General features: G+C 38.9%; 1 protein-coding gene and 1 long non-coding RNA gene across 9 annotated transcripts; one reads left to right on the top strand and one right to left on the bottom strand.

Moving 5' to 3' along the window:
* Positions 1 to 56,443: 56,443 nt before the first annotated feature.
* On the top strand, positions 56,444 to 104,466 carry MAP3K7 (mitogen-activated protein kinase kinase kinase 7). 8 transcript variants are annotated; one of them, XM_009093563.4, is made up of 18 exons: positions 56,444 to 57,017; positions 68,070 to 68,180; positions 69,777 to 69,842; positions 70,740 to 70,785; positions 71,484 to 71,622; positions 72,726 to 72,850; positions 76,432 to 76,560; positions 78,630 to 78,760; positions 79,167 to 79,248; positions 80,411 to 80,562; positions 81,143 to 81,302; positions 83,884 to 83,964; positions 90,182 to 90,249; positions 95,796 to 95,904; positions 97,780 to 97,866; positions 98,676 to 98,737; positions 99,277 to 99,392; positions 101,405 to 104,466. In XM_009093563.4, exons 1-18 carry the CDS (start codon positions 56,928 to 56,930, stop codon positions 101,583 to 101,585), a joined length of 1,935 nt encoding a protein of 644 aa, XP_009091811.1. In that variant the 5' UTR covers positions 56,444 to 56,927; the 3' UTR covers positions 101,586 to 104,466. The 8 variants fall into 8 exon arrangements, with proteins under 8 accessions (XP_009091811.1, XP_050828075.1, XP_050828076.1 ...); XM_050972118.1 differs by lacking the exon at positions 97,780 to 97,866 and adding an exon at positions 83,683 to 83,721 and having other exon boundaries at positions 56,446 to 57,017; XM_050972119.1 differs by lacking the exon at positions 97,780 to 97,866 and adding an exon at positions 83,683 to 83,721 and having other exon boundaries at positions 56,446 to 57,017; positions 90,185 to 90,249.
* LOC108962592 (uncharacterized) lies at positions 95,795 to 114,120 on the bottom strand. Its single transcript, XR_001991264.3, has 3 exons — positions 113,904 to 114,120; positions 97,896 to 98,018; positions 95,795 to 95,936 (listed from the first exon to the last, which is right to left on the bottom strand). It is a non-coding gene; the product is annotated as an uncharacterized LOC108962592 (long non-coding RNA).
* Positions 114,121 to 132,029: the final 17,909 nt, after the last annotated feature.

Consider the following 132,029-nt stretch of genomic DNA (forward strand, 5'->3'; position numbering starts at 1 on the left):
CAGCTTCCTAAAGTCTAGCAACCTATTAAAGTGAAATACAGAATTACAATTAAGATTAATGGGAGGCAACTAGAATGAATTTCAATCAGTTCTATTTCAAATGCATGTGGGATCCTGCCCATCATTTATACAAAATTATCAAATCTAACCTCATTACTTTTATTTCTTCCCTACATTGGGATTTTAAAAATAAAGTTCCAATATCTAACATAAAATAGTAGGGAAAGAAAATAAGAATGTTTAATTCTAATAAATTACGGTTTGTTGGGTTTTTTTTTTCATAACAGGAAGATGGCACAGCTGCAATACACTTAACTCTGTTGACTAGATATCCACCAATTTGTCTGGTTTGTTTACAGACAAAGTCTGACAGCTGTTCAGCCGCTTCTTGACATTGTATTGTAATGTTACATATTCCACAAAAGATTACAAAATATGCCACCCAAATTCTTTATACCACAGAAGATCATGCTCTTTTCCCCCAAATGGTATCCCAGTTCTGTAGTTCATTTCCATCTTGAAAAATGTGATTTTCAGTACCATCTGCAGACCTGCAGCTTGAGTGTGGTAATCTGCTTCTTTATTTTCAAACCGAAGAGGTTACAGGTGAGATCTTATATCTCTGCAGATTATTTTGATCAACAAACCTTTTATCTGAGAGGATAGGATGGGCTAGTGAGCACCTTCATCAGAAGCAGTACTGAGTCATAAGCAGTCAGAAAATCTAAGTGATTTTCCAGTTACTTCATTCTTCTGAAACTTTCTGAAAGAATTAAGCATTATAAGAAGTATATACTTTCTCTTACATGACCAGAATTAGTGAAAAATCACTGGATAGCAACTGTTGTGTCTTAGGAATGGCACTCCCCAATTTATTACCTTTTCCATCTCCCAAACAAGACTTTCTGAACGCAGACACCATCTACTTGCTTCCCATCCCATGCCCTCCCCCTTTCCACTCGGGGGATGGAGTTCAGAATTGGAGGCACAAAAAGGTGACATTTGCAAGCTGAGATAGGAACAATTTGCAGAAAACAGCAATGAGATAAGATAATGAACAGTGACACCAACAACATCAATAACAAAAGCTATAAGACAAAGAAACAATTTACAGAGAAAAATCACAACAAAATACCAACCTTCCCCCCAAAAATGCCAGTCCCTTATTTCTCTCCCTTGCAAGTGCAAGATAGTATAGAATAATATTATGCCCCTCCTGGCTACTACCAAAATATTAACCCTGTCCTGCCCAAAACTAGTTCACCAACACAGCTGTTTACTTTTCCAGATAGCATAAGGTTGAACTCAAAACCAGGTGCAAGCCTAGGAATGGAATATTTGGGCAGCTGAAGGAGGTTACACTACAGCCCCTGACCAGTGTGACTAATTATATTCAAAAATACTTTACTTTTGCTTTTTCTGTAGTTATACTTTGGGCTCATTAGTTTGCAATGTTTTATGTTATAATTGTTTTGCCTCCATAGCCCATGATGAAATGTCAAATTAGATGATACTCTAAACTGGCAGAATATTTAAAAGCCATGAAGAAGATTTTCTTCACCCTCTTCTGGCTTCTGTATGTAAATGTCTCCTTGTCTCCTTCAACACAATCTAGGCTATTTTAGGGGTTCTTTACCTCTGGACATGCTTTCAAATCTCATTATGCAAATCCAGTATGTGACACATAAGCAAAATAAAATATATTCAAGTTATTAAATGTAAACCTGAATTCTTTTCAAATAGGAGTTAGATACCCAGTAATAGAAATTAGAACTGCTAACTGAGAATCAATTTTCCAGCTGTCAGTTTAACAAAGAACAATGAAAGTTTTTTAATCAACTCAGTTGGCTACCTGATGTTTCTTTCAACAAGAGGCATTCTTCCCATGACAGGCTATTGGGAGGAGGCATGACAAACCCCATACACATGAGTAGAATCCCTGCAACAGGAGACATCCTGCTAGCAACAACCCCTGGAAGATCCCAGATCTGACACCATGCAAAGGGGTCAAGCAGGAAGTAGAAGGTATCCAGTGCTGAGTGAGAAGAGGAAATGGGGGAACTGTAGTCACAGTGAGCAGAAAAAAACAGATGCTGCCAGTAGGCTGTAGGATTGTTGATTTTGGTTTGTAATTACAACTGGCAATCATTTTGAACCACTGCTGCTTTTTTTAGTTATTCTACTTGGATTGCAGTTACCAGCCAAAATAAACAATCCTAGTAATAGAGCTCAGAGTTTTCTGATGAAACAGTTAAACTCCCAAGTGCTTGCACCCAGACCTTCCAAACCTGCAATTCAACTGGAAAACTTATTAACAAGAAAACTTCATGTACCATAAGTTGTATGCCAACGTATTCATAGCCTAGAACTATGAGAGTAAGAAGATTATGGTGAGAACAGTTGGAACTTTCTTTTGAAAGCTGAATTACAGTCAGCAAAGGCAACACTCACCAAAGTGCAAACAATTTCATGCACTGTTTTGCTGTAGAGCATAGTTTAAGGCAAATGAGTGTCTCAAGATGAACCAAAGCCTGAGGTTTTCCAAAGCAGTGACTTTTTTTGAAAATATCATTTTGACTTCTATCTCGTTGGAAACTGTGCTGTGTATGCAATAAAGCTCATCAAATTTCTTGAGCATTTGCAAGTAGGCCAGGGGTATTTTGGAGTCTATCTACTAGGCTCAGCCAACACCACAGGCTCACACAGGATGCAAAAAATCCATTTTGAGCATGTGAGAGGTGATTGTGAGCACATAAGTGGAAATCAAGTCAAATTAATCTCTTTTTTCTGCTAAATAACATCTTTCATCTCACAGTTGCTCCTAAGAAGGAATCTCATCTTGAAAGGAAAATAAGAACAGACTCAGCAAAAATGTTATAGAAAACCCTACTGAAATTACCTCAAGAGTACATCTAATCCTTCTCCTCACTGAACTATACCCAAGCCATGCCAGACAGACAGGTTCTTCACATGGAGATTCCACAACCTTTCACAGATTGTGTTAAAGCTTTCCTGTCTTTGTTCTCACTATATCATTCCTAACTTTCAGCGGGAATCTTCATTACGCCAGTAAAAGCCTTTTATTTCTCATTCTATCAGTAGGATAGAAAGGAATAGTTTTCCACCCTCCTTTAAGTTGTGCAAAGACTGTTATGTTTCCTGCTAATGTTCTTCTTTCTTTACCTAACCGCTCCAATTTCTTAAGCCTTTCTTCATAAATCACATTTTCTGTTCCTACAATTGTTGTTTTCAGTAATCTCTCCAGCTGAGCCAGGTATTTGTTAAAAGTTACTACTCAAAACTGGGCATAATATTCTAAATGAACCTTTACCAAAACTTAATAGACTAGAAGATGATTTCAAATACCCTACAGGTAATAGTCTTGTGTAACTAACCTATTAATTCCCAACAAAACCACTTTTTTCTTATCCTGTTCAGTAGGTGATTCAGTGTGACGGGAGATTCAGCCTAACCTCTTATTCTCCAGTGTGGAGGATACTCAATTATCCAGCCTCTTATTCTCTCTCTGTGGGTGTAAGAAGATTATTCCTGTCCAAGCATAATATCTTGAAATTCTTCTTGTTGAACTGCTGCCTTAGACTGCATCTTTAATGTGTCAAACTCTTTCTCAAGACTAATCCTGTCCTATGGTATGCTCCTTAAATGTTGATGTCTTATGAAAGTTCACAAAAAATACTAAAAAGTGATAGTGAGCTTTTAAAAACTTTTTAATGCAGTTTTCCAAAGAGAGTGCAACTAGTCTTATTATAATCTGTAGAGTGATTTCTTAGCTAGTTTATGAAATGTCATGAGAGATAAAATCGGGATTTGTCATGAAAAAGCAGCGTGTCATAGCCTGCTTCTTTCCTATCTATAAGAGTAGTTATTATGTAGTTCCAGAAGGAAATTAGACTACGGACTTTACAGATTTTGGAAAATCTATAATGGCTGTTAATTAATCTCCTCATCATCCTGCAGATCTTTAAAGACACTTTGAATATCTGTTCCAGTATTACTGCAGAAGCTAAAGCCTAGCAGACTAAAGCATTGATTCAAAGAGCTGGTGTAAGAAGTACAAGGTGCATCATGGCACCTTGGAGTGCAATTCTGGTCAGCTGCAGTGAGTAGGTGCACAGCAGTCTGACTTGCAGCAGCCACTGGCACTTAGGGGTCATATTGGAGCTCGTGGTTTTAAGTGTTCACAAGCAGAATGAGAGCTGGGATCATGTCACATGCCAAGAGTCACCATCAAAGACATCAGAAGAGCAGACAGCACTCCAATGTATGTATGCATCATCTCCCTTCTTCTCTTCATGTGCACACTGGAGGGCAAATGTAGACTGAAAGTGAGGTAATGATGTATTTGGTGGGTTGCTGCACCCTGCACCTTGTGAGACATCCCACCCTGTCGTATCTACCTGCAGCTGCCCTTGCTGCACCTGCTGATGACTGCCAGCCTGCCTTTGCCCAAAGCCCCAGGCAGACCTAAAGGTGGACCAAAGGGTTCCTTTGCTCTCTATTTTCTTCTCAGTTCCTCATTCTGTAAATAATGAAATCTCTCTCTCCACCATGCCTCTCCCTTTCTCTGAGCAATGCAATTGGAGCTGTGTCAGGGCAGCTAGTCCTTTCTTTGCTCTGATTGAATAATAATGAAAGGATGGGAAACAAAGACTAGCAGCTTTTGAGATTAATCCCCCTTCTGTTCTCAGCTGTCAGACTTACTTATTTTTTCCTTTTTTCAGCTAAATCAGGTCATTATACTACAAATCTTTACTCTGAATGAAAGATTAAACTCAGGTATTTTATTTTCATCAGGGCATAATATTCAGCACAGAATAATTGGCTAGAGTTTCATCTGGATATTTGTATGGGGCCTCCTATCAAATTCCACTAAAACCTTACTGACTCTTTCCATTTTTTGAATTCCTTAGGATCTTACTGTAGTAGACTCCTGGCAAATGGAATCTTTCATTCAATTATACCTATCTCTACATCTGAGATGTCATGCTTTCATGAAGCCTCTTTAAACAATCAAGAAAATGAAAAGGTCTTCAGGGTTACCTTGTAATAAAAACAGTAATAGAAAAGAAAAAATCTATAACCTAAGTGTTTGTCCTTGACATAGTATTTTTTTTCCTACAATGAGAAGGAAAAAAAGAGGAAGGAAAAAAAAAAAAGACACAGTAAACAAGAAAAGGCTTTCAGACTACATTTAACTGCTTTGAAGCCAACAATAAACTTACCACAGTCAAACCAGAAGGCCAACAAGGCATAAGGTCATCAAAAACAAGGCTCATTGAGCCAGTGTGTTTGGAGAGATGCCATTTCCACTTTGTCAGTACGAAGAGTGCTATATTGAACAGAGAGAACAGAGCTCATGCTGACATAAAATTAAAACCAAAAAACATCAGGTCTATTGTGGAGATCTCACGAGGAGCAACTATGCATTAGTAAACTCTCTGGTGTGACTATTGAATCTACCTTGATGTTTCTTACTTTACTGATTACTTTATTGATAGTGTCTTTTTAAAAAAGACATTATCACACAGGGAATGTATTTTCCCACCTGAGAAAAACTGGCTTAATGCCACTTCTGCTCTATCCAAAATCGACCCAACAGTAGCTTTGGGATTTGATTTAATTTAAATAGAGATAGACAAAGCATGACAAAAGCATAGCACATAACAACCCAACATGGGCCTCTGCTAATACACAAATTTTTGCTGGTGCAACAAATCAGAATATTTCTAGACTTAGTCTTTCTGCTCATGTTTTGCTTTTTTTTCTCTTAAAAAAAATTCTCAATTTAGAAGTAAAATACTACTATAAACTTCTGCTCCAAATCTAATAAAAGACAATTGGACCTACTGATGTTTGGATCCCTTGAAAAGTTATGCCTTATATTAATGCCTATAAATATTTATTAAGTATTTCAGGTTATTTCTCTCAGAGGTATCAGATTTTCATGATATAAAGGTCATGAGAAGAGTTCAAATGAGAACAGGTCCTGCAAAGTCTGTTTTGTTGATTTCTTTTGCTCTTATGAATGGACAGCATTTCAGACAAATTTTTAGTATAGGCAGTGCAAAGCTAAGTTTAGTCCTTGTGCTCCATTATACAGGCAGTCCATTGACTTTGGGCAGGAGAATCCTAATGAGAATTGCCAGAAATACTGCTTGGATCAGCAGTGGCACTAACAAGTTTGAAAGGTACAAGGCAAGCAGTGTCCTCTGAACGTGGAAATTTATAACTCACCTCTTCTCCAGGTTACTCATGTCTTGTCTGATTAATATCCTTCTGGGTTTTTTTCAGTTTCCTCCTTTGAGCTTAGTTTCTCTTGCACATACCACTGTTGGGAAAAAAAATATTCTATCATGAGAAACATGCAGCTAGGAAATACAACAAGTATAATGTTCCAGTGACAGCAGTGGCAAAGGTTTGCTCAAAGGATGATGCTGAGCAGGGGCTGGAGATTCAACCATGGTGCCTCAAAGCCACTGCTCAGGTAGGACTGGGGAAAGGTTACCAGCAGGCATCATCTTAAAAAGACAAAATAGATTTTACATCCAAAGAAATGAGCGCCATTATCACCAGTGAGTGAGGGAACCACAGAGAGGAATAAGTGAGGAAACCGGGATGGGGTCCTGAGAAACTGGGTCTAGTGGAAGGTGTCCCTGTCCATGGCAGGGGGATTGGAACAAGATGATCTTTAAGATCTCTTTCAAGCCAAATCATTCTATGATTTTTTTATTACTCTGAACTGGCTAAAAGCCACCCAAGATGTCTCAACCCTGAACGAGCCCTCTTTAGTTAGAGCAAGAACAGGTTGCCCTGTTTACACCCTGTAGGCATGTCTAGGAACAGTTCTGACACATTTCAATGTAGTTGCAATTTCAGATGTTCCCTAGAGAGCACTAGATTGCAATGATACTAGCAAACAGCCCACCAAGCTCTGAAATGCTATAGAAACCTGTGGGATGTGGGGACCTAACAAACTTCCTTGCCTTTTAACATCCCAGGCAGACAAGCATACATGATGCCACTATCAAAAATGCCGAATCAAATTTAAACACTACTGAAAACTTCATAAAAGTCAGTGAAGAAATCTTTCTTCTGTTTACTGTTAATGGTTGCAAGATAACCTTTATTTATAGTGCCTTGGGGACTTATTCAATAGGATGTAGTGACACTGATGAGAAGGATTATTTATTGTTTATACAGTTGCTTAAAGATGAAGGCACTGCATAAATATTCTGGAAAGCATAATTCCATGAAAAAAGCTTTTCATAATGCATCAAAATACTTCCTGCATTAAAGTTGTTCTGGACTCACTCTCTGCATCACAAGCCACATTTGCAATGCTCAGAAGGCCTGACTGTATCCTTTATCACACAGCATCTGATATGCAGTCAGTGTAAGAAAATCATAGCTTCTATCTAGTATTCATGTAGTGCCAATAATCCGCAAGGCATATTGACATCTTTTGAAAAACCAAGGAAACCGTGGGCTTGTTTGACAGAATTTAAAAAAGAAAGTTTCAAAACATACATTAATGGGCCATAGAACTTGCATTCAGAAGTGATAAAATGGTATGATAAGGATTACATGAACAACAAAAACCTTCCCATTTTGTGTAGGCACATTAAAATATACCAGGTTATTACTAGGTTGTGCATAAACTCAAAAATATCTTAAGTAATGAAAGACACATTTTTGTTCAAAATTTCCAAAACAAATGTAAAAAGAAACAAATGTAAAAAGAAACTCTGCACCCAAGAGGCAAGTCAGACAATACCAAACACAGTGCAAAACCTCTGGTTATCACCTTCTCGTTATCACCTCTTTCACTCTTGTCACTAGTACCCCAAGCCTTGATCACAGGATAGTTTCCACCACTTCTGTCCTCACTTTACACCAAGAATACCAACAATAATGATTTAGTGATCAGTTAGACATGTTAACTATTCTGTGACCGCTAACAGAACAATTCACGCCAGAAACCACTCACACTGGAAGGACCTGCTATTTGGCCCATGAACCCTCTTGTCTTGTGTTCTGTGAAAATTTAACTAATTTAATTCCTTTATGTGTACTGAATGTGAATTTTTATATATTTGAAAAGTGTTATACCAAACACAACTGAAATCATTCTCCATCATGTTTCTTTTTCCTCTAAACTCCAGGTCCCAGGGTCCAACTGTTCCCAGAGGCAATAAGTGGTCTAAGCTAGTTTTCAATGAATCAATAACATCTAATCAATAAAGCAACTCTAGGGGTTGATTTCAAACACCTAAAATAAATCTAAATGGGTGTCTCAGGCAGCACCCATTCCTCTGTGTCCACTGCAGAGCTGGCCACTCAGACCAGGCACTGACTTCTGGTGTGCAGCATCAGGGAAACTGAGTGCCTCCATCTCTGAGTCAGCTGAACTAAGGTACAGCAGTACTCAGCCCATAACCTATTACTGTTTCAGAAGCTAAAAGTTTGGGAAGCTGAAATGCTGTCTTTCTGAAGCCAGTAAATTAATCATAAAATCATGGAATGTTCAGGAATTGCTATGGTTTTAAAGATCATTTAGTCCCAATCTCACTGCCATGTGCAGAGACATCTCCCACTTGACCAGGTTGCTCAAGGCCTTATCCAACCTGGCTTTGAACACCACCAGGGTTGGGCCATCTGTAACCTCCCTGGGTTCAGAGAGGTTTAGACCTGTTCCAGTGTCTGAACACACCTCACAGTGAAAAATTTTTATCTTGTTTTTAATGGAATACTGGGAGAAAAAATGTCTTTATCTTGTGGGAGTCATGGGAACAGAACAAAGAGCCTTTTCGGCTTTTTCTGCGGAAAGCAATCCTCAGAGATACAACTCCTCAGAAATTTTTTGTATGCTGAAAAAGATTTTCCATTAAACTTTTCTGGGCAAATCCATCTGGGGTGTATTAAGACAAATCTAGTTATACTGATCTATTACTTCTGTCTGAGCACTTAGTTTTCTTCAATTTAAAAACAACATAAGGGAGTAGGAAAATCTTTAAGCAATGAGACATGACATACTATACCATGCTGTACTGTTGATTAATGTGTATCCCAGGTGGATGGGGAGTAAGATAAGTGCCTACACCATATGTGGTGAGTGCATTAATCAATATTAACGTGTATTAACAGGTACAGAGAGAGGGTACTGAAGAAGAGCTGGTTTTGGAGCACAATCCTGCTGTGATGGCGATGGGGGATTGAATCTTGTTGACACGAGGAGTCAGCGTGACCTCTGAGACAGTGATCTTAGAAAAGCACGTGCATTTGATGGACTCCACACCACAGGATGTTGCAGAAGCTAAAAGCTTACATGGATCCAAGGAAAGGCAGGGCAAGTTCATGGATCAGAATTTTTTTCAGGCTATAAAATTCAAAGAAATATCTCCAGGTCAGGAAGTTTCTGAGCTGCAAATGATTGGAAGCAGGGAGAGTGCCTAAGGAAGTATCACATACAGTTCACCCTGGTTTTATCCTCTTTCCTAGATACCTCCTTTTGATGGTCATCAGGGACCGGGCAAAGAGCTACAGAGCCATGTGATACAACCCCATTCAGTGCTCTTATAGTCTGGTGATTTATGCCCTAAATTTATGGCATACAATGAGTCCTCATTAAGTCTGTGCAAGTTGTTTGGCGTTCAGATTGGAGCAGTGTGTGCGGCGGCATGCATACCTCCACTGATCCACTGAGCAGCATGGAGACTCAGGTAACTGCCTCACTGCAAACACTGGCAGGATTCAGCAGGGTCTTCTACCACAGAGACCTGGTACCACCAAACATGTGCTGCCAGCATCTCCCGTGTCAAAGCTCTGGTGAGGCACCGAGACTTGAGAGATACTGCCTGCCTGAAGGCAGAAAATCAGCCAAGAGACAGACATAAATCAGTGAGTACAGGATGTTTCAGGAACCCCACAGCACCACTGCTCCACACACAGGAGAGGATTTTCAGGAATGAGGCAGCAGCTCTTGTTCTCTGTCGAGTTCAGAAACATCCCCATTTTCCACCCTGCCAGACAGAGAGTTTATAACACAGCTGCCACATTAGGGAAACCAAAGAAACAACAATAACATATTGCTTATTGGAGCATATTAACATGCCCCACAGCAGTCTCATTATGACTGTTAAACTTTTACCTAAGACACCGAATTAAATGCCTTTTTTATTCATGGCCTCCTCTCCAGACTCTCTGTTCTTACAGCCCTTCCTACTAGCACAGGAACCAGAGTGGTTCAACAGCCCAACAGCAAAACAATGCTGTCAACTGCCTACTTTCAAATTAAATTAAGCTTCTCTAATGTTTCTAATTTAGTGTATTAATGCACACAACAAAAGCAAAGATTTTGGGTTGGCCTTTGTGTGATTCACATACTCCTGTGTTTCAAAATCTTTTTTGAGATTCTGAAGTGGCATCTAAATTATAATTTCAACTTATCAGTTAACAAACATATTTGAATGCTGATCCTTTTCAATGACTATAATTTTGAATTTAAAGAACCTTCTATTTTAAAGGTGAAGAACTCTAAAAACTGCACATGGCAGTAAAACATGTCAGCTATGTTTCATCCTTTGTCTCCATTCTAGGCAATGTGAGGGGGCATCTGTAACTTACATCCAGCTATTAGGATCTGTCCATGTGTTGATCAATAAAGACCTCACGACTTTACACTTCAGTTCCAAGCCCTAACTACTCAGTGGACAGCCTGTAATTTCAGCAAGGGAAGAGAGCACCTGCAGGTGTTGAATTAATGCACCATGAAAGCAGAACTCTGCTGTGTTGCAATGGAGTTAAAATCAGGCTTCTCTGCTCTTTCTGGCACTATTCAGTTCCCAGTATATTTCTGACTTTGGATACATAGGCTACCCAGTAATTTTGTCACATCTTGAAAATAGAGCAGAGGTAAAAATCCATTAGAGTCTTACAGCCATAGGTTGTATTTACCATTTGCTAACAGGGTATTGTGTTGTGAAAGGAGCCTGCTTCTCCAGTCCCACCACAGAAAGTTTCTTTTGTCTCACTAAAAGTCTCAGAAAGAAATTCAAAACCTAAAAATGTCACTGATTTCTTAGGAAAATAAATAATGTAAATTATGATGTTAACCAGGACAATATCCTTAGTAAAAGTCAAACTTCAGAAAAAAATATATTTTGAAAGAAAAGAGTTTTAATTATTATTTTTTTTTAATCAGAGCTGAAACATTGTACTGAGTATTTTCAATGCCACAAATCCCACTAACTTTGGATGAGAAAATTAATACAAGCAGTGAAGAAAAGCCATCATCAATGCAGCTGTTTTTTAAGCAGACACCTGCTCAGCTATGCCTCTGTGGGTCACATCTAGTTGCCAGTCCATATGTGTGACATTTCTGAGGCCAGATTGCAGCTTCATCTCCCAATACCTCAGTAAAGCTGAGGAAATTTAGATGTCTCACTAAGGCCATGTTGACACCTGTCTCTGCTCCTAACCTGTACCACTGAGCCACCCCAAGGGGAGAAAGAGGAAAACCTTCAGTACGGAGGTGGAGATGAAGATGTCTGCTCAGTATTTTGAGTACAGCTGCTCTGTTCCCCAGAGCAAGTTTGCAAGGCCTGAGTAAAGCTAGTCATCAAGGTGAGGTGATATAGGCAGCTGCCTCAGGCAGCAGGCTGCCAGGTGGATATCAGCCTTTGCTGTGACTACAGCTCTAAACATGAAGGGCAGCAGTACTTCGGGGTGGGAGAATGAGGAGACTTTTTCAAGAAAAAACTACCATTCCCCTCTTCCTCTCAGCAATGATAAATCAGGCTCCCCAAGGGTCTCCCTCTATTTTCTCCACATTAGTTTTACTTCTCTCCTTGCTAAGAAATCTTACATGCAAAGAAACAGACTGTCCCCAGGTAGCTGCTACAGATTTTGATTCCCTAGTGAATGATACAGCTTATGCTACCTGTGACCTTCTGCAAAGCCAGGCCAGGCCAAATGTTCTAGTTAACAAATCTACTCATTGTGTCAGTCCCCTACTATGCACTGGAGTTCACAGCCTTCTACAGTCAGAACAGCGCAGGTTGGAAGGGGTCTCCCAAGGTCACCTTGTTCAACATCCCACTTGAAGCAGAGCCACCACGAGCATTAGTCCAGCTTTGCCCACTTAGGGCAAATAGTAGAGATCACACAATCTTTCTGAGCAATCTGTTCAGTGTGGCACTTTTGGCACAAGCTTTTTCCTAAAGACAAATCTTAATGCAGTCTCTCCCTGCTGCCCCTGGTTTTATGACCTGCCACCTTGTCAAGCACTGCAGTTATATCATCCCTGTGACTGGCCTCCAACCAATCTACATTGGTCTAGGTGCAACACCACCAGCTGGGGAAGAGTTCTTTTCCGTAGTCTACCCACCACACTCCTCCCAACATACTCTGCATCGTGTGCCTCCTTTTCAATGAGGCTGCATTGTCACCTCCTATCCATTTTGGTATCCACCCAGTCCTTTTCAGCAGTTACCACTTGGCCAGTCAGCTCTCAGTATTATTGGTGAGCTTATTTTAAGCAGAGGAGCATATCAGGAATAAAAATATGCAAAACGCATCCATAGGAGTTTAAAAATAACATGTTCTGTTCCCATTATCCACTTGTTCTCCCTTCTGTACTCACACTGCCCACACTAGGCTCTGCCCCATGTTATTATTAAATTCAGCTGTTGGAACTGCCAGTACCAAAGCATTCACAGACGCTTTTTAAAACAGGTTTAAAATCATGATGTTCCCAAATGTAAATAGGACAACTACTATTGGTTTGATCATTATTTTTACATGTTCATACAGCCAGAGTATATGTAGGCAGGGCAGGGGAAAGAGTCCTCAGTGTATTTCCCTGCTATGTCCACACAAGCAAGTGCAGCCCAATAAAGAGGGATTTTTTGAGTGAAAGAGTGCTGAAGACTCAGCTTACACTTTACCAGAATTTCAGGGCATTTTATTTCTGACTAGCTCCAGACTATTCCTATGGATTTGATCAGCCATGAACAAAGTGAATTAGGTAAAATGTTACAGCACACCTTTCATTTTACTTTCTTGTACTCCAAGATGTCTCTACAATGTGAACCCAATATTTTAAACTGTAAAGATTATGATTTGTACTCCAGGGGTACTCTCCTGATTTGAACTCAGATGCTAATGCAGATGCATGATTTTCTTCTTTGTGCACTTCCTGAGCCTACTCCTTGTGTCTCAATACCAAGAAAAATACAATAACTTATAATAAAGATCATTGAGTCCAACCTTTAACCTACCACTACCAAGTCCACCACTAAACCATGTCCAGAAGTGCCACATCTACACATCTTTTAAACACTTCCAGGGATGTTTTTTCCACCACAGGGCAGCCTGTTAAGGGAAAGGAGAAAGACAGTACATAAAAAATACTTGTGGTAAAACACAGGCATTCTGACTGAAAATAATATCTCATGTCTATCAATGTGTGTTTTGTTTTACTTTCCCTGACTTGAGCTTGGTTTGCACTCAATTATTCATTTTGCACCATTCAAACAGAAACAAAACAGATAAGAATGCTAAATATAATTATATAAAATGCCTTACTCTGAGGTCCTGAGAATCACTGTGATTACAAGAAAATTTCAGATGTTCAATACCATTTCCTTCATCTCATGCCTTTAGCTGAACGCGTCTTTCATTGCCTCTTTTTTGCATCATGTATCAGTGCAAACTTACATCCTTCCTGAAGCATTTGAAGGTTTCTCAGTTTATTTACATCCAGTAGTACATTAATACTTTCCACTGTGCAAACTGAGGTCTTAGCTAATCCTTGGACACTAATTTAGTTGAATAGGATAGTTACAACTCTCTGTCATTGCTAAAGTTAATGATCTGATACTTTACAAGACAAGAGACATTTCAAATGAAATTGATTGTATTAATAGTTTTATTGAGCAATATTACCAGAAGTGTGTTGTTCCACAGTGTCCTCAAGCAAAGCCTTTATTGGCTCATTAGCGGTGACTTAATGCCCAAATCCATAGTAAGAGACACATTCTAATTTTTATAAAATACAATTATGGATAGCCTAAAATTCTACATTAGAAACTGAGAACCATCCCACTGCGCTTGAAAGCCCTGTCTTCTATGGGAATGTATGGATAACTGCTGCATGCAAATCACCCCATGGCATTGACAGATTCTCTGTGTTTCCAGCTGTCAGTGCTAGAGAAGAGGAATATCTGGTGAAAATGGATGAATTAATTTGCTTCTGATGTACTGAAGTGTCTGGGAGTCCATTTGCTATTCGGAAGAGGGGAAGGTAGCCAGCATCTTGAAAAGTAAGACTTTTTCAAAGCAGCGATATTTGAGCATTTCTAGTCTATGTGATGAGTGTTGAAAAAAACCTGGTGAAGAAGGCAAGAGGGAAGGGAGCTGAGAAGAGCAGGTATACTCTACTTGAGAGAGTCAAAATAGACCAGTTTCACAGCCACAATTTAAAGCTGTTGAAAAGCAACTCACACCTTACTTACTATTTCAGTCTACTGGACCTAGAAGGACTTATTCAAGCCAAAGGTTTTCTCATCTAGAGGAATGCTTCTTGGCCTTCATGCATATAGATCAAATGAACAGTTTCTCACAAAGATCACAGCCCAAGTTTAAAAACAAGGTTTTCTTCTCAAAATGGCCATATCATTGAGGTCAAGTTGAATGCCAAGAATCATTGAAAAATTGCAGAATTTTCAATTTTAAAATTTTCTCCATGTCGGCTTGCTAAGTGATCCAACCTGTGTTTCCAACTCATATATACAGACACCCTTAGTGAAGCTGCATATAATTATAAACAGCTATGGTCAATCAATAATGCCATATAATTTGCCGCAGGTGCAATAGGGTTGTCTGGCACAGTTAAAGGTGTACTGATGAAGAGAGATTGTCTTTGCTGCATTACTTTAATAACCCAAACAACAGAAAGCAGAAGACAGTACAGTTCAACAAAATTTTTCATCTCCATCTGCCCTTAGCATTGAGTATATTTGCCTACCATGACACATGCACGGAAGAAAACTGAGGTCATGTATGATGTAAAAAAATACTGAATTCTGCCTACAAAGTGCTATGTCAGACCAGTCCTCAGAGGATTCTACCTCAGCTGCTGTGATTGTTTTTCTCTGTAAATGGCATTATTTTATCTCTACTGATAGCAACCTGAATTGCACAACACTCCCTCAGTGTCAGACACCACAGTAGTCACAAGTCACAGTATAAGAAGCAAACACACCAAGCAATCTGATAACCACAGAATCATAGCATTGAGCTTGGGTTGGAAGGTAATCTTGAACTTCATCTGTGTCCAATCTCCTTGCCATGGGACACTTTCCAGTTCACCAGGTTGCTCAAAGTCCCATCCAATCTGGTCTTGAACGCTTCAAGAATGGGGCATCCACAAATCTGGGCAACTTGTTCCAGTGTCTCACTATCCTCACAATAAAGAATCTTTTTCTAATATCTGATCTATATTTATCACTCCGAAGAGATATTTTGGATGAGCTTTGAACTTTGTAGCAACGGTAAAAACTGTGGCTTGCAAGGGCTTGAAGTTTTCAGCTTGTCATCTCTTACACTTTTTTCAAGTAAAAGTGTCAGCCAGTCTGTGGGATGTGGCGAGCATGCCCATAACCCACTGAAGCAAAAGGCTTGTGGGGCATTGCCTTGGAGGAGTAAGACTCTAGCAGATCATCTCAGCAGCCTTCAGTTACACAGAGTTCTGGCACCCTACTAGATCAACAAATAGAAAAGGCAATAAAGACCATCCCAACTAATAGGGTAAAGAAGCCTACATGGCAAACACTTCTGCCATTTCTTCTGTGTTTTGCTGCTTTCTCCCCAGGTACAAATTATTTCCTGTGCCTACAATTTTCAAGAGAGAGCGTTGGAAACTGTGTATGATGCAGCAAAGCTTGACAGCAATCCAGCAAGGTGGGCAGCTGAAAAAGGAGGCAGAGGCAATCAGGGGAGAACTGCAGACAATTGTTCCACAGCTGAATTGTAAGCCTGCGCCTGTGAACTAAAAAATCTATCTCAGATAATTGACATTTATTTGATTGAAACAGCAGGGTGCCCTCCATCAGAATGGGAGGAGACCATATGGAACAACAGTATGAGTGGAGATAATGTTTGTCTGCTGAGTGTGTCAATGTGTTTAGAGATTATTCATCGGGCTCTAGGGATTCCAGTATGTTAATGTTTCAGCTAAATTAGAATCAGATTAATTGCTCTAATCTAATGGAAAGACAATGTTTATCAAATTATTGCTTCTTCACCACATGATATTGTGGTGTCATTACTCTTTGAGTTAAAAAAAAATAAAATAAAAAGGCTCTCTTGTATCACATCTGCTCATGAGCTCCTTAACAGTGTTGATTACTGCACAAGAGAGACAGCGTGGTTTATAAGTCTATAAAGAAATTAATGAATTAGAGTGAAAGTCTGGTAGAAAACAAATTCTCCATACTGTGGGTAGACCTGAAACTAAGTTAATTGGAATGACTTTACCTTGTTTTGGACTTGGACTTTTTTTGGAGGGACTTTATTTTTGATAAAATTTTGATACATTTTTGCCTCTTTCAAATTTTATTTTAGTGGAATGAGCTTGATTTTTTTCATAGCAAGTAGCACTAAAACTGAACCGTATAGTAAAAAAGTTAATGTTTTCCTCATTTTCTTTCATATTCCTTAATTTAAGTTGCATCTGAAAATTGCAATGACATTACTAAAAAAAATAAGTGTGCAGATGAGATGACTAAAATCCTTCAGCTATGCTTGCTATTATTTAATGCTTAGGGTCATTTTAGATCACCGGTCAAATTCCAACCCAGAGGAGATAGAGAGCTTTTCAGCTACATTAAAACAAAATGGAAATCTGCAGTTTGGTAGCACTACACTGCAAGTGCTGAGCATCTCATAAAGTAAGATACTTCTTTAATCTTTCTGCAGCCTGAATGGTGCAATAGCCTCCAAAGATGCCTTTTAAAAGCTGGTTCCAGGCTTTTTACCCTTGGCATTTTAGAACACTTTCAGTATATGTTATGCATGCTAAAACACAACATTAAAATATTAGCCCTTTTAAAACTTTATCTAGTAAGCACAATCCTCAAAAGGGGTAGAAGCATGACCTCTTCTCTAAAGTACTAATAAACCCACCAGGAATACCCCTCCATTCTGATTTTCCACTGTGCTGCCCTGACTTGATGCTACTGAAAAGCACTGGGACTTTTTCACAGGACTTTGTGTATCACACCAGAACAATAGAAGACAGTCAGGCACTTTGTCTCAGCCTAATTTATAATGGTGACATGGTGTTTGTGAAGCATTCAGGCTACATGCTTAAGAGAGCACTGAACAAATATTTTCTAGGCTTCTATAGTAACTAATAGTTTTTCCTGCCTTAAAAGGGTCATATATCCTCTCAAAACATATTTCAATGAAATTCTGTTTAAATAAAAGTGAATACCTTTGTTAGTCAAGCATTCATAATGCTTATTAAAACACATCGTTTATAAAAGTGGGCTAAACACAACCACAAAAGTGATTGAACACTGAGTAGAAAACACTGCTTATGCATTCTCTCCCCAGTAGCTTTCTCTCCCAGGTACAATTTGGCACAAGGATGCCAAGTTTTTAAGGCCAGGACCTCTGCTGGCAGGATATTTGTTGTGCTTGTATTCTAGGATTAGTGTTTCCACAACACATTTCCCTCCACATGCATTTTTCTCAGACTTATGCAGCTAAGTTTTCTGGCCTTCTGGAGAGATAAACTCTCCTTCAATCTTTCTTATTTGTGAGACATCAGAAGTTCATGGCAACTCTCCCACATAAAGCTTTAAGTCTTATTTTATAAAATATAGATCAAAGGTGTAGTGACATGTGGAATGCAAATTTGGCTGCATAAACCAGATGCACTCTGAAGCCATGATGACAAAGCCCTAGGCACTTGCTCTTTTCCAAGTTTCAATACAATACAAAGCTGTTGCTAAACCCTTTTTGGATACCCAGGTTTTTATACATCTGTTTGAAACTAACAGAGAATCTGCCCTCTTTCCCAGAGTCTTCTGACTACTTTTAAAGTGAGTAAGGCTCCAGAAGAGCCATGGTGGATGGCAGACAGACACTTACTCTGTCATCACTTGGTGCTTGGATCTCACTTCATACCTTTTGTTCCGAGAGCTGCAGCAATAGCTTCCCCATTGTTTGCCCTGCTTTGGGAGCTGTGAACTTCCATCCTAGCCACTCCCTGCTGGGCTCCTGAGCTCTGTACAGCACAAAGATCCACAGTCACATCATGCTGGGCATGGAAACACACTTCTCACAGATATATATAACTTAAGGATGATGCAGCTTGCTGAGGAATACTGTGACTCACTGAATAACCCACACCATAAAAACACTATTCAGGAAAAATACACTAGTTTAGTATGGATCTATAAGCTTTGAAATACAGATGGCTAATCTAAATGCTTAATTTAAATAAATGACTTATTCATGATCTTTAAATTATCCACTACCATTATTTGGAAATGATTTAAAGTAGCTGTAGTCCCACATGGGAGAAACGGTGACATGCTGTCGGGAAACCTTTGTTGGTAAAGTATACGGATTTATCTGTTTGGAAGCAAAAAAATGTTGTACACCTAGGACACTCCATGTGGTAATGAATTAGAAGATTTGCAAACTAGCAGCAGGGGACAGTGTTTCTGAAGAAAAGTCCTTTACTAGAATCGGCAGGGTACTTCAAAATTGCTATTATTACTATCTATTAAAAATCGCAGTGTTAAAAATGCATAGAATGCTCTACAAAAAGATTAATGTTATGGTTTATTTCTTGCTCCAAAGAATTTAAAACACAGTTCTGCCTCTGGAGTCATTGTTGTCATACTTACAGAAGCCTGAAGGACCCAACAAAGTCGACAGAAGTTGCAGCCTATGATAAAGAGCATGGCTGAGCACTGATTTAATATAGGCAAAACAAGAAAAAAATGTAAGAAAAGCAAGATATTCGGATCTGAGAATTTTGACCCCGACTCTTCTTATAGTCTGGCTTAATTACACTGTATGAAATTCTGCTTTCATTGGGTGTCAATACAAGTTTTATCATCTATTTAAATGCAAATTCAATTGACTTCAAGGAGGTTTCCCCAATTTAGTTTGTGTATATATATATATATATATATTTTTTTTTTTTTAACAAACAACACGAATAAATTTTGGAAAATAGAACTGTTTGTTTTTTTTATTTTGGCAGTACAGTTTTCCTGCACCCAACCTTTGTCCAAACTGGTATGCACTAAGAAATTACACAACTTATACCTCTTTGGCTTATATACCCAAGCAACAATACAGGAGGAAGATTCCCAGACAATTAATTTTGATTACAGTTCTATCCCAAGTTGTCAGTCGAACATGCAGATATAATTCGAAAAAATACACGATCTTCTCTACAGAAAGTCAGAGATAGCTTTAGACCTAAGAATGACTGCAGTGAGAGGAGAATGAGGACTACCACCCTATTTATTTTCCTTTAGTATTTCTTCATTGCTTAGGAGCTGTAGCAGCAGAGCAGAAGCCTGTGCTGGCATGACTTGGTAGATATCTCACAACTTCAGTATTCAACCATGGCATCTGCAGAGCCATCACAAACTGTTGCATCAACATGTATTAGGACATACATTTTCAATTACATAGAATTTTTTTAATCTCTGACATAGATATGTAAAGTACTAAGAGGTTAACTAAGGTTATATATATATATGCTATAAAGGCAGCAGAGTACTTTTAAAGCACAAGGGCAACTTTTCACTGTTCAATAACTCAGTTTTCATCTAATTATGGCAAATTATAACTCAATTTCTGAGCCAACAACATTGTCGTAACTGATTTTCTGCTTGAGCTGTACAAACACTAAAAAACACCTGAAACTGGCAAGCTCACGTGTGTAATTGAAAAAAAAAACATTTCTGGTAAACAAAGTGTGCCAAGGTTTTTCACCTGGAGCAAATTATTACAGGTGTTAATAAAACCTATTTAAATAGCTTTCCTAATACATGAGAAACTTCTTATATAGCTCTGGATACGGCTCTTTAGTTTTGTTTTATGGGAGCCTAGTAATTGCAGTAGAAATAAAGTGACCATAGAATTCAGTATTGCAGGATTGATGGCTCCTGTAAAGGGATAAACATTGCTGTTTGTCACAGTTGCAGACTTTAAAGACTCCCTTGTACTTCTCATCTATGTCTCAAAAAAAAAAAAAAACCAAAAACCAAAAACTAAAAAGAGCCCACAACACTTTTTCAATTGATTTGCCCTTTGTCACTGTCATAGGTATGTTTTCCCTATTTTGACATGTAGTTGTAATTCTATTAGCAGCCCATTGACTGTCCTGTGAAATCGATCTGTGTTGGGCTAGCTGGGTCTTCTTAAACTAGGTGATTTATTGCTTCTGCCTGCTAAAAAAAAAAAAAATTAAGAATAGGAAAAAAAAGAAGAAGGTCTTTTGCCTCCATGGTGAACAAAGTACCTAAGTAGTGTCTGAAAATGAATAAATTTTAGTTTGGCTGCTGGCTGTCCCAGTGGCAGATGAGCTGTGACCTCTTGCCAGCAGCTTTACTGAGATGCCTCCTGCTGCTGGCATGTAAAAATGATTGTCAATTTCCCTTACCCATTTACCTCAGTGCCTCATATATAAACTAGATCTCATTTACCCATAATGTAATCAGCATCAATCTATTGGGTTTACCTAATTTTGTGATTTCTCACTGTACTGCCCAACTGCCTGACACTGGAGAACCACTTGAAAACTATTCAATGCCTATTCACTACTGCAGTCAGAAAACTGGGTGCATTTACCATTGTTGCCATTCTAGTTTAGGTCAGAGAAAGAGGTTAGCATCATATTCATTTTATGCAGTGGAATCTGACCTACAATTTACCAGGGTCTAAAATGATGTCCTGGAACTTTAGATTATGTCCTGATATCTGCCTTGATAGCACTAATTCTTTCCTCTGGACCAGAAAAAAAAATTACTTTTCTACTGGCCAAAAAGAAAATTTATGTTGTTTCAGGTTGTTATGGGGAGCCTTTCTATTATCTGAAAATGGGAATTTTTGATTGTGGATACAAAGAGATTAAGAATATTTAATGTACTTGGTTATCTTAACCAAAAGTCAGTTTCCAGCTGCATTTTCTCATAGGCTGTGTAACCAAGCAGAGATTTAAAGAAGGAGAAATACTTATTTTTTTTTCCAAATTTAGTACTCCTGCTTTTCACATAATGATAGTCATTCCTTTTTTCATCAAACATGTGCAATTTGTTAATGAATCCTGAACTATTTTTGTCATGTACTAGAAAAGGTTACAAAAGTACAGAGATGCTGTATTGTAGGTAGTCATCAGGAAGAAAGCTGACCCACCCAAAATGTTGCAGTAGTGAGTTCTTTTTGTCCCAGTCTTTTTTCCTTCTGACTCATTTTAAGATCCATTAGGGATCTAAGAGAGCATCTTAATGCTGACTCAAAAGGCCCAAGGGGTAAAAAAAAAAGTAACCCAGCAGCTATGTGACTTCAAAAAAGAGAGAGATGCCTAGAAGAAAGTACACAAGTTTGCACTGAAGATAAGGGAAGAAAATTCAATAATATCCACTCGAAACAGTGTAAAATATTACTGCTGGAGGTGGCTATTATAGTTGATACACTATACTTAATAAAGAAAGAATATACCAAATAAAAGACTGAGATGAGTAGGGAAAGAAGAAGCTGTCTTGCAACACCTACATCAGGAAAAGGATCTAGGACATCTGGGCTTTATTTAGTCCTTTCAAATATTAAAGTCTAAAGAAAAACACAGATCATTGCTTGAGATAACACCTTTTAGAAAGATACTGGAGGAAAGAATTTGAACAAACTAGCAGAAATTTGTCAGGTAAGATTCCAATGAAACATCTCAGAACACAGTGATTGTAGTAATCATAGGTAAAAGAAATATCACTAGTGAAAAGAGCAGAGCCTGAAAAACAGCAGTAGGCAAAAAGGGGTGCATTCAGGGCAGGTTTTGAGGACCACATCATTGACCTTCATTCCACAGACACAACGCTCCCTGCTGGCAAGACAGCCCCAAAGACCTCAGATTTTATCGTAAAGCAACCCCCTGAATAGAGATGACAGTGGGATCAAGACTAGATGACTTGCCACTTTTCTGGTCTATTCACTCTTGCCATAGTTCCTTTCTCCGTGGGTGTGGCCCAGGCTTTTGACAAAAGACAGGGAGACATTTCCTAGCAGGACCTGGGGCCGGGGTGAGGGTCCTCAAAAAGTCTTCAAAGCCCTCCTTATTTTAAGAGCATTGACTTTCTTCCTTGAATTTTATATTGCCAGATGTAGCAGTAATTTTGTTACAGAACATGTTGACTGCCACCCAGCAGTTAGTGAGATGTTCTGGATGAAACTGAATTGGATTACTCATTATCACAGGAGAAGCTGTCTTTTTGAGAATCTATGGAATCCATTATTTCTTGCAGAGGAGACCTTTTGTAACACTGATAAATGTCAACCACGCATGGGAGTCTCCGCAGAAAACAAGGACTTGCTAGCCCTGGCAGTTGCCCAGTATGGCATTTTACACTGACTTCAGCTGAGTATAAATATAGAATTGTGTGTAAAGGATATTGGCCTGTCACAGCAAGGAGACTCTGAGTTAAATATAGTTATACAAAAAACAGGTTCAAAGGGAGACTGTGTAGCACAAAAAATTCTTCTTCCTTCTTTCTCTTTTCCTAAAGAATGGGACCTTCAAGCAAACCCATGTTTTTTCCTGGCTTGGAGATGTATGTAAAGGTGATAGACTGGAGAAATGTAGTGGAGAAAACACAAATGTGAAGATACCAGCAGGGGTTGTCAGCCCAAGGGGTGGAAGGAATCCGTAAAGTATCAACTTTACAGAACTAAAAGAGGCAGCAGGTTCAAAATGAGTAAAAGGGTGGGTGACAACAGCAGCAAACTCTACCAATACTTGAGACATCTTTGCCGCAAGAGGCAGTCAGACATATCCCTGAACAGGCTCCTTTTATAATGGTGAAGTTTAAAGGGCAATTCTACCTCACTTGTGCGTCTGACTTTCACCTATATTTTCCACACCAAAAGTGGCATTCATGTCATTAACAGGTCTACACAGCAGACATGAGTACATCTGAGTTCATCTGAGGAGTTCAGAAAGCAACGTGTTTGGCTTGCTTTTGGTCAGCTGAATGAACTCCACTGATGATCTTGGTTAGATCATCAGTGACCACAGCAGCAAACTTGACCTACTCACCTAAAATCAGACAAATCAGTCAAGGACTTCTCTGAAGGAAAGTGCCCAAGTTCACTGAGTAGTGGAGACATGTCCTCTTAAGGGATTTTAGACTTAATTTAGGAGTCCTATAGAAAAAAACTTGTTAGGACTGGTAAGGAAACAATGCAGAAAGTGATTAATGGGGAGCTTGATTTGTTTTGCAAGACAGAACAATCCTCAAGTTAGAACTGCAGTAAACCTCATCCAGCTTTTCGAGGGAATACAGTCTGTTTGTCTTCACTGAACTGAATCCTCAACATACAACAGCTAATTAAAGACTCCAAAAGTCTGTAAATACTTTGACAAATATTGATATATAAGCCTGTGATGCTCACTTGGCTAGTTGGCTAAGTCCTGCCTCATTTACTTCAGTGATGCTGCAAATGACTGTGATGGTCTCATCATCTGAAACTCCTGATAAAAAAGCTACTCCAAGATGCATGAAGAGGATCTTTCTGATATAAAAACTGAGGAAATTACTTTTGATAAATGAGGAAAAATGGAATCACTCACAGTACATGCCTACTGTTGCTAGATATCTGGGAAGAATATTTCCCAAAAATGTTTTCATTAAAATGAACAAAAAACCAAATTATCTAATTCAGAGCTGACTTACAGCAGAGAAATGTTATCAAAAATTGGACTCTGCCAGAGTCAAACTATTTACCCCACTTAGACCAGTCTGGCCTAAAACACTTAAAACATGGTTGGTTGGATGCTTACAGTGTGATGCCTCACATTATAATGTAAGATTTACATCCTGAGGAACATTTTTTTCCAAGTCTTTTCCTAATTCACAGTGCCACTGGCAGCAAATACTTAGATACCAATTTTTCAAATTACACCTAAAGTCTAACGATGGTATCAGTTTTCATTATTTTCCTATCGTCTTGATAGGTTTACACAAAGGTTATAAACATAACACAAGTCAGCAAGCAAAGGTACATAATTAAGATGCATCCAAAATACCCCATGCAGCAAGTAAATATTTTCTTTTTAATTATATTATTACCTGGGTTTATGTAACTAAATTGCTACACAATTTCATATATAATTGATTTTCCAAGAAAAGTATTACTGAAGTGGTTCTGTAGTTCAAAACAGCATGAACCTAATAATACACAAACAATTTCTATCTCACAGCCTATAGTGGTGCATGGTATTTGAATGCTGAAAAAAACATTCCTTCCTATTAACAGTAATTTTGAATGCAACATAAAAACTCAATGACTTTTTTACTCCTTATTTGTTAAGAAAAACACTAACAGTGTCTCCTGTGAAGATATATTTTGTAGGTTTTTTTGCAGATTATGAAAATAGTTGTGAGGAAATATTTGGATAAAGGAAGACAAAGCTCCAGGTAGCAATAGATTTCATACTGAGTTGATAAATGCAATTAGGGATCAGAAGGATGAACAATTACTTCAGGGGACTTTTGATACCAGAATGCAATATCAGGTGATTAGAAAACTGGAAAAATATCATCTTTTCCCTATCGCAGACATATCCAGCAGCCTCAGCACAAGTGAAAAAAACCACTGTGCTATAGCAATGGATATTGCATGCCCCAAAGTGTTCACAGGCCCAGTAATCAAATATGAGCCTAAAGGAATACCTGCCAGATCTTGAGAAACTAAAAAGCTAACTACTCCAGCACAATGCAAGGAGTACTGTGAAGGGTTAAAATGAAGAAGATTTGAGGGATATCCTTCTTGGCTTAGAGAGTTTGAAACATTTCCCCCCAGGCAGGAGAAGAGCGTGGATGCAGATGACTCCACAGTTCTGATGAAAGGTAGATGCACTCCACAGCCACTTTTAATGAAGGAACTATGAATTAACCAATGTTAATATCTTGCCAAACCAATTATAGCAATATCACAGGGTTTATGTTACTAATTGCCAATATTTCTTGTCTAATTGATTCTCTGAGAGCAATATTGCCGGCAGCATTCCACCACTGCTGAGAGATGCTGAGCACCTGGGCCAACTGCCTGAGTTCCTGCCACCTACAGAGGATGCTCAGCCTCCACCAGACTGTGAGGCATGGAATGGGTCCCAACAGTCCTTCAGAGCTGAAGCTTTTGTTTTTGAGGAAAAATTAAATTGAATGTGGTAATGGTAACTTAACCTCTGATTTGGTCTCTTACAACTTGAAAAAAAAACTAATGAGATAATAAGACCTGTGCTGATTAGCTAAGCAACAGTAACTCAGTTTTTGTTTCTATTATATGGCTAATAGTCTCTTCTGAACAGGTTTGATTCTTGTATCTGTTTGCATTAGAGTCAATTTGTGGTATGAGATTGGTATTATTTATTGAATGCTAGACCCAGCTACAAAGTTAAAACTATGAAAATCTTCTGTGAATTTAATTACACTACTGTGAGACACAGTCTTGTATAGATGCTATAAATTAAGTTTAGCAAGTATGATTGGTGTGGTGAATGGTTAAATGGAGGTACCAGACCCATGAAGTTTCTCAGTCATTTCAAAAACTTTGTGGACTGTTGTTTTGACCTGCATTGACCATGTTGATCTTTCTTATTTTTTGCAGGTATGCATGCAAAATCAAGTCAACTTTACCTAAATATGTAAGGGTAATCTAAGCCTGAATATGTTCTGACTTGGAGGCAGGTTAGTATTCAGTATGACTGAGCAATGTGATTGCATGCTGGTGACTCTTTAATACATTTGATGCTGCAGAATCTTTTTCATTACTAAAAATACTTAGTATTCTGAAAGGCAGAATAAATTTGATAGTAACAAACATTAGCGACTTTTTCTATTTTATCTAAACCTTTCTGCTCTAAGTGCTACAGACAGTTTCTCTCTTCTTGATCCAATATGTAATTGACAGCTCAGCCCAATGTCCTTCTCTGCCTCTTGATTTTTCCCTGGCTGCTAAGAGCATACACCATTTTATACAGCCTCAGTCTATTAACCAAGTTTCTGACCTTGTGGGATGCTGAACACCTGCTGGAATACACTCAGTGCCTGTAATTCTCATTGATTTCATTAGGAGGAGAGAGAACTTGGCCTCTCCCAGGTCATTTAGGCTTACCTCACTCATAAAGACAGAGCTCATGGTGGACTCCTGCTGTTCCAGAAAGTCAGATCAACATCAGAGGTAGCTGCTTCCAGAGCACTCAACTTGGAACTGATGCCAAACAACATTAATTGTCAGGAAATAGAAATTAAGAGCACAGCTCCTCTTCATTCCTTATGCAGTCAGTGGAGGGAAATAAGAAGTGCCCCACTGTGTCTCACCAGTAATCCATTTACCCTTCTATCGTGCTGCTGACTTGCACAAGAAGAGAGATACTACTGAGGAAAACACACAAGCCAGGCTTGTTTCTACTGCCTTTTCCTTACATAGCCCCAGTACTAAGGGCTGTGCTGTAGGTGCGCCAGAAGGAATATTCCTACCTCTGATACTGTCCTCTAGATCCAGTAGTGGAAGGTTTGGTGAATAGCAGCAGTTCTGTCTTTATCTTACCTAGTACCCTGGTGACTTCAGAAACCTCAGTCTTACCTAGCAGCCTTTTCCTCTCCAGCTGAAGTCTTCCACATCTTCTAACCCTCTCCTCATCAGGCAGCTGCCCCTGACTATTAATTATTCTACTCACCCTTGTCTACATTGCCCCTAGCCCCACCATGTTGTCCTGGTTTAGGGCAAATTTGGGAGAGAATCCCCAAAAAGGGGCCCTTCCAGAAAGCAAACCCACAGGGCCCCTCCCCCCAACTCGTTCGGGAAGAATTCCTTGGAGAGAAGTGGAAAGAACCTGTTTATTTAACAGGCACAGCACCCTCAGCACACAAAATAAACAATACTGGATGACACCACTCTTTCACTGCTCTGAAAAAGTTGACAAATTCAGAAGTCTCTCCTGCGGTGGTTGCTCTGTTATCAGTCCCTCCCGCACTGGGGCAGCTGCTGCAGCCACAAGGTGCAAACTCTCGGGTGTGCCCAGGTCCCAGTCCGGAGCAGGTTCGAGTAGGTCCAAACAGGAAAGGAGAAACAGTCCAGGAAGAAATTTGGACTGTTTAGCTAAACTAACTAATGAGAAGAAGCAAAAAGCAAGAGCAAGCAGAAGCAAAGCAGAAGCAAGAGCAGAGCGAAAAGCAGGGCAAAAAGCAAAAGCAGCACTATGTACTGTACTGTCTGTATGTCCCGCTGGCCATGGGGGAGTGGCTGATAAGAAGTCAAAACAAAACTTTCACTCTTCAGAGCCAGTCTTGAAGGCACAGAACATAATATCCAGCATAAACAGCACACACAAATGGGGATACAAGCGTCCTAACATCACCCTAGGACACATGTCTTTCTTGAAACTGGGCCAGAAGTGCTTACTGTGGTCAAAAATGGGGCACACCAAAGGTATAAAATCAAAATGGTGCCTTCTACTAATTCTGAGTGATGGAGAATCTGACCTGCAAAGCTTTGTGTTTACATGCCAGTGATCTGCAGCAGCCACATACATCCAAGCCAGTCACCTCAACCTCCTTTTAGGAAGTAGGTCCCTTCAGGCATGAGTTATCTGATTTAAATTTGCATCCATTTTAAGATTAAATAAAGAGTACCTTCTAGGTGGCTGCTCCTTCCTGCTTCCTGTAAAAGTAGATTACACAGATAAGGCAGCTATGCATGCCTGGGCTATGGCTGTGGTTCTGTTGACTATAAGAACTTCTTCTGTTGTGCCTCTGATTCCCAAAGCCACTCCCTGCCTCCTTGCACTTTGATATGGGGAGAAGCAACCTAAGGCATGAAGCATCCTGCAGTGAATTAAAGCTCGCTTTGACCCAGGCAGGTGTCAGAGAAAAATGGGGGATGTTCATGTAGGCTACAGGTTTTCTGGGCCAGGCTTGGTTAAAAGGCAGGGGTTTTGGAAAACAAACAAACAAACAAACAAACCCCCATATCTGAAGCATTAAGTTTGCAGAGTGATGTGAATGAGAAAATAAAGGAATACTGAAATATGCTCTAAGGAAGCCTGTAGCTAAGAACAATGAAAGGGGAAAAGACAGATAAATAGCATTTTCTTTTGCTTTTCCCTTTTCTGGAGAGCAAGTGTTTTGTTTCAGGAATACAACTAGTTTATAATAAAGTGTAGGAAGTGCCAGAGAGAAGACAAGTTTGAGTGCTAACTGTTATACCACCTATTATATTCCATTCACTATTGCAAGATTGACTCTTCCTACTTTGGTTTACATGTATAAATTTAGCACTACCCAAGAAAATAATTTTGAGGGTTTAGTTTAAAAGGAAAAGAAGAAAGAATTAGTATATGAAAAGATAAAAAACTACCACTATACTCCAGTCTAGCCTTTAAGTATTCTTTAAGCTTGAACAGTGATTAACCTGTAGCAAAACACTTCATGTGTGATTTATTAGGCACCTTGTTTTGGTTTTAGTGAACTTTCCTGTGAGGGAGCACATTATCATCAACTCTGGAACACAGAGTTAGTCACAACCTCTAACTATGGAGACACAAGCATCCCTTCATAATATTTACTTACTGGGTTGTTTATTTGCAATTCTCAAGGTAGTAAACTGATAAGCTCTCATGAGGCCACTGAAAGTGATAATATTCTTTCACTGGCATCACTAAATCATGTAATAATTAACTACAAAATTTTAAAAACCCAGGAATTACAAAGATCAATGGTGAAAGCTAATAAGCACATATTAGAAATAATAACAGGGAACCCCAGAATGAAAAAAAATAAAAACACAAGGAGCTTGTAGTTTGTGACTTAAGAGACACCTTTCAGAGAAGTAAAATCATGTATTCACTATGTAGTCACCATTTGTACCAAATTCTTTATACAAATCATATCAAATTCTAATAGTAAAGAATATTTCAAAATTTATTTGTTGAAATTTAAGATGTAGTTACTAGAAACTATTTGTTCTCCACCATGTGGTATATTAGCTATGAACCTGTAAAACAGAATTCACCTCATAATATAATAGCACATGTACCAATGTTCAACCACAAATGCAGCGGTGACATCTAAGCTGTCCAGTATTCCTCCTTATCAGGTCCAAACAAGCCTGTTACATCCTTCCCAGCAGATGTGAAATAAGAAATGAAGAAAGGATAACAATATGGCTTATGCCAACTGCTTATGCTCTTTTCTCTTCCCATTTGTAATTGAATGAGTGAAGCCAAAAGTCAACAAAAACAGTAGAGCTGTCTACATGCTTTTTTGTTCCTTTGGTTTTTGGGGGGTTTCTGCCCTGGCTCTAGAGAGGATTAGGTTGGAACATTATGCCACAGAGAAATGTATCGGCTCACTGAGCACCTATGCCAAGAAGTTTTCTCCTGTAAGGAGAAAACCTCAAGGATTTCCAAGACTTGTTCACCACAGCAGTATATTTCCAGATGATATCTGGGAAGTTGATATCTCCTATAAGGACAAGGGCTACTGATTCAGATTTTCCTAATTGTCTATAGAATCATCAATGCTTTCATTCTGGCTGGGCAATCAGTAGTAGGCACCCACTACAACATTTCCTTTGTTTTCCATCTCTATAGTCCTCACACAGAGCCCCTATCATCACTAACTGTAAGGACTGCGCAGTCAAACCTCTTACATGTAGTGCAAAGCTTGCTTGCCCTGCCTATTACCCCTGAACAACCTGTAGCACTCCATCCCAGCATTCCAGTCGCAGGACTCATTCCACCAGGTGATATCCCTTGCACCAGTGATATCATAGCTCAGATAGCTGACAAACACCTCCAGATCATACTCCTTGTTCCTCAAATGCACTTCTAAAAATTCATGTCATGACAGTACTACTGCTTTTTCCCATCTTTTTTGACTAATGAATAAATATTTTAGAGAGTGTCCTCTTCAAACTGCAGCAAAGCTGATGTGGACAGTATATAATTATTGTGGAAGAACTGAGTGATTTCTATCAATCTGTCCTTTGGTCTATAAACAATTAGAGTAGTAAGGGAAGCTGCTGAATCTGCTAATCATATGCTAAATATTCACATTTTCTCTTCTCTTGTTTTCACAGGTTTTTTTTTCAAGCAATTGTTACCTGAAATCAATAGGATTTTTTCACTGACAATTGAAAATACTCCCTGAAATGTCCTGAGCTGCTATGCAGAAATTTCTTGCTATAGAGAAAGAAGAGAAAGGCCAAGCAGAGTAAAGAAGCTCATTTAGTTCAGACAAGAAACAAAGTGCACTTTTTCTTTCCCTAAACAAAGCATTTTTAAGAGCGGGATAGAGGACACTTAAATCAATAACCATTAAGAAGCGCAAAGCTGCTAAAAGAATATATCTTTGGAGAAAGAAATTATCAGGCTCGGCACAGAAATAACTGGGTGAAATTCTATTTATGCAGGAGAGATCCAAATTAGATGATCCTAATAGGCCTTCTTGGCATTGCAGTCTGAAAAACTATGAAACATGAGAACAAAATAAATACTGCTCATCCCTGTCACAGCTTTTACAGAACGCTTCCCCAGTGACAAAAATACTTCACTCATTCGCCTACTGCACTGAATTTATTGTTTTTCTACATATAGTTTATTAGATTAAGTTTGTCAAATTGTCAGAATCATGGTTTTGATGAAATAAATTCCAAGTCCTTCTCCTCTTTTTAAAGTGAAATACAGAAGAAAGTAAACACAACATCCACACCAAGTGACAGCTTTGTCAAGAGCCTGAGACAAAGAGGAAATAGGGGCAGGATGGGTAAATAACACTACTGGAGAAAAGGATGTTCCATAGACATTAGAGTAAGCACAAGAGCCTGGAAGCTTCCTCACAGGAAGAGGAGATCCACAATTAACTGAGAGTACCCAAAGCCCAGGAGGTGATAACCAGATCCTGTAGGTGGCCTTGGGAGTTTTGTTGTTCATTGAGGTGAGATTTATACTATTAAATACTGAATAGCTACTTTAATTGTCACATGAAAGTGTTAAAACAGGGAGCTAGATCCTGCCTAGATCAATACTGGAAGACTTATGTGGTCAAGTAAATATGCAGTATCAAACATCTGGAAATCTCACTCTCTGTCCATTAATGATTGGATTTTCAAGGTCTTAATAAAAATCCTATTTCCCTGTAAAAGATGGAGGGACCACCCCCTGCTATCCCTCAAGGGTAAGACGGCAGTTCTCTTTCTGCCTGACGTGGATTTTCTCAAGCTGCTCTTAGAAGAAAGTGGGCTATGACATCCCACAGCCTGGCCTGTAAAAGAAGGTAAAACATAAATGTCCTCTGTGGTGGCTGTAAACAGTCCATTCCTCCCCCTGTTCCCACCCTAGTGGGTTACCATGCACTTACCTCTAGAGCTAAGCAAATACTTGCAGGCCTACCTCAGGAAAGGCCATTTCACTTCCTATGGACAGTCCCCAGAGGATGGAGAAACACTCCATATTTCCCCTGAAACAGCTCAGGAGAGTTAAGTTTTCCAGGAAATGCTCTCAGTGCTGTGCTTCTGTGTAGCTGACCAAGCATCAGGAGACTTATATCAATGTACAGATATCAGTTTCGCTCCTCTAAGTGCCTCTGCTTCTTAGGGTTAAGAGCAGTATGACATAAGCCTCACATTCCTTCTTAAATTCCATAAAGGATATCTAAATACATGTAATCCCTCCAGAACATGATGACACAAAAGATATTCCTGTGCTCAGGGTCTAAGAATATATTGCCTCTCTTCACTGCTAACACATCACAATCTTTAGAATTAGAAATAAATGCCCTTTTTTTTTTACTTTTTTTTTTTTCCTTCTTCTTTTAGGCAATGGCTTACTTGCAAAACAAAAACCATGTATTGATCATTTGGACAGGGGGAGTGCACTGTTCTGGGACATAGCATTTTCATGCCACAAATTGCATTTCAAAGCAAATGAAGATTGAGATTTCCTCACAAGTAAGAGCACTGTGATGTGAATGAGTTCATCACAGACAGGGGCTAGTTCAAGAACTTGAAGGAATAATTTTTAGTGTAAAATTGACTATTGGAATTCCATTAAGGTTAAAATTAACACAATTTATTTCCAAATAGTATCAATCATAGTTACTATAGTTCTGCTTCTGATTGCTCTGATACATTCATCACCCATTTGGAACAAAAACAGAAGCTTAGCATACTCACAATTGTTTGTTGTCAATTGACAAAGATGTTACTGAAACAAAATAAAAAATCAGTTGCAGCTTGGAATGATAAAAATGTTGCAATCAATATTCCAGCCATGGTTAAAAATTCTGATTACATAAAGGTATATTATCAGAGTAGAAGTAAAGGCATGGGGAGAAAAAGCAGCATCTAATCCCTCTGTTAAGCAACTTCAATAAACTTCACTGTAGTTATACCACCGCAAGGATTAGCGAACAAACTTTGAATTAAAGTATGAACAACATTATTGTATTTTTTTTTATTTTAATCCTTGATGAGAGAAAGAAATTGTACAGACTCCAGGAGCACAAAAATAATTGTTACATTTATGATTCTCCAATTATGGCTTCTAGGGACTGCTTCTTAGCCATCTCTTTGGTCTTATGAAGGTTTTATAACAAGGTTTTTGAATAAAACAAGTGTTTTCAATAGCACCAGTAAAATAATCACATAATTTTTAAAAAGAGGAATTTTCATTTTGCTTTGATTCATGTTGCAACTTATAGAGAATCAACCTTCTATTTGTTCAGATAGTTTAATCCTCACTTATGTTCTTAGTTTAAGTGGATACAAAGAAAAAGCCCTCCTAGGACTGGTCTTTTCTATTTCCACTCCTCCCTACAGCATTGTTGGAAAGAAGACATACTTTAGAAGGAATGAAGTCTTAAACAGAGAAGAAATGCAAATCCTGTTGTATACTCTGCTCTGCCTGAACTACTCTCATAGGCATCCAGGCTAGAAAAATATCTTCTTTACATGTCAGTGTAGGCTGAGACCGTCAACCCTGAACCCAGTCACAAGTTACCATACGTCAGCTGACCTCTTGGTCAGGTCAGCAGGAAGGGATTGCTATGGGTTTCTACATCCATTTGCTTTACAGTTGATGCTGACTGCTTCAGAAAAATTAGAAGCTCACAAATTTTCCCAAGGAATGTTGCTGATTCTCTTCCTGATCTAATAGACTATTCTGCATGAAGATTCTACACCCAAACACAGATAAAAACAGGAATCAAAATATAGAACTGGCCAAGATTACATAATTTATTCATAAATTACAAGACTATTCATAAATCATAGGTTATATTCTATACGATATGATGAGTTAATCTGACTCTCCCCCACAGAACTTTAACAGCAGATTCCTATACCAAGTCTGCAATGTCTCAGTGAGCTGTAGCCCACATCTAAGAAAAATATTTACCATTGATTCAAAGAATCAGGCAGTTGAAAAGATCATACTCCAAGTTAAGTAGATTTATGGATTAATCATCCTCAATACTTAAACCATACATCTTGTTTGTTAGTCTTATTTTCTAACTGTTAGACCCCATTATGCCTTTCCACTGCACTAAAGACCTATCTCTACAAATACCTTCCTTACATAGGTGTAAATAATGACCAATTCACTCTCGATATCCTCTTTGGAGAATCAAAGTACATGCAGCTTCTTCCATCTCTAAATTTAGGACTTGAAACTTTTTTTGTTAAATCCTGGTGAAAGATTTGGGACAAGGGCCTTAAGATTTCCCTGGTTTTCAGTATCCTTCTTGGACGTATTCCAGCCTGATTTATTAGTAGTGCCATAAATATCTCCCCAACACTGAACAATGTGGGACACCAGTTTTCTGTTCATGCTTGATATTTCTTCCTTTCACACCTAAACATTGTGTTTGCCTCCGGTCCTTAGCACTTCCCAGTGAGTTCCCCATTCAGTGTCTAAGTATACCATCACCCTTTCATATTCAGCCACACATACTTTAGGATATTACCCTTGATTTATTTTTTTAACTACAATTGGCCCAATTTTGCTAACACATGAGTTGTTCTGATGAAATTCTGCTATTAAAGAGGAACAACTCAAAGAACCAGATCCCAACCAGCATCAGTGTACAGAGCTCCATACCAAATCATGGTGTGACATCAGCTGACACAAATGAAAAATCTGGCCTTCTGCATTCAACTCAAGACATTCTTAAAGCCATTTCTCCCACAATCCTTCACATCCTTTTCTACCAAATGGGACAGAAAGAGGGCAAGAGTTCCACTGGTTTCCCCCCAAACACATCTGGAATGCAGGTAGATGACCTCCTTGTCATGGTGACAATAATCATGAAGACCTGACCTGCTGAAATGGAGGCTTAGTTAATTGCTAGGAAACAAGGATACTGCAGATTTCTGTCCTTTAGTGGAGCAAAACTTATTGATTCTGCCTAGCACTTCATCCATTGTGATGAAAAAATAGTAAGAAAAAAAATCTAAACATATGTCATACTTATATTTGTGCACCCCAGTACACAAATACCCCAAAGCTTTTGGGTTTTTTTTATCCTCATAGTTACTTCAAGTTTTAACAAAAACACATTTTTGTAACATGTCCTTTCTAACCTGGTAAGTTTGTCTAGAAATCCTTTTGGTTAATAAGGGTCATCAGCAGGGACTAAAGAGGGACAAAGAGGCATTTTAATGTGAAATCAGAGACAGCAATGAGAAGCAAGACACTTGAGAGGTCTGCCAATGTTCGTGCCATTGAAAATAGTGGACCTACATTTAAAAATTATAGGCCTATTAAACCACGGAGATATTGCACTAAAGGTGTTAAAATAACCAATTAAACATGCAGTTTTACTCCTGCAAAAATACAGAGTATTTCTGTGGAAAAAAATACCACTGTCAAGAATTCACCATGACTGCTAGAAATCTAAATAAATAAATAGTTTTAATTGGAAAAAGAATGTTTGAAACCACAGTGCAGTTTTGTGGGCAATGCAAATCTGTTAGCCAGTCTTTTAATAAGTCCACATTGTACTGGATTCAATTTAGGTTTTCTGTGAACATGGACATAACCTGTTAATAATTTAACACACCTCTGGTAAAGCAGGAACGCAGAAAATAAAAGGTAAAATAATAAAACAAAAGCAGTGCTTTGTTTTTGCAACTAGATGGTAAATTAATGGAAAAGATTGCTATCACAGCACAAAATCTGAAAATGTTATACACACAGAAATCATGAGATCAAAAATTTATGATTCCAAGAGAGGTATTAGCTTTATCATCTAGCACAATGCAGATGACATGCTTTTGTTCTGGAAGGGTTTTTATGTATAGTGTGTCCTCTCAGTCCAGCTCAGCAGCATTGCTGTGGGAATTTCATTTTTAGAAATTCTTCACTGCATTTCTCTACAATTCTTTCTCTACATTAATTTTTTTCTCCAGACAGAAGCAGTGCATATATGATACATGTTCTGAACGCATGATTAAGGAATATGAATACAAGGTCTAACCAGAGCTTTCATGCACTTTAAGTACTGCATATTAGTGCAACAAAATTTACTGTATTTATTTGAATGAAAAATGGGGAATAGCTCATAATTGCATCAGGGGTGAAAAAGCACTTTGCATTAGTTAATCTACCTTGGTATGTTACACTTGCTGATTATTCCAAGCTTTGCACTGAGTGAAGGTGACGGAGGCTATGGCGCACCAGACCACAGAGGCATGAACAGCCAGCTGCCAGGGTGACCCACTGCTCCCCTAAATTTCTGTCTGAGGCTCCTAGGGCTAACCCAGGCCACAGCACTGGCAACCTGCAGTGAATACGTTTGCTGCATTAGCAAGAGCAGCATAGCCCTGTTGGGCCAATGCCAGCTGGTGAGGGACACACACTGTGTCTGCTGACTGAGCTGAGGGCAGCTCCACACACCTTCCCTTCCTGGGCTCTGGGGGGCTCTCCCTGAAGGCAGCAGGACACCAAATCTGCTCATTCCTGACCCCTCAGGGCACCAAGTCCCACCTGAGTCAGTCCAACAAGCCTAGACACTGACTGGCCCCTTTCCTGGAGATGGGACAGCCTCCCTGGGCTTCATCTGTTCCCAGCATTCAGTGTCCAGACAGCCTGGGCATCTTCTTCACCAGAAGTTTATTCATTATTTATTTATTATTTTCATTATTTTCTTTGCCCTTCAATCTCACTCTTTGTCTAGAAGCAGCTTACAGGCCCAGGGAGGTTCCAGCTGCCAGCACATTTCTGGTTGCATTTGTCACACTCTAGCAGCACTGCGGGTCTGCAGACAGACCCCTTTTGAACAACCCCGGAGGCCAGTGCTGCTCCAGCTCAAAGGAAAGGCAGTCTGAGGAGCACAGCCATCCTCTATGGGATAATTCCCCTATTTGTCAAGCTCTCGTTACCTTCCTCCCATAAATCTTTCCAGTTTCCTTTCCACACACAGTGGAAACTTAAACTGGGCCTGGCTACACTGTTAAACTTCCACTGAAGGCAAAACTTTGAGTTTAATATATTCTGCCACTTGAGAAAAGCAAGGATTTGAATACTAAGTAGAGCTCCATAATCCATAGCCATGTAATTGTATGTTACGCCAGTAACTTCTGTTAACAACGGAATTCAGGCAGAGGCACCAAGCTGACATGGAGACAGAGGCTGCTGCTGGGAAAATCAGAGGGAAAAAGGATGTTTAGGAGGAAAGGGGGAGGGAGGAGAGAGGAATGTCACTGAGAAATACGTGAGTCCTGGAAAAGCAGTAACAGAGAGCTGCTGGGAAAGCAAGAGGTGAAGACAGACTGGTCAAGGAGGCTTTGTGGCAATATTGTGATGGGAATCTTGGAAGAGCCTGCAGGAGTAGGTGGCTGATGGCACCCAGAGAGACCTCAGGAGGGAAACACAAAGACTGGAGCACTGTTTTGGTAGTGTGTTCCCCTGAAAGTCTTACCTACCCTCAGAGGGAATCTGGGAAGTTGAAAAAATCACTCAAGTGTATCATATGTTTTTTGTGTGATGCACATTTCTAGCAAATGTGGAAGAGTTTTAGACAACTGGTAGTGCAGGGGCACTTTGCAGGAGAAAGGCAGATGAAGCCTTCCATGAGGAGCTTGGACAGAGGCAGAAATATGCATGAGAGCTGCTGCCTTGTAGCCTGTCTAGCATGGAGTACCCACAAAGGGCTGTGATGTGTTCACTTACACCAGGATGCAGGTGCTGGGGGAAGATGGTGGGGTCAGATGTGAAGACTCAGCAGAAAAGGCAGGATTTTCTTGCAGAGTTGTGAGCCTTGCCAGGCATGTGGGCTGAGCTTTGCTAGAGGGTTGCAGATTCTGTGTTTCCCATATAAACTCACACAAGCAGCAGTGAAGGCACTGGAACATGTCTGCTCTTCTTATTTCCCTTATACTATATGTCCCTTCTCATTAGACATGAGAGGATCACATTTCCAGTTTAGGATGCATGAGTGAGAACAAGGACAGAAAGATAAGAGAATTGTGCAAAGCCTCATCCCTCTGCTTTTTATTATCCTTGTCATCTATCAAGAGACTGACTGCTTCTCTTGCTTTTGCTTTTTTTTTCTTTTTTTTTCCTCCAGCATATTTGTAAATGTTATTTACTTATTGTCACTAGCTCCTCCAGGCTGTCTACTTTAATTTTATATCACAAATTGTGACCGGCAGCATTTTGTTGCTGCTGCTTTCTTTATTAATTTGTATCTTACTACTCCAGCAACAATAAACAGTCTTCGGCCCTCACATAATTGTTCTCCATTTTGGATCCAAATGTCACAGGAATATTGACAGAATTCCAAGCCTAGCAGGGAAGGTACTGTGGGCATTGCTATGGCATACCCACACTATGGATTCAAGTTCTGGGCCCTTTAACACAGAGGAAAAGATTATGCAGCAGCATCATTACCAGCGCTATCACACTTCTTATCACATCACTAAGCGTCATCATCAACATATTTTGAAAATTTTTTCTAGCATTTAGAGCTTCCATAGTTAATGTATATTATATAGACCTAAAAATAATGCCTTACCCTTTAAACACTTTGGACAGAAAATTTTTTCTGAGTCTTGAGCAGTTCAGAAAATCTTCCTTGAGCCAATTTACCATGCAGGGTTAATGCCATCAGAATTATTATTCTACTCATGTGATCGGCCTTGCCAAGTTTCTGTAGAGTCAACATGTCCATGTTTATGTACCACTGAATTGACAATCTTTTATCTGTGAATACAGTAATGGGATTAGAAGCTTGACTCTCCCTATTTATTACTGTGTTTCTGACAGTTCTCATCCCTAATTCTCTTAATTTGGACCATCACATTATCTACAGCCAGCCTGTAAACCTGAATGCAATGGTCTGATTATTAAAAATCACTGAAATCACCTTCTCTTTCCACACTTGATCTTCTTTAAATACCCATGTCTTGCCAGAAATAAAATTTGTAAGAGCAATTCTTAGTCCTGTCTTTGTGCAGTAGTGCTAATAAAAGCAATAAAAAAACATAGATTTTTTCATTAAAAACTTGTTTGTGTGTCCAGAGTAGGTATTTATATTGTGGGATGTTTATTCATGTCTCTTACCAGCCATTATGAAGAAGGTATACTCTATGAAGGGAAGTTCTCCAGACACATTTGCTACAGGGATCCCCAGAAGACACACAGTAGTGCAACAGCTCTGGATTTCTATTCTTTCTCACTAGCATGAATTGAAACTACAGCCTCTAGAGTACAATATATTACATTAAAACATAAAACAGATATAGCTGAGGGGAATAAGAGGAAGGAAGAAAGGCAGAAATCTGTGATATTAACCCAAAAGAATTAACTTGTTTTCAAATGTGTTTAATTCCTATAGGCTTTAGTTACCATGTTTTAAGGAACCACTCTTTTTCTTAAAGGTATTAGTCAGGGTACAGGAGCTGTGAGATAAAAATAAGATTGGATACATGTGCCTGTGGCTCAGATCAACACCCAATAAGCAAAAATCTGCCTGTCATTATGCCTGCTTTGTATGCCATCACTGTTGATCCCTGAGTGCAAGGATTCATGGCATTATCACAGCTTCTTTCTCTAGACCTAAATGCTGGCTTCAGCACCATTTGTTTTTTTATTATTATACAGTAGGAAAATTGAAAGGCTCACACTGCCCACACACACTGGCTGATGCATTTGTACTCAGCAGTCAGAGCCAAAGGTTGTCTAAATGATACACAGAGTGATGCTTTGAAAATTCATGACAAAATGAGATCCCCCTCTCATTTCTAAATCACTGTTCTTCCTATTTTCAAATGTGTAAGAGGCATCCACATTAGGAAACAAGCTTTTCTGCTATGCCAGGGCTGACCAGTCAAATGAGGACTTTTTTTCCCATCACATCATCAATTAAAAAAAAAAAAACTCTCTATAGGATTTGTTGCACTAGAAATATATAGTGAAAACATCATAAAAAGGCTATCAATGACTATTAATTCTTTGGGGTTTTAAAGTAAATTCTGTAAAACACTATTATATTTTTACAGAACTTGTTCAGGTTTTTTAATAGATTTTAAGGCTAGAAGGGACTACTGAATCATTTATTCTGACCTCCTGTATTACTGATAAAAAAGCATCCAGTTAGTCCTGTCTTGAGTCATTGCATTTGTCTGAATCACACACACTTTTCAGTTTCAACTCATTCATTCTAAGGGATCCCTGGGTAGAACTGCTTTTTCAAAATATGGATGGAAGTTGCATTTGAATTGGAAAGAAAAGAATCCTGTCACTGCTTATTTTCCAAAAAAAAAAAAAGGACAGAAATTATAAGAAATACAACTCCTGTAAAGCATTTGAAAACATAGAAATATAGATTACCAGGATTCCTCTTAACAAGTAAAGCTATAAATTGTTAACTGTTGTCCCCTAAGCCTTAACAGTCTTTCCCATGGCCTGAACTAATTATAGTAATCTAATTAGGTCACAATTTTTGAAACTAGCAAGTCACAAGACCTCTTGTATTTTTGAGGTGTCTCCTCTGGTATGAAACAAATTGCATCCCAGAAGTGCCTAGCTTTCTTCATTAATTAATGAAGAAAGAAAATTAGCTCAGTTACAGACAGCTGTGCTTGGGCAGATGAGTCTTATTCACAATGACTCAGTATTTAGCTGTCAAAAGGAACAAAAAATTAGAAGACCATTACATAGCATTTCTGTGCTTCACATAAAGATCAGGGGATCCTCAATACACTGCATATAAGAACCTGGGATAAACTGCAAATTTAACCTATTAAAAGGTCTGACAGGTATTGCTTTCCTGACTAGAAGAAAAAGTCATGAGGAACAGGCTAAAACATTGCTTACTCAGGGTTAGAAGCACCTAACAAGTTCCAATGAGGAAAATGCCTATCCTTCAACAGAACTCTTAAAAGACAGGGCTCTGCAGGAAATAATTCTCTCTCAAGGCTTTGTTAGCATCTGTGTGCAGCCACAAAATGGTTGGACCAGACAATATGAGCAATAATCCAGCAGCGACACACAGCACAGTGCAGCCTTCACTATCCCCCAGTCCTGCTCAGATCATGGCTGCACCTACGTGGTGGCTGAGCCCACTGACAGCAACCCCAAACTGCTAATGGATCACACACCACTGAAAAGTGGAAAAGGTGCCACAAGTGACCATACCTCTGCTATTGTTATGGGAAATGCTGGTAAATGGGGGAAGGCAAATATACTGGCCTCTCAACCCCAGAAGCCAAAAATAGCCTGTATTTGAAAAGTGACTGGACAACCTGAAGCCTGAGAGACAGAGGGGATTATGGTGGAGGCTCTGCAGCAGACTTCGAAAAGTTTTAGTTACAATGCAATAACCTTTCTTTGACACTGCATGCCCACAGTATTTAGTTTAGATTTGGATTTCTCATTCACACCAAGATCCCAAGGAGCCATATCCATCAATAATGCTTTCTTTTATCTCTGATTGGTTTAAAAACGCCATCCTAAGCAAGTCCAGATTAGTTATATATGCCATCATCAACTCCCATCTGGATTGTACCAGTGCATTTTATTTGAACATGAAGTAATCAGACCTTCAGAGATACCTACTAGCTGATTACAGGGAACAAATTATATTACTTTCTCCACTGACTTCACAAAATATTGAATTAAGCTCAAGATTGCAGTGTTTATATTCATAGTACTCCCGGGACCTCACAAAGTTCTGTCACAATGAAACATTATGGAGTAAGAAGAAAAGTTATTTGCCTGAGAAAGGACTGCTTTGTGGTCTAATTTGAAGTTCCTGAATTCCACCAGGCATCCCACAACTTCCTCCAAAGTATATCTTATACTTACCTAAAAAAATAACGATTCTACAAAAAACAAAGCTCATGAACATTCGCCTCTTTTCCCCAGGGGTGACTGGGAGAACAAATGTTATTTGTGGCAGTAAATACTTCAGGATTTTGATGACAGTAAAACGGCTACCACAGTGAAAGCGTTCTAGATGTTGCCATCTCTGACAAAAATTGTCATTTTCAGATGGATTAATAATAATAGAAAATACTGCAATTCTTCTTCCTTTGCCACTTATTATTCATCTACTTTTTTCCTGGCTTATTGCAGTTAGAGTTCTGGAACAGACCAGAGAAAGTACATGCAAATAATCCCTGGTATTTACAATGAAATAAAATGGCAATATATACTGTGAATAACTTGCTTCTATCAAAAGTTACAATTTCTCAGGCAGACACATGAAGGACAGATTTTCCCCAGTTTACTTCTGCTTAGGAAAGATTCACTTGTCCCTCTTCTCTGCCAGACCACTCCCGAGGTTTATTACTAGCTGAAAGATTGTATCTGTAATAATATTATTTTCCTACAAGGTAGTGCCCACCAGGAATAACAGATTAAATCGTGTTTGAGTTTAGACAACTGTTAGCACACACCACAAGAATTCGTTCCTTCCCGTTTTAATGATTCTGTCCAAGTATTTACAGAGCCTGTTTCACAAAAGTGCTAACTTGCTTTGCAAACCTTTTGCACATAAGAAACCGAGGAAGGGGCGAAAGAGAGAGAAAGAGAAAAAACTAGTTTTCCACACAGAGAACAAAGATGCAAAAATTTTGCTGTCAGTAAGGGAAATACTGGAACTAGTATGTGCACAGGGACTTGAGGAAATTTTCAAGGATCATCTCCCCCAAAACAGATTCCACAGCTTTCCTCTTGTTTTTCAATCACCTTTAGGAGAGTGTTAGCTCCAAAGGTTGGATTTCAAATTGTCCAGTGATGAGGGGCAAGGCAGAGTGACTCTCCAGTGGGGAGGACTGTAAGAGGGGGACCTGGCAGCTGTCAGAGCACAACAGCCATTAACAGCTCTTCCCTAAGAGCCAAGGCAGGGGAACAGCAAGCATTGTTCCTGAAAACAAATTCATCAATGTCAGTGTCGTCCTTGCTAGCTCAGATGCACAGCTTTCAGCTGGTATATTTATTATTAATTATTATTAAATTTATTTATTTAAGTGTGCTTTGCATAGATAGACACATTGTCAGTCACCAAGGACTTAATATCTAAATTAGTTAGGACAAACAAACATGAGATGAAACAACACTGTAACAAAGAGCATGTGAGGGGATTACTAATGAAGAGAGAAAGAGAGAAGTAACTGTTTGAAGTGGTGAGTTGAGCCTTTAAAGAAGAACCCACAGATTTTAAAACCAGTGATTATGATCATTAAAATAATCTAGGACAATCATTTTATATGATGCTGAAAACAGTCTGTAATGTCAAAATGGATATTCACTGAACTAGGTCTTGAACCCATCTCACAGGGGCAATTCAATTCTATGTCTATTTACCTCTTTCTGGGATTATTGTGCTTCCTGAAGAATAGGAAAAAAATACTGAGAAGATGAGGACAAAAATGTTTTCCTGATATTGGAAAAAGGATCCAAATTCTAAAAAGCAACAAGAACAAAAAAGAAGGCAAGGGAATAAATGGAGCAAGTGGATTTAGAGGGAACCAGGGTATGCCTGGTCAGGTGAGAAACACACAGAGTGATCATAGGGTAATTAGCCTTATAGGGTTTTAAAGAGCTAACTGTTACAAGGGCTGGAGGTGGAAAGACAGTACAGAATTAATATTATATGTTTAGAGTAGCTGAGAAGGATAATAACTGTATCAGCAAAGCACCACTAGATAAAACAACAAGGAATAAAGGCCAAATGAGATCTAAAATGTCTTTGGCTCCTTAATAAAGAAAGGCTTTTATCTGAGGTCTTTTCCATTTCCAGATAGAACAGACCAGCAATTTCTATCATTTATTAGATAAACCAGAATCCATTCTTCAGTGGGTGACTAGATAAATGTTTGAATTCTTCCAAAAAATGATAAAAGCAGAAGAGGAAAGTACAAGGACTTCCAAGCTTTGAAGGTCAGCTACTTCACCCTAAGCATCCTGTAGACTTGGTTAAAGCAACTGACAAATTACAGGAGAATAAGAGACTTTCCAAAGGTCATTTTATTGGCTCTATTTCCTCTTAAGTACATTATTAGAAGATTTCTTTTCATCTGGATCCTGCTGTCCCCTTTGGTGGTCATCTCCAATTGGCAACCCTTCAATTTCTTTCCATAATGCGAAAGCTGTGCTTTAGCAGAGGTTCTCTAAAGCCATGGCTCATAAAAATGGGGTTTCTGGTTGCTTTACATCAGAGTCTGCAGATGTTTCAGAGTGCATGTGAGTTGAGTCTGGCTTGTGCAGGTGTGAGTCCAGCTTAATAGTTTTCTTAGGCTTCAGAAAAGGACCATTTAGGAATAGAAACCAAAACTGGAAGCCAGAGGGCAAATATTTTCAACATCTGCTACTCTTTGTGTGATATTCCTCTGCTTTCAGAAGTAAGATTCTTAGAATTGTTTTGTATGGCTTTGATTCAATCCCTGAAGTGCATTTCTGTAACAAAGAAATACTGTTACTGGGATCTGGTGTCATGAGAAACAAGATCCTCAGATTATAGGGCATAGGCACGCCTCCCTTTCCTGCTCGTAGCTATGTAGCTCACTTTTCCCCTGCAAAGATGACTTGTGGCACTGACAGCAAATTCTGACATAGAAAAATGATGTCGGAGAAGCATTTAATCTCTTTTCACCTGTTCTTTATGAACTCTAAGTCCTGGAAACAAGAACCATACCCATGTTATTAAATATCCCTACCAGCAGTCCTATCTATGTACTACTGGCAAACCACTTCAGTGCCATTCCTTCGAGCGTATTTTTCCCATCCGGCAGTCTCAAGAGCCTGGCTAAGACACATGCTGATTCTTGTTAGATCTCATTCAAGCACATTTGAGACATTACTACCAGATCCAGAACACTTTTCCCAGGGCACTGGATATATTTTTCTCTCATGAAGAACTAATATTATTACCTCCATCAAGAAAAAAGTGACAATCTAAAAAAAGCCCATAGGAAGTGTTATTTTAAGCATTCACATTTGCAGGAAAGTCCCAGAATTCAGGGAACTTCTTTGTGATAAGGGAAAATAGTAGGAAGAAAGAAGCCTTTATCAACAACAAAACATGGAGATTGTTCAAAAGCAGAGCCAAAAGCTGAAAATGCCGATAGGTCATTTTTCAAGTAGGGTATGCAGACATTTAACAGACCATAACTTCATGCTTTGAGAAGATATAATCATAGAGAAATTCTTTGCTTGAGATCTGATGCCTAAAGAAAGGGTGCCCATTTGTAAATGTATGGAATGTCTGAGCAGAAGTGTTTTGTGTACCTCTTCCTATCCTGCTCTCATGTTACCTCTGGCACCATAACATTACCATAATACTGGTAATTCTTTTGCAAGCACTACTTGCCAGGAGACCAAGTTCCTTTCAGTCCTTTTAGCCCCTATCATGTCTCCCCTTATCCACGTCTCCCACACCCTCATCTCAGTGTTGGAAAGCCACATAGTCCAAAAAGAGGAGTATCTCCTGCCTTGTTTCCACCCTAGCAGGATCAGTTCTATGCTCTGACCTAGAGGCCATGAAGGGCAAGCTGGTAACAGTGACAAGTCCTGTTTGTGGATTCAAGGCATTCACTCTGCCTCCAGACAGGTTGTATGGTGCCACATTGTTGCACCCCCTTAATTTGGGACTTGCTTGGGGTCTCTCACTTTTTTGATCCACATTGTTGTCCCTGGCCTTCAATTGAGCCAACAAGAACTTGGATGCTGCTTGAAAGGAAGGTTTGAAAGGTAATAGCAACACTCAGCTCTCCAATTTCTTCCAGCCATGAAGAATATATAGAAAATCCAAAGAGAACTAAATAACTTCTTCTTAGAAAGCTCTGAGATATCACTAAATAAGGCATAGGCCATTGAACACTTTTTTAATAATAGTTAATGTGAGTCTCCATATGTGTTTTTTTAAATATAACTGAAGCCCATTCTTATGTTCCTTCCTGCTTTTAAGTATAGATTTTTCATGACACTTGATAACTTGTACAACTAGCATCTGTAGGATAACTGCTTTCTCAAGCTGCCTATGGTATATTCTTGAACAGGGGTTGAATAGAAACAGCCACACAGAGAAACACAATGGATGAAAGGCTGGGCCATAAAAACACCAGTTTGTGTTTCTAAAATTGAGCAAAAATCTACCTTAGTCCATCCTAAGCTTTGATGAATGCAATGGACCAAGATCTGTCCTCTGCTCTTGAGACCAATAATCTCTGCACAGCACATATCAATACAGCTGACTCTCTTCCATGCAAAGTACGGGCTACAGCCAAACCCTGATAAACTCTGTCTGGGCAGTCCTTAGCCCTGCCAAGGAGTATGCTGACCATTCAGCAGCATGCAGACCCCCAGACCTGGGCCAGGGCTCAGGTGTCCCCTAGTCTTATTCCACTTTCTAATATAAATTACAAACTACAGTAGTATAGAAGTATAGACATGACCACAAAAAAGTTATCAAATGCAATGGTGGGATGCAAACACATACAGCTGTCCATAATAGATCCTACAGACCTCTGCAAGCAGCTGGGAGAACCCCGTGTACTGCCACTGAGATGGATTAAAACTATTAATTATGTTTTGTTCCTGTCCTTGACAGTGGTTAGGTCTGTTTACAGGAGAGAAAAAAGTGCATTCTCCTAAATACTTAATGTTTATAATTTTTTTATGTCTGTAATTAATTGTAGGTACCTCTTTACTTATGTGTAACTAAAGGGTGACAAAAAGAGATTAATCTCTGAACAAACTTATAACAGCCATTGTTTTAGTTAGAAAAGAGAGGAATCTGAAACAGAGAAATTTTTTCATGCAATAAAGGTGAAAAAATCTTAAAAACAATAATGGAGATTTTTCTGAAAATCACAACTTGCAATTAAATTTATTTTTAATGAGAGAAAATTTGAAAAAAATCAAACATTAAAAAAGTCTTAAGAACATTTTGCAATGACATTTAACACTGAAGCTTTCTTCTTTGCAAACAAAAGTCCATCTTTAAAACATGTGCAGAAGAGGGTACAAATATAGATCAACTACAGCCAAAACAAGAGGTGTATAGTCAGTACCACAGTACCACCTTGTGGGGAAATAAAAATGGCTTCAGCATTGACTTCTTCCACTGCACAGTTTCAGGAAATACTCATCATATAAACATAAAATTACAACTAAGACAAATGAAACAGAACCAGACATCAGCAATGTATGTGATGCATGATTTCTTCCAGTGTCAAATTACTCTTTTTGAAGAATCCATGTTCCAGATGAAATCTTTCAGAAGTCTACTGTAAAAACTTCCTGGAAGAAAAATGTATCCTTTTACATTTGCTTGCATTCTTTACTTGACTTCCATTTGCTTCAAATTTATTTCTCTAGTTACACTGAATCAAGAGAACAATTGCATCAGGCATGTCAAATTCCACCCACACAAAATGCTTCATAAAGTTAAAGGCTATGACACAAATAAACTAATGCCAGGATCTTTGAGATGACTTTTTTATTGCTTTTCTGCAACTGATGTAGATATTAGAGACAGTAATATTCCTGACTACATCTGAAGAAATAAGGTTATCAAATCCTCAGATCCCCAAAGGGAATTTTCATCTGCTTTTCTCCATTTCTTTCACATAGTGAAAGAAATTTGTATGATTAAGTAATTGCTGGTTGTCAGAAGAAGTAGTTGCCCAGCTAGAAGTTGATGCCCACCCATCATATTTTAAGAGCTGTATTAAATGCAATTTTCACCCTTTCAAATATAACTTCTTATAGGCATCTCTGAATTTAATGAATCCCTAATAAAGCAGAACAACTAGTTCTTTCTTTCCCAAGTTTTTTGGATATTGACCAATGGGGCAGGGGGGAGATGGGGAGGGGAGCATTCTTTTGGGGATTTTGTTGGGCTATTTTATATTCTCCTCCATTATATAACCAAAGTTTAAACTTGTTTGTCTTCTTGCTGTAGAGAACATGCCATTGATGGGAACAGTGCAAAAACAAACTCACAAGAAATTAACAAAATTTTATTCAGGTTTACTCTTCACACAGAGCTAGGTTGTGACACTTAGACCTGTAGAGTTTGAGGACTTATTCACATACAGCTATTCTACTAAGACTGACACTGGCTTTAGCTGGGCTGGGGCCAGATCCCAAAAGTGGGATTCCCTTCACCTCACTTTCAGTAAGAAATTGGGTGAGCAGCCCAATTACCCATATATGCCTAGCTAACATCATCTCAGATTCCCCAGAATATGCTTCCTGGACTTTCAGCACATGACCTGCATCACATTTACCAGCCCCATGCAGAGGTCACAGAATCCCTGGGGGTCTTCAAAGTCATTAAATTAGTATAAGTAGGAAGCTGAACCAAGCCCTAGAAGTCTAAATGAAGTTTGTCACAGGGGCTTGCAGTAGAGTAAAAGACATCTCCAAAGAGTAATTTGGGAAGAAATTCCCTCTGAAGACACCTGTCTCTCCTTACTGATCAAAAAAGGCCATTTGAAACCATGTAACTTTCAGGAAATCATATTTTGATGAGATTAAAATGTTATAATGTATAACATTTTATAGACTTTCATGCTGACAATGTTAGCATTGTTGGCTGATGTTTGGGTTGCATGTGGTACATATGATTTGTACAATGTGATCTGGCCTATAATGCATACATTATTCAGGATACCGGTCAGCTCAGATGCCATTAGTGGTGGCAGTACCAGCAACTGAGGTCTGATTGCCAGGGACAGTTCATGTGCATGAACAGTGCCTTTGTACCCAGCTGCTCTTTTGTGATCACATGCTCTCTTCCCAGTGAAGGCAGCACCCTTCTTCTCCAAATATGCATTTTATTTGTCAGAAAGACAGAAAAAAAATATGCCTCTCTCTCAACATGTTCTCCACAAACCAGCACCCTAAAATCATGGCACCACACAAATTCCCCAAGTTCAATCTCCACATTCCCAGTCTCCATCACAGTGGATCTGGCACACATCCCAGAAGTAGAAGATGCCACCATCAGGCACACAGAACTTGGAGGGCCTGCTGCACCACTAGCCTTGTATGCCCCACAACCTGGGAGACTCACAGACACTCTCAGATAAAAAGTAGGCAAGTCCTGAAGTTAACATTTCAGACTAGCTTTGAAGTTTTGAGTTTTCCACCACAAAACCATGAGATCTACATATATATATATATTTTTTACTGAAGTTCATTTTCCTTCCTCTTCATGGGTAGAGACCAATGGACAGAGATTAAGATTCCCAAGAGGGCACATGCTGCCAGGTCTCATCAAGGTAAATGAATTAGACAATGAAATGCTGAGATTATGCCAAAAATTAGGTTTTAGCAAGTTAACTGGCTGATCATATCTATTGCATTGATCTGTTGAAGCAACAGCTACAGTAATGGCCTGAAGAAGGCTGACTCCATGAAACAGGATTAGAAGCTTCTAGTCTAGAACAAGAAGTTCTTCCCTTTCAAGAGGAAACACAAAAAATTTTGGTGATTTATCACTTCCATATTTACTGTGACTTTTGACTATGGTCTCATTTAATTGGGAGCATCACGTACAAAGCAGAAAACAATGACTGTATTTCATTACCAAACAAGTGATACAATGATATAAACTGTTTACTTCCTTCTCCTATAATTTTATTGGCTTAATTCTTCCACTCAAGAAATACTGTCCTAATGATTCATGGCAAAGCTTGTTAACAAGTACCTCTTTTAAAGAACCAGATCTTTTTGGTTTTTATTTTACATTACAGAACACTGACTTACAGCACACATAACATGTGACTCACATATCAATTAGAAATATTATCTGGTGGTATCTTTGGGTCCTCCATGTGCATTCATAGGCTGTTTTCCAAACATACCCACAAGCAACAAGAAAGCAGAGCCACACAGAGGACATGCCTGTACACCCAACCAGGCTGGAGCTGCAGGTCTATGTTCCACACTTGTTCCATTGGTTATTGCAAACCACACAAGAATCAGGGCGCCTTCCATGAGATGTTTCCAGCTTGCCAGCATATCCTTAGGAACATAGTATGGCCAAGGTTGGAAGGAACCTTGAAAGATTATCTGGTCCAACCTTGTGCAAGAAAGGGAGGCTAGATGAGATTATCTAGCACCCTGTCCAGTTGTGTCTTGAAAACATCCAGTGAAGGCAACTTCACCATGAACGTGGATCAAGATGAAACCTGACAGAACCAGCACCATTGTACCTTTTCTTCCCTATGAAGAGAGGGACTCCATCCTCTCTGAGGAAGCCCTTCAAGTACTAGAATAATTGTGATGAGATTCTCTTTTAAGCCTTCTCTTCTCAGGGAGAAAAGGAGAACTGCTTCAGACTTTCCTCACAGGCAAGTTCTCTGTTTGACCAAGAGCTCTCTATGTTCTGCATTTTTGTCAGCTCTAGCTGGTATGAAACCAGAAAGTAAGAGCATCTATTTGTGTTTCTCATTTAAATAGCAGAACAGATCTTCTAGAAGAAAAACTTTGAAGGTAAGTTCCTCATACACAGGAGCCTTGGTGTACATGCTCTCAGACTACATGTCTTATCCCCATTATGTAATGAAGATCATGAACAGTTTCCCCGCTTATTTCCAGTCCACTGCTCCCATGCTTTGTGATACCCCACCCACTTTTGAGTCTTGTATAAAACACACATGGCTGTAAACTCCCTTTCCCAATATTATTTAAAAATCACACCTGCAACAATTCCTTTCACATGCTCTGATTCACTAATTAGAAGCTTTCAAATGAAAGATATTACTTTCCCAAGAAATAAAATACCAAAAATTTCTCCTACTTCTAATTTCACTTCCTTCTTTAGAATACCACCTTACTCACACAATTCAATGCAATACTTACTTAATCTTAAGAACATGCAGTTCATTTCAATCTATACTCAGGTAAAGAAATAAGAATTTGTTACAATAAGAATTTGTTACATTATTTACACTGTTAATAGCATATTTTTATTCAACATATGATTAAAAGATACCTCCTTAGGAAGTTAATACAATGCTTTGCTTCCACAGATAGTTATGGCAAATAAATTATTTCATTAAGCAGGACCATCCACTGAAGGGACTTGCCCCAGTCACAAGGAATATTTACAGGTCTCCAATCTGCATGCATTAACAGGGTTCTTATGCAAAAAGGAGTTTCCTTTTACTTGAATATCACTTCTATCTGTACTGTTTACCTCCACAATATCTTTATCTTTCCAACCTCTTTAAACAGAGGCAATATATATCCTCTCTGTCTTTGTTTCGCAAGATTAAACATGCCAAGTTGTTTTATATTCCCTTCTGTGGTAAGCCCTCTCTCATCTTGACCATCTTTGTAGCTTTTCTCTGCAACTAGTTAGGTCTCAATTCATTTTTCTTGGAAAGCAGGTATCAACACAATAGAGCCTTTCAGATGAGGTCTGCATAAACTTTTATAGCTTTATTGGATATATCAGACGGGATACATAAGCTTGCACATTTTCTAGGCGCATTACCTACAAGATTCACTGGCCTCCTAAAAGCAGTTAAAATATGCAAGTTGTAATCTTGTTCACCTCTTCTCTGTAAGTCTTTCACAGGATAACAAGATGTCATGAGTTCTCAAATTAATTTATTAACGTGTATTCTAATATTTTAAATACTAGCCACTTTATTTCTCTTTTCCTTGGAGTCATCTAATTTCTCCCATTTGATATTCCTATCCTTCTCTCCATTAACTATGCTGTCTAAACTTGTGTCTTCAGAATCACTGTCATACTCCTAATTCTCTTATCAACACTGTTAATGAAATTACTAAGAAGCTTTCTCTCAAAATTCAATCCCAAAAAAAAAGATTTTATTCGTAACTTCATTCCAATATTTCCCTTTTGACAGTCTCTACTGTCTCCTAACCACTCCCCTTTCTTTACCCATTTTCAGCTCTTCTAATGATTCCTATCATGTCCAGCTTAATTAACGATTTCCCACAAGACAATATATCAAATACATTCAAGACAGAATAGTTCTACCTATTCTCCTTGCCTAAAAATATCACTGAATATATCAAAAATGATCTTTTGTTAAACTGAGATAATTGATCTTTGATTAAAAAGATGTGACATTTCATTCAATTTACCTCCACGCTCTTTATTATTCTCTCCATTACATTTTATTTTAAAGCCTACTGAGAGCAGAGCAAAAGACACTATGTCTGCATCTGTTTTTGCATCTTTCTAAAATACCTTTGCTACTTTATAGCTACCACTTTTATGCCTCTGCCTAACACATCTGCTATAAGCAATTTCATGTACCATATCTTTCAGACCTCTCAGTTCAAGATCAGCCAGTCTACAGCCATCTGTCTCCTTCTTCTCTGTGCTAAATTGGTTACTATCTTCCTCCCCCTGGCCACTTAGCCAAGCCCAGCTGCTGATAGCCGCACCAGAGAAAATGTGTTTGTTTGGTTACAGGACTGAATCTAGATAGTCTCTCACCTTTACTTTGCCCTTACTGCACAGTGGCAGCATTATTTGACTTTCCTGGCTCTCTTGGTGGTTTAGACTGCTGGAGAACTCTGGGAGATCCAACATGCCCCAGACTAGGAGGCAAAATAAAGTTCAGAAACAAATGTGATCATTTGAGTTTCTGTAATACTCATACAACAGAACTTTTCCTTTTACTGAAGTGAATACAATTCCTTGCATATAACTGAGTTTGCTATTTAGCAAAGCAGCTCATGCATTTATTTTGCAAGGCTTTTTTAGGTTGGGCTTTTTTATAATAGATGCATTTTATCACAAATAATAGGGAACACTACCACTGAAGCAATTAATAGATATTTAGAAGACTTTACTTACTTTGGGGAAGTCTTCCCAGAATGCAAAAGAAGGAATAAAAATACATGAAACATGCTGGGGGTGCTATCTCAGTGTATTTGGCAGAAGACACCCTTGTTCTGCTTCCCAAGACTTTGGAACCATTAATGCAAGACATAATTGAAGAAGTCATTGAGATTCAAAGTGGAATCTGACACACACACAATATTGCAACCTGCTCTTGGGAAATATTAATGTACAAGCCAAAAGAGTTGCATGAGAAGAGTGGATTAGGCAACAACTTGGCCATGCAGAGAAACAGAAATCTCTCAATATCATCACAGTGATTTGTCCTCAGGAGATATTTCCACTGTAACCTGCACTGAAACAAGCAGCAGGCTCCTCTGGGGTGCTTTCCAGCTGGGACATGAATTTGTGGGGCACAATGTTTCATAGTGTTCTTCATACTAATGTCACCAGGAACCTGCTCTTTAATCACAAAGGGTTCCCACAAACTGAAATAACATAACTTTATATTTATAGGACAACATTTAACAGGGTCAAAATAGAGTCAAACCTGGCAGAAACATATTCCTGTGCTTAATCTAGAAGGGAACCTTTTTTGTTGTAGGCATTCCAGTTGTAGATACCATCCAATATGTTCCACCACTGTTTTCTAGTTTCAATCTTCAATCACCTAAAGTGAGACATTTTAAATATTTTTTTTAAATGCATATACAGAAAAAACTACACAAGTTAAAGTCATTTGAAAGAAGAAATCTCTTAGCTTTTTCTAAATTAAATCAGTGGAAAATAATGCTTGTTCACCCATCTTTAAAAATTGTCAGAGTAATTTTAAGGGAGATGGACAAAGGGTAGTCAGGATAATGTGTCTGTGCCTTTGTCTGTATTCATGAAAATGTGTCCAAATTCTAAGCTGTACAATTCCATATTATACTGGAGGAGTTTTCATTAGGATATGCAGATATTAGAGCTAAACCTCAGGTCTGTTAAGATGTCAGGTGGACTTTGATTAAATTTTGCATCAGACTTACTGCTGTCTCTTCTGAAAAAACACAGACCTACGCTCTAGGACAGGCGTGACAATAAGCTCCACAGCAGCTGTCTCAGGTTGGAGTATTTGTGCACACTCTGGCCATGGTACCCAGATGTTTCCAACAGTCTTTACACAACCTTCCAGGCAATGGAACCACTTTCCAATTTGAGAGAGGCTGAGACCCAGAATGTGGACTTCCCATGTTCTAGGTTTTTCTTCTGAACACAAGAGCCGTTTTTCTCCAAGATAAGCACAGCAGGTGCAGCTTTTCTTTTCCTTTTTCTCCTGTATCTGTTGAATAAATATTTTGGGGCTGTACAAGCAATACCCTGTCCACAAAATAGCTAATCGTAACTAATTAAGACTGTGTCAGTCAGGAAAGAAGAAAAAAATCAGTAATATCAAAATTACTACATCCTTAAAACTCCTCCTGATCTTCACAGCGGTGACATTTTGATAATGATGATGACTCGCCCTTCACAAAGAAAGAGCTCATTATTTTGGAGATACATATTTCCACATCAATTTCTGAAAGGAAATGAACCTTACAAGCAACTATAATTGGAATGCTCTCTTCTGCTGTCTTAATACCCATCTACAAAATGTAACAAAGGTAACAGAAAAGTCTCTCCACTGAAAAACAGAGGACTGCAACTGCCATTTGCCTGATACATACCTTCAAGAGAGGTCTGTGAAACAAGAAAAATCCAAACTGCCACCCCCAAAGCACAAACACCCACTTGGCCATCTTTCTAAAAAGTACTGATGTAGTTCATCTTTCCCAACGCATATGTGCCCAAATAAGAAATATATAGTTAAGCTTTTGGCCTGAGATAATGCTCATGATTGCAACTAAGTATCAAGATGATGGATTTCAAGTATCCAGTGATGGATTTTCACACCTCCCTTTCTTTTCATTCACGCTTTTTCCTTGGCTTCAGTTGACTTCAGGTGTTCTGGGTCTTGATGTACAAGTGTTTAGAGAACTGAAGCAATTCATGCAGTAGTATGAAGCCAGTATGAACCAGACTGAAAGGAGTCTGGTTTTCATTGGACTTGCAGTTTTCTCAGTACCTCAGAAATCCATATTCTTCATCTTCCAATAAGTGATTGCACAGTCCAGCAGCTGAGACAGCAGCAGCTGCTTACACAAGTGTTACACTTTCCTGTAAGAAGTGGTGAGGTCCAGGTATAAACGTGGTTCTTTATGACTGTGTCACAGCATGACCAAGATGAGCACTACTAGTGGCTTTTGAGAAAATGAAAAATCAAATGCTTCACTGGGTATAAAAGGGGTGCCAGGGTCAGTATGAACATCCAAACCTGTGAAAGTAGGGGCTCTGGATAACCCCACTGCTGGATGAAGCAGATATTAGCCAGATTTTGTGGTACTTGGACTGACAGAAGATTCACTAGATCTTTCTACACCAAATCATATCAGAAAATCAAAAAGCAACAGCAAAAACTCAGCACATTCAGCATATGAGTCTGCTCCCCACGCACACACAGATTGCTTGGGCAATGTAATTTCACCAACCCAAGCAGCCCTGCATACGAGTTCCATCTTGCATGCAACAGAGTCAACACGTACTGTGACTGCTTGGCTGGGATTTCTGGATTGGTGTACATCTGAAAATTCTGGACAAATTACAAAAGCTGACAGAAAAATACAAGAGGGGAGCAAACAATCCTTAATAGCAACCTGTCACAAAGTGCAGCAGCTCAAATACAGGTACTTTTACTTTGGCTTTTTTAACAACAGCTGAGCCACTATAAGATTAGGTCACTTCCTATATTCATCCTTGATTTTTTTTTCCTAGTTAACTGTTTAAGCGGCTTTCTCAGGCTAGCTCTGTAAACCAGATCTCTTTACATTTATGAGACTTCCTTGTGAGGTACAGACATTCACTAACAGGCTAGCAGAGGAAGATCTAGGAAAGCTTACTAGATCTACTAAAATTACATACTATTAATAGTATTGTACAATAACATAACTTTTTATATATAGCTTGAAGGCCAAACATATCAAAATGAAGCACAGCTGTTTCAGGGGAACACAGCAGCTCTATTCACTCATCTCATCACTGATTTCACACCATGGACTGCCCTGAAGGATCAGTCTGAGACATTTATCACCGAAACACTAATGGGGTGGGTGCTGCAGCCAAAAGCAGAAGCGGGAGCAGAAGACAGTCCTGGCAAAGAGTGGGTCCAGACTCCCTTGGAGAGGGAGTGGTTAAGGCATACGTTCATTCCCAATCCCTTTATTACTATGTGTTTACATCAACTGCTCCATTACCCTCCACTCCACAGCCACCCTCCTACACACAGGTTTTCCCTGAGAAAGCACCACTGAAGACCACAAGGCCTGTCCGCGTTCCAAGACCCCGTACAACACCACCTGCCCCGAGAAATATAAGCACGTATACAGGGGCAAGGCTTGCGGCCCGCACTTGCATGGCGGTAACACGCAGCCCCGGGATGGGGCCGTGCCCGGCAGCTGCCCGGGCCGGACTGTGCCCTCCAGCCCCGGCTGAGACGCGCGGCCGGGGCGCTGCCCGCCGCTCCGCTCCGCTCCGCGCCGGCCGGTGGCTCCCGGCTGGCGGCAGGAACAGGAAGCGGGACCGGGCAGGGACCGCGGCTGCTCCCCCTGGCGGCAGCGGCGACGGAGCGGAGCGGGGCGGGGCGGGGGCGGTGCCGCCGCCAGGCCATGGCCCCGCCGCGGCCGCCCTAGAGGCCGCTGCTGCCGGCTCTTCCCCGCCCGCCCCCGCCTGGTGCTCCCTCCCTCCCTTACTCTATCACTCCGTCCCTCCCTCCTGGGCCGGGGCAGCAGGAAGCGGCTCTGATGTCAGCGGCGGCGGCCGCGGCGCGGCTCTGAGCGGCTCCCCCACCCCCGCCGCGGCCCCCTCTCCCGCTGCCGCCGCTGGGGCTGGCGGCGGAGCCCGGCTGCGGCCCCGGGGGCGCCGCCTTCTCTCGCCCGGGGACGCGCGGCCGAGGCGGTCCCGAGCTGCGCAGAGGCCGCGGCCTAGGGGAGTCGGCGCGGCGCCCCGCGGGGGTGCGGGAGGGCGCGGGATGCGCAGCGGCGGCGCCGGGGCCTGTGCCCGCCGCCAGTGAGGCCCGAGGCCGCTGCGGATGCGGCCCCGGCGGCGCCTCGGCCAGGCCCGCCCCGACCTGCGCCAGGAACCGCCGCCGAGCCCTGCGTAGCCCCGGCTCCGGCCCTCGGCTGCCCGGTGCCGGACCCTCGCGTAGCCCCGGCCCCCTCTCCTCCCTGCGGTGAAAGAGGAGGCATGTCCGCTGCCGCCTCCGCTGAAATGATTGAAACCCCCCCGGTCCTCAACTTCGAAGAAATCGACTACAAAGAGATCGAGGTGGAAGAGGTGAGTGAGGGTCCTGCCGTCCCCCTCGCTCCCCGGGCGCGGCCAGCCTGGCCCCGCCAGGGGTTCTTCTCCCCGGCGCCGGCCCTGCGCTGCGGAGGGGTCCGCAGAGGCTTCGCGGGTGCGCCGGGATGCCGCGACCCCCCGGTGTGCCTGACCGGGGGTTCTGTGCTCCCGTGGATGCTACAGCGGCTGGCACCGGCGAACAAAGGCGGTCTGGCTGGGAGCGGAGGTGCCAGCTTACTCCTGCCGGCCCTGCTGCTGGATGCCTTATTGTGGAGTTTTGTTTGAACGGGATAGATTTATTCAGGACTTTAAAGTTTCGCCGCCCATTTTGCCACCCACTTTAGTATGGGTGGCACGCATAGTCGTCAAGAGGGAACTGTTAATTCTAATGTTTGTTTTAGGTCTCTGTTTCTCTATGCCTCTGCTTTCACCTTCTGCCACCAAACTGAGCCATTGTATATATGATGATCATACCACTCTTAATGATTTGCTAAATTTACAGCTCTGTGAGCTGTAAGGATAAACAGGGGTTTTTTTCTTAACATAGGCTAGTGATGTTGCTTGCACTCATCGATGTTTAACATTTCGTTTGTGACCCGTGCCTGTTAGGCAGGAAGTGACATTTAGTTATTGTATATCAAAATTGGAAGTAACTCTTTCTTCTGTGAACTTCACATAGTGAAATTACTTCAGGTGTACCTTTCATCTGTCGGTGGTTCCTGTGAAAGTAAGGTGGGTGTGATCTAGGGTAGCTTGTGTGCTTTAATAACGGGCTCAGCAGTCTCTATATTCTACAGTGTTGTGTGACTCTCAGAATTACACAAAAATACTGCTGCTGTTTTTTCCTTTGTTGCCTGCTAAATTCTCTACAACAATGAAGTTTCTTCATGTAGATCCATAACAAATTTTATGAGGCCAGGTTGTAGAATCTGGACCTAACAGGCATCCAAGATTCCTGAAACAGTCCCTGTGCTTTTATTTGTCGATTACCATCTTTCTTTTAAAGTAATAATTACCCTGTTTTCCTTTAAAAGTTTGTGTGGAAGTGGAGTTTTGTGTAGTAGCTTTTATAGATATGACAACTGGTGTCTCAGGTTTTTACAGTAGTTTGCTAGAAACTGGTTTCTTCATAATTATCCTACTGGGCTTGGGTCTCCTGGGGATAATTCAGGGACCTTAAAACCTACCATGTTGTACCAGGGCACCTTCTTCTGCATTCAGGTAGTACTGTGGTAACTTTGGCTTTCACGATAGCAGGCACTGGGCACTGGAAATTTTCAGAAGACAGCATATTTCAAAAGATTGCCTTTATCTCTTTCTGTGAATTTGGCAACCATAAAGACTTTTGTTTCTGTAAGTCTAGTTGTTCTGCCTCCCTTTATGCATTTAGCTATTCTGAAGTGAAGGTGGTTTTTGTTGTTTTTGCAACACTTACTAATAGCTGAGGATCAAATCACATGTTTTGGGAGAAATAGCATTTCTCACCCAATGAAGAAAGTTTAAGCAGGTTATCCATTGTAAAAAGGTGCCCAGTGATCCCTCACTGAAGTGAGTACCACATCTGCTGTGTTAGACATAAGGGCTATGTCTGTTTGTAAGCTATACAAATATTTAATCCTCACAACACCCTTGGGGAGGTGTTAGCAAGGATTGTATTGCTGTTTTACATATAGAAAATGTGGAGCTGCGTAGTATGTAATTGGTGTAAGTAGAGTCTAGCGTTATAAGGTTTAGTGCTCAGAGCTTGACTGTGTCCCACTCATGTGCCTGGTGCTCACAGAAACAGGACTGTCAGTACAAAAATGTATCTAGAGACAATGCTTAAGTAGAAATTTGTTTAATGCAGTTGTTGTTATTCTAAACACAGAATCTTTGTAGAGATACAAAACTCATGTGATATAAGCAAGACGACTTTGATAATGTTGTCTCCATGAAAAAATCTGGTCACAGATGGCATAGCATTTTGAGTGTACCTGTCTTCCCAGAAGTTCTTATAGGCAAAGGGTATACACTACTGTTGAATAAAGTCTAAATATTGCACAGAGGAAGAAATAAGACCTACTTTACAAGAAAACAGATGGATTGGAGATCCTACTTAGGCCTTGCTTTTCTGAGCTGTGGGTGTTGATTTCTTACTCATGATGCAGTTTCAGCACAAATAGTCAACTTTGTAGTCATAACAAAACACACATCCTTACTGAGGTTTTTCTGTGCTCTCACTTTAGGCTCAGAGGTGTTCAAGGATTTTAAGTGGCTATAATATCTCAAAATGGTTGTATTTATGCTTGGCAAACTTCAAATGTTTCAAAATGGAGTGTTAAAAGATCTACACTGGAAACTCAACTGCTTTTATAATCATAGCTTTGCTGTTGTATTATCAAGGCTGTCTTGTCAGCAGATAGCAGTCCCACTCTGCCACTGGTTTATTAATAGATATTGAAGTTCTGGAATACTTGCAGGCCCAGAGACCTTGCTAATAAATGTGAGATCTATAAGTGCACTTTCCTTTAGGTCTGTCTGAACTCTACTAAGATAAAAACAAGAATATACCATATTTTGGTTTAGCTACCATGCACATGACTAAATGTGGTGTTACTTCTCACCAAACACATCTTCAGCTTCAGAATGCCTTCTTGTTATTTCAAGTGCTTAAAATGAAGTAAACCATAGAGACAATTATTATGAAAGAGTTGGGAGTCAAATCAAAATTGATGTGACACAGCAGGAGCATATTCAAAACTGGAAGGGGAAAAACAACACAAAACTTTTGCTCTCTATTTCACAATGCAAGTTTTTGATTGTGAAAATGGCCATTTTAAGTTTTTAGTATTGTATAGAAAAATCATTAGAAACTGAAAAAAATAAAATCTAATATAACTGAAATCAAGTCAACAATAAAAAGCCTAATAGCCTTGTTTTAAAATCTCATATTTAAACTGGAACAACACTCTGGTTGTTTCTTCCCCAGGGAGTTTCCACATCTAAGCTAAAACACACTTTGGTTTTTAATTGTTCTGGCAGCCTACTCCCTGCCACTCTTTCCTGAAAATTCCACAGGCTTTCCTCTACCAGGTAACTGGGTAACAGTCCCATACATGACCAAAACATAGACCTCTTCATCACATGATGTGTGTATGCTTGGATTGCTCAGCCAAAGGTACATGTCTGGTCATGTATACTGCAGCCCTGCCCAGTCACTGCCTGATGTAGACAAGTTAAAAAACTAATGCCATATTTGCATAGTTGCAAGTTACTTTTGGATGATCGGAAATATAAATTATTAGAAAACTGTTCTTTAATGCTTTACTGGTATATTGCAGTTTACAATGAGGTTTCTTTTCAACAGTCTATTTGGGCAGTAGTTAATTCTAAGAGAATTAGGGTAATGTTTTCTTTGAGATGAAGAGGTAAGCTTTAAAAATATTTATTTTAGAAAATTTACTTAAGATTCCAGCAACTAAGGAGATGCAATTTATTGTATATCCACCTATAGATATTTTTAAAATAGTTGGTTAATTTCATTAACTGAGTAGTGTGCTAAGAGCTACATGTGTTCCTTCCAGTTCTGGAGCAAAGCAGCTCAGAAGCAAGAGAGTGATCAATACAGCAAGGCAACTGGATTTTGCTCCCCTTAATATAGTTAACTTTCTAAAAGTTAGTGAGATGCAGTGTCTGATTATGTCCATTACAAGGTAAAGCAGATTTGTGTGAGCTTCTATTGAACATGGAGCTGTTACTACCTCCGTTGTTTCTGTGTCCTAGGGGATCATCCCCACTTGCAGAATACCAGTCTGAAAAATTGGAAGAAATTTGGAGAAGAACCAGATGTGATTTGAGATCTGAACAGCATTACTGGATATCTGACATGAGTACAGAAGGATTGGTTCTCAAGAACCAAGGGTGGTAGTTAGAAATCCATTTAATCTCAGTCAAATTTCTCAGCCTTTTTCAGTAAGACTTCAAGGTGCAAAGCTGGATATTCAAAAACAAAGGCAAAAAATAAGTACATGGTAAAAACATATGCCAGTATATTCTCTGATTTTACTCTAAATAAATTTCTGAATTAATTCAAATAACTACTTAAATGTAGTTTAGTTACACCAATGAAAGATTCTCTTTATTTATTTGTATAAGAAATAGCTGAAGTGTCAGCTGGGGTGTGAATTTATAGCAGAAGTTATGCAACACCTATTCCATGTAGATGAAATTTACTGTGCAGTGAGTTAGAAAATAGCTAATAAGCTAGTTAAACTCTTAATGTGACACTACACTCATTTCTACACATGCAGATACATTCAGTGAATCAGTTTGTATCCTGTTAAAGAGACTCATACTTTACTTCATAAAGAATACATGGGAAAGAAACCTCACTGATCTTCCTGTTCCAGTGATGAAAGCAAGATCCATATTTATGAGATAATAATAGAGTTCTATGTCTAATACCTTTCCCTGAGAAAAAAACTGAAACAACAGAGCAAGTTTCACATGTCCCTTATATGTTCCACCCTGTGGATTGCTACCAGTATTTTATTAGTTGCAGAATGCTTTTTTGTTTTCTGGTTTGGTTTTTTTCCAAAGACCAGTAATTTTAGACAGTGCCAGCCCAGAGAGCTCATGTTAGAGTGCTGCACCCTGAGTGCCACATTATCCAACATCTTGTTTCTAAAGCAATAATTCACTTTCTGGGCTGCTCTAACAGAACAAATTGATTCATACTAGAACATCAGACAGTTGCTTTGTTAATGTTTTTAAATTGCCGTTAATTAAAATTAGTTCAGTTCTCGAGACAGATGTATAAAATCCTATCAGTGCATGAAAGCTTTTCAATATGTGATAAGCCAGAATGAAAGTATAACTTGATAAACTGTTATCTTTGAGATGCATGCATTTCTTGGAATGACTTGAGCTACCAAAATACAGGGAGGGTTGGTTGCATGTTCAGAGCAAAGGAAGAATTTCTGGAAACATAATTTTCAAGAGCAGGCTGGATGGAGTTCTGAGTAACCTGGTCTAGTGGAAGGTGTCCCTGCCCATGATGAGAGATTGGAACTAGATGATGTTTGAGGTCCCTGCTAATCCAAACCATTCTGTGATTCTAGAATTTCAGGAACATGTATGATGATACTTTGATTCTACATAACCATGTTCCAAAGAAGCTGAAAAGATAAATAGTTCTTAAAACAGAACTAAATTCAGATAGACAAGCCATTGAATGAAAACAGTACATTGTTATTCAGCTCTAACAGATGAAACCCTAGATAGGGACCAACTGGGTGAGGTTGTCAAGCAGAACTTGCCTATATTAAGAATCTAAGTTGATTTTAATAACCAGTTTCTTTGAGGAAGAAATATTTTTTTCCTACAGTGTTTTGCATAACTTCTATGTTCAAACTTGGAAACTAAATCTAAATTACTTAGTTTACTTCAAATTAGTAGGATTGCTTCCAGGGGCTTTTGGGGGTGGGGGAGTGGAGAGGTTTTGGAGGTTTCTTCATTGCTGTAGGAATCCCAGAAAGGAAAAGCAACATTTAGAGTTGTGCTGACACTAGTACAAATAAACTTAACCAGTCAAAGAACATAGCTGTAAGAACTGGCAGATAGATCTGAACACTTTCCTAAAAGTGCTGCCAGGGTATTGGCCACAGTCATTTGTGGCACGGGGCCGATTTGCTTCAACCTACTTAATAAAGCATAGCACACACAGAGGAACCAAAACTGGAATTTGACGCTGGTTGAATGAGTGATAGAAAGTGTAGGAATATAATTTTAGAAGCTCTAAACTGTTGTTCATGGCTTCTTCTGGCACCTTTTTTTTTAATTTGTGATGCATGTTCCATGCATTTCACATATGTGAAAAATTGAAAATGTTAGTATACTTTATTGGTACTGCTGGAGCTCTGGTAAACAGAGAGAGTAAAAGCAACTGAATTTTAAAATCTCTTGAATCTCTTTTGTATTTTTTAGAACACATTATGGAACATTTTTTTCAATTCAATCTCGTGTAGCGTCTGGAGCTTGAGAAATCCAAACATTCAGTTTGCATACATCCCATTTCATTAAGAAATATACCAGTAAACAAAGCAATATAGATATTAGAGATAACTTAACGTAGCCTGTTGTCATTTTGGAAGTACAGGTTTTGTTGGATTTCTGGTTTTGGATTTTTGTAACTGCTTGTCTTGCTTTCCAAAATCATAAATGAGCACGTCATGCAGTCGATACTGCAAATTATGAAGTCAGTTCTCTAAAGAATACTAGGTCTGCTAATCAGGAAGCTGTTATATTTTATTGCTGTCTTATATATCCAGCAAGTTGGGGTTTTTTTAAGAAAGAAAAGCACTAGGTATTCTGCATGCAGAAGTACCTTATATGGAACCTTTATGGATAAAGAGAAAACTTTGCATTTTTATGTTTTTGAGTTAATAGAAAACTCGTGAAGTTAATGCAAAGTTGAAATTAATTCTTCCAAAGTTTTGACATTTGTTAGGGAACTATGGTGCATCTGAATAAATAGAGGTGCATTTTTCTAGTTTTACTGGGGGAGGGGAAATTTTTGGTCACATCCCTTAGGACAAAATACATCCTTAAGCTCTTAACATATCTGCAGTCTCTATTTCCTGCATGATTTCTAGTCTACATAACTTACCAGTCAGTATAGTCTACATACTTACAAGTCAGTATCAAGTATCTTTGTTTATGTACAGCATTTGATACTATTTGTACACAGAGACAGAGGTAATGCTTGTTCCAGGGTTCTTGTATGGTTCATATTCTTTAAATAAGACTCTAAATACATTATCTGGAAAACATGCAAGTGGCACTGTCCTTCACCATGTCACTTTGTCACACAGTAAAATGTAACTTTTTACTGGTATGTATTTTACAGGTAAAAGAATACATTTTAATACACTTTTAAATCTTTGAACCTCTTTAAGTATTGCTTCCAGTTTAATATGGTTTTGTGTCATATGCCAAGTGGTTTTTGACAAGCTTAATTATCTTCTGTGATAAAGGTAGAAGCAGACTTGTTCTTACTCTATTTCTAAATGTTTCATCTACCCTATATCTTCCTTTTTTCTCCTAGAAGATATTTAAAGAAACAGAATCTTTTACTAAAAGAATTTGTTTATTTTTAGATCATTTTCCAAATAAACACAGTTTAACTACAGATCAACTGCTGTTTATTGATCTGTTGTGTCAATAATTCCATTAACTGTGCTTCATATAATTCCAAATATGTGCTATTGCCCAAACATATGGTGTGGCACCAACAGCAGGGGACAAGAAGGAATGAGCATGAAGAAACTAAAGTTCAGGCAGTGCCTCCCTCCTGTGATATTAAGTTACTTAGTTCCAGCACGAGGTGCTGAAGGAAACTACATAGTGTTTAAACTGTTCTGACAATATCTAAAACTTACTGCTTTAAAGAATAAATTTAAGGGAAGAAAATTATATGTAAATGGACTCCCATAATCTGCATTCTGTGGATTATAAAGGGGTTTTTGCTATGAGTAAGGTACTTTTTCCAGAATAAGTAGGAAAAACACATTGAGTTTTCACATATGGGAAACCAATTTGTATTGGATCTGTCATTGTTTCTGGTGGTTGCTCCTTTCATGTGCCATCCAAGAGCCTGAGCTGCTTTAATGGAGGATCAGCTCTTCTGTTTTCCCTGTATCCTAGGTAAATATTCACTGTACTCATGTCCTCTTCTCAAGTTCAACCTTCTGCCTAAGCAGGCACCAAGTCACTGATAAATTGTTATGAAACCTTGACTGCATAATCATTTATCAAACTATTTTCACCAATAATAAAATTTACATACCTGATGGTCTCAAGCTTTCTATCACATAATTAAGGTTTAGATTGCCTGGTAAACTCTTCCTCTTGGTGTGCAACACTGATTTTATTTTTTATTATTATTTTTTTCCAGTCATCAGTGGCACTTCTTAAAGTACATCTAATTCTTGGAATTTATTCCACTTTTCAGATAAAACCCAAATATTGTGGCATTCATGGCTCAAAGTAAAACACTACATGGGGCAGTATACCTGTTTCTGTGAGTTTCTTCATTCAATAGAAACAAATTGTATTTGTTGAAAAATACAATAGCATTAAAAAATAATGATTTCTTTAGTATATTAATTGGAAGTACATGTGCCAGTTCTCAGAAACATGCAAATAGTCATGAATTTATCTGCAGGGGAGCAGTATGCATTTATATTGACTTACGAGCTGAATTTAACCAAGTGCAATCAAATGGAAGAGATACATGGGCTTTCTTTTTTTTGTTATACATCTCAAAGATAAATATTTTTAATGTATAAAAATGGATGTAGTATATATTTCATATTCATAATATTAAAATCATATGCATAATACATATAGTGTATTTGTACATATGGACATATACAAGTCTTTTCAGCAGGGAAAGATAAAACTAGCCAGAAAAAAAGTAGGCCTGACCCATCCCCAACTGTTGTAAGTGATTCATGCTAAGTGGAAAAAAAAGGTCAAATTACTTCATTAAATTTAGAGACCAATCTTTTAACTGACATATATGTACTATTTTCAAATCACTCTTTTTGTTTGTGTCACTGGATTAAATGTAACAGAGTTATAGTTGAAAACTCTGAAAGCGTGTGAGAAAAGGTATACTAAGAAAAGGAACCTTAAAAGGTGACTCACAGAGACTTGAACCGTAGAGCCAATCGGATCCACCTAGGAGAATTCATTATATGCCCATCTCCTTTTCCCTAAGTGAAAGGGAGAGTTCTTCCCACTCATTTGGCTAACCCTGTTGGGATTTCTTGACAGCGTAGGGGAGCAGCAGATGTGGAACTAACTGTATTGCTGCTACCAATACACTTCATCTTTCACAAGCTGCTCTATGGCATCCTTCTCTCATTAACTGTCCTTGGTATTTCCCAGGTGCTTGCACTTATGCGCTCACTAATCACCATTTCTGCAAAATGCAGACTTACAGCACACACACCAACTGATGAGTTTTTCCTTATTCTGTAGGTCTGGTCATGTGCTGTGTAAGGTGGGTAGGGGCTTTGTAATGGACAAGTTTTGTGAAGGTGGGGGGCCTGCCAACCCCTAGAAAGTGAGCATTTTATTCGGAGCATAGTCTGAGAAAAAAGGAAATAACAAGGAAGACTGTTTGGGACTTTTATGTCTTCCAGTGACTCATTGTTTCCAATTTGTTTATATGTACTATTTTTGTAGGCTGCTCATCTATCATTCATGGCTTGGTGTTTCCAACCTCACGTGTGGAATGCAAGAAAATAGTTAGCGTGTGTTACGTCAGGACAAGATGGAACAAGGCAACACAAAGTGCAAGGCGCTTTGGCTGGGAGATGATGTTACAATCAACAGGTTCTGTTCTTTAACAGAGTAGAATTGGACACATTCTGTGTATCTCCAGTGCACGTCTTATCACAGACTCTGTCTGTGAACTACTGCTGTGGAAAGTAAACGTGAGATGACAGGAACTTCTGCAAGGCTAAATGCATGCTGTAATGTAAAAGAGAAAAATATTTCTTACAGTAATAAGGGAACCAGAGGAAGAAAGTGCCATTGATCACCATGGCTGTCAGGGGGGCAGCTGTATCTTATATCCATATGAAACTTCTAAGAAATATTAAGCATAATTTCCCTTTTTTATTCTTTCTTAATTCAAGCTCTTGGTGGGGTTTTTTAATTTTTATTTTTCATCTCTTCAAAGTGGGGCCTTGATTGCAGACTTTGTCATATCCATCATGACAGTTTAGCAGGTCTTGAGTTATGCATCTACAGCCCTTTCCATCCCATTCCCAGGGGAAATCAGTTTCACTATTTATTTATTTGGAAAGCACATAGTAAGAACCTAACTCAAGGATTACATAAATCATAGTTAGCCCCTTGTTTCTCCTCCTCTCTTCTACTTCTCAGCTTGCCTGCCTGCACTTTTTGGATTTGGAGAAGTTCCTTTTCCTTCTGTGCCTGTGTGTGCCTTAGGTTTCCTCCTCCTCATAATTTTCTTTTGAGCATATGAATAACAACGCACTTGTCTGTGCTTTCCTGTAGTGGCTGCAGTCACTGTTTTGGCAACACCTTCATTTCAATTTTACATCTCACATACATGTTTTGTCATTATTCCTGTATGTTGCCATTTTTCCTCTGAGGAACAATTAAAAGAAGTGGATTTTCAATTAAACATCATGTGCAATTCACCAGTAACTGAAAATGACCTTCTTTCTACCCTGCTTTTATTTCTATGCTTGATTTCAAAGAGCTGTTCTAAATAATGGTGGTATTGGAGCTTCTTCACAGCAAAGGTTAAGGATTACTTAAACAATATAATATGCAGAAGCAGCTACTACTGCTTTTGCAAAGTTACAGTGAAGAGTTATGACTCTTGTCTGGGGTTGTTTTTTTCCATAGTTTTAGGCAATGTTAATTCCAAATAAGCTAGAAAGCAGACTTCAACAGAAATAGGGAAAACTTAGTTCGTAGACACTTTTTTGGAGGACTTGCAGGTTAATTTACTGCTATCACACCCTAGAGTCATCTGTGAGAAAATGAACTGATAGCTTTGAGCACACAGAACATCTTGTCCCAATTTCATCATGGTCCTGTGCATTTGTGTATGCATTTAAATTTCAGAAGTCTTAATTCCTGGTTTTTAGCAAGAAAAAACAAATACAGCAGATAGATGTAATTTCAGGGGTGAAACCTAAAAAAAAAAAAAAAAAGGTCTCATTCCTCTAATTTCCTTTGAGCAAATCTTGTTCTAAATAATTGAGATTATACATTTCTGAGATACTGTCACTGCACATTAGTAATAAATTTTTTTTGTATGTGTGTTTCCCAATTCTTGCCTAAATAATCTCTTGAGCAAGCTTACCTAAGTCTAGTTATGCTTTAATGGCGTTCAATTCCTACTGCCAAACTCGAGCCTGTGTCTTCAGTTTTCTAAATTAAATTTCTTTTCTGTTAGTGAAGTCCTGCACAGCAAATGAAACTATTTTAAATTTTAACTCCATGTTTTATATTTTGTTCTAGGTTGTTGGAAGAGGAGCCTTTGGTGTGGTCTGCAAGGCTAAATGGCGAGCCAAAGATGTAGCCATTAAACAGATAGAAAGTGAATCTGAAAGAAAAGCCTTCATTGTAGAGGTACAGTATGTTTGATGGAAAATATATGGTTTGGTAGAGCCTGTTTCCTGAAATTCATGGGTGCATTCAGTGTACTAAAAGCTATGTTTTTATCACAAGATAAACGCTCCCTGCAGTACCCAGTTCAGGCCTTGACCCTTGTCTTGCAGAACAGGAGACCTGTCAAAGCGCATTGCAGCTCCTTTAGTTTGCTTCTCATAAGAGCTGAAAAGCAAGAGTGTGGGAGAGACAAGGGCACACAAATAGTGAAATAACAGTTCTTAGCTTCTTTCCCAGTGTGAAGTCAGGGTGCAGCTGGAATACCCACCAAAGCCTTGAAACTGATTAACACTTCCAGGGGCCACAGTGCAGGTTCTCCAGTACAATCAGGTTGATATTTGAAAGTGTTTCTGAGGTTTTTCAGCAGTTCTGATAATTTGATTTAATTTTTTTCTTCTATGCAAGTACATTGCCACCTTAAAGGCAATTGCTGTTTTCATTCAACATCTGCTTATTTAAAAATGTCTTGAGTAGGTCAGATACACTGATAAACTTCCCAAGATAAATAATATTTTCTAGAATCAAAAGCTTAATTTAATTGACACACATTGTGACATGCTGCTTAGTATTTATTCAGTTATAGCTTAGAGTGTTCAGGATACACAAAATATGTTAAAAATAAAACTTAAATTTCGAAGTAAGTCTTATAAAATATGACACACTAAAGGGTTGAAAAAAACATGTTTGTAGTAGGCCCTTCTGTAAATATTTATATGTTGTTCATTATGATGGAAAGTTTTTAAGGTTATTAATTTGAGTCTGGTTTAACACTGAGTAAATCCGATCAGTCGACTGGGATTTTTGTGTTCCAAAGAGATCTGATTAGATAATCCCAGAAATGCTTCAGTGATTACTGCTAGTTGGGAAACCCTGCACAGTGCAAGCATCAGTTGAAATTTTTCATTCTGATGTTTTAGATCTTCTGAAGTGTGTAGAAAAAATAACATTTGCTCCAAAGACAGCGTAAAGTACTTCAGCAGTCTGTGTACAGGGAAAAAAATGCCTTTTTGCTTGCTTCTACTGTGTACTAGTAAAAAAATCCCAATGCAAAATAATGCAGTTGTCAGTTCAAACAGTAATAGGTTCTTGGAACTATGTCATTCTAGTATTAAATTATTTTATGGGACTGTGGGCTTGGGGACTTTAGAACTTTTGTCCTCTATAAAACAGTCAGTATTCTGATGTTTTTAATTTAATTGGACAATTTTTATGTAGTCACAAAATTGAAGGCTCCTGGAAGAGCACTAAATCTATAGACATCATGGTTGCACAATGCTTGTGTCTTGAGTGACTTTACTATAGCATGACAAAAATACTTTCTTTAAACATAATTTCATCAAACTTCTTTTTAAAATACAGGTCCAGTTTGACACAAACCTGACCACATAAATTAAAATGCAAAGAGTGACATAAATATTGTAATTCGTATAATCGCCATCTAGAGTTATACAAACATAGAAAACTGTACTTGCTGTTTTGGTGTATTATTTATAGCTATGAATATAAAGCATTAGCCCTTTTTTCCTGTGGTTTGAAACTCTCTGATTTGTATTGCAGCTTCGACAACTGTCACGGGTAAACCATCCCAATATTGTCAAGTTATATGGAGCCTGCCTAAACCCAGTAAGTTATAGCTTGTCAATATGGCAAAAGGTAACTAGCTTAATATATGCAAGCATCAGTGCACAGAACGTGTATTTTATATTAAAAATGTATATTTTATATATTTTTCATGTTTTAGTCATAATAAGGAAATATACAGATATGTAGATTAGTTGATGTTTTCAGGTATTTGTTTTTCCTTTCTACTGCTCTAAAAAAATTAATTCTTTCAAGACCACAAATCTGTTTCTCAACAGTTATAGTTCAGTTTGTGAAAATGGCATCTAGTGTATTACATAATGTAATTGCATTCATATCTACAATCATATTAATTGTAAATCAGTACAAATAGAAATGCAGTGTCCAGACATGATTGTGTCTTGTAAATCAGCTCCTATTTTCATACATGTAATTTTCAGGATTTGCTTGCTTTCTGCCACAGCTGCAAACAGTCTCACAAATTCTCTAAGCAGAAAAGAGGGTACTGTGACAGGACAGATGTATCCTTAGCTAATTCTTGTATGGATTATTTAATTGCTTAAAATGATGCTTCATCCATTTTCTTTCTTTGCACTAGTGAAATTCTTCTGGCATAGTATTTAACAAACTTTTTTTTGTAAGCCACTAAAGGAATAAAGCAAAGGACAATGAATTTCAGTTGGAAGACAGTATTTGCTTTTTGAGTCTGAGGAAGAGGGAGGTCATTCTTTTATTTTCTAACTTCCAGTGGGAATTAAGTGTAAAACTGATTTTTCTTACATGTAAATACATACATTTCAAACTGACTGATGTATTTTCCATTAGCTTAGGTATGGAGGCTTTGCAGTTGCTCTCAAAGAACTTCTCTTTCAGTTTACAAAAGCTGTTTTCTGCCTCTGCATTGAAAATATGCCTATTTTTTTCTCCTTCCCCCCAAAGGTGTGTCTTGTTATGGAGTATGCTGAAGGAGGTTCTCTATACAATGGTGAGTATCATTTCAACTTCCTGGAGTTAAAGTGCTAGTATTAGGGCAAACATGTAAAGTACAAGTTGTTTCATAAATATGTCTCCATTCTTGGAGCTATTCAGAAGCCACCTGAACACAGTCCAGGGCAACTGGCTGGAGGTGGCCTCTTTGACCTGCTTGGTGGACTTCCAGAGGTCTCTTCCAACTATTACATGGTTCTTTGAAATTCGTATAATAATTTTTAGGACAAGGGAGTGTCCTAAAAATTTTATACGAATTTGAAATTCGTATAAAAATTTTTAGGACAAGGGAGTGTACCTTTTAAAACCTCTGTTCAGTTCACTGGCTTGTTCTTCATAGCAGTTTCTTATATTTTATATACAAGTAATGTAAGGTTTTGAAAACACTCTTCCTTAATTTGTAAATTCCCTGGAAATTTGTTTAACATACATTTTACCAGGGATAGCTGAGAACAAGCAACACTTTTCATATTGAATTTTAACAAAAATGATTATGGAAAATGTACTAAAAAAATGGGAAATATTTTGACATTTCTGTTATTTTAACAGTCTGCAGAAAGGTATTTTTAGTTCAGTAATGAGGTGTTGGTGATTGCTTAGATTCCATAGAGCTTTCTGACTGGTATTTTGTTAACTCCATTGTATCTGTTGTAATATGCAATAAAGTTCTTTTTAGTTTGTGCCTTTGTTTTGCAGTGCTGCATGGTGCTGAACCTCTGCCTCATTATACTGCTGCACATGCCATGAGTTGGTGTTTACAGTGTTCCCAAGGAGTGGCATATCTCCACAGTATGAAACCAAAGGCTCTAATTCACAGAGACCTGAAACCACCAAAGTAGGTTTAGAGTTAATTTTTCATGTTTTATTGCAGTTGGTATTAAAGATCATTTACAATAATTTTATTGCATTTAAAAGAAATACCTTTAATTGGTACTAACTTTTAGATGTACTGTATTCCAAATGAAAGCTGTGCATATGAGACTTCAGTTGCAGAATGATGGTTTATGATACAGAAAATTAACTGTGTTCAGTTACTTTCTGCTCAGTGGGAAAAATACCCTGCTCCTGCAGGGTATCCATCACGGAAGAGGATTTTATTAGGAATAGGGCTTCTAATCAGAGGCATTTAAAATCTTCCAGTTTTGGAATCGTTGTGGTGTTCAATAAGAGAACCTTGGGGGGGGGGGGCGTTGATGGTTCTAATGTCATATTTAATCTGTTGCATTAGAGCCCTTTCGCCACATGGCCATCCTCCTTTATCCCCTCCTTCTGCTTGTTCCACTACCCCTGCCAGAAGCTCCCATCACTTTCCACCAAAACAAAATTTAATAGTTTCCTACCCAGTCAGTTTGTTATCCAGCTCTTTTTACAGCTTCAGATCTGGCTCCACAGATTAGATAGATATTTGAGGATAAGCAGACTCATCCCTTTTTGGTGGTAATCTGCAGTTATTACCAGATAAAATTATAACATGAAGCCACAATTTAAATCTTAGTCCTTTCTTGTATTCCCCAGGTTTGATTTAGAGAGTTCACTTGTAGCTTCAAGTGCTTCCATTTAAATAAATTGCTACATTGATTGACATTGGTGGGAGTCTTGATTGTTCTTCTTTTGGTAAAATTGCTACAACACTTACTGGTTTTCAGCCCCTGCCATCTGAAAGTCTACTTTTGTCAGTATATGCTTAATGGTTTACTATGGCTAAAGATATTTATTTAAGACCTAGCATCTAGAAATATTAATAAATTACATGATATATTTGGTTACTTTAAAATATGTAATATGTTCACATTAGAACAAATTACCTTCTTTATTTCCCAGATTATAAAACAAAGCCCTGAGATACAGAGCCTTAGATATTCACCTATATTAATGATAGTTGTTGGGATTAAAAAAAAAAAAAAAAAGTGGTTTAATATCCTTTTTCTTCTTTGACAGTTTGCTCTTGGTAGCTGGGGGGACAGTTCTAAAAATCTGTGACTTTGGTACTGCCTGTGATATTCAAACACACATGACCAACAACAAAGGAAGTGCTGCTTGGATGGCACCTGAAGTTTTTGAAGGTAATAAAAATTCAGTGTTAATATTACATTTTATTTAAAGGGATTCAACTGTGAATTAAAGTGGTGTAAGAATAAGAGTGTCATGTAGTCTTTAAAATAAAGTTTACTAAAGTTGCGGTGACAACTGAAAGAGTTTTGGCATAAGTCTAACGTTTATTAAACAATCTCTACAAGTATCAAATAATTGTGCAGAGGTTTGAAGAGCAGCACTGAACCAATTCTCTCATGTTATTATTAGATATTTATTTACGTGAAGATGTAGAACCTTTATTTGTCATTGATGAGATTTTGCATGAGGAGTACCTTTAGACAGCAGCAGTTCCTTATTTTGTAAGTCAGTAAAATACAGCCAGAGGGCTCTTTCCCCACAATTTTGCTGTTTCTAAGATTCTTAAATAATTTCAAACTCTTCTGTCATTTAAATACTGTCACTACTTTCACTCCCTACTCTGATTAGCTTTTAACTTTAGAATTTCCCTGTTAGAGTCTCTAAATTGAACATAATTGCTTTCTTTTTTCATCTCTCACTTTCTTGTAACTCCCATCTTCATCTGCTTTTTTGTGTAATCTAGAGATTTGATGTACTTCCTCTTTCCTACATACTGAGGAACTTCTTAATACCAGTTAATTTGGTTAGGTAGAAAAACAAAGCTATTTCTTGGAGTGTAATTGGGGAAGACTGATGATACTTGACAATTAGATACCTGTAATTGCTGCATGATTATCAGAGAAATAAACCCATAGATATTAAATTGCAGACTAAACACCTTTTAATCTGTCTGTACCTTAATTATCAATGCAATTTGGCAATGGTCTGGAAAAGTCAACCTCCTGCTTTAGGAAGCAGGTGCCCTTGATTTGATATATTTGGCAAGTGCCTATGTGCAGCAGTGGTTTCCCAGATTCTGGATCCAGGTGGCCTCTTTCCTTTTTACTGTCCTTATTCCAGAGACTGTCCATATACAGTTTTAGGATTCCTCTCAAACATCACCTTTGGAACTTTTGTTTGAAGGTACCATTTTCTTCCACATACTGCTTAGAGTACCAGCTGAAGGGCTGTTTGTTTCACTGAGATGCCTGAAAATTTTCCATTATGTCATTTTATATTCAGGCACTTCCTCTATTTTTTTAGCAGTACTGCTTCTTTTCTTAGCACTTGTTTTCTATTAAATTAAATTGTATAAATAGGAGACTTTTTTTTCTTTTAGAAATAAGTAATTGAACAATCAGTGTTAAAGATAGATTTTTTTTTTTTGTGAAAAATGAAAAATCTTAATATTAAATGGATATAAATAAGTGTATTGTAGTAGGGATTTACAGTTCATATCCTAGTTCCTCTAGTGTATGAATCCAGCCAGGTAGAAAGAAACCTTGTATTGCAGTTATTGTTGGACAGCACAAGAAGCCTTCAGTTTACAGTTGTTTTATGTGCTCTTAACTGAAAGCATTTACTGATAAATAGACAAAGCATTATAAGAACACAAGTATCAAGGACAGGAAAGAATCTAGTATGATGCATCTTCTACAATGCAGCATATCAAATTACTCTTGGAGCCGTCATTAAACTACTAAAAATAACCACTTTAAAGGGCAAAATTGTTAAAAATTTCTTTGTTTGTGTTACTGCATCAGAAATCAACAATGGAGTAAAGGTTAATATTAATTTGGTGCTGTTCTAGTACTAAGGTTTCTAGGTGAGAACAATAAAGGCATGAGAAGCATCTGTTGCAGAACATGGTGCTTAGTGAGTGAACTAGTTACTGTAATGTTAAGAATTTTTCCCCCATTTTAAACCTAAAGCTTTAGGGCATCTAAAGCCTTGTACAGATCAAGTAATCTAAATGAAATTAATATGCTATAGATCAGGATGAAGTAAAAGAGAGCAATTCCAATATAAGAACTCCCACTAGAAGAAACTATTAAAAAAAATTAAATTGGTTTGGAATAATAAGGAAACAATACTGAATACTTTCTCACTTCTTTTGGACTCTCATTTTTGAATTAGTACAAGACTTCTCAGCCATAAAGCAGAATTCTGTTGCTCAAAAAGGGGAGTAGTACTACTTTAGTTTTATTGGCTGTGTGTTACAGAAGTTCTGTGACTGCATAGATTAGACTGTTTTGCTTTCCTTAGTGATCTGCTATTGTTTGCATGACTTTTTTCTCCCAGCATCTTTGAAAATAAGCTGACTGATAAAGCGGACTTTTTCTTCTTCATACCTTTTGAACTCATTAGCCACATTCAGCTACTTTGATACATGTATAAAGAGTTTTTGAGATCCACATTCTTAGAGAGTTTTGTAAAGTCCAGATTAGTCTCTTCACTTAAAGAGGGCTTGTGGTTCATGCTGTGGCCTGCTTCTTGTGTTTGCCTGGCAAACTGGCTGGACTGGAATAACTGACCAGAGAACAGGCTGTTTGCCTTGCAGTTTGTCAGAAGTAGGGGGGCAGAGGAAGTTGACTCACAGGTAGTGGATGGAGCCTGTTGCAGCTATTGCTATATGGTGGGTATTCACATGGAACTAGACTTCTTTAATTCCACTGTTACTGAAATGATTAGTCTGAATAATGCTTTCTGATTAGGTATAAACAAAAAAAAAAAAAATCTCTCAGCCACAATATGCCAATTTTAATTTTTGTTTGAAGATAGGTGAGCAAATCTCCTGTAATTCATATCCGTACATTTATCCCCATGTCATTAGTCATTCACATTTCTTGTTAGCATTTGCATGAGTTATGGTTACAAAGCATACATTCTTTCTTTGTAGTCTCTGAACATTTTTATTTATTATTCTATGTCTCCAGCCTGTCTTCAGCACCTTAGGAGTCTTAGAAATATTGAATTTACAGTCAAATAATTTTAATTAAGTAATGACATTACAAAAAGAATAAGAATAATAAACAAGGAGGAAATAAGATGGTGAGGAATTGAGGACTCTTCTGTTTTGTTCGTGTGGTAACTTAGTAGTTCTTCTGAAGACCTGTAATTAAATAAGAGTAATGGATATGACAGATGTTATTGGCTGGCGCATTGTGACTAAGGTTGGAAGAAGTGAATTGAAGAATATTTAGAGTAAGCAAACATAATCAATTAAACCCTGAATGCAAGAGATTTTTAAAACCTAATAAATTGCAGTTTATGCTATATGAGAAAAGTGATGCATTTTATCCTTTCAAGATGACTCCAAATGAAAAGGATTGATTCCCAGAGAGGGGCATTCTTAACAGCCATACTGTCAAGTGATTTCAGACTTAAGTTAGCATGAATCAGCCTGCTTTTAGAAAACTGTTTTTTCTCTGCAAAATAAATCTGAAGTAAAAGTAAGTATGTAAAGCTAATTATTTATTGGAGCAAGCTGCCCAAGGGAGTGGTGGAGTCAGCATCTCTGGAAGCATTGAAGAAGTGACGCAGCATGACACTTAGAGCCGTGGTTTAGTTGACATTATGGTGTTTAGTGAAAGGTTGGATTCAGTGCTCTTGGAGCTCTTTTGCAACCTGATTCTATGATCTGCTCAAACTATATTGCTTTTTGACGTGTTACATAGAAAAGAGTCAAATTATATTGATGGCTTTCTTCCAGGTAGCAATTACAGTGAAAAATGTGACGTTTTCAGTTGGGGTATTATTCTCTGGGAGGTAATAACCCGTAGGAAACCTTTTGATGAGATTGGTGGTCCAGCTTTCCGAATAATGTGGGCAGTTCACAATGGTGAGTTGAAAATACTTTATTGCATTTGAAGTTGTGTAAATGACCTATAAATTTGCTAAACACTCTTAACTGTACAGCTTTAAATTACTAGTGTTTCCATTTTGTGCTGCATTGAATATGCATTCTTGTCGCAAAGACTAAACAGTTAGACACTGCCACTTTGTGTCAGTGTAGGTTTTGAGTTACTTGTCTGCTACAGTGTTTGCTACATGTAACTGGTGTATGAACAAAGAAGGATAAAGAGTAATGTCCTCTTTATTACAACACTCCATTTTAAAAGTTATCTGAGAAGAACCTCTTACCTGGCTGAATGATGGTTTTATTAGCTACATTGTCTTTCTTTTGCCTTTTTTTATAACTAAACATCTACAAGAAATGTGTAACTTTAAATAACTTAACATGTGTTTAGAAATCTTAGAAACTGTGAAACCTCCTCCAGGACCATTAGGCATTAAAAATGTTACTTTTGTTTTTCATCTGTGGTGTTTTGGGGTTTGTCTTTTTTATTCTGCTGTTTGAATGGTTTTACCTTTTTGCCTAGGTACCTGCACTCATGGAGCAGCACTCTACTGTGCTAGGTGCCATACAGAACAGATTTTCAGGAGCTTAGACTATGAACAGGACACAGTGGTTGTGTTCAAATGGACTGCTTTCTCTAAAGCAGTAGTATAACATTGCTCAGTGTAGTAGAGTAGACTGTAGTGTCTTCATGCTAGAGGTGTAACTTTTTTACTGCTGTGTTTTTAGGTACCATGGCAAAACAATTTTTTGAGTAATAAAGTAATGATAGTGAAGTAGTTCAGTGAATGTCTGCAAAGAGTTTCTGCAGTTTGTGAGAGACAACATCAAGGCGAGCACCAACTCAAGCAATGAAGGCTGGTACTCTGCCTGAGTGTCATTGCTTCAGTAGTAAATGATAGAAGCATAAGGTGAGCACAGGCATATCCTATTCAAAGAGAATGGGGCAGACAGAGACAGAATCAATGAATAATATAGTCTTAATAATACATATAGAGAGATGTTTGCAAATGCCATTTTTGAATGAAGAATGAGATTCTCCCATTTTTCAAGGACACTGGACATTGAGATTAGGAGTGATAAGTGCCTTGCATAAAAGCATTTACTGTAAAACTAAGTGTAAATCTAGTACTAAATTAGGAAGCCTCACTAAGGTGTGGGAGTATACTTTAAAATTCACTATCTGTACCTACTTTTGCTTTAAAATTTTATCTTCTTTATATTTTTCCATTTTCTTTTTCCTTTTTCTTAAGAAGGAAGTGTTAGTGCACTTCATCTCACTTAAAACTATTGTGGCATTCTTACTTGATATATTACTTGTTCTGTTTAATATATTCTGAAATAATTACTTTCTTTGCAAGCCATCACTGTGTCTCATGTATCCAGCACAACTGGTTGTCCATTAATTGTTCTCAGAGAAATTGTAATAAGAGGAGGAACTTGAAGCAAAAACCAGCTGAATAGTTATACAATAGTTAAAGTAAAATGTTATTAAAAATGAGTATAGACCATGAAAAAGTCACACAAAATTGGTAATTCCAGAGCCTGATAATTTTTCAGGATGTTCTTAGGAGCAGCTTTCAAAAATACTTTAAGTCTTTTGGGTTTTTCTGTTTGTTTGTTTTGTTTTTTGGTTTTTTGAGGGTTTTTTTGTTTTGACTTTTTTTTTTCTTGTGAATGCAGCATTAGGAACCAAAGACTGTTATTATTTGCTTCCTAGTTTGGCCTAGAACTTTATTCTTCAGAAAGGAGTAACATTTCATTACCCTTTGTAATATGCTGTATTTGGTCAGTCAGTGAATGTATTCAAACCTGTACTGAAAGAAAAGTTTAAATTTTTTTCTACTGCTGCTGTGTAGTGCGAAGGAACTTTTCTTGTCAGTTTTTGTTTGTGAGAGAGAAAATAAGGTACAAGCCAGTTCATCCAGGTTACAATTAATTCTGCCTTTTCCTTTATTTATTTAGCAAAATACTGGGGAGAGATCAGACACTTTCAGTTGTTTTAGAGTCTGTTTAGAAAGTTTAAAAGTGTTTTCTAATTTCAATTGCAGGTACTCGGCCACCACTGATCAAAAATTTACCTAAACCAATTGAGAGTTTAATGACCCGTTGTTGGTCCAAGGATCCCTCACAACGGCCATCCATGGAGGAAATTGTTAAAATAATGACACACTTGATGCGGGTATAAAAATTTATTCAAGTATTTTAAACATTTCTTAAACTTTTAAGCTGGAAAATTCATGTACAAAAGTTATGCCTTTCAGTCCACTCCAAAGGTGGGCTTGCATGTTTTGACAAAAATTATCATGTTATTGAAGGAAAATAATTTGTCATATATATATATATATATATATATATATTCCCTCTTTGAAGGGTATAATAACTCATAATAGATTTGAGAAAATAAACACAGTCGTAGGTGTATCTAATGTATTACATCATTAAAAATAATTGCATTCCTTTTTCTTCTGAATAAATTATTATAAATGTGATATATAATTTACACTTATAAGTTATCAGGTGCAATTTAAATAGTTTTAAAACAACTGTAATTACTTTTTTATTCAGTAATTACTCTTTGTTCACAGTACTTTCCAGGAGCTGATGAACCTCTGCAATATCCTTGCCAGTATTCAGATGAAGGCCAAAGCAACTCTGCCACTAGCACAGGTACATATGAATAAGTTAGAGAAAAAGAACAGCAACATGAAATGATGCAGATAGATTATAAAGCACATTCTTACATTGATTTTGAACTCAAAATGGAAGATGCTTCCAAAATCTTAAGCATCAGCAGACCCCATTTATTTTGTTAATACCTCATACCACATCGTATTTAGTGTTCTCAGTCAAATGGTTTTGCTGAAGTGTACTTGTAATGAAGAAAAACCTTATAATAAAATCTGTCTCCAAATGCCCAGGTTTAATGTCTCCATTTTTTCCCCATGAATGTTGCTAGCAAGTGCTACTCTTTTACTCATATGTAATGTTTAAGAGTTGAAAGCTGCATCTGATTTAAGTTGCAATCTCTGCAATTTAAACTTGCACTTGTTTTATGATAAGTTGCAGTAAATACAGTAATTTAAAATAAGTGCAAGAAAAATCACTAGAAATTTCAGTGGATGCAACAAAATGTGGGCTAGACTTTCAGGCAGTTTTGCCCTCAAAGAAATCCTTTTAATAATAATAATAAAACATCATTTCGTTTCCTTGTTGTTTAGAGTACATTTTTTTCCACTTAAGTAGTTTTTCATTTTACATGTCTTCAGCTTCCTCTGCTTGGTTGAATTATTTTCTATCACCAAAGAAATTGCTGCTATTTTGGATAAAGCTTCACTGACTACTTTGCAGCTTAGTGATCTTTATATTAAAAAAATCTTTGCAGCTTTAGCATTTCACTAACTTTACTAGTTTTTCTCCACCTCTCAGCACATGATTTTAAGTGAATTTATCACTTCAAACTATGAATAGATATCGACTGATATTTTTCAGGTATTTGTGCTGCTCTGTGGTTAATGATGGTCTTTGTCTTTAATTGTAAATGAGGTTGCTGTTGTGTTGTTCATATAACAGCTACCCTAGAAATTTCAAAGAGAGATAAAGATTGACTTCAGAATGTTATCATAGTATTTAGATACATTTTCTTTTTTCACTCCTCTTGCTTCTTACACTAATTGATCTGTAGCAGTCTTGCTACTTGTCTTTCATTAAAAGTTTTCAAAAGTGTTGCTTTAAAGGCAAGTTAGACATCTGAGAGCTTTTCTGTGAAGAGATTCACGTCAGTATTTTTAGTGGACATTCTCAAATGCTTTTGCTTGTTACTGGTTTCTAGGTTCATTCATGGACATCACTTCTACGAACACAAGTAACAAGAGTGATGCTAACATGGAGCCAAGTGACTTCCAAGGAGCTTCTACCAATGACACTATTAAACGATTAGAATCAAAATTGGCACAGCAAATCAAAAATACAGCCAAGCAGCCGGTAAGCCGACGTGTGCAATTTTGAACCATGGTAACAAAATGGACATGTGTAGACATAAGTGTTGTGTCTGCTCTGAAACATGTGTCCTCATTCAAAATAGTGCAAAATTTGATCCAGTCAGTTATAGGTGAAGAATATAGAAGAAAAGGGACAGAAAAATGCTGTATGGTGCCAAAAAGGTAAACTGGAAGGCTCTAATTTTAATCTAATAAATCCCTTTAAATACATTGGAGTATGTTTGAAAATTGGTTCCTTAATTTATAACCAAAATACTAGTATGACATGAAGGGATTAAATATTTTAGGTGAATTTTGAAGTAGAATTCAAGTAGAATGCAAAAATACAAAGATTGTCTTATGACAATATTGGCCTAATTCTGCTGATTTTTTTATCTGTATGAAGTTAGATTATTTTCAAAGCTGCAGATATTTCATTTGTATATACCAATAATAGTTAAATTAGTGCCATTTATTATGTTGTGAATTTTAAATCTTGTCCCTTTGAAAATGCATATTGTAGAAACATACTGGTGCATAATATGTGCAGAATTTTGTTTTCACAAAGTGTGACTGTTAAACAGGGTGACCCTGGCCGTTTGAGTTTGCCCCCTTCTCGTGGGAGCAGTGTTGAGAGTTTGTCAGATGTTCGCGCACGACCACCGTCCGCCCTTGTTGCTGGAGAAGCCAAAAGGATGAGCGCTGACATGTCTGAAATAGAAGCAAGAATAGCTTCCATCACAGGTAAAATTTAATGATGTTTGGGGAGTAAACTAAAGAACTGGAAAGAAATAAAGGAGGAAGGAAAATGTAAAACATGCATAGTCTTATAGAAGGTTGACAATAGTAGCCATCTGAAAATACTTGAAGTTTTCCTGTAGTCTTGATTGTCCTTTATTAATTGTGGGGGGAAAATGCCTTTATTTATGGTTATACACTCAGCAAGACTGAGTATTTTAATGGAGTATTTTAAAGGTGTTAGAGATTTTATTGAATTTGATTTTTACCTTTTTTAAAAAAGCGTTATGAGTCTTCTGATTATCAGTCCTATTCCAAATGCACAACTTTGTCCTTTTTATCTGAAATTGTGTTATTACATCTCTGCTAGCATAATTATTTATTTAATAACATTTTCTTCAGGGTTGTCTCTATAATACTTTTGAAAATAAGAGGTAGGTTTAAAGTTCATGTTCCCAAATAAGTTTAAAAATCCACTGTGACAGATTCCAAAATGAGAAACGTAATTAGACTTTATTCACCAGGTTGAGAAAGTATTGTCTTTTGTTAAAATAAAGCTACAGGTGTTTTGCCAGGTTTCCTTCAGATATAAACTGTCATATATAAACCTCAAATCTTTGAGAGAATTAAAATTTATCTGTAAGTATAAATACATAATTTTATGGTGAAAGCAATCTTGATTCATCACAGAAGAGTGAATTAATAAAAATGTGTACACTTGGCAAACACTTTCTTGTCTCTTTTCTTCATCAAAGACACTGTTCGTTAATATATGTAAACTTCAGGTTTTAAGTTCCATATGTGAAAGTTTTTTGTGTTATGGTATATAAGCACAGATTTAAATAATTAAGCAAAATTTCTTTGGTTAGTTCAGGGTTATTTAGCTGTTTGAGTGTTTTTATACCAATATGAAAATTAGGGTAGTCAAGTAGCAGCAATTAATAAGAAATTATGCATCCAAATTCTGGCTTTCTTGTGCACCATGGCTATTTCATTTTTGTTCTTCATTGTATTATGATTACTCCAGGATCTTGTTTTATTAAATACTGAAGTACTGAAATAATATTTATCTTGCCCTAATTTTTTTTTTTTACTTTAATGTTTTTATTTTAAAACCTTATTCCAAAATCTGTCTTTTGTATTGTCAGTCTTTGACTGGATGACTGTGTAGCACATCTCACCCTGAATATCTATAATGGTTTCTTAACACAGAAGGTAGCTGTGTACTTATCTGGTAATAACACTGCTCTGGTTTTATTTTAAAACATGTCAGGACTCACTTTGGTCACTGACATTCTTAATGTAACTTTTTGACATTATCAGAGATAGCCTGGCCCTCCTTTGAACGAGTTTTTAATTTTCCTAATTTCTCTTCTTTAAGTACATTGCTCTGAAATAATAATTACTATTCAAAATAATCTAAGGGCTTTTTGGTGGTTTTTTATTATGACTGTAGGGTTTCTTTTTCTTGAAATAAAAGCACATATTGAACATACTATTTTTGGTTTGGGGTTCTTTGGATAATTTTTGGGAAATCACTTCATGCAGTAATGGACTATGAGAAATGAGGTCAAGCACATCTGACCATAACTTTTTCAAAAAGAGGTGAAACAGCACTGTATTGGTTTCTTTTTTCAATCTTGTTAACTGTGTGACAGAAATAATATGCTGTGAACCTGAAAAAAAATTGCATGGCTGGGTGAGGATTGGGATGTTGTTAAATCAAGTTGAAAATTATTTAATCTTGTTCCATCGTCCTCTAGATTAATTACGTAATGAGTAAATCATGTAATGCACATCACCATTACTTACTGAGATGAGTATGCTACAATGTTCTACTTTTGGGAGATGCATTCAGATTTTTCTTTAAATAGGAACTATTTATCTTAAACTACAGAAGCGGTAAAATAAAAAAAAGTATGATTAGATTTTATTTCAAAGTGTATAATGTTTCTTGAACATTATTCAGAAATTACAAAGCTGGTAGTTATATGCAGTTTTCAAAACAAAAAAATCTTCACTGGTAAAGAGTAGTTACTACAAAAGAGTAACTAGCAGGAATGATTTTCCAATGTAGTAAAAGTAAATATTTTTTCAGAGATAGATGAGATTTGTTTTGAAAGGAAGTGATTTAAAGGAGCAGAAGTACCTAGCTATTAGACTTTTTAATAAAATAATTTGTATCTAACACTAAAGAGAAAATGTTAGTTAAGTTCAGGCTATCAATTTTTTTTTCTGAATGTATAGGTGAATTGAAATAATTTAATTTGTTTTTCATTTGGATAATTACATTTGGTTTTCCCTTCTGTGTTGCCATGCTGCTTTCTGTGTTTGACTTTTGTGTTGCTAACTATAACTAATTACACTGTGTTGTAATGATGGCTAGTTCTGCATTTTTTGCTTTTTAACAGTTGCTTTACTATGTGTAAGCATGAGTGGAAGGCAATGCAGTTTATTCTGCATGACACATTTTTGCATGAACTCTAGTTTAACCAAAAATATGAAAAATGCAGTATTAGGAATTTAATAATTTTGCTCTTGCCATTTTAGTGTTTTGCATGTGTATTGTATATGTGTATTTTTTCAGCCTATTCCAAGCCTAAACGAGGCCATCGTAAAACTGCTTCATTTGGCAACATTCTGGATGTCCCTGAGATCATCATACCAGGTATCGCAGACCAGGTGAACGGGTCAATTGGTTAAGATGCCGGAATAATGATCAGACTGCTGAAATACTTCTTGCTCCAGTTGCTTTAGGACAGGCCCAGAAATTATCCCACTAAATTTTTCATAATGCTCCAGTAAAGAGGAGGATGATATTTTATTACAAACTTACTTTTATCAGTAAATTGTTCAATCTTCTGATCAAATTTACTTCTACTGATAAAGGACTTTTTCCCCTTAAGATCTTGATTTTCAGAGTCTTCTTATAGAGGAAAACTATATATGCAGTCTTCTATTACAGTACCTCATTTGGCAAAAATGGAACTAAGTTGAAAAATTCCTGTCTAGGTAATTGTTTTGCCCTGATCTTTGTTGTGTTTAGGCTCCCATTTTTAATCAGATCATAATAAAAAAAAAAAAAAACTAAGATAAATGATGTACAGAACTTTAAATCCATATGATATTTGTGATTAAAACATTAACACTTAGTCTGTGTAATTCTTATATTTGAGTGCACTTTTCTAGGGCTAAAATGTATGTGCATGAGGTATTGCTGTTGTGTTTAAGTTACTGCCAACTAAAATTACTAGGAGAGGCTTTTGATAGGAAAAAATAATATAATCAGGCACCATGGATGGGAATATCATTTGGGAATTTAATGAATAATTCTCATGTATTCCAAGTCTTTTTTTAGTTAGTAGAATGACATTTTTCTTTCTTTCATTTCATACTTCTCAAAGCCTAAAAATAAGTATAATCAATCCCAAACTGTGATAGGCATACCATTAACAGTATGCAAGTCACTTCAGAGTGATATGTCAGGAGCAGAAGATGAGGAAATGTGAGTGAAAGTATCTAGGAATCCACTAAAAACCGTGGCCCTCCTATTCTAAATTTCTACCATCTGAGGAACTTTCTTTGTAAATCTTGATATTGTTAGGTATCAAAAAGTTGAATGCAAAAGATAATTTTGTACAAATGTTTCTTTCAGATAACTTTATTGAAGGTTACCGTAAAAATACAGACTATGAGAAAGTCGATTCCAAAGAGCAATAGCACCCATAAAAAAGCAAACGTCTTTGGCACTGAGGCTAACAAATTGGCAGAAGAGTTTACTAGAGTAGCTTTCCACTGTAACTTTCAAGCGGTCCTGGCCTGCACTGACATAAATGAAATCCTGAGAAAGCAAGGAAAGCGAAAGTGAAGACATCTGTCCAGTTTCAGTGTTAACTCTTGATGACAGCCTGGTAAATAAGCTCTAGAAGCTAATGAGTGCCTCTTGTCTCTATACACTATCCGCCCATAACAGCATTGGGGCTTCTAAGAAACCCTGAAACTTTTTGGGAGTAATGAAAAACAATGAAATAAAATACAATGTTGTTTTCACAAAACAGATTGTATTGTACCAGTCTATTGGTTTCTTAGTTAAGCAGTGGCAGGCATTAAAAATTCTTCACCTGGTCCATTTTAATTGAACTTGACAGGATGGTAATTTCAAGAATTTGGAATACATATGAAAGAAATAGAAACCTGTAGAGATAAAAAAATGTATAGGGTTGGAGCAAGCATATTAAGGAGTTTTCTCAAAATTTATTCCCAAAGTATTTAAGTGAAATGAGTTTGAGTTAATGCTTTGTCAGAAGCAACTGTTCATTAAGAGGAGGATTAGAGTATCACATAGGGAGAATTTTGCTGTGACTGAATAGAAATAGGATAAAATCCAGGGTCATGCACTAACAACAATTTCTATTAATAAGATGACATGAGATCATAGCACATGCATGCAGATTAATTCCAGGTAGTATGAGCCACAAATCTAATGTAGTTGTGAAAAACTGTGAAATCTTAAGGTGCATTTCCAGGAAAGATAAAGAAGCACTGACACTATTACTGGCCCTTGTTGAGTTTGAATCAGGAATTGAACATACTGTTCTGGTCAGCCATATAAAAGAAACATACATGCACTCAAATAATATGAAGAAGAGTTACTAGGATATGAAGGGTATAGAGAGTATAAAAACAAATCTGAAAGCGTGGCTTTTTTTAGCTCACAAAGTGGAAGCTGAGAATGAATAGTTATTTTCTACAGATGAATCTGCTGCTAAGAACTAGGAAGAGATAGCTCCTTAAGCTAAAAGACAGTATTGGCACTACAGAAAAAATATGTAAATTGTCTGCAAATAAATCTGGGCTTTATATTGAAAATTTTCTGGTTGTCAGAACAGCTTTCCACTAATAATCCCAAAGCCAGAAAAAAATGAGATTAATCATTACATGACAGAACATGATCATCTGCCCAGTAAACTAATTATATTCATCTGTATATTTCTCACTTCTTTCCTTTCTTTGCTCTTTCAGCACAAGGCTCTCAGTTCTGGCCTCTGAACACACTTTTTACTTTCTAGACCCCTAAGCTTCCAAGACCCCCAAACTGTCACCACCGTCTCAATCCCACCCAGTTATGTTCCATACTACTTCTGCCACAGACCCAGCTCCTCCGGACTTCCCTGGGCACGTCCCTCGGTGGGGCAAGCAGCTCGTCCCTGTCCTTGGAGCCGCACAAGTGCCGGTCTGTGCTGCTGCCTGGAGTTGTGCTGAGCACATGGTAGAGCAGCTGCTGCCCGGAGAGGGGAAGCACCAGGCAGGCATGTTACCATGAGTCAGCTGCTTTGGGCAGGGCTATTTTGGAAGTATGAGCGCTACATCTGCTATCATTGGGGGTTTTCGTAATGCGTTGCCTCAACTGCATTTCGTCCATGAACTGATTATGCTTCCAAGGTCGTAAAATACATACTTTATCAATTAAAGGTAAAGAATATTGTCAGAAGGGGAAGTTTTTAGAATATATTTGCTCTTCTTTCTAAGTACTATAAGAGTGAAGAAAGCTATTTGTTCATTTAAGATGTTATTTTGCGTTACTAGCTTACAAAACTTAAAAACTGAAAGATGGGTCAGAAACTTCCTCCTTTGTGTAACAACTTAGCAAATGAGTTTGCAGTGGTGGTATCCTGTAACCAGATAGCCTAGTGATGTATCAGTTCTTTTTTCATTTACAGTATGTATAGTACAGGTTATAAGCACCAACGTTATTTTTATATACCTATTTATATATAAAAAATTAAAGCCCTCATAAGTACAAAAGGTTTAAGTATCTTTATGTTTAAAGAAACAAAAAAAATCTGAATTCTAGTTTGTATACTTTTTTGGTAGAAACCATTCAAGCAGCATCTAGCAAATATACCTACAAGTACAGCCTTCTCTTCACTGGCAATGTTAGACATCTCGTGCATTTAGCATGTGTGCATTTGGCTTTGTAATTTTGTCATCTGAAACTGTGCCACAGCATTACAATTTTCATAGCATTGACACTGCATAAATGACTACTCAAAATAGACACATTTTGTGTAGAGGGTCTTTAGAAGGTGGATAGGAATTGTGGATGCTGTAGGTCTGTAGATTTCTATCTGCTTTTAAAATCAATGTAAAGAAATCCCACCCTTGTCTTCCCAGATCACTTAATTCTTATGGAATTAAGATCAATTTTTTAACTTCTTCAGAAAGTCTTATAGCAGTGTTGCAGTCGCTAATCATCCTGCACTGTGAGAGAGGCTTGAGCCTTGTAGGTGTGTAAGGAAGAGAGAGGACTGTGAGTAAATAAGAAAGTGTAAAAGGAGATGCACGTATCTGCTAAAGGGCAGGGAGAAGAGGTCATAGCTGGTCTGGATATTTGGCGGCTGGGTGGGGGTGGTGATCAAAAGCTTAATAAGTTGTACAATTTATTTTTGCCTAGAGTATGTGGGGCAGGACGTGATGGAAGTTTCCTGTTCCTTTAGAATTTAATTTTAGAAAATAAACAACACTATGTGAAATGGGTTGTTCTGAGGCCATGAAGTATATTTGTGATATTTGCTTTTTAATCTTAAAATCCTGTAAACCACCAAAAGCCTGACACTGTGCATCAAGTTACTGTGGATTAACTTGGGTCCATTTACAAATCTGTTAGTTTTGTAATGAGGAAAAAATATTTTTAAATGGACATAGAGGTAAGAACAAGATCAAAACTGGGAGAGGAAAGCATAAAAAAGTACCCATGATCTTTTCAAATAAATTTTTTTGTTGTGTGGTACAACATATTTTTCAATTGAAATTTGTGTTGAATCTGGAGCAATAAGTATTTGTTGATTCGTAGTCTGTTTCTGCCTTGTTGAAGCTATTTGCCAGATGTCTGCAGTATTATACTAATTAAAATGGCATTGCCTAGTTGAGCTTGCTCTTCCCTCATGCTACTAACTTCAAGATATTTCATTTAAAGGTGTTCATTTTTTACAACAGTAGTTTTGGCCCCTCTTTCCCCCCCACCCCTTCACTTCCCGCAAGGCATTTTCTTTTCTTTCTTGCACCCCACCCTGATTATTTTAACATTTTGGCAGCCATGTTCTAATATTTCAGCAACACATGCAATGGGTTCTTTAAATTCACAAATGTTGCTAATCTGAAATGAGAATTTCAGATATTTTTGCAAGCCTATTTCAGCTGAGCTAATTTTATAACAATGTTGTTGAATAAAATGTGCTCATAATTTTGTATCAGTCGTGGGTGGATTGCACATATGTTGCATATTGAGATGAGCTGTGGCAGCCAGATGAAGTATCCACAGCACAGAATTCTGTTAAACGTATAATCTTGTTTGTTAAACAATTGCATAGAGGAAAAGTTCACTGCAGATGAACAAGTTCAGACATTTTGACATAGATTTGTAATTCACAAGATCCCCATATGAAACTATTAAACTTAGCCATTGTTGCTTAGGTAAGTATATATTTTCCCTGAATTTCAGAAGCAAAATACCAAGACCACAGAACAGTTGCAATTCAAATCTGTTTGTAGTCAGAACAAAAAGTATATTCCTGTTTTAGAATCCTGCTTGACTTTCTTATATGCTTGTTTCTTATAGTACCTTCTATAAATTTTGAAGCATCCTGACAAATTGATAAATTGACAAAGTGATAAAGTGACACCAAGCATTTTGTATTGCTGTTTTGTGGTAGTGTGTTCCTACGTGTAGTAATATATATATTTTAAAACTTTAAGGCTTATTGAACATATCATTCAATATTAAATAGTCTTACATTTTTGTAGTAACTGTTGCAATTCAAAACACGTGTCAGGATAGGCTTGGAGTCCTGGGAATTATGCTGAATGAGAAGTATCCAAAAGGTCAGCAATGTGATGCCTTTTGCAGGGCTGTGAGTGAGCTGCGTTGGTGGCTGAGTGTGGGGCTGCTGGGCGAGGGGCTGCCGTGGCTGCAGTACATGTTTCAGATGCTCCCCTCCAGTAGCAGAGTTACGTAATGCAGAGCTAAGAGCAAGAATTTTGAGCATTGTCAGCTGTTACTCGGGACATTTTGGTGTTTCCTTTTGGACAGCTGACCTGTTCTCAAGAGATAATATAAACAATCACTGTAATAAAAATCAAAGTAGTCAGGGAGATTCTGTTGCATAATCTCCTTTTATTTTTAAGGAGATTTTGTTTCCTGAAAATGCCTTTGATTGCTTGTCAGTGCTAAAATTTAAACTGTTTTATGTAGCTGTCACTGGTGGATAATTGCAAACAGGTGGAAGGAGAAGAGGAAAAGATTACAGCATTGTGCTTTGTAGGTTGATGGTGAGATGTGATTTAGCTGAACGGTCCCCTTTTCACACTTCCCAGAGCATGAGAACAGGACATAGTTTCGTTCCCCTGAAGGAGACAGGAGAGCAGAAGGAAGCGCTTTCGCTTCTTCCTTTTCTTGAGGGGAGCGTCACGCAGGCAGAAGTCCTTGCTGTGTTCCTTGAGCAAGCCAAAGAGCAACAGGTTAAAGCTGGCAGCCTGTTATCTTTGTGGTTTAGCTTTTAGAAATCCCCATAACGTAACGCACTTGAAATAGATGTCGTCATCAGCTCCTGCCCCAAGTACTAAGCCTGACCAAATACATGTGACAGAAGATGGTGGAGTAGAGTGCAGCAGCTATTCATGTGGTAGGAGTGGTTATTGTATTAGGGTATACTTTTTGTTGACAGGCCAGCATGTTTTGAGTTAAAATTCTGCAGCTGTCTCTCCCCCTCTCTCACTTTGTCTCTGTGGATTTGTACAAATTCCAAGCTCCTCTGCAACAGTCGCACCCTTCTTATTTTGTTCTGAATATATTTCACTGGTTTGTTTTTGTTTTGTTTTTTTCCCAGCAGGAAACGGACAGCAGAGGCGCAGATCCATTCAAGATCTTAGTGTTGCTGGAACAGAGTCCAGTCAGGTAATGTCCTTCTCATCTCTTCTTTGCCTTTCAGTAAAGTCAGTACCTAATCTGTACTGGGGAACTGATCTGGAAATCTTCACCTTTGATGCTTTCATAGAAATGATGTGGAAGCTTGGCAGACTGTAGTGTTGTTTGTATTGCATTGAAATGAGATTCCATGAGGGTAACTATGAATGAGCTCAAGATGAGAAGCATTTTCTGTATAGCTTATGCAGTATTTATCACTTTTGTGTACACATGTTTTTTTGTGTGTTGCCTAATTTGGCTGAGGGCACATGTTACACAGGAAAGTCTTTTCATCTTTCTGTATGTAGGAAACAATTGTAATTACTACTTATTGTGTAAAACAGTTATATATAGACTCACTTTCTGCATGAAAATAAAAAGCATGTGCATCAGTACAATAAATGTTATTTATTATCAGTCTCTGAATCCTGAATTGTAAATTACAGACATATCTCTCTATTTCTTGTGAAAGATTTACAGCAGGGTGTTGTCAAAAGTTTTGTTTAAAAAAAAATACTATTTCAAAAAGATATAATAACATCTCTATTTGTGTGGTATTGTAAATGCCATGGTAACAGAGACAGCCGTATGATACATAACATGCTCCTAGTTTCATTTCAGTTTTAAATGAGAAAAGTATAACTAATGCTTTATTCAGATGTGGTTATTTTGTGTTTTTAATTGCTTCAACAATTCACAGCGGCTATTTGGTCCTTAGTGCAAATTGGCAATTTTGACATCCCTACTATTATTTAAGTGTGGGATACTGCTGCTTAGCATATTGATCAGGTTAATTGGGTTTCCTTATTAAACAGCCTAATGCAATAATCTAAAATAAGTGGTAATTCTTGGGGGGTGTAATTATTAGGAAGATAACCTTTGTTTTTCTTTAATTCCATGGAGTATGATAGCCACAAAAACCTCATCAATCCTGTAGGTATTAGTAAATTTACTGTGTACATCTACCAGAAAATAACAAGTCTGCATAATGTATTTTAATATCTTCAGAGAAGACAGGTTTATTAGAAAGAAATTAATCTGCAAAATTTTGGAATTAATTTAGCTTATTCATTTAATTGTAGAATTAAAATTATGCAAGACTTGAGGGAAAAAATTAAGTGACAATACATCAGTTATACCAAACTGTGCTGATTGATGTATGAATATATTTAATTATAGCTTTTTTATTTAAAAGTTTTCATTCTGTTCATTTTAATGAATGGTTGATATTTCAGATTTTCATAATTTGCTTCATATCTTAATAACTATTATAATAATCTTTATTTGAAAGCTGTTCTTCTGCTTGTATGGGTGTTCTTGCTAAATTGTCCTTGAGAACAATTTAGCAGGAGGATACAGAAATTTTGTTTTATGCTTACCTCACCAATATCTCCTGTGGGTCTATAGAAGTACCAGAGTCATATTTTACTTTCTCGCTTCTGATAGTGTATGAATTGGAAATGTAAGTGGAATTACAATTGTCTGTTGCTATCCTCCAGTTTCTTTGGAAACGTGGTAAAATCTGGAAAACATAATATTTTAACATGCATGAAAAATGCAGTTTCAAATATGTTTTTGCACTGTCCATATAAACAAATAATGAATTTTTATCCCCTTTTTGATGTGAGGAGAGATAGAGGAGTCTGCTGAAACTAATGCTAAGTTTTGATGTACACATGCTTGTATATTAAAAAAAAATTGGAAAACAATGAAGAAACAAAGCACAATGTAATTATGCCTAAAGTCTTAAGATTAATCTTCATGGGTTTCTGTACATCTGGACCTCAGTGCTTTGATTTTTTATTATTGATTTTGAGCTACTATCCATATAAGCAATCTGTGAGCCAAAGCAGAAAAAACATCTGAGTGGCATAGCTCTGGTGAGTTTATCCTATCTCCCCATATGCACCATACCATATCTAGGGTATCCTTTCTAATGTGAAAATCCCCTTCCCTCCCTTGATTGCAAACATCCTTCTTCCTCACATTCCATTCTCCCTTACACCCACTCTGAGGCACAGCCTTCTTCACCAAACAGCCATGGCCCCTCTGCTCCCTCACCCAGGCCATGAAAGGTCCTATCCCACTCAAAATTGAAGGATTGCCACGGTGCCTCTTCTCTGGCTTTTAACTATTTGACACAGTAAAACTGATCAGAAATATTTTTACTGAATGTACTTTTCCTGAAAATTGCTGCTGTGTCTGTAGAAAATGGTTCTGTTACTATTACAGGTTTTTAATTAGAAAGGTTTTTCCAAATTAGAATGGAATTTTACTTAAAGTGAAGGAAAACACAAGGCTTGTATATAAACAATCAAATATTTATATAATATATATTTTTAATAGATATATATACAATAAGTATTTAATAATACATATACCAAAGTTTGGGTGCTTACCTGAAAGGGGTAGTCCAAGACTCTTGGTCCTGTGTACCTGTTTGTCTGTTTTCATTTGACCACCTTGTAGGTTTTATGATTCTATGTCTATTTTATGTCTGTGTGCTCTCAAAAGATTTATCTGTGTGGCTTGTATGGCTGACAATTACTATGTTTATGTTGTTGAGACACTTAAGATCCTAACAGTATTGCTCTGACTGGTGTTCTCAACAGCAGACAGTAATAGTGCTTTGCAGAGGATTTTACTACGCAGCATCAACAGTTTAGATAGGAAATTTGCTAGGTCAAGGGTTTTCCATCTTTGGATCAGCTGTTAGAGTGATTTGGTGTTGAGAACACGTGTTCAGGTCTGAATTTTCACAGATTTTAGCACTTGATGACCTTAGCCTGGTCCTTACTCCAAGTGTCATAAGCATCACTAATGCAACTGTCCCTTCTAAAATCAAATGCTACGTTTTCATTTGTTTCTGTCTATATGCTGTGATGCTCTGTTCATTTTTTTTTTTTTTTTTTTTTTTGGAACAGAATTGTTTCTTCTGCCTATTTCCCTGCACATGCACTTTAAAACATTTTAGTGTGTCACCTGTCTAGTTCTATTGTTCTTGTTTAAACACCTTTACATGTGCAGTCTCTTAACTGCAACTATTAATATTTTTGGATATTTCAAGGAACACAGCAAATTGCTATTTATACTGCATGCAATGTTTACAAAAGTTCATGTTTTATATGGATACTGAGAAACATATCTGGCATAATGACCCAAGATCTGCAGGTTGTGATCTGATGCTCAGTGTGGTATCCATCTCCTTGCCTGTGTGTCTTTTATTGGTTTGGTTGTTATGTACTCACCTTTCACAGTACTACCATAAATACCAAAACTACCTACTTCCGCTTTTAAACATTTTTTTTGTTTTGTTTTGGGATTGTTGGCTTTTGGGGGAAAGGAGGTGTTGTAACTGTTGTTGGGCCTTCATAACTTCTACAGTTTACTTTGAAGTGAAAAAAATTGCTGTGTTAAAGAAAGCCATGTACTGATATGAACACTTGAGAAACAAGGTCAGAATGTACATGCCCACATGCATGCAAGCTAAGTGGGATAATCTGGGGATCTGATATTACACAAATGAATCATTCTGTCCATGAGATTGTGAAATTTGTCACAGATGCACATTCGGGTTTTTTTCTCCCTTTTCACAGTAAGACAAAATTCACAGATGAGATGAAGAAACAGGACTAGTAATGATGATTTCTTTAAATCATGTTGCCTGTTTAAATTAAGTTTCAGGGAAGATTATTACTCAGAGTGTGCCCACTTTCCAAGACAGTAAGTCTTTAAAAAATGGAAGCTAAGAATGCCATGTGGGTTTGACCACCTGGCAAAGATGATTTGAGAGTAACCTGCTAGCAAGTCTGGAGGAAGCAAGGATGAAGGGGTAGCAGAAACTGATTGCTAAAGTCCAGACAATGGACTTTACTTGTCAGAGGAGCTGCCATGCAGGTGGCCTAAAGCATCTCACTCAATAAACACTCAAACACTGTAATCTAACCAGTGTTCAGTTTGAGAAACTTCAGCTTCATAGTGCTTTTTAGATATGCTTCAGATGTGATTCCTTCATTTCTGTATCTACTGAATTTCATATAAATAAAGAAATGTGGTTTTGGTTGGTGGACCAAAACAATCTGGTAAAGCCTGAGAGGTTACTGTAACTAGAATATTTCTCAGGTGCCCTTCACTATCCACTGTAGGTACTCACAAATCTCTTTTTGCTTAAAGGACTTTTATGCTGTGTGCTTTCTCAGTCTTCTGATCTTTTACATCAGCAGGGTGTGTTTATCATTCATGTTTGAGGACACTAACAGTAAGGTCAGCAACTTAAACCTTACTTAATATCAACAAAGACTCCAATAGAAAAGATTTTTCAAAATGTTTGATGCCATCATTTTGATAATATCAATCAGATTATTTCTACAGTTTATTGTCTTATTTCTAGATGTTAACATCAACCACAAAATGCTTAATAAACATCACAGAAGAAAGACTGGGCATTTGAAATAATGGATGTTTCAGTGTGTATAATCTTGTTATTCTTTGGATCATTACTGGGCCAGAATTCTGAATTTTAAAACTTAAGTTAAAGTAAGATATTTGCAAATAAAGGCATAAATAAATATAGTTTCTAGTTAATGTATATTTGAATGCTTATTTTGAAAAATTAAGTCATTTAATGAATCATTTCATGATAAATGTACCATCTTGAAAATAGTTGTATTTTTATAGCATCTTCCCTTTTACTTCATTTTTTTCTGAGAAACTTGCTGGGGCTTATAGTCTTAAATCCTTTACTGTGTTAATTTAATGTCACTGAGGGGGTATGTGAAATAGAAACACATTATAGATAACATTTCTGAAAAAGCAGCTTAGGAGAATAATGAAATCTGTATTACGATTTTGTGCTTTGGTTAGAAAAAAAGATTGGAGGAGTCAAACAGTACATGAAAAAACAACCTTCAGAATTCTGGTTTAGTTCTTAATTTGTTTTATGAGGGAGAATGTACTAATTTTCTGATTGATGTGCTTCAATTGACTGATCCTTTTTGATTAGGCTTTTTTCACGTTTTCTGAAGATTAATCACATAACCTCTGAGTTGACAAAAGAACCAGAAGAAAACTGTAGATTAATACATGGTCGTCTAGTGCAGCTACTAAGCTGTATTGCTTTCATTGAATGTAATTCCATTCATTGATTAAACACTGGAAACAAACTTTATTTCCTCTTTGTGTTACAGAGCTCCTAGATTTCACTGAACAATGGTGCAAAACTCCCAAGACATATTGCCATGATTTTCTGTAAAGATCTTGAACACACTATTCAGCATTAATTTTTTTGTTGTACTCAATAGCAAAATTGTATTAATTTCTTTTACACAATAAAGAAGAATTGGGGATGAAATTATCCCTGCAATGTATGTAAAGTTGACCAAGCCATCAGGAGAGCATTCAGGGTAAAAGCTTGGGGAGGGAAAGTATTTTTAAGGAGGATTATAGGTGCAGATTTCTTCAATTTTTTTTTTCTTTTTAATGAACTTCTCAAAAAATCCTCTCTTAACTTGTCATTTTGTTTTATTTTGTCATTTCAGGAGAGTAGAAACAGCAGTAGATCATCTAGTCCTAGTGTGAGAATGATCACTACCTCGGGACCAACCTCTGAAAAGCCAGCACGGAATCCATGGACACCAGATGATGCAGGTAATCCTTTGTTTATTATATCATTTTTTTGCCTGTAAAAAAAATTAAATATTTATTTGATTGTGGTATGGGATGTGTGCTCAGACATTAATAAAAGTAAGCAATGAAGATCATGATTTTTTTTAAGTTCTGCTTAAATCAAATCATTACATTACTGCCTTGTTTTTCACATACACTGTAAGAATATTAATAGATTGGTAAATTACATAAACTTGTAAACATTTTGCTTGTAAGAAAGTAATGTAAATTGCAGTGATAATAATACTTAATGAGCATCTTGTTAGCAGTCATTTTTTACTATAGTGTGGTCTTGGAGAATTAGGGGAATAGACGTCCTGGAGCATTTTAGTCTGTCCAGTTGTGTTTTGAATGCACATTTAAAGATTTCATTGCCCTGACATCTGGAATTAAATGTTATGTAGGTGAGTATCACCTGGAGTAGGTTACTCCTGTTCACCATCTCTTGTAATTTTGCTTATGCAGGATATAGATGTGCACACAAAATTGCTGGTTTTAAATGCACTAACAGGTGTCTGTAGAAACATTGTAAATACTTCTACTGTAGCATCACTGTTCTTTTCTTATGAAATAGGATTAAGAATGAAGATAATTTAATAGTTCAGTTTGATTTTAAAAGTCATAATGGATTCTGTTATGAAAATAACCAGTACTGGAATGCAGGAAAAAATAGATCCCCACAAATTCCATTTTAGAGTACAAATAAAAATTACATTTTTGATACCAAAATGTACATGTTGAATCTTAAATTTAGTCACAAGATGGTACTTCAGAGTGCCTCAAATGCTGTAATCTTTTTCTTGTGATCTTTTCATCTGGATGATCAGACTCTTCCTGTAACCAACTGCAAAATGGAGACTCATGTGGTGACTGACTCTTGCACAAGCATATGTATATATATATAATTATGTATGTATATTTGCACACTTGCATCTAACCAAATATAAAGTGATTATGTAAGATGTACTTATTATTCCCTGTGTTAGTGGGAGGACAACACACTCTTGTGTTTTGCTTCCCAGTTTTCTTCTTTCTGTCCTTTTTTGCTTTGCCTGACCACAAGTCAGTGCCTTGTCACTCATAACTTTTCCAAGCCACTGCCCACTGCTGCAGCCCACCCTGGGCCCTCTTGTGCAGCATGGACCCCGAGTTGCTTTAGGCAGTGAGCACTCAAGGGAATTGCTGCCTCACATTGGAAGCAGGCTCTTACCCAGGCAAGAGCTCATTGGGAACCAAAAGCTGCAAATCGTAAGCCAGTACAACAAAACTTTGTGCCAAGTTTTTGCTCTTAAATGCGGCACAGCACTGGAGCTAAAAGTCAAGTTTGTTTTCTGGCCCACAGAAATTGGTCACTTTATACTCAGGTAAATACAGAATGTATTTACATTCTGTATTTTTTCTTGCTGGGTTTATGTAGGCCATGCAAAAGAATTGTTCAAATTTCTGAGGAGAGAAATAATTTTAGTTTTCTGTAAAAGATGCTATGTTTTTAATTTAATGAAGCAAAGTGATAAAACAGGGATGCAGCCGTATCTGGTCAATCCAGGAGAATTTGCAGTTCTGTGACGTGGTGCTGAAACACTTGGGAATGTCACCTGAAGCATTGACATGTATTGATGTATTTTTGAAGCATTGCAATTCATTGTCACAATATCCTTATATGGCAATAGTCTAGTGTAGGGAAGGACTTCTCATGTTGATTGCATTTAAGATACCATGGTGATTAAGTCTCTGGTTTTAGGGTTGTTTTCTTTTTCTGTTTCCTTTTTGTTTTTACCACCTTCCAGTTTCCTTACAAGCATACACTTAACCACTTTTTCTCCATTCCCACCCTCTTATTTCTGTTTCCTTTTGAAGCTGCTCTTGGAAATAGCATAGTCTTTGAGGGCAACACCTTAGTTTCTCTACCACGACTACTCTGTGGCAGGTGCTTTTGGGGTATGGGTAAGCAGCCCCTTTTTTTTCCCACTTACCCTCCTCCATATAAGCCTCTAGTAGCAATTATGCGGCTGTAAAATCAGTAGTTTCTCCATGTGTCTTTAGTCCCGTGTCTCTTAAGCTTAACAGTAACCTTGTGATCCCCAGATTGTGGGCTACTGAAAGATAAGAATGCAGAAACATACTAAATCTGGAATGAAAGCTCTAGAGAGAAATCCAGAGCAACTGCAGTGTAAGAAGAGAGCAGCCATGCCCAGGAGACAGACCAATTACTGGGTTCCTTGCTACCCACAAAGTATCTATATGGAGCAGAGAAGATGCCCTAGAGCATGTTGTGAGGAAGATACTTAGAAACCTCACTGGGAGCAGGTTTCAAAACTGAGCAGGAGGTTGTGCTTATTTTATTTTGGCAGAGCTGATTTGCACAGCTTCTAATTTTAAAGTCATTAGATGCATGGGCTGGCTGGCTGATCCTTCATAAACAAGAATGAAATGGCAATTTTTTTATAAACAGAAATGATTGCAAACTGTACAAAAATGGTATTTTTAAAATCTGTGTGCTGTTACATGGCTTCTAGAAATGTAGGTTGATAACCTCATTTTTTTTCTTGATGTGATAGACCATACTTTTGATGTTCTTAACTATCCGAAAAACAAAATGATTCATCTGCCTTGGGATTGGAACGCTGCTATTTCCATCTGCTTATCCACATTCAGATTGTGTATTGTGTAATTACTTAGACTTCTTGTTTTTGTCCTGTAAGAACAGAATTAACTCTTTTTAAATACATAAAGTTTTTTTGGTATTTTTGCAGAGACCAATGGGTCAGATAACTCCATCCCAATGGCATATCTCACATTAGATCATCAGTTACAGGTAATAAATATACGGTTTATTAGATTCTCAAGTTTGCATTTCATTCTAACATGTGACTTTGGGGCTGCAAAATATAGTGCCACATATTTACCTGGGTTTATGTTCTGTCTAATTTTTGACCAAGGCTAAAAAAATATATTATGTAATCTGAGATTGGTTGACTCAGGTTTGATCAAGCTATTAAAAACAAGCCCTGGGAAACATGATCCCTAAAACCAAATGTAAGCTGAGTTTGACTGTCAAAATAAGACATTATTTGCTTGAGTGTTACTGAATCAGATTGTTGTATACACTTTATTTTTTGTGTGTGGGATTAAGCATTGCTTTGATTTTTGTGACAAGTGTCAGATTAAAAACTTCAGATTTGAGTTAACTTTGACATCGGTGCAGTAATATTTTCCAGGGGATGGTTTAACACTTATTTTTAAAGGCTTACTGGTTTTTAAAAGACTGTTATAAATATACTGCAGAGATATTCTAACACACTATTTACTAAGATATCAGTTCATTAGTCTTTTACATGTCTGATTTATTTTCAGCCTCTAGCACCATGCCCAAACTCCAAAGAATCTATGGCTGTGTTTGAACAGCACTGCAAAATGGCACAAGAATATATGAAAGTTCAGACAGAAATCGCATTGCTGTTGCAGAGGAAGTAAGTGAAATGTGTTTAACCTTTTCTGTTCTTCTATGTCTTTCCTATACACAAAGTCTGTGCATAATAATAAAAATACATAATAAAAAGTAAATAATAGTCACTGGGCATAATTATTTTCCAACCATAAACTCAGGACTACTGAACTGCTCAGTACAGAGGAAATATTTTGAGCAGGTAATTGAAAGTTCTAATCAATATCCAGACTTTTCTCCTAGGACTGGACAAGTCCTACATAAATAGTAACAAACTGGTAATGTTTGATTTTATCATCTCAAATGAAACACCTGAACTGTTAAAGAACCTTGGAATTTAATTTGCTACACTGTCCATTAAGGTATTTTCAGTTGTAATTTATAGATAATTAGTTAGTTAACGGATTACAGAATTTTGGGTAATACGTCAGTGTAACTCATTTTGCAGTTAGTTTTAATCCTATCTCTGACTTTTGTCAAGCACTGCATTTACAGCTATATTATCAACATTCATCTTAGATTTTTCTGCCATGGCTTGAGGACCTGATGCTTAAAAACTGTTATGTGTCTTCTCCTTGTGTGTTGGAAATAAAGTCTTTCTCTTGCAGTGTTTACATGTAAACAACATGTAAACATGTAAAGCAGCTGCACATATTGTTGTGTAAGGTCAAAAATCATTGCTGATTCAGAATTTGAGTTCATGACAAGTTCTGTTGTGCTCTGTTTCCTGATGCCAGGGACCAGTTCAGAATCGCACACTAGACCAAATAATCAGCATGTGACCCACCAGTGTCTGAGCCACTGGCAGCTGTTAATAGGGATCTTGCCTTAGTTTTTGTGGATCAGCTAATGAGAAAAATGTGTGTACCTTTTGTAGAGTAGAAATAGCATACAGAATGGGAAGCAAATGTTACTGTAAGATTGAACTCCTATCACATATTCACTTTGGGCTTAGTATTCTGTGAACAGTTTGGTTTTTTCACATGTAACTAGGATTTTTAGATTGGATGAGGAGATAATGATGCTAGAGTTAATATCTTAATTTTGATTCCATTTATGTTGTCCCCAATGGTCAATAATTTTTTTTAAATATATTTGTTTCCAAACTGGTAATTTTCTACTTTTAGATTCCTGCTGGGTTTTTTTTTCTAGGAAATTTGTGTTCACATTTCTTCCAAACTGTTTTTTCTTAGTCAGAATGTAATTGTCCATAGACCTTAAAACAAAAAACGATGTTGTGATGGATGAATTTAATGCTAGTTAAGGTAGTTATTGGTTCAAACTTCATATAATTACTAAATTTTCTTTACTGTAATTAAAAACCATATGGCAACAACTAATTAACTTTCTCCTTTGCTATTTTGTTGCAAAAATATTGCTGGCAGCTTGCCTTCTTGACACCTCATAACAAAATAGTAAAACAAACTGCCACATCAGTTTTGCAGAATAAATTATAGCAAGATTATCAGTGTATTTGAGCCTCTAAAATCTTTGCTAAAAAAACATGTTGACCACTTACAGCATAAATAATGGGAAATGCCACTTACAGAAGTAATTGCCTTGATTCTACTTTTCCACTGCTTTAATAAGTTCAAGTCAAGATAGAAAAATGCAATTCACTAAAAAGTTACAAAAATTACTGCAATTTTGCATTTGAAGTTGCCTTTTAGACATTTAAAATGTACATATAGATATCTAAAATTGGAGTTGAATGTATTCATGAAATTTTGTGTGGCTCCTTAGGTATCTAAGTGTGACCTGTAAAACTACATGTGAAAGGCACTATCTGAAGAACAGTTTTTGAGGCTGAGGTTCAGTCCTCAGCTGTTATAAAGTTTAAATGTGGATTTGATTTGGAAGGGAATTTTTCCCCAGACTACATTAAAGAATAACATTCTTTTGTCAACTTCTTTTGCACAGAATATCACCAGCTGTGAGTTCAGATTGATAATCAAATACTGATTTGAAACATATGAAGTCATCTACACACAAATGAAAATAGAATATAAATTACAATGACTTTTTTTTTCATTTCAGACAAGAACTAATAGCAGAACTGGACCAGGATGAAAAAGACCAGCAAAACACATCCCGTCTGGTACAAGAACATAAAAAGCTGTTAGATGAAAACAAAAGTCTCTCAACATACTATCAGCAATGCAAAAAACAATTAGAGGTCATCAGAAATCAGCAACAGAAGCGGCCAGGCACATCATGATTTCCTGGGACCTTTCAAATGAAAAATATGCACAGAAAAGACTGATTTTTTTTTTTATTGTTATTATTACCCCTTATTATGACAGCTCATGAGTGTTAGCTTCTTGGTGTGATCTGTACGTGTCTGCTACACTTAACATCATTTAATTTTCTTTTTCCTAGGTGAAATCCAGTTCAACAGGTTAATTGAATAGGGTGAAAAAACAGTGACTTGAATTAACCAATAGCCCTCAAATTAAAGCAAGAAGAGTGGCTGTTTGCATGCTCCTTGTGTGAAGGCTAGCCTAACAAGTGTTGAGGAGGCTGCTAAATTGTGAGAACTTATTTTTAGTTTTTGGTGTTGCCTCAGTAAGAGCAAAAAAAAAAAAAAAAAGACTTTCCTGTTTAAGAATGGTTTTGTTCCAGTGTCTCATCTCAAACTATTATTATGATGATTATTTTCATAATAAACTGAAACATGCACCAAGCTGCAGAGGTGATGTTGGCTGACCAGAGTAATTCATGATGCATTAGTGATGCCTTTTACCCATAGACAGTGTATTTTTCCACATGCAAAATGGTAGGCAAGCTGATGCCAGCATTCTCAGTTCAGTGCTTGATAACCCTGCATTTTGACTAATATATTTCTTGTAATCTTGCATTCATAAAATATTTGAAGTAAAAGGCTGTATTTTGTTTACTTTCTTGGGGTGAATGACATGCAGTTTCATTTAAATACGGGCCCAAAGTTAGGAAGGTGATCGCTGGACAGAATTGGTCCCTTGTATAAAAAAGACACCATCAAAAGTATGTAAAAGTGTGTTTAAAACTTTTAAAACCTTTGTCCCTGTAGAACCTTTGAAAGAAAATTCAGAAAGAAAATTAATACAGTACTTGAACTACTTGCTCCTTTTATGTTTTTGCTCCGTTATTGATTTTGTTTCAGGAGCTTTTTTTCTTAAAATTATTTGGTGAAAAGCATTTACCATAAATGTAAATAAGTTTGTTTTAGATAGAGTGGGGAAAGAGTGTGGGGAAATTACTTTATTTTAAATAACAAATTATAAAATGGAGTTGAGTATGTGAATAGTGGAAACTATTAAGAAAATGAGGGAAATAGCTTAGATCTCCATCAGGAATCTCAGTTATTCCACTCATTTGAACATAGCTCAAAGGAAGTTCATCACAGAATGCCTGCTGCCTTTGTGACTGAAGAATTGCATTTAATGAGCTGGAGTGGAATATGTAATGCTCAGTATTGATATTTACCATTATTTCATAGGAGAAAATAATTACTTGTTTACATTGCAGATTGATTATTTGGATTATGAATTAACTTTTAACTGGTACAAAAAGGAGGCACTTTTGTATACAATGCTAAATTACTCCTTGCATACATACATAAGTTCAGTATGTTCTCAGTTACAGGCAGGGTTTTAATAACACATGTGTGCAAAATTAAAATAGGAAATTGAAGTTTAGCTGCTTCACCCTATAAATAAAAGAGAAGTAGTGAAATTTGAAGTACACTTTTTTCAAATTAATACTTACTCATACCCATGAGCAGAACTTAGAAAAACCTTAAGGGGAAAAACCTCATACTATTTTCTCTTTCTCTTCCTGCCTACTTGATAAAAACCATCAATACAGTTGTGCTTATCTGTGAACAGCAAAGAGGACAAACAACTTACTAAACATCCTGTCTTGAAAATAAATCTATTGTTGGCAAAGCTTTGGGAGTTAGAAACCTTTCCCTCATTTTATTTAAATAAAGGAAGGGTTCTCATTCCCAAAACCTTAACAGATAATTTGATTAGTTAGCTGAAACTGATATTGGGATCAACTTAAGGGCACACATATTTATAGCAAAATGTAATTGAGGGAGAAAATAACTCTAGTATTAGGAATAGCACATGTTATCCAAAGCATTGCTGTTCACATACATCTGTCTATCTACCAAAATGGAGACACTCAGTGATCAGCAGCTTACTTAACATATGCTGAAGCATTAAGTAGAGCAGCATAAGTACTGATGCTCAACTTCAGAGGCATTGCTAGTTACATACACAAAATCATTTCTCAGGACAGTTTTTACATTTTTGCTGTGTAGTAAAAGATATGCTTAAGGTCAATCTGCTGTGTGTGAAAAGTCACTTTATGGCAGGGTTTGAATAATGAAATTGAATGCAGTGATAAATTAATGGTACATAATATAAAAGTAATTCCTAGCAAGTGTTTATGATTTTCCAGGGTTTACATTAAAAAGGGTCTCAGATTATAAAATAAGTGCTGTGCTACCATGCACTCTTGGTTTCAATCAATAGTTTGGTTTTACTACTCTTTTAATTTTCAGAAGGAATTTGGAGTTTGGCTTTTTCCCTTCAAATTGTCCTTTTCTTAATTTTACCAAAAATTTTAAAAATACCCAGATTTCTCACAGAGGTTTTGTATATGAAAAAATTTATCATAAAAACACTGTAAGGGTAAAACAAGGCAGCTTGGGCTAAGAAGAGTTTAACAGCCTAACTTTCAGTGACCTTTGTTGTTTTCATAAGGCTCTTGTTTTAAAGCTGTTTACAAATGTACTTTTATTTTCTGTTAAACTATTTGAACTGTTCAGGAACTTTTTTCATGTATTCTTCAGTTAAAGCTGGTCCTCTAATAATGGAGGTGAAACATCTAGGTTGGGCTGGGCACTGCCTTCTCAGAAAAGGTAACAGGCTCTGGTTTTTGTTACAGTCTGTGTTCTGTAAGATATCTTGTAATTGAAGTATGCTTCTGTGTACTATGCAGTTCTTCGAAAAATGCTTTTTTTAGGCTTTTTGGTTTGTTATTTTTTCTGATGAGGAGTTGAAGATTGTAATTCAAAACTTGTACATAAAATGGTGAATGATTTCATATGATTCAGGAATGAGCAGTGTGGCTTTCTGTTACAGGGTTTTGCTGCTTTGTCAGGAGTCTAATTAATAAAAGCTGAGAGACTTCCACAAACATGTAGTAATGCCCCAACACTTGCCAGAGCATCCGTGATCTCTCATGGAATCCCACACTGGGTGGAAGATAATCATCATGCAGTTGTTCCCACTGCCAAAAAAAACTTCTTCTGCTATGAGCTTGTTCCTTCCTGTATGCAGAACTAGGGTGTAGGATGAATAGTCTTACTCATAACTGAGTATAAAGATATTTTAAGAATGCCACATCTACCTTGTGGATGTAGTGCAAAGAGATAAGTGCTTGTCTGCTGTTGTTCAGGTCAGAAAAATTCCATTCCCTGTAACTTGTCTGTTTGTTCATAATGGATGTTACAGTTTGAGAGGTTCTGCTGCCATACCAGAGACAGAGATGACCCCCAGAAGTTTCTCGTTGCCTGTGAAGATCACAAAATTGTGCTTCAGATCTGTTCTGAATTGTTCTGAACAGCTTGATCCTTTCAGGTGCCCTGCTGTAACTTGCCAGGAAAGTTTGAAAAAACAAGGGGAAAGAAAAAAGGTGTGGCACACCCAACCCCTCAGAATAGAGATATCCCTGGTGAGCTGGTTGACAAGCAGGATGTTAGAAAAGCAAACCTGTTTAGATCTATATGCAGATATAAACACATGTTTGTGTGTTCTTACCTACCTGAAAGGAGCATGCAGCCAGGTGGGGGTCGGCCTCTGCTCACAGGCAGGCAGCAGCAGGACAGGACACAGCCTTAAGATATGCCAGGGGAGATTTAGCTTGGACATTAGGAGGAATTTTTTCATAGAAGGAGTGATTAGACTTTGGAATGGGCTGCCCTGGGAGGTGGTAGAGTCACTGTCCCTAAAGATGCCTAAGGAAAGGCTGAAGGTGGCACTTGAGCCATGGTGTGGTTGACATGGTGGTTTTATTCATAGGTTGGACTTGATCTCAGAGGTCACATCCTCACAATTCACATCCTCTACTGAACTTGCTGCAAATCTTTTAACTTTGAACCTACATCTCTCTGGTCATGGAGCAGTACTTAATTAAAGGGGAAAAAGGAATTTAGACTAAGTAGTTTTAATTTTTAATTATTATTAAAATACTGTCTTAAAATACTTGTAGCACTTGTAATACTTGTAATCCTAGGGCTTTAGCCTAAACAAGCATTAGTGAAGAAAAGATTTTTGTTCATAGCTGTGTGCTTTACACTAAGTAGCTAAAAATTTGATACTCTAAAGGATACAACAGGCTTGTGTCTGTATAATTCCACATAGTTAGTCAGTAGTCCCCTTCTAACTTGAGTAAAGTCAGCCGTGCACTTGGGAACCATTTCTTTTTACAGATGGATGGAGAGGAACACATCATAGAATGACAGAATCATTAAGGTTGGAAAAGATGTGGTGGACAACAAGCTGTCTGTGAGCCAGCAATGCCTTTGTGGCCAAGAAGGCACATGGTGTCCTTGGGTGCGTTAGAAAAAGCATTGCAGGTTTATGGAAGTGATTCTTCCTCTGTGCTCAGTCCTGGTGAGCTGCTGTGTCCAGTTCTGGGCTCCTAGTACAGAAGAGACATGGAGCTACTGGAGCAGGTCCAGTGGAGGACAGTGAAGATGATGATGGGACTGGAGCATCTCTCTCATGAGGGAAGGCTGAGGTAGCTGGGCCTATTTAGCCTGGAGAAAAGGTGACTGAGAGTGGGTCTCGTCGGTGTGTATTGGTATCTAAAGGAGGGTGACAAGAAGGTGTTTCCAGTCTCTTCTTGGTGGTGCCAAGCAATAGGAGAGAGAGACTGGACAGAAAGTGATGCACAGGAAGTTCCACCTGAACATGAGGAAGAACTTAACTGTGTGGCTGACTGAGCACTGGAACAGACTGCCCAGCGAGAGTTTGGAGTCTCCTTCACTGGAGATATTCAAAAGATGTTTGAATACAATCATGAGTAGCATGGTCTAGGAGACCTTTGGAGCCTGGACCAGGTGATCCACTGTCATCCCTTCCAACCTTACCATTCTGTGAATCTGTTAACACTGATGTGCAGCCTGGTGAAAATGCTCTGACCTTCCCTTTGCCTGGTCATGATTTTGCCCCCCACTGAACAGGAAAAGCAATGGAGCAACGGCACACGGACTGCTCTCCTGTGGTAATTAGGCAAAAGACCAAGTGGTGGTTTGCATTCATATAATCTATGGGTTTAGCATGTGCTGTGGAACAAAATCTTAGTTTATACCAAAAAATTAGAAAAAAATTCCTATGTGTAGGCAGCTTGGAGATTATATAATCTTTACCTTTTCTCTGCTCACAGGGTGGTGAGGCACTGGAGCAGGTTGCCAAGAGAAGTTGTGGTTGCCCCATTCCTGGCAGTGTTCAAGGCCAGGCTGGATGGAGCTCTGAGCAACCTAGTTTAGTGAAAGGTGTCCCTGCCCATGGCAAGAGGATTGCAACTTCATGATCTTTAAAGCCCCTTCCAACCCAAACCATTCTATGATGACATCGATATGCGAAGAGCTCTGTCTCAGTCTGTTCTCCTTCTTTCTCATTAAGAGTAGCAGTGTGGATGTCACAGCTGTGGCCACCTTTGAGTGATGTGCAAAGCCCCATGACTGACCTGGTAGCTCCTGCAGTGTGGAAAGAGGGGTGGCCAAAAAGGTGCTTAAGAAATGGAGAACACCTCATGCAGCTTTGCTACTGGATCTATACAGTAGATGCTTTAGATTACTCGGACTCCCTTCCAAAACCAGGCAAAGTCACAAAGATTAGGCTAAAATAGGGAGTAAAACATCCTATCATGTGAGGATATCCATATTTGTGAAGCCACCACATGTGAATCAGATTCTTATTCACGTTTCTTACATCACCTTCATCATCAGCAAATTCCTGGCACAGCCAGGAATTGTTCATAAGGTAGGAGTGTAGATAATACAGCTCATCCTCTGAGGGCTGTTTGGGGCCTGCAGGGCTGCTGGGAGCAAACTGCTTCTGTCAGGGAAGTGCTCAGAAGGGACCTCAGAGGAAGAGTCAGCACCAGGAGCCCCTTTGGTCAGTGCTGCTGTGCTTTGCACCAGAGCACAGTGCTGTGGCTGAGGTTACAGGGCTGGTGGGAGAGCAGGGCTGCTGCTTTTCATCAGCAGCCTTTAGCCACCCCTCTGGGTGTCCTTGGGTGCTGGCCAAAGCTGCTGTGAAGTGTGAGATTTAGGGTGGCAGTTGTATGCTTATCAAAAACCCTGGTTCCAAAGAAATGGCTAAGGAGGGATTTTGTTTACTTGTTTTGGGGTAGAAAAAAAAGGAATTTAGACTAATTGGGGTGAGGGTCATTGAGAGCACTGTATACCACATCTCTGGATCAGGGAAGTACGCCTGTAGCCTTGGCACAAGCCCTTCTCTGAGTGTGCTTCCAAAAGAACCATGTGGTGAAACAAGTGGTAAAGGCTTTCATGGTTGCTTCCCTGAGGGCTCTGAGTTCTCAGACCTGTAAGGAAGAAGTGGAAATAAAAGGAAAAGCCGTAACGACTCAGCAAGGGAGATGAATGTGGCTGGTTTATTAATAGTTTTGCATATTATGCTATGATCTCCCCAAAAAGTGCTAGAGGTGGAACTGAGTTTCCAGTCTCAGCTGCTTTAATTCAGTGGTTTTAGGACCATGTAATCTGCACCTCCTGGATAAACCTCAGCCTTCACCTCGCCTTCACAGCTGAATTTGCCCCTCAGAGCAAAAAAAAAAAAGCAGAGGAGGGAATATATATTCCTGGAGCAGGACCTCAGGTAAAGATATCTTTTAATAAAATCCTATTGTGGTAAATCACAAAAGGTGCAAAAAGTGATGAACATTAAGAATCTAACTTGGTTTTAATCATCTGAAAACTCAGATTTTGGTGATTTTTTTTTTCCTTCCCTGATGCCTAGTCCCAGAGTGAGAAAAGGTGCAAATATAACCAATTGCACACAGCTTTTTTGTATTCAATCCAGCTCCTACAAATTTAGTTTCTGTCAGTGAGGTTCAGTGAGGGGTCTGGAGCACAAGTCCTGTGAGGAGCAGCTGAGGGAGCTGCAGGTGCTTAGCCTGGAGAGAAGGAGGCTCATGGGGAACCTTGTCATTCTCTACAGCTCCCTGAAAAAGAAGGTGTAGCCAGGGGGGTTCAGCCTTTTCTCACAAGTAACAAGAGGAAATTCCCCCTAGTTTTGCTGGGGGAAGTTTAGATTGGAAATTTCCTCACAGAAGGGGCTGCCCAAAAAAGTGGCTGGGTCCCCATCCCTGGAGGTATTTAAAAGCTATATAGATGTGGCACTTGGGGACATGGTTTAATGTTGGACTTCACAGTGCTGGGCTAGTGGTTGGTCTTGATCTTTGAGGTCTTTTCCAATTTAAATGATTTTATGATTCTGGGATTCTGTGTTCAGAGTTTAGATTGTTGCTCAGGAAAATAGGAAAATATAATTTTAAAGAAGATGATTCTACTGAGGTTTAGCGCTTACTTGATTTATTTGGGGGCAGATTTCACAACAAGTGAGTGATTTTCAGAATATCTTTATCAAGTAGAACACCAGTCTCATGGCTGGTGCTGATGTTGCAAGTTTTTAACCAGCACTGTGGCTTCCCTGGCCTGAACTTCTTACCTGGATATTGAAATTATCTGCTGGGGAAAAGCAGAGCTTTGGGATCATAGAGAGTAAACCTAGTTAGCTCATTTCTGAAATCAAACAAAATGCTGAAATCTCAAAAATTGACAAGGAAAATGTATGAAAATGCAAATGAGGAAAATTAATTTGCAATTTTGGCATGTTAATCCAGATGTCTAAAACTGGCTGGCGAGGAAGTAAATCACATATTACCCTCACACCTGTACAAAGAGATGCTGTTCTGAAAAATTTGCTTTTGTTCTGCTCTGTCAGTTGGTCTGATATTGTTACTCTCCCAGAGGACCAGGGCTGGCCAAGACCTTTTCACTGTCTCAGAAGGATGGTGCTGTCTCTACTCAGTATGTGGTTAGTCTTCCCATACCAACCATTTTCCCAGAGCTCAGCCTTGGAACAGGTAGCTGAGGGCTGGTGGAAGTATTCACAAAGGTACTTCCTCCCACTTGCTTCAGGCAAGGGAGACACATATTCTTCCATGGTAAATCAAGCTGTGAGCCTAATTCAGAGTCTTGGAATGGATGGTGCAGAATATAACTCCCTCTGCCTTACAAGTGAGGCTACACAGGTGGATACAGGAGAGATTACTCTCAGATGCCTTTAGCATTTGTGAATACCTCAAGAACCCCCCAGTCATCAGCATCTGCCAGTGAGGAAAATCAAAGCTGATACCGACACTCATGTTGACCCATCTGTTGTGTTTCTGCTGCTGAACATTATTTTGGACTTTAAAATCTTTTAATAGCCAAATATAACTAACACTTCTCATAGTATGAGTGCACAGCATAACTTGCCCTGTTATTTGGACCAAGGCTAATGTTTTATGTATAATAGCCATTTTTATCTAATTACCCCTAGATTTAGTATTACCAGGAGCAGCACAGGTCATGCATATCCTTTATGTGTCTGCAGGCAGGCTGCAGGAGGACCTGTGACACAAGGAGAAGTCTGAGACTCACCACAACTCCTCACCTCAAAGAACAGGAGGGCTGTAAACTCGTGGCACTGATTTTGCAAGGTTTATGCCTACAATCCCAGCTAACGTCACTAATTCTCTCTGTGGTTGCCACTCAGCAGACAAATTAATGGCATGAGTCATTGTCAACTCCTACTAAATAAACCAGTGAACGAGAGATGAAAGGCTCTGTATCCAAGTTGTTTTCATTAATTGCACTGTGGGGCAAGGGTAGATTTAATTTCAAGGACGGGAATATTAACCTCAATTCCTTTTCCTTAATTGAGTGTGGAGAAACAAGAGGCGTAAGCAAGGGAAGCAGAGAACAAGGACATGGGTCATTAGCACTGTCATCTGGTCTCACAGGCAGCAGTGCCTTGTAAAAAATGTCATTGCAGCAACCAGGAGGCAAAAGCTTGTTTGGCAATGCACAGAGCATAAGTTATAAGGAAATTTACATTGGTGATTGAATTTTCACCAGTATTTAGATGTGCAAGTCTCAGCACAGGCTCATAACAATAAACTAGTAACTGGAGCCCATCTTGAAATGATTCCTAGGGTGAAAAAACCAGCAAAATCCTGCAGAGCCCTCTCCGTGGATGATGCTGGCTCCATGGGAAGCCTTTAAGGGAAAAGATGTGGTCATTAGGCCTATTTTATTACTGATATATAACACTTGCGGAGCATTTCTCACCTGAAAGCTTCAAATCACTTTCCAAAATGCATGATTACAGAAAAATAGAGGCCCAAGGGAGTACAGCTGACCTTCTAGAAAGGAGCAAGAATTTTGGCATAAGATTCATGTTTCCTGCCTGTCATTCCATTAACGCATGTGGGGGGCTCCAGTGATTCTGTCACTGAATAACTATCAGTTAAGCAGCAGAGTTCAGGAGAAGTTTAGCTAGATCCAGGAAACATCCTTTTAGCTAGTGAGGATTGGGTACATTTCTAATTTCCCAGGTGTCTGTGTTGATTAAGATGACACGAATGGAAATAAACCAATTACATACCAGGTCAGCTCTCATTGTGAAAGTGGGGTGGCAGTCAATGAATGGGTACATCTCTTGGGTATGCATAGCAGGGTGGGTGATGAAATTACATCTTAATATGAGATAAGGTGTCTCCTACATTTAAAAGGCTTCAATAAAAGACCATGAATTTTAGGCTAGCTACAAACTACCTGACCATGCCTAATCTTGTTTAGGATCATAACTGTTAAAGAAATAAAAACCTCAAGAGAGAACTTTTTGGTAATGCCTCAAAGAACTTTTTGGTTCAAGGAGAGAGTAAAATATTCTAAACCAAACACATCCATAAAACAAACATTATTACTTGTTAAAACTTCTGCAAAATAATTTTAAAATTAAGGTATCATTTTTTGTTGATGGAAGAGGTTAACAGAGATCTGTTTTGTTATAGACTTCATGGTGTTGGTTGGTACAAGTGACTGTGCTTAATTACATTTAAATGCTGTGCAGTTAGGAAAGAATGTGCCTAAAGCTGTATCTCCACATGCAGTGCTCATAAGAAGAAAGAATTTCTCACCAAGCTCAAATCCTATCTTCTCTGCTATTTAGAACACAGGAAACATAAGATCATCTTTCTTTTATGAATCTAGCAGTGATTGCAAAGCTGTAAATAAAAATGCAATTCTTTCTTGTGATGCCTGTGAGTGAGCAAATAAGAATTAAATAAATAAATGTTTCCCTTACAGCTGCAGAAAACCTTTAGGGCTCTATGGAACAGTAAATTGTGGGAGTCTCTTGACTTAGCTCAGTTACACTTGGCTCCCTGGAGGCCCATCATTTTGAAAGAACTGTGGCCTACTTGGCTTGAGAAACCAGGTCAAACTCCCTTTACTTAGAAAAAAGTAAAAATAAAATATTAATGCCAGCATTTCTTGCAGTAATCCAAAGCACATACCAGAATCCATCACACTACAGAATGGCACTGATCTGTGCTTGCTCTCAGTGTATCATTGCTGTGTCAGTGAAGATCTGATTCACCATCTCTTGCCAGGAGAGTTGACCTCTCCTGGAGAACCTCTTTGAGTCCTGCAGAAATTCCTGTGCGTGCTCAGCTTGGGGTTCTGTTACCCATCCTTGGGGCTCCTGGCCAGAGAACCAGCCAAGGCCAGTGTCTGTCCAGAGGAACATGCCCACAGCCTGTGCCACCTACACCCTACACTGTGATTGAAAGGATCAGTCAATTTTTTGATCAATGTCTTCTTCATGCCCAGCTCTGGTTTCTTTTCCCCATATTCTTCTATCACTGAAGCTTAGCTGAGGCCTTAGGTCATCTTCTACCTGCAATCTGTTTTGTAAGACTGGGTATGGGCCCACTTGAGTTTTAAACTACCTAATCATGGACCTTATTTACCAATACATAGAGATAAATATATGAGAGACACACGTTAGCCTTTCAATTCAGGCAAAGTGGAAAAGAAAAATGTGCTATTCCTTTTTAATTGAGCACACTAGTACACAAAAGCAGTATTTTTTCACTATGTAAGTGGTCATAAGTGCAAGTAGTTTTTCTGCAAAATTCCTTGGTGTCAGCTTTGCAGTAGCCAAGACACAGCATTTATGCTGGATCTGCAAGAAACTGCAATAAATTTGAAAAAAAAAAAATTAACTAATACTGTGACTGCCAGCAGGGGCTAAATTACATCATGCTATAACCTGGATTTCCTGGAGGTGAGAGACTTCTGCAGAAGGAGAGCTGAGCAGGACAAAGCCCCTTTTCTAATATATACTGCTCACTGAAGAGCCCTTCAGACTGTGGCATTCTGCTCTGTAACAGTGATGAGACCCTGAGTAATGACCTGGGGACAGAGAAGTATTGCCAAACAGCCCTCATAATCTCTTTTGTGCAAGGCAATTTTTCCCTTGCATTAACATGCCTGAGCACTGAGGACTTCATATTTACTAAGACTTCTTGTCTTGCCATTTCCCAAAGAGCAGTGAATTTTGTACTGCTGAAAACTGTGATCATGCAAAAATAGGGTCTTTTTTCTTGCCCCTGGAGAAATATCAGTGCTTCTGAAGAAGTGGCTTTGCTCTGCAATGAGAACCTGGCAGGCTTAGTAGCTTAAAAATTTGATTGCCAATGAACAAGTCTTCAGTTGTGTGCACATTTCATTTCAAGGCAGTGGCTGGGAACATTCTCGAGCTAATTAAAATGCAGTAAGTAGTCAGCTGGTGGTGCTGAGAGCTGTTTTCCCACTTGGAAATGGGAATTGCAGTGGTTTCCTCCGTATGATCCAGAATTGTCGGGAAAGAACATCACATGGAGAGCCTAGTCAATGCACAAAGCATCTCCAATGGGTGCAAAATGGTTTGGGGTTTTTTTGTGTCTAAAATCAGACATTGTTAATAATGTAAGAACAAGGAAAATGTGCTCTTGGGAAGACTTTAGGCTTTGCAACTGCTAGGCTTTGCAGCTGCTCCCAAGAGCCTACTTACAGTCTAGGCTGATCTTGATTGTCCCTGGACAGGCTTGAACTCAAAAAAAGTTGGATTATAGCCATTAAGAAACATTAATCTCAGAGGTATCTGAACTTAACCTGTATTTATTTTCCAAAATACCTTTTGTGTTTCTTTTGGTTTAGAAAATTCCACATTTAAACAAAGCCAACCAAACCACAGCACAATTCCTAAGGCCCAAAGATGAATCACTAGAATAGCCTTTGAAACAACCAGAGGATGCTCGCAGTGTTTGCAGTAGCTGCCAAAGAGCAGCAGGACAAGTGCAGGGCTCTCCTGCTCCATGATAAGCCCTGATGTAAGCCTCCATATCCATAGTGGCCACTTACCTTTAACCCTGAGAAGCTCAAAAAGCACTTGCTGGAGTCCAGCTTCTGTTTCAGCAGTGGGCAGGGCTCTTTAGAGGGAAGAAGTGGGACTTTTGCACGACTCTCATCCTCCTACCTGGCATAAAAGATGCAGATGAATCACTTGGAGGTGAAGCATCTCTGCATTTAACTACATGCTGCCTCTGACTACCTTTTTGCAGCACTGCAACCTTTTTAAACGTACCAGCAATTTACTGGAGCGTGACAGAGAGGAAAATGAGGTGTGTTTTTACATTTCCTTCTGCCAAATGAGCACACAGTCTCACAGTCACCTACGGAAACTGGAAGGGTGGAAAAGTGAATTTTCCTTTTCTCATTGCAATTTAAAGAAAGTATATGGAAACTAGTTTGGTGGATCTGCAATCTGTATCTCATTTAAAATTAAAATTGTCCATTGAATAAATTTCCATTTACTCTAGCAGAGCTCTGGTGATTTACATCAGTTAAGAATCAGCTCATCATTTCCTTTAAAGCTACTTATATCATTCTGTGGTTATGAGCACTCTACAGAGCATTTAGGCTGCATTTTTAAAGAGTATAAACCCTCGGCAAGTTTCCTCTTGCAAATACAAGTTTGAAGAGATATTTCACCATGAAAACATGGTTAATTTCCCTCTTCCAGAGATCTTAGTGAGGTTTAGTACTATTTTATATAGAGTGATCTGTTTATTAACGTGGAAATGTTCCATCCTGTTGGTCTCTGTGTCAGTGTTTGTTCTTTATATTATGCTTTAGAAAAAAGTATAATGACACACCATTATTTTTTTTAACTCAGCATGTTAAACAAGGCTTTCCTGAAGTTCTGATGTAATATCAATTATTTAATAAGCATGGAGCTTACAACTTAGCTAAAGGTTATCATCTATAATAGATACATCTGCTTGTGTTTTCCTCAAAGCCGTGCTTTTTGACCTTTTTGCTATACAAAAGAATAAACTGTTTCTGTGTCTGTACAAACTATGGTGACACTGTGGTTTTCCCTCTAGAGTTTGCCCTGCTCGTTTTACATGATTTTGAATTCAAAGAGAAAGAAAATTGCAGCAGCATGTTTATGCCAGAAAATAAATACAAACACTGCTGTACTCTCTTGAACATCGTCGCTATGATGTAAAGCTTCATATTAAAACCAGTTTTGCACACTGTCAGACTGCACCCCTGTACTTTCCTCAGGACGATGTTGCTGTCACAGCAATTCAACTTTTCTGGCAAATGAGACCATTTCTAATGAGATAACACTGTCTCAAAGAACTGAATGACTTAGAGAGCTGAGCTCCATGCTCAGCAGAGTGTTTGGTGCCCTGAAACCTACATTTCACTGAATTGGGTGGGACGTGCATTCCTAAAAGATCAATTTGCTTTTGAAGATGAGTGCCAGTTGGCCAAACCATTTTTATCTGGAGTAACAATCCCGTTAAAAAAATTCAGGTATTTTGGCAAATGTATCAGCAAAACCAGGGCCTCATTTTTACTTCTTCTGTGGCCATTGGTGCCCTCAGCCTTGGGGTGACACAGACCACAGGAATTTGACACCTAACTTTCCAGTTACAAGAGTGGGTATTGCTGAAAAGTAGTCCAGTGGTCTCACAGACAGGCACTGGAGAATGGGCCCCAGTCACCATCAGTAGCCAGAGGGATCAGTCTTCAAAATGCATGCATTTACTCTTTTTAAATGGGACAAAGGCTCTTAAATCATTGCGTGTGTGTAAAATTTTTTGCTTGGTCCTACCAGAATTACAATTTCAGAGACACATGGAGGAGTTGTGTGTTTGTAATGATAATCCAGAGCTGCTTCATTTTAGTTCCTGGGGGTATTTTTATTCCCAACCCACCCCTCTTTCATAACATGAAAAGGAACCTCCCCACGGGGAAGAAAATTTCCTAACCTAGTGCTCAGTACTGTGGTATTTTGGAGTTAGATTTTGCATGTGGTCAACTGAGGTGTTTCTCTGGCTTACTCCTAAAGGAAGATATAGCCAAAGCTTCATGGGAGAGCTCTCTCTGTTCCCTCCATGAACCTCTACTGAAGCAGGTAGGTAGGCAACCTATTCTTTTTAAAGAAAGATTGTTTAAACCGGAATGCCTGGAAGCACCTTAATTCTAGACGACTGGAAATCATTTTCTAAAGCCTCTTATTCACTAAGAATCATTTAATTCTTTGAAATCTAGTCCATTTTCAAGTAATTTTCTACAACAAATGGGACCAGCTCAATCTGTTCTTCACATTTTAGTAATTTAAAAGGACATAACTGAATTTTATTTTAATGGTAATTGCAAACTCATGCAGAAAATGTAAATGCATACTTCCCGATTAGCTTGCAGCATAAACCACGGCTTCTATTAATGTATTCCAATTTGTAATTCTTTGCACAGTATGAGATTTGAAAGCTGTGATTAAAATTAATTAGGTTAAGTAAAGTTTATCCCCCCTGAGCACTGCTATTTGAAGAAAGAAATAGTAAAACACTAGCTACATCTGGCACTGCAGGAGGCTAAAGCATCACGAGGTATAGCAGCATTGCTTGCTCAGAAGAGTTGCTTATGCTGCTTTTCTTGGTGAACCTTAAGCACAGTGCTTCCTCCTCTAAAAGCCAGTTTGGAGCTGTTGAGTTACCCTTTTCCTCTTTAAATGCTCTGGAGCTACAGCATCTGTATGATCATCTGACAAACCAATTTTTGTAATACAGTTGTTGATGCTAATTTGCAAGTGGTATCATCCCTACCTAGCAAGGCATTATGGTCTCACTGGCGTGGGAAACAAGTCTCACAGATTCAAGAAGCAGTAGGAATGTTGTCCTAAGTGAGGTCCCAAAGTTTCTGCTTGCTGGTGTATTGTTCTTGGATGGGTTTTTGCCAAATCCTTTTTAAAGTATTTTCCTCCAGAGAAGGAGTATTTGGATAAAAAGGAGCATAAGTGTTGGGAACATGGAGCTTGCTGGGATGAAAAGACCTTTTTGAAAGAAAAGACAGTCATACCTTATCCCCCCATTCTGGTTCAGAGACAAGTACCCTGCTTGGAAACAGTCTGACTTTTCTGTGTACACCATTTTACACTCTGATTTTTGTCACTCCAGAAGTGGCAGCCAATACCTCAAAATCTGGTCTTTTGCCACTCTCTGTTCCTTCAGAGCAACTCATTAACTAATTGAGCAATTCCTCATCAGGTGAAGCCTTTTGCAATCAGCATGTGTCACAGCCAAACTCCTGCATTAGTTACTGGGTATTGAATGTGCTTGACCTAATAACCAGGGCTGTGCCAGAAGCAGGAAGGTATTTTTGGAGACTGATGCCACTGGTGACTCAAGACGAAGCCTTCATGCCTCTCTGATGAAGACAGGCTGTTCCCATCAGGGGAAGGTAAGGGCACTGTGCCAGATGACAACTCCTGAAAATGTTTTGCCCTGCCAGCCAGTGCTCCCTTTGCCTTCCTTCTCTTCCAGATGGATCTCATTATAAGCTGTACCAGTGGAGCACTTCCAGCTCCTGTGAGCCGTGTTCCCATGCCTGGAGTCCCTCTGTGTTTGTGTGTTAACCAGGATGCAGCTCAGAAATTCAGTCAGATGGGAGAGTGAGGAGTGACAGGAGATGCATCCCTGCAGAGGGAGAAGCACGATGGGCTTGGCCCATGGCACCCACCAGGCACCCCACCACAGAGCAGAGGGACATATTGGCACAGGGATGTCTCCCAAGTTATGCCAGTACAAAAGTGGATAAAAATTTTAGAAAAATTAAAACAGTGAAATCTAAAGCCCACTCCAGGGCAGCAGTGAAGTCTGAGAGGAAGCTTTCACATAATTGTCTCTGATTCTGCTGTGGCATCTGATTAGGAAAAAAAATGGAAATTAATTTTGCTGTTGCTATCCTTGTTCTAGTCCAATATTAAAAATGACAGCAATAACAAAAGTTGTGTCTTTCTCACCCAAACAACTTCACTCTCTCACATATTTCATTGCCTGCAGTCAGGCACTGTGCAGAGAACTCAGTCCTGTGGAAGACTAAGGCCAAGCTGCCACACGTGATGGAGAAGCCACCACAGGCTGGAACCCAAGGAAAAATTGCTTGTTTCTGTTACTTCTATGTGAGAGTTGAGAAAGAAGAAATGGGAAATCCCATTAAAATCAAAATGCATTACATTGCCTCCCTGACAGTCATTTCTGAGCAAGAATGTCTTGCTCTCCATGCTGTTTCTGGGTTAGAAAGAAAGAGCAGGGAATAGCCAGATGTGTAACCCTTTAGGTATGCAGCTGCCCAAGATGGTGAAAGCGCTGCCACTGGGGTTGTAAACAAAAGGGGCTGGAAAAAGAGACGACTTTGCAGTACTGAGTAAAGCCACAGGCTCCACAAGGCAATTCATGGTTTCCCAGGCTCACAAGGAAGACCTGCAATCCCCAGGTCTATCATCCTTTCAACTCAGGCCAGGGAATCACACCCAGTAATTTTTGGTGCAGGCCTGTAATTTACCTGAGCTACTGCTCTGTGTTTTAGCCAAAATGGCATGGGGAATGGAGGGAGTATTGTCAGCCTTGGCACAGCAGTAATTCTGTACTGAGGAGACGTCAGGAGGCTGCAGGGCCCATCAGATGTGGTGCCTCTGGGATGGGTGGGATGGTGAGGCAGCTCAGGAGGGCTGTAGCTGGCCAAGGTCTGCCATGTCCCCTTTGAAAGATGTCCATGGGCACTGAGGGGCTTGTTGCACCCTCCAGTCCTTGGGGCTGCTGTCACAGGCACAGAGCAGGTTTGAGTCTGGCATTCAGCCACCAGCAAGGAAGAGACCATACATAAACCAGAGGCCACTTGATTTGCCAAGGCCAAAGTTCTACTTTCAGTTTTCACCCCACTCCTTCTAGTTGTCCCTTTATCCTCCTTTATCTCTCTCCTTGGCCCACCACTGATACCATGCTGACTCTTCTCTTCCTGCCCTTCTGCTCCTTCCCCCCACTGCAGCTAACACAAGCGGAGCAGTTTGGGTTTGCTGGTTTCTTGGAGGAGTCTGAGAGCAGGGGGAGGAAAAGGCATGGTCATTACAGACAAAGGAAATAAACAGGACATGACACTTCCTGTGTCGTGTCACCCACTGTGCTGCAGGGCTGGCAGCACACAGGTAAGTGGGACTGGGAGCAATGCACGATGATGGATAACAGTGGGAAAAGGAGAAGCATTGCATTACCATGGGACTCCAGCAGCTGTGAAAGATTCACAGAAGTGCAAAAAGTGAAAGCTAGCATGGTGAGAGGGGTGTCTGCTCCCTAGCATTCATTCAGCTGTTCATTTTAGGGAGCATGAGAACGGCCAGTCTGAGCCAGTACAATGGTCTCCCAGCCCTTCCAGCCTTTGATGGATGAAGTCTTTGATGAATGCTTAGAGAAGCAGAGCACAGATTATGAGATCTTTCTTCTGGCAGGATGTTCCAGGCCCATGTGAGCAGCTTGTGCTTCCCTTGAGCTGGAGGCTGCAACATAAATCACCAGGTTCCATGAATCTTCACAGCTGCTGAAGTACAGAATGAAACCAACTGCAAAGCATCTGGAAACCAAGATCCTCCCATATGACACTCACTCTAGAGGGCTCCCTTTTCCTATGTACCTGAAGGAAGAAAGATTGTTGTCAAGAATTAGGTAGAAAAGAGAGAATGATTGTGAGAATAATTTTCCTGTTTCTCTGTAGGACAATATTGTTTTGACAATTACATGTTTCCTGTGAGGAGGATCCCTTCATTCACTCCCAGTGCAGAGCTGGCTTTACAAAGCTAGATCATGAGTTGCTGGGATGACCACTAACCTGCTGCCTTATCCACTGCTCTTACATGGGCTTCTGCCATGAGCACTACAAAAATTTTGGGGAGTTGTTGGTTTGTTGGGCTTTTTTGCTCAATGCCAGAATGGTGTATTCTGGGGAAAAGCCCATCTTTCAGATAAGAGATCAGAAGAAAGGACATGACCAGCTGCCACACAGTAGCAGCATAAACTCTCACTGACCTGCATGATGTCATGGTCCCAAAGTGCTGGATTAGAGAGGTTACTCTGCAAGTGGGACTTTGCATAAGGAGAGGTTAATAGGTTTCTGCTGGCCTGGCAAAAATTCATAACAAATCTGCAATTCTGCTTCAAAGATCACCATAAACAATTCAGTGCTCTTGTTAATGTCTACACCCTGCAAATGTTTAAACCACAAGAAACCACAAACCACAAGAAACCTGTGAACTGAATAAACAGCTGCTGTTCCAGACTCCAAATCAAATTTACAATATTCTGATAATAGACAGGCATTTGCATTGCAAAATCAGATTTCATATTGCCAATATCTATGTCACAATTAAAGTATAGCTGAGCTTTTAGGTGTTGAAATGAATTCATGATAATATACTCAAGAAAATTATGGCTTCCATTAAAAAAAAGGAAGCTCTAAAATGTCAAAAGATAAAGTGGCACAGGATGTGGATGTATTAACATCTCAGGTAAATGGGACTCATTAGCTACAATATTTCATACTTTACAATATAAGGTATGCACATAAGAAAAAACTCCCTTGGGCTTTTGCAGCATATGAGCTCTCTGAGTCTTCCCCAGTGCTGTTGCCTGACTTGTTTTAACATTAACATTTATTGTGTGTAATTCTATCTGTCCTCACACTAAAGAAAACACCCCCCCTTAGTGCTCTTGTCCTTGGACTTGCTTTTGTGGCTGCCTACAGGGCAAGCCAAGAGGAGCAGCCACCCAGGGCACATCCACACTGAGTCTGGCCAGTGGGGGATGCTTGGGGAACCATGCCAGGAACTGAGCAGGTGTGAGGTGATCCTCCTCTCACCTCACAGCCACCTGGGAATCTCTGAAGAAAGAATGAAGGGTCTAAAGCTCCTAGGTGGGAGTTTCTGGTGTGAGTTTACCTCAATGCTTCCCCAAACGTGTGGCACCTTTTTGACAGGCATGTCAGGGAAGGGCAGGTCTCGTGGGAGGTGCACAGCCATTCCAGTACAGCCCTTGTTTGCTGAGAGGAAAGGAGCAGAGAGCTATTCAGTGAGGAATTGTTTCATCTTCTGGCTGATGAGTGAGTCATTCATCATAACAGCATTGATCAGGCTAATTACAGCTACCTTACTAAATAAAATGTGCCTGAGACTGCTTCCAGAGTCCAACACCCACCCTCTCACAGCACCCAGGTAACCTTGTCCAATTGTTGCTGACAGCTGGGAATACTCCTGGAGAATGCCTCGGCTCTGAGGAGAGAGCTCTAGTGTGCCAATTAACCATGCTGAGCAGGACTTGCCCCTGCTCAAGGCTCTGTTCCTTGGCCACTGGAGCTTTGCAGCAGAGGCAAGGCTGTTGTTTCTGCCCTCCACAGGAGGAGAGGTTGGAATCCCCAGAATGTCTGTGTTAGTCAAAGCTGTGCTAGTGCAAAAGGAAGAGTGGGTCAAACAGGAGACATGGTAGCTCACAGCAAAACTTGCTGGTTTTCTTAGCAAATCCTGCTGAGCTCTGCAGAAAGGGAGAGCAGGGAGTGCCCCAGGGGAAGAGAAAATCTTGGGCCAAAGGAGGGGCTGAATTTCCTGGTATAGGTCTCAATGCAGGTGGAGAGATCAGCTAGTGCAAAGACAGATAAACCAGAAGAGAACCTGCACTGGGGAAACTGGGAAAACTCAGCATAACCCTAATATTTCTATTGGTGATGTCCACAGAACTGGAAACAGACAAACACAGCTGAGGAGCAGGTTGAGAGGAGTATAAAGAAATGCCAGGAGGTCTAAGGAGAGCTGGGGTGACAGCAGCAGGGAAGCTGGGTCAGGAGCAGGCTGGCCTGGAGGCAGAGCCAGCAGGCAGCCAAGAGGAGAGGCAGGAGAGTGTCCCCTCCATGTCAGGTGGCTGCAGATGGGGGACAGGAGCAGGAGACAGGCAGCCAGGCCACAGGCATGGGGTCACCCTGACCTCTCTCTTCCTTCCTTCCTTCTGTCTTGTGGGAAGATTTCTCCTAGTCTCTTGAGAGCATTTACTGGGTCATTTTATCAGCATCCTGGCTGTCAGGGTCCTGCTAAGGGTGTTCACTAGCAGGAGAAGGCACAGTCCCTCTCTCACCAAATGCCCTGACTCTGTCCCTCTGAGTGACCCTAGGGAGTGTGAGGAGGGGCACAGCCAGAGCCTGGCTCACATGCCCTTTGCAAACCGGTCCCTGTGGATTTCCCTTTCCTGACACATTAAAAGTTCACATGAAATAGAAACTTGGATCTGAGCTGCCACCAGCTTTCATCAGTATGAACCACCCCAAACTTTTGTCTTTTGAGAGTTGTCCTCTGTAATTCTGAAATAAAGTGAAAATCTGAATCAGGAGCTTCGCCTATTTTTTTTTAAGGTGCTCTAATCCAACATTCACCCTGAAGTCTGGAACTCCTCTGACTTCAGTGTTGATCTTTGCATTGGTCCATCAGACAATATTCTAATCAAAAGTGTCAGCACAAGAAAGATACTGGAAAGTCAACCTTGCACACAAAGGTTGGCTTTGCCAAGGGCTCTACCCTTGCAGCCGTCCTGGAGAGAACTCCATAAGCACAAAAGCCACTAGGTGCCACTATAAGCACAGCTTTATATTTAGAAATAAGATTTTTAAAAAAAACCAAAAAACAAAGTGAACCATCAAGGTTTTCTAATTGGAAAACAGTCCTTTCAGTCGTAGTGCATTTCCTTTGTACAGGGCAGCTTTGCTTTAGAATTGGCATTTTCCTGGGCAAACTTTCTGTTACCTCTCTGCACCATGGTCACCATCCTCACACACAACATAACAAAATGTTCTTGTGTGTAGATGTGAGTAGGCCTTTGTGTTTGCCCTTTCTGGGCCATCCTCCTCAGAAACATCTGAAGTAGAAATTACCTTTGGCATTCTCTCACACGTCTTTCAAAAGCACTCCTCTGGCCTCCATCAGGGAGACATTCCCGTGTCACCTCAGGCAGAGAAGTGCATTGCAAAATCAGCAGTGTGCTTTGCTGCACAGCATCATCAGCCCCACGCTCCTGTGCTCACTGACCCCATTTCCAGCAGGACAGAGAAGGGCCGTGCCTTACTCGGCTTTCACCCTCACATCCCAGAGAGCCCTGCCCACTGCAAAGCTGGGAATGGCCCAGGAGCCTCCAGCTGAAGGAGCCTTTACATTACCAAGAGCAGCAGAGAGGGCAGGAGAGGGGGATACACAGGCACTGTGCCAAGACTCCATCACACCCCAGCCATTCCACGTGTCCCCTCCAGTATTCCGCAGTGCCCTAGGAGAGGAAGAGGCTGCGTTCCTTTCTCCACAGAAAGAGGACTTTGCCCCCTCGTAGTCTCATGCCATCAAGGCATCAACCACACGCTCCCTCCTGCCCACAGCAGAGGCCAGACACCAGCCCTCCACCCAGAGTGCTGAGCAGGCACATCTGACACTGCCACAAGCAGGACACGCACGCTCTGTGTCCTGCTCAACCTCCTTCCTCCACTGCCTGGCACTGGAGCCGGTGAAAGCAGCCCTGGTGGTGAGGGGGAAGCCTTGCCACACCCTGCGAGCCTGCAGGAGCACTCACTGTGCTGACCTCTGAGCCTCTGTGGGTCACCTCTCAAAGCAATCCTGGGGAAAGGAGGTTTTCTTTGCTTGCTGCCAGTGCTGCAAACTGGAGCCTGAAAATTAGGCAATGATCTCTCAGCCTCAGTTAGTCGTCCAAGAGACATCTATCCTAAGACCAGACAATCCTCATCATAGATGTGGAGTTGTCCATAACAGGTGGATAAATGAATGTAGATCTTGGGAAAGATGCTTCATCTTTTAAATTTCATCACCGTTTCAGATGTTCACTATTTAGAGTTGAAAAGCCAAATGGAAACTCCTGCTGCTCACTGACAACTCACATCAGGTTTTAGAGCAGGTTTTGAAAAGTAGAAGGGGTATTTGACCAAGAACTGGTGCTAAACACTAAAGATTTTGAGGGGTTTTCCCACTCAATAACTATTTCATTTGAATGCAGAGGAGGTCTGTGGGATTTAGGAGGAAATGTACCATCCTTACTGGTTTTGCACCTCTGCTTTGTTATCATGTTTTAGTTATCATAAAAAGAATGGTTTTCTTCTGATAATTTTCTAGTTATTTTTAAAATGGAAAGCAGAGTCTTAAAAATGAGGTGCTTAAAAAGTTTTCTCTTCTATTTTTACTTGCACAATTGAATGCTTTAAATCCAGAGCTTTTTCCAAAAGGACATTAATAAAAACTGACAAATTCAAAAATAGATAGGGAGAGCATTGGACATGAGCACTTGTTGGGCAAACATGCAAAAAATGAGAAAAAGTATCAATTTCCATGTGAGTCGTACTCTTTGGGGCAGTTGCAGACACCAGCAATCCTCATCACATTTGTAGTAGTGTTGGTTGCCTGCTTTACCCTCTAGAGATGCACTTGCTAGCAGTCCCAAACCCTCCCAAACCATTTGCAAATGCTTCTAAGTGGAGCAACTATCTCTATTAAAGCAATGAAAACTAAGTTTTTTTTCCCCTGCACTCCTGGGATTCTCTCTATTTTGGCTCATGTTCAGGAAGGCAATTAAATATGTGCTAACTCTGTGCTCATGAATAGTCACATTGAAATTTAAAGAATTACACATGCCTAAGTGCTTTCTTGAATGAAGCCCAAAGTTTGTATCCCAAAGAGAGCTAGAAACACTGTGGCTGAAAGCCACACACTGCTCTGAAGGCCATGTCGAGGGAGCCACAATTCAGCAGATGCTCCCAGGAGGGTGCGGGGAGAAAAGGAAGGGAGTCCAGATTTATGGATGTTGCAGAGGAAAATTCACCATTTTCCATTTGTAGCTACTGCCCTGCTGCTCTTGAGGAAAGTATGCAGTGTTTTTCTTCCATTCCCTGTTTCTCCTTCCCCAGCCTGATAGAATTTAAGTAAGACCTGATGCTCACTATTTATAAAGTTCACCTATAGGATCCATCCAGTTCCCAGCCTTTGTGCTGTGGAGTTTATGTGAAGAGGATGCAAAGAGACCCGGGGGACTCTCTGCAAACAAGTCACAGGAATTTGGTTAGGCTGTTACCTACCTCTGTGGCCTTAGCAAGGGCAGGTAACTCTCCTCGTTTTCCTCAGCTAATGATAATAATTTCCCAGGAATAAAAAGTGAAACTCCTTCAGGACAAATTATTTGGTGCAACCTCTGCTTGCATTGGTATTTGTAGTGTCCACTCTTGGTAGCAAAGCTGCTGTCAAAATAAAGAATCCTTCCTCACTGGCTGCCATGAGATACAGTAGTTTACAGTCTCCTACCATGGTAAGTGCCAACCCCAACCATGCTGATGCAGCCCAGCAGCCTGTGTGTGCTCTGGTTGGGCTGAATTAGTCAATAACCTGAGAGAAATGGAGTTTGCTAGGTATCAAGTGTATCCTGACAGTATTACCAAGTGGTTTTCCACCACTTCCCTTTTTTGCTAGATGGTCTGATATCTCCTGCTTTGGGCAAAGTACAGCAGAATGTCATTTAGCACAAAAGATAGGGTTTTTTTCCCTGCAAAGTCACTGTGGACACACTCTGCCAGGATCTGATGAATGATAATGTCACTGTGAAGGGACACTTGGATGACAGCTGATAATTCATGTATCATTGAGTTGAATTCTTGGGGAAGAGTCACTGAAATCAGCATACCACAGGTGCCAGTGGCTGGCTCACCTGAACACCACAAATTTCTTGTGTGGCCTCAGCCAGGCTCCCACCACATTCCTTTTCCCCATTCCTTTCTGTCCTTTCCATCTGCAATCTCCATTACATCTTGCACACTGGGAGATCAGGCCCTGTTCTTTTGAGGAGATGGTCCAGGCTGCCCAGTGGAAGAGGTCATGCAGAGAAGATGTTTCAGACAAACCATTCTCTTCCTATCTAACAGTTGTTGCCCTTGATTTGCCAGTTTCAAGTCAATGTGAAAAGGCACAGGATAAAAGGAGCCTAATTTTAATTCTTAAGATTGTTTTGAACCATCATGTATGATTGATAATTTTTTTTTTAATTTGCCCTTTTTAAATGCAAAGACTTTAGTTTTCTGTTATGCAGCAACATGTTTAGTGGAATTACTTTTGGTTTCAGTTTAGCTAATGGGTGTGAAAAAGACAACTTTCTTCATTTGGACTCATTCATTCACAGTTAAGAAGTCAGTTGGGAGTGGAAGAAGCAGTAAAGCTCATTTCCTCTTCCAGCCTGTGACTAGAAGCAGGTGGGCAAGGTCAAGACATGCTCATTTTAGAAACATAAAGGATGTGGTTGAGACTTTCCAAACTGCAGCTCAAGCAGGTATGGTTCCCGCTTCACACAACTGTCACTAACTTCCAGTGAGATGCTTTGGAAAATGCCATAGAGAGCTCACCTCTACCTTTAAGGACTTGCATGTCTTTGAATATCTAGGTCACAGTGACCAGGAACAGCCTGTCCATTCACTAAGCACAGTTACTACTTCCCTTATTTAATACATCCATTGGATGTAGGAACAAAACTTGTTTTGATGCCTTGTCTAGCCAACCTTCCCCACAAAACACCAGGCACATTTGAAGCAGTTGGGGTTTTGTTTATCAATAGAAAATGTTGGTTAAATGTCTGATTTGCATACTTTTTATTGATTTTCCACTTCCACCCGTCAACTCCTTGACACTAATAATGGAACTATTAGTTCTAAGAAATGTTGTCTTTTACCTTTTTCTCATACAACACTTGTGTGTCTACATGTATAGTCTTGCTCATGATCAGAGAAATTTGATGTTTACCCTGCTCAATCGTCTGGTCCCATGCCTGAGCATCACAGAGGGTCACCTGGTCACCAGCCATCCGCTGCAACAAGTAAACATTCATGCCCTTTATAACCTGGCTCTGCAGATGGATCACCCACTCTCCAAAATTGGGGTATTTTGCCAGTGCAAGAATAAAACTAATTTCTTGGAAACCTCTGCAAAAGCAGACCTCAGGTGGTGTTCTGCTACCAAATCTAAAATAACTGCAAATGTTTTCTGGAGACTTAGCTGGGTTATGACTTATCCTTTGCTGAAGTTCCCAAATTATTAGCTGATCTGTAACCTAAAACTGGTTTCCGTGAGAAATGCTTTCAGTTTGGTTCTTCATTGAGGTCTGAAAATAGTGATGTGGTACAAACGTCCTGCCCTTGTTACCAACCACAATTTTTATATACAGCAAGCACTCTTGTGAAATAGATTGATTACAGTTAGCCAACAAGAATTATTTCTACCTGACAGTGAGATCACCTTGCGGGTGTGGAGACTGTTTTGGAGGAGGTTGCTGTTTTAAGCTTGCTTGAGGTGTGCCCACAATTCTGTTTATTCTCATGTATCTTATGTGGTCAGGGTGGTGGTGCTGGAGATTTTCATTTCTGAGCAATTTCTTTTAGTTTATTAAATTAATATAGTTTCAAATGGAGTGCTGGGTTTTTGTTTGTGGTGCTGCTTTTCCTGTTACTGTTGTTGTGGTTTACCGTCCATGCTGGGGTATTCAAAAGCTGCTCTTCAAACTTCACCAAACTTGTTTTGTGATTTGTGTTTTTGCAGTTCAGGGCATTTCTTATTCCCAGGATGCTGAGCATGGGCTGGGACTCCCTGCAAGAAGAATCACAGTACACAGAGTGCTGGGACATCACTGGGAGCTTGTGGCTTCAGCCAGACTCATTTCAAGTCCGTGTTGGTCAGGAACTGAGAGGATGTAGAGATCCATCCAGACAAGGCTTACAGCAGCAGTAAGGCCTTCTTTAATCTACAGATGTTGTTAAGGAGTTGCATTTCCAGATTGGCTTCTTCCCTATATCCAGTACTGCATTTTAATTGCTAAAGCTACTAATGGAGAAGAAAAACAAATAAATAAATAAATAAATAAATGAAGGAGAGATAGCAGAGTCTTTCCCAGGCTTAAGCAACGATTTAGAGGATGATGTTAGGCAAGTTTTGGTACTAATTTTCCTATTTGTAAGATAGAGATCTTAAGATTAATCACAGTGGGCCAGTCCCTCAAGGATGTCATGAAGGTTAACTCCTATTAGAAAGTATTCTGAGCTAATCAAAGAAAAGGTTCTACCCACACGAACATAGTGGGAGGCTTGGCATTTCTCTACTCAGCTACAGTGACGACATTTGAGATCGTGACTCCAGTTCCCAAACATGAGCAATATGGGATTTCAGCTGGGGAGGTAGGAGTGAAAGAGTGCAAGAACACATCAGGAAAGGGACAACTGAGGGCACCATCTGCTCAGACCCTCAGTGGCCAGCAGAGCAGGACCTCCACTTTTTCAAGTGCACATTTACATACGTAAATATTTCCATAGGCTTCAGAAAGATACGGTTTAAGCAGCACAAGCAGCACAGAAAAGCAGAAAGATGCCCCCCTTTCCTTTGACAGTAGCTCTGCTGTCAAAGCTGTGTGCTTGGCAAGGGCAACATATCTGACAAAGTCTGCTCAGACAGTACTTGCAATCATAACAAGGTCTGCTTGAATAGCGTCACCTCGAGACTGGGTCTGAGCCTCCCTCAGAGCTGCATAGCTGCTTCTGCTGGGAATCTCTCCAGTGAGGTGTGCACCATGGGGTCGCAGCAGCTGTGGAAAAGCTGCTGCAGCCCAGCCACAAGTGCCCCCCGGCTCTGCCCTTTGCCTTATTATCATGTCTCTCACAATGGTCCTCTCTGCTCCCACCCTGTGTCATGCCAGTAACCCCGCGGCCACCCACAAGAGTCCTTAGTGTCCCTTCATCACTACTCATCCCAAACCCATTTATTTCTTGCTTGCTTGAAGATAGACTCACCACAGTCCGTAATGACTCCTCTTGCACAGCCCCCCAACTTCTACCACTGTGCCATTTTCTTCACACCCCAGTCACATCCCGGTCAGTTCTCCAGTACTTTCCCACCCGTAAAGACCATTACAAACAGATGAGTAACTCCCAAACCAACTTTTCCTTCGTTTTTAATAGAGATGGTGAGTTTCCTGGGTGGTAACTTGTGCATGTGTCATCATCATCTCCATCATTCCTCCCAGTATTCAAATCCTTTAAGGCTCTTTGGTTTATGCCAAAACAGTTTTGCCATTTAACAAAGGGAGGCAGAACCCTGTCTGTTTTCTCGGCTGAAGTTTGGTGCAAAATAAATATTGGAAACCACCAGCATAACCAGTTCTTAATGCTGTGGTAGTCTGCTATACGTTCCAGTGCTCCATGGTCCTTATCATTGGAAAATGCTTCTAATGGCTAAAATAAATCTTCCTTGCTGCAAATTAGGTCTGTTACACCTTGTGCTATTGCCACCAGATATGGACAACATTTTATCACAGTCTCGGTCACAGCTACATTTTACATATTTGAAGACTGTTTCCTTCTCTTTTCCAGAGTAGATACAGTCTCATTTTTCATTTTTTCCCCTGAGTTCACATTTACTAGACCTCTAATCACTCTTGTTGCTTTTGTCTGAGCTTTCTCCAGCATGTTAGTAGGGCAGCTAAATATATCACTGCTCTTCTTTGAGATTCAAATCGGTCTTTATGCTATGAATTATCCCCAGAGCTCCCATAGGCTTGGTTAGCAGCCTATTCACCTAAATCCTTTGCTAAACCACCACTTTCTAGGATAAAGCCCCTATTCCTGTAGGTAAGCTGCCTTTATTTATCCCTAGCTTCATGGTCTTTCATTTGGCTGTCAAAACGTGAACTGTTTAACTGACCTTCCTTTAACAAGTAATCCAGATCAATTTTTCTAGCTGACCTATCCCTAATGCTTCTTCACTGTTTTTTATCTATCTATCTCCAGATCTTCAGCCAGGACCAGAAAGAAGACCTGCGGGACCCTGCAAGGAACAGCCCCCAGGGGAACAAACTCTCATTTATGTGCAACATTTAATCTATTCAGGATGAGCTCTTTTGACTTTGCAGATCTCATTTATTTTCACAGCACCGTGCTCAGTGAAATCACGTCTTACAAAACCCTAAATGTGTTGTGTCATCGCATTTACCCTTACCAAACCCGAGATCTGCTCAGGAAGCAATAGCAAACCTGCTATCTGGAAGGAGCCTACAGCTTTCTTAGGGAGTGGCAGAGAGTTTGAGAAACAAAAGCTGGTGTGTTGCTGTGAAAAGAAAGAGAAATGTAAAGGCAGGAAAACTATTAGACATGGGAGGAGTATATCTGTACTCATTTCGTAAAGATACGAATTAAGTACTGGAACTGACTATCTAAATTGATTGCATCTGGTAAGCATTAACTGAGCACACATTTCTGAACTGTTTGCTGCTTTTTTGATCCCACTGGGTAGTCAGCTTCTGATATTTCCACTGAACCATGTTTAATCATGTTTAGCAATATTTTAGTGATAAGTGATAGCTCCACTTCCAGCCTTTGATGCATATGATTATATTACCTCCTTCTTCAGTGAATGCAAAAATCCACTGGTAACTGGTACTATTGACGTCTGAGGAAGTCAGGGCTGTTATTGTTTCAGTGTTCAGCATGCTGCTGCTGCTGCACCGCTTTGATCCGTGGCCTTACGTGGCTTTTTAAAGCGGAGGAGGGTGGAGGGAGAAGGGTTACTGGGCTTGTAAACATTTCTATTACATCAGATTAGTTTCCCTGCCATGTACAATCTGCTGGTGTGACTCAGACCTTCACATTTTATAAAGTCAGTTATGTCTACTGGGACTACAACCATTCTGAGAAATTCTAGATAAATGTGAATTAGTTTTATTCTTATCTTATTACACAATGTACAATTGTACAAAAAAAATGCCCTTTTGTTGACTTTTAGTGCAGATGTGCAACCACTGGCAGATAATGAGAACAGCATGTTCCCTGTCTCACCAGCTCTTTTATTCTTCGGCTGAAAGTCTTAACCCAGGTTTAGGACTAATCCATGCTCATTCATGGTGTTCTCAGCTGCTCTCCACCCACCTCTCAACTTTTTTCCACTGGAGTTTCACCACGGAGACCTGAGATGGAAGCCACTAAATGGCTGGAGTCGTGTTTCTCAGAGCAGATCATTCAACCACTTTTACTCTGGGAAATAGGGCATGCTTTTTTGCAGTTAAAAGATCTGGGCAGGGCAATTTATTTTTGCCCTTGATTTGGCTTAGGGCACCACCAGTAGCATGGGAAAAGTGATAGTCATTACCAGCACAATTATTAATGTCTCATACGAAATAATCTGGGGCACCACGTGTAACATTTTCCCTTCAGGACATTCTGGGCAGGGTTTTCAAACACTCCACGACAGTCCAAGTTTACAACTGCTTTGTTATTTCCCACACACTTTCTTGCCAAATGTTTCCACGGTTGTCTGCTATTCAAATAGTTTCTTACTAGAGGGGTGGTAATTTTCATTGTGTTAGGGAATAAGCAGGGTTAGTGGGTTGTTTGCAGATATCTTTAGCAGTAGCTATGATTTCTTCAGCACTGGGGTAATCAAAGAGTGCTTTTCTTTTTGGATGACCTACCTGTCTGCCTCACAAAGGCACATCACCATTTCTAACTTTTCTGGCAACAGTAAATAGGACCCATTCACTAGCCCAGGCAGAGTAAAAAACTGCACTGCATCGTTGAAGAAAACATGATGATGATGATTTGATGATTTGGAGGGAGGCTCTAGAGACTGCCCCAGGGTCCTGCAATGCAACAATGCAGCTCTGCAGCACGGAGAGTCAAAACCTATGTTTTTGGAAAGTGCAGGGTGGGACTCACAGACAAAAAAAGACAGTGAGAGAGGAAAAAAAATTAGGAGATTGTGAGCATCCTACTAGTCCTTCACTAATTGCTACTAAGCAAAGACACTAAAAACCATACCAGAAATATTCAAGATACTCGCTAGATCAGCCATCACAGTGAGCTGCATCTTGGAGGTATCAGCTAGGGCCATGCAGAAGAACAATTGCCACACAGACCAGAATCTCACAAGGGGGTGGAAAACAGGACTGGAACACAAATCAAACAAGAAACTTTCATTTCCCCAAACGAGTTTCTTGTTCTTTCTTTCTGCACCTGTATTTAATCCCACTCTCACAGCCAGTTTTGAGCTGGGAGGTGAGGCAGGTGCTGAGGAGGACAACCCAGTGCACAAACCCCCTTTCC

Source organism: Serinus canaria, chromosome 3, assembly GCF_022539315.1.
Source record: "Serinus canaria isolate serCan28SL12 chromosome 3, serCan2020, whole genome shotgun sequence".
Taxonomy (NCBI): Eukaryota; Metazoa; Chordata; class Aves; order Passeriformes; family Fringillidae; genus Serinus; species Serinus canaria.

Bases quoted from the DNA above. Each gene is read 5' to 3' on its own strand.
- MAP3K7 (XM_009093563.4), top strand. From the start codon at position 56,928: ATGTCCGCTGCCGCCTCCGCTGAAATGATTGAAACCCCCCCGGTCCTC. The intron at 69,843-70,739 runs GTAAGTTATAGC...TTCCCCCCAAAG, and splicing joins ATGGAGCCTGCCTAAACCCA to GTGTGTCTTGTTATGGAGTA. The intron at 98,738-99,276 runs GTAATAAATATA...ATTTATTTTCAG, and splicing joins CATTAGATCATCAGTTACAG to CCTCTAGCACCATGCCCAAA.